At 52.8% G+C, this 128,069-nt stretch overlaps 2 protein-coding genes and 1 long non-coding RNA gene across 21 annotated transcripts; all 3 read right to left on the minus strand.

Annotated features, from left to right (window-relative positions):
- Positions 1–30,395: 30,395 nt before the first annotated feature.
- LOC129475451 (uncharacterized) lies at positions 30,396–88,752 on the minus strand. Of its 18 annotated transcripts, XM_063635169.1 has the most exons (8): positions 57,295–57,758; positions 56,492–56,575; positions 53,754–55,740; positions 50,208–52,195; positions 46,662–48,649; positions 35,480–38,212; positions 32,762–34,718; positions 30,396–30,648 (listed from the first exon to the last, which is right to left on the minus strand). In XM_063635169.1, the coding sequence occupies exons 7-8, from the start codon at positions 33,741–33,743 to the stop codon at positions 30,641–30,643; spliced, it is 990 nt and encodes a 329-aa protein (XP_063491239.1). In that variant the 5' UTR covers positions 33,744–34,718; positions 35,480–38,212; positions 46,662–48,649; positions 50,208–52,195; positions 53,754–55,740; positions 56,492–56,575; positions 57,295–57,758; the 3' UTR covers positions 30,396–30,640. The 18 variants fall into 18 exon arrangements, 14 of the variants coding, with proteins under 14 accessions (XP_063491239.1, XP_063491230.1, XP_063491232.1 ...); XR_010119723.1 differs by lacking the exons at positions 50,208–52,195; positions 53,754–55,740; positions 56,492–56,575; positions 57,295–57,758 and having other exon boundaries at positions 32,762–33,249; positions 34,522–34,718; positions 35,480–35,563; positions 36,285–38,212; positions 46,662–49,813; XM_063635160.1 differs by lacking the exons at positions 46,662–48,649; positions 50,208–52,195; positions 53,754–55,740; positions 56,492–56,575; positions 57,295–57,758 and adding exons at positions 69,840–70,012; positions 76,643–76,839; positions 78,233–78,436.
- Positions 58,868–68,985, minus strand: LOC134736039 (uncharacterized). Of its 2 annotated transcripts, none has more exons than XM_063635176.1 (2): positions 68,038–68,985; positions 58,868–59,284 (listed from the first exon to the last, which is right to left on the minus strand). In XM_063635176.1, the coding sequence occupies exon 1, from the start codon at positions 68,937–68,939 to the stop codon at positions 68,043–68,045; it is 897 nt and encodes a 298-aa protein (XP_063491246.1). In that variant the 5' UTR covers positions 68,940–68,985; the 3' UTR covers positions 58,868–59,284; positions 68,038–68,042. The 2 variants fall into 2 exon arrangements, with proteins under 2 accessions (XP_063491246.1, XP_063491245.1); XM_063635175.1 differs by lacking the exon at positions 58,868–59,284 and adding an exon at positions 65,792–66,170.
- An 11,452-nt stretch (positions 88,753–100,204) lies between the features above and the next one.
- LOC134736045 (uncharacterized) lies at positions 100,205–102,500 on the minus strand. Its single transcript, XR_010119745.1, has 2 exons — positions 102,223–102,500; positions 100,205–100,583 (listed from the first exon to the last, which is right to left on the minus strand). It is a non-coding gene; the product is annotated as an uncharacterized lncRNA (long non-coding RNA).
- Between the last annotated feature and the right edge of the window lie 25,569 nt (positions 102,501–128,069).

The following is a 128,069-nucleotide window of genomic DNA, read 5'->3' on the forward strand; positions in this document are numbered from 1 at the left end:
TTTTCAAAGTTTCATTTATGTAGTGTCACAAGGTGACACATGTATTTCTTTAATTCCCTCTTGTTGTTATTTTTGTGTAACATCAAACAAAGCCGTTTCTTTCATTTGAAGGTGAAAACTGCTCATCAAAATCCAGTTTAAGCTGAGAAACAAAGAACTAAATTTTGCATGAGAGATTATACACTGCATAAGTATAAAACAGGACCAGAAACAATGGTGGGTCAGCAATTTTAAAAAAGATGAACGCAGGTTATCATCAAATCAATTGTTACCAACACACCAATTCCACCTCTAGGCCAGAAAATTAGCCACTTCCCACAGGAAAACAATAATTGAAGACAAAGTTCACCAGTGAAAGTTGGTTATTTTTTTTTCCATCCTTGCATCAACTAAAATGATATCTATAGTTCCTCTTAACACTTTTCTTACTTTCAAATATCTGGGTATGCTTAATTAGCTGAGGCCATGTTTCATAGGCACATCTGGCTACAAGGGAAACTGGGAATTTGAGCCCCAATCCTAATGTTTGTAGAGTATTTAGAAATTTGAGAATTCCCTCCAAAGAAAGAGTTTTTTAAAACACTGTTAGACAAAAAGTTTGAATTACAAAATGTGGTAGTAGCTCATGTCTAACTCAAATGCAGGGAAAAAAAAACTGTAAACTCTAAAAAAAATAAATACACATTTGATGGTAATAAGAAAGAGAAAATAGGCAGAAATAGTAGAATATTTGATCACTGATGAAGTTTTTAACCATTGAATAAAGAAAAATTCCAATGATTTAAATTTGCATCAATGCAGCTTCACACCTGATGACACTCCCTGGTCTGTGCAAAATTGCATGTCTACGAGTAAAGCAGTGAGTTTTACTAGCTTGAGGAATAAGAGCACAGAGTTCCAGGCTGACAGAAAAGAAGAACTGGGAAATTTGAGAGACATGGGAGGAAATCTCACACAAGTGAAAGTCACAGAGGAGAATGTCACAGAGTAAAAATCTAAAATCAGCACTTAAATTTCATTCAGATATATGACGGCTGCTACATTTCACATTGATAAGAAGAGACTCCATAGAATCCAGCAGAAAACAACAGCTAAATTGCTAGTACAGAGCAGATATTTCAACCATTGCATATAGCTCAGGAGTAAAAGTTTGGTGTTTGACTACACAAAGAAGACTAATATTAGAAAAAAGTCGTTCTTCAAAGGAAAACAAAAGAACCTATCTCTACAAAATATCATCCACATAATCTAACATATAATTTAACCTGTCTAGACATAGAACCAGGAAAATATGACGCATAAGAAAAAAAGTAAACAATGGATTAAGACATTGAAATGGCCCACACGCTGGGATTAGAAGATAAGAAATTTAAAATAAGCTCTGTTATTGGTGTACAAGTATACCTGTGATTTTTGTACATTAATTTTGTATCCTGAGACTTTGCTGAAGTTGCTAATCAGCTTAAGGAGATTTTGGGCTGAGACAATGGAGTTTTCTAGATATACAATCATGTCATCTTCAAACAGGGACAATTTGACTTCCTCTTCTCCTAATTGAATACCCTTTATTTCCTTCTCCTGCCTGATTGCTTTGGCCAGAACTTCCAGCACTATGTTGAATAGGAGCGGTGAGAGAGGGCATCCTTGTCTTGTGCCAGTTTTCAGAGGGAATGCTTCCAGTTTTTGCCCATTCAGTACGATATTGGCTGTGGGTTTGTTGTAGATAGCTCTTATTATTTTGAGATACGTCCCATCAATACCTAATTTATTGAGAGTTTTTAGCATGAAGCGTTGTTGAGTTTTGTCAAAGGCCTTTTCTGCATCTATTGAGAGAATCATGTGGTTTTTGTCTTTGGTTCTGTTTATATGCTGGATTACATTTATTGATTTGCATATGTTGAACCAGCCTTGCATCCCAGGGATGAAGCCCACTTGATCATGGTGGATAAGCTTTTTGATGTGCTGCTGGATTCGGTTTGCCAGTATTTTATTGAGGATTTTTGCATCAATGTTCATCAAGGATATTGGTCTGAAATTCTCTTTTTTGGTTATGTCTCTGCCAGGTTTTGGTATCAGGACGATGCTGGCTTCGAAAAATGTGTTAGGGAGGATTCCCTCTTTTTCTATCGATTGGAATAGTTTCAGAAGGAATGGTACCAGTTCCTCCTTGTACCTCTGGTAGAATTCGGCTGTGAATCCATCAGGTCCTGGACTCTTTTTGGTTGGTAAGCTATTGATTATTGCCACAATTTCAGAACCTGTTATTGGTCTATTCAGAGATTCAACTTCTTCCTGGTTTAGTCTTGGGAGGGTGTATTTGTCGAGGAATTTATCCATTTCTTCTAGATTTTCTAGTTTATTTGCATAGAGGTGTTTGTAGTATTCTCTGATGGTAGATTGTATTTCTGTGGGATCGGTGGTGATATCCCCTTTTTCGTTTTTTATTGCATCTATTTGATTCTTCTCTCTTTTCTTCTTTATTAGTCTTGCTAGCGGTCCATCAATTTTGTTGATCTTTTCAAAAAACCAGCTCCTGGATTCATTAATTTTTTGAAGGGTTTTTTGTGTCTGTATTTCCTTCAGTTCTGCTCTGATTTTAGTTATTTCTAGCCTTCTGCTATCTTTTGAATGTGTTTGCTCTTGCTTTTCTAGTTCTTTTAATTGTGATGTTAGGCTGTCAATTTTGGATCTTTCCTGCTTTCTCTTGTGGGCATTTAGTGCTATAAATTTCCCTCTACACACTGCTTTGAACGTGTCCAGAGAGCCAAATCATGAGTGAACTCCCATTCACAATTGCTTCAAAGAGAATAATATACCTAGGAATCCAACTTACAAGGGATGTGAAGGACCTCTTCAAGGAGAACTACAAACCACTGCTCAATGAAATAAAAGAGGATACAAACAAATGGAAGAACATTCCATGCTCATGGGTTGGAAGAATCAATATCGTGAAAATGGCCATACTGCCCAAGGTAATTTATAGATTCAATGCCATCCCCATCAAGCTACCAATGACTTTCTTCACAGAATTGGAAAACACTACTTTAAAGTTCATATGGAACCAAAAAAGAGCCCGCATCGCCAAGTCAATCCTAAGCCAAAAGAACAAAGCTGGAGGCATCACGCTACCTGACTTTAAACTATACTACAAGGCTACAGTAACCAAAACAGCATGGTACTGGTACCACAACAGAAACATAGATCAATGGAACAGAACAGAGCCCTCAGAAATGATGCCGCATAGCTACAACTATCTGATCTTTGACAAACCTGACAAAAACAAGAAATGGGGAAAGGATTCCCTATTTAATAAATGGTGCTGGGAAAACTGGCTAGCCATATGTAGAAAGCTGCAACTGGATCCCTTCCTTACACCTTATAAAAAAATTAATTCAAGATGGATTAATAACTTAAATGTTAGACCTAAAACCATTAAAATCCTACAAGAAAACCTAGGCAATACCATTCAGGACATAGGCGTGGGCAAGGACTTCATGTCTAAAACACCAAAAGCAATGGCAACAGAAGCCAAAATCGACAAATGGGATCTCATTAAACTAAAGAGCTTCTGCACAGCAAAAGAAACTATCATCAGAGTAAACAGGCAACCTACACAATGGGAGAAAATTTTTGCAACCTACTCATCTGACAAAGGGCTAATATCCAGAATCTACAATGAACTCAAACAAATTTACAAGAAAAAAACAAACAACCCCATCAAAAAGTGGGCAGAGGACATGAACAGACACTTCTCAAAAGAAGACATTTATGCAGCCAAAAAACACATGAAGAAATGCTCCTCATCACTGGCCATCAGAGAAATGCAAATCAAAACCACAGTGAGATACCATCTCACACCAGTTAGAATGGCCATTATTAAAAAATCAGGAAACAACAGGTGCTGGAGAGGATGTGGAGAAATAGGAACACTTTTACACTGTTGGTGGGACTGTAAACTAGTTCAACCATTGTGGAAGTCAGTGTGGCGATTCCTCAGGGATCTAGAACTAGAAATACCATTTGACCCAGCCATCCCATTACTGGGTATATACCCAAAGGACTATAAATCATGCTGCTCTAAAGACACATGCACACGTATGTTTATTGCGGCACTATTCACAATAGCAAAGAGTTGGAACCAACCCAAATGTCCAACAACGATAGACTGGATTAAGAAAATGTGGCACATATACACCATGGAATACTATGCAGCCATAAAAAATGATGAGTTCGTGTCCTTTGTAGGGACATGGATGAAACTGGAAAACATCATTCTCAGTAAACTATCGCAAGGACAAAAAACCAAACACCGCATGTTCTCACTCATATGTGGGAATTGAACAATGAGAACTCATGGACACAGGAAGGGGAACATCATGCTCCGGAGACTGTTGTGGGGTGGGGGGAGGGGGGAGGGACAGCATTAGGAGATACACCTAATGCTAAATGACGAGTTAATGGGTGCAGGAAATCAACATGGCACATGGATACATATGTAACAAACCTGCACATTGTGCACATGTATCCTACAACCCTAAAGTATAATAAAAAAATGTATATATAAAAAAAAAATACCATTTCCCCTCCATTATACTGGCAAAAATAAAAAAAAAAAAGAAATTTAAAATAAAGTATTGTAAGCATATTCAAGGATTTAAGGAATAGACGATCATAAGAGTGAATATATGGAGAATCTCAACAGAGAAGTAAAAACGATAAAGAAATAATGGGACAAATTTTAGAACTGAGGGACAGAATATCTTATATAAAAATGACATCGTACGCACATACCAGTAAATTAAAGATGGCAGAAATAAACTATCAGTGAACTTAAAAAGAGATCAAGAACAATTTCCCAATACAGTTAAGAACACAGAGGAGGAGCTTCCTTCCTTCCTTCCTTCCTTCCTTCCTTCCTTCCTTCCTTTCTTTCTTTCTTTCTTTCTTTCTTCTTTTCCCTCTCTGGCCCAGGCTGCAATCTACTCGGCTTGCTGCTGCCCACGCCGCGGACTGCCTGGGACTGCCGGCACGCGCCACCGCCTGCCTTTTCGCTGCAGGCACGCATTCGCCATCTTGGCCACGCTGGTCGCCAGCTCCTGACGCCGAGTGCTCTGCCCGCCTCAGCCTCCCGAGGTACTGGGGCTGCAGACGGAGTCTCGCTCACCCAGTGCTCGGTGTTGCCCGGGCTGGAGCGCGGTGGCGTGGTCTGGCCTCGCGGCAGCCCCCGCCCCCCAGCCGCCTACCTTGGCCTACCAGGGTGCTGGGATTGCAGCCCCTGCCCGGCCGCCACCCCATCTGGGAGGTGGGAAGCGCCTCTGCCCGGCCGCCCCGTCTGGGAGGTGAGGAGCGCCTCTGCCCGGCCACCCACCGTCTGGGAAGTGAGGAGCGCCTCTGCCCGGCCGCCCCGTCCGGGAGGAAGTGAGGAGCGCCTCTGCCCGGCCACCCCGTCCGGGAGGAAGTGAGGAGCGCCTCTGCCCGGTCGCCCCGTCCGGGAAGAAGTGAGGAGCGCCTCTGCTTGGGCGCCTCGTCCGGGAAGAAGTGAGGAGCGCCTCTGCCCGGCCACACACCGTCTGGGAAGTGAGGAGCGCCTCTGCCCGGCCACCCACCGTCTGGGAAGTGAGGAGCGCCTCTGCCCGGCCACCCACCGTCTGGGAACTGAGGAGCGAGCGCCTCTGCCCGGCCACCCCGTCTGGGAAGTGAGGAGCGCCTCTGCCCGGCCATCCCGTCTGGGAAGTGAGGAGCGCCTCTGCCCGGCCACCCATCGTCTGGGAGGTGAGGAGCACCTCTGCCCGGCCGCCCCGTCCGGGAGGAAGTGAGGAGCGCCTCTGCCCGGCCGCCCCGTCCGGGAAGAAGTGAGGAGCGCCTCTGCCCGGCCGCCCCGTCCGGGAAGAAGTGAGGAGCGCCTCTGCCCGGCCGCCCATCGTCTGGGAGGTGAGGAGCGCCTCTGCCCGGCCACCCATCGTCTGGGAAGTGAGGAGCGCCTCTGCCCGGCCACCCATCGTCTGGGAGGTGAGGAGCGCCTCTGCCCGGCCACTCATCGTCTGGGAGGTGAGGAGCACCTCTGCCCGGCCACCCATCATCTGGGAAGTGAGGAGCGCCTCTGCCCGGCCGCCCCATCTGGGAAGTGAGGAGCGCCTCTGCCCGGCCACCCATCGTCTGGGAGGTGAGGAGCGCCTCTGCCCGGCCACCCATCGTCTGGGAAGTGAGGAGCGCCTCTGCCCGGCCACCCATCGTCTGGGAAGTGAGGAGCGCCTCTGCCCGGCCACCCATCATCTGGGAAGTGAGGAGCGCCTCTGCCCGGCCACCTATCGTCTGGGAAGAAGTGAGGAGCGTCTCTGCCTGGCCGCCCCGTCTGGGAAGTGAGGAGCTCCTCTGCCCGGCCGCCCCGTGTCTGGGTAGAAGTGAGGAGCTCCTCTGCCTGGCCGCTCCGTCTGGGAGGTCTACCACGGAGGCCAGAAGCAATGTGGGGGCTGGACGTGGTGGCTCACGCCTGTGGTCCCGGCACTCTGGGGGGTGAGGCGGGTTGATCACTTCGGGCTAGGAGTTCGAGACCAGTCTGGCCAACTTGGCGAAACATGAAGAATACAACAGACAAACCAACCAACCAACTCAGTGACAACAAAACAGGTCTACCCTGGAGTCATACTCTAATTTTTTCTATTTTCCTCCCTTTCTGATCCTTTATCCCACTTTCTTTTTCTTCCTCTTCCTTCTCCCTCTTCTTTGTCAAATAGAGGATTGAGTTATTATCACTGATCCATATAAAGTCCCTCTCTCATTTATTTTAACTCCCACCCCCCATTTCTATTCCCCGACTTCCCATGTGCAACCTTCCTAATATGTTTGATACGCATCTTTTTGTTTGTATGTATTTTTAGAAAATGTTTATTGTTTTTGTATGCAAAAAAATTAATTAAAAAAAGTAAAAAAAAAAAAAAAAAAAGAACACAGAGGAGGAAAAATAATAAAAATAGGGCCAGTCTAGAACTAATATAATTGGAGTCCTAGAAAGAGTAGAGAAGGAGAAAATGAGACAGAAAAAGCTATTTGAAAAAGTAAAGACCAAAAGTTTTCCTAATTGTCAGCATATATCAACTTACAGGTTTAAGAAACTCAAAGAACAGAATAAAAATAAAGAACCAAATGTAGACATATCATAGTCAGACCACTGGGCAAAAAAAGAGTAAATCCTGAAAGTAGCTAAAGGGAGGGAGAAAAATAATGTACACACATGGAAACAAATAGACAGATGACCTGTCATCAGAAATGACAGTTTAAAAAGCAATGAAACCACATCTTCAAAATAAAAAAAAAAGCCTGTCAACTCCAAATTCTATAACTAGAAAAAGTAATTCTTGAGAAAATAAAGATTTATTCAGATAAAAGAAAGCTTCGAACATCTGTCATTAGCAGACCTAAATACAAGAAATGCAAACGGAAATTTTTCAGGCTGAAGAAAGATAACAACAGATGGAAATTCTGAACTACAGGAAGCAAGGAGAAGCTCTAGGAATGGCAAGTGCATCAACATGAAAAACTAAGGCTTTTTTCTTTTAGTTTTATAACAAACAACTGATGGTTTAAATAAAAAATTAAGTGTACTGTTGATAATGTATGTAAACAATTCTAATTTAATAGCTCTGACAGGAGACTAAACGCAACAATTTTGCTGCAACATTTCTTTATGTTACATGAAAACGTTGACTGTTAACAGTAAGTGGACTGAGATAAGCCCAGGGTGCTGATTATAATCCCTAGAGAACCACCACATCATATGAAGACATTCTTCTAAAATGCCAATAAAGGAATTAAAATGGAATGCCGAATATTGTTCAGTTAATATAAAAAGGCATGAAAGAAAGAACAGAGGAGCAAAAAACGAGGGAACAAATAGAACATAAGAGCAAAATAGGTCGGGCGCGGTGGCTGACGCCTGTAATCCCAGCACTTTGGGAGGCCGAGGCGGGCGGATCACGAAGTCTGGAGATCGAGACCACCCTGGCTAACACGGTGAAACCCCGTCTCTACTAAAAATACAAAAAATTAGCCGGGCGTGGTGGCGGCACCTGTAGTCCCAGCTACTCGGGAGGCTGAGGCAGGATAATGGCGTGAACCCGGGAGGCGGAGCTTGCAGTGAGCTGAGATCGCACCCCTGCACTCCAGCCTGGGCGACAGAGCGAGACTCCGTCTAAAAAAAAACAAAAAAGAAAAAAGAAAAAAAAAGCAAAATAGCAGGCTTAAATCCAACCTTATCAATAATTATTTCAAATGTAATTTAAATACTCCAAATAAAACACAGATTGTCCATCAGTATATTCTGTTGTATGAATATACCACATTATCTTTATTCATCTGCCAATAGACATTAATAAAAGTACCTATAAGAGATGCATTCCAAATATTATGATATAGATAAGCTGAGAGTAAAATAATTTCCAAGTATACCATGGAAACAACAAGCACAAGTAATCTTATGTGGCTATATTAATAGAAGAAAAGGTAGACCTCCAAACAAGCAATATTACAACAGAAAGCTATTTCATAATGATCAAATGTCAAGTACTTATGAAGACATAATGCTATATTGCTAACTGACAGAATAACTAAAGAAAGTTAAGATAAAATAATTTTGACAACAGCTTGACCTAATCAATATTGACCAAGACGATAGAATATATGTTCTATTATGCTACACGTGAAACATTTCTCAATAGACTATAGACCACAAAATATCCCTCAAGAAGTTTCAAAACACTGTAATCATAGAAAGTATGCTTTCTGACCACAATGAAAATGAGTTGAAATGGGTAAAAACAAGCTACCCAGGAAAGTCTACACTACTGGAAGATTTAAATACACCTTAAAATGCCCTTTAGCTCAAGGAAGAAATCATGAGAAACACCTTAAAATACATTGAACTGAATACAAATAAAAATATCCTATATCAAAATGTGTGGGATAAAGTTAAGCAGACCCAGAGTAAAGTTTTTGTATAAATGCTTATTCTAAAAAAGAGAAGTTCAAAACAAGTGAACTAATTTTCTACCTTAAAAAGAAAATCTAAAACAAGAGAGCAAATTAAGTCCAAACAAAGTAGAAGAAAGGAAATAAAACAGAAATTAGAAATCAATGAGACAGAAAACAGACACAGGAGAAAATTCACATGGCCAAAAGTTAGTTCTGTGAGAAAGAAAGAAAACGCAAATTATAAATATCAGGGATTAATGAGATTGTACAGTTGTAGACACAAGGGACATTAACAAGATAATGGAATATTGTAAAACATTTTATACCAATTTTCATTACTTGGATGAAAGGGTGAATTCGTTGAAAAAAACTTATAAAAAAAATTCACAAGATTAAATGGAACATATGAATTGACATTTATTAAAGTAATTAATTGTCAAATACTTGCACATAAAAACATAAAACTAAAGAAAATAAAAAAATAAGCAAACTCCAGATCCAAAGAGTTTTGCTGGTGAATTCTTTCAAACATTTAAAAAAAATAAAATGTTTAAATTATTTCAGAAATAAAGAAGGGGGAAATTCCAAACTTGTTTTATGAGTCAGAATTCTGATACCAAAACTACAAAACGCAGGAATGCAAAACTGATTTCAGCTTAAAGAGCTATCACCATTCTAATCTGTGATTCTAATGAATTTGGCTATCTTAGATACTTTATACACGTGGAATCACACAGTTTGTCCTCCTGTGACTCATTTCCTTTACTTAGCATTAATGTCCTCTAGGTTCATCCATGTTGCATATTGCAGGGCTTTCTGTTTTTAAAGCTGAATAATACTCCGTTGCATGAATATACCACATTTTCTTTATCTATTGATCTGCCAATCGACATTAACCTTATTCCCACATTTTGATTTGTGTAAATAATGCTGCAATGAGCCTGAGAATCAGAGAATCATCACAATTTCAATCCTTTCAGATAAATAACCTGAAGTGAGATTGCCAGATCATATAGTAGTTCTACTGTCTTAATTTTTTTGAGGAGCCACCGTACAGCTTTCCATAGAGGCTGCACAGTTTTACATTCCCAGAAACACTGTACAAGTGTTCCAATTTCTCCCCATTGTTAACACTCATTATCTTTTTCTTTTAATGAGACCATTCTAACAGGCTTGAGGCAATATCTCTGTGGTTTTGAATTACATTTCCCTGATGATTAGTGATGCTGAGCATCTTTTTCATGTACCTGTTGGTCATTTGGATATTTCATTTGGAGAAATATCTATTGCTGATTAAAAAAAGAAAAAACTCTCAGCAAGCTAGAAAAAGAAATTTTCTCGAAGTGATGGAAAGCATCCACAGCAAAACATATAAAAAATATTATATTTAATGGTGAAAGCGTCAATGTTTAAACCACACAGATTAGGACAAGAAAAGGATGTGTGTGTTCGTCACCTCTATTCAACATTGTACTGGTGATTCCAGATTTTGAGTATTAATATTTAGGGGACAACTGTTGTCACTGAAGCCCAAATCTTGCTCATCCTCAGAAAAAAAAAAAAAAAAAGTTGATTAGGTTGTATATAATCTAATTCTACTTGCTTTGGGCTTAACTTTAGAGAAATTCCATTAAGTTGCTTAATTTAAACAACTTTTGCTTAAATTAAGCAACTTAATGGAATTTCTCTAAAATTACAGCTTGTATCAACTCTAGAATTTATTGGGCACCTCCTAGGACATAAACACTGGAATTTGGTGAGAGACATCAGGTAGGAAAGAGCCTGGCTCTGACATAAATTCAACACACAGAGGGGGACACATGTTATGAGACTGACCTGCCTTCTCCATCTCATAAAAGGGGTTCTTGTTGCTGGTAACACAGATTAAACTATTTCAATTACATCCAAGATAAAAGGATTAGCAATTGTATGTAAGATGAAAAAATCACTCCACAGGAAGACAAAAGTCTCACAAAAGGATATTTAAACAAGCCAACACTTTGAAATTTAGGCAGAGATCGCGCTTTCTGGTGAACTAAAGTAGCAAGAACAAAGTAGAGGCTCCAATTCTAGGAAAAAGGGGCCCTAATAAGGTTTACGATCCAGAAAATCAAGAAATCTAGACAGAAGGATGCGGTCTCCGCATTCAAGGCAGTAGCAATACCTGGATTACGAAGCCAATCCCCAAAGCAGGAACACACAAACACAAATTGGATTGAGGAAGAAGCTTGCCCACCAGAAGATTTAGGTTATTACAAGGTAGAATGTGATAGAGAAAACGAGCATGGAGCTGGAAACAAAAGGAGGAAGCCCCATGATTACAACTAGAATATAACTGTCAGAGATGGTGCAGAAACAAGACTGAAGAGAGAACTCCTTAAACCCCACGTGCCTTACGTCAGGACTGATCCTGGACACAGGCTGGACAGCATAGCCTGCAAGTGCTGAGGGAGGAGGCGTGGGCTCAGCTGTGAGAAGGAGAAGGACATACAGCTGAAAAGCAGATACGGGTCTTGAAATCGCGCAGAGGGTTTGGGCCTTTGTTGCTCTCTGCCAGCAGCTGCCAGTAGTTCTCACACTTTGGCTGGCATCAAAATCACCTGGGGCAGTGGTGGGGAGGGGGAGAGTGTTGTAAAACCACAAGTGACCAGGCAGAAAACACCTGTATGTTTTCCAATTCAGTAAGTACAGAAATATTAATTGGAACAAGGTGGAGGTCAGACATTGATAGTGCTGTGGACTGCTCCAGGGACATAAGCATGATCTTTAGAGAAGTGGCTCTAACCAGTTGAGGGCAACCACTGGACAGAGAGAGGTCCAGACCAACCGTACACAGAGACATCATGCAATTACACTTTAGCAACCTCTCCAAATAACATGTCTCTTAGTGAAACTTGGCAGGTTGAAAACTAAACCATAAAATCCAGTGGCAATTATGTATCCTAGGCACTTACATTTGTCTGGTTCTTCCACCTTGCCTTTGCTTTGTTAGAATTTTGGGTAGATAAGAGGTGGACTTACATGTGCTAGTGTGAGAACTTTGATACACTCATTTAGACATTGACCTACTATCTTGATGTTTGAAAGCTACAACCCAAAGAAATTTGTCTTTTTACATAAAACAAATTCAGCCCTTGCCTTCCTTATAGATTACATCTTCCACTGGCAGTAATAAAAAAGTAACAATATGCGTAAGTCAAAGTATCTTCTTAGATCCTCTGTAGTGTTTTATTATTTAGTTGTGTGAATTAAAGTAACTCTCAAAATTTCAAGGATGCCTGAGAAGCAATTCATGTTCAAAGGCTGCCCTCTTGTGGCAATGTGTTGTATGTTTTACTGTAAAAGTAATCTTATTTCACCTTATAACCTCTACAATCCAATTCATAACAGCATAAAAAGGAAATAAAACCTTACATAATTTTGAATTTTAGAAAGAACCTTGTTTATATGGCTCCTTTAGAGAATGAATAGTCAATTTGGTAAATATTCCAGTGAGTTGAAGGTTTGAATCCATCTCACTTAACCAGCTTGATGGATGTATTTCTAAACCTATACAACCCACTCCTCTGCTTCTAAAAAATTAAAGTTAGCTGTAGATTGAGATGTCAGTGACACAGTTTATAGAACATAACTTAGATTGTCATCTACATTACTGTAACTACAAATACCACCCTCAGATGGAAGAATCAGTTTTATCAGTAAACATCTCTAACTGAACTACAAATGGTGTATGTCTTCTGGCTTTTACAAGCTCTTGGTCTAACGCAGGGGATATATGATGTAAAAATTACAAAACAACGCCACGCGCGGTGGCTCACGCCTGTAATCCCAGCACCTTGGGAGGCCGAGGCGGGTGGATCACAAGGTCAGGAGATCGAGACCATCCTGGCTAACATGGTGAAACCCATCTCTACTAAAAATACAAAAATTACCTGGGTGTGGTGGCGGCGCCTGTAGTCCCAGCTACTCAGAAGGCTGAGGCAGGAGAATCGCTTGAACCCAAGACGCGGAGGTTGCAGTGAGCTGAGATTGCACCACTGCACTGCAGCCTGGTGGCAGAACAAGATTCCATCTCAAAAATAAATAAATAAATTAATTAATTAATTAATATAAAATAACAGTGACTATAATGTTTTGTGATGTTAAACTTTGAGAGCTTTTTTTTTCTTTCTTTTCCCAAGTCCCTTTCCCAGTTTCAGGAGCAGTTATTCTAAGCTCATTGACGTAAAGGAATAGAAACAAAAGGTTTGGTGGAAAATATAATAACCTGCTATCATTTCTGTCTTTTGTTTTTTAAAAGCATGAGCATTTGGGAGAATTTGGAAAGATTGTGGAGTAAGTGCAAAGAAGGAATTCGCTAACAAAAATTATATAGGGTAAAATGACTTTTTTGCAGGTTAGAAAATACTCACTCCCTACATTCCTACCTTCCTTTCCCATAGTTAAGAAGAGGAAAAAGCAAAGGCCTCTTGGTAGCAGTGGTGACTTAGGCAGTTTCTTAGAAATATTCTAGAAGGCATAGTCATCTTTAAAAAAAATAGCTACAAGGATATGTCTAAGGAGAAGGGACCATGGGCCAAATTACGAGTAGACTTTTGCATTCCAGATATGGTAAAGAAGAAGCAGGAAGCCGGTGGGCCTAAACAGGCCACACAGAAATGGACAAGGAATAGGCCAGCAGCAGCTTGTGGGGACAAGATGTCAAGCCCCAAATGTTAAACCCACCATCCATCCTCCAAATTCTGGCTCTGTTTAACAAGGCTGTGGTCTGGCACTAGGTGCCACCTCAGTGACTAAAGCATAATTCCCTGTCTCCTGCGAGTGTTGACAGCTGACTCCTGGCAACAACACTCACAGCACAGTAAAGTTCCTTCATCCAAGTTCATGTCCCTTCTCAAGGCATCCCACATCCGAGAACTGCTTGGTACAGAAATATAGTGGCCTGGCTTGCTTGCTCCAATTTGAGGTCATTAGGTAAACTCACCAAGATCCCTGTAGAGCGGGCTGCGGCCATGATAGTGATTGCATTCCAGCCAGCTTCCTGCTCTGCCCAATCCTATTGCTTTCACTCTTCGCAGGTGTTGGGAATATCCATTTGAACTTCCTTGCATGCAAATCTCCAACTCCAAGTCGGTTTCCTAGAACACCTGACTGGTGACATCTCTATCACTATCACAGTACTTAGAGGGGAGCATCTTAAAATGATTTAAGGCTAACTGCCCTAAGAGCACAGGCAGATGGTGGCTTAAAATAGAATTTAAGTGGCTTTAAAAAAAAACATGAAAAAAGTTGACATTGCACGCTCATATGAGCTTATGGATCAAACCATGCATATGATTTCTAAGATCCCTTGTGCAGTACATATTTGCACTGTTTATAAATGACATCCCCTTGAATTGAATTCAGTGTAATTCAAAACAGTAATTTGTGGGAAAAATTAGGTATGCAGATAGCCTAGACTCTACAGAGGCACACATCATTTGGAGAATAATAGTGAACTGGCTGGTCTATGAGGGAAGAAAACAGTGAATATAGACTACTAGTGAACAAGGATATTTTCCCATATATATTCAAATTAAGGTGAATTTCTTTACAGAATTATGCCTCAGAAAAAGTATTTCCCTATATATGAATCCTCACAAGTTCTCCCACGATGAGTGCTTTTGTGATTATTTTGAATAACGAAGTAATATTTAAGGAAACTCTCTTGCCCCGAATGTACTTTATGTCAATTGATGTTGCATATAGAGATCATCAGAGTGAAGCTACAAGAAAAGGAGGAACATTACTTAGCAAAGACTTAGAGAATTAGTCCTAATAGTGTGAAATCAAAATTTCAAGTGAGGGAATAAATGCAGCTTTTAATGATTACTTAAATGAAGTTTAACTGTAGCAGGATCTACAAGAAATTGGCAAACTTTGGCTCCGGTAACAGAAACTCAGGATATCCGCCTTTCAGGGCTTTTGGATTCTGCATCATATTGAGAGAGACTCCTTTAAACAAGCAATAGGAGACTTCCTGTGACAACATAATAAATTCAAAAAGTTCTGTAACTCAGACAATGTAGATAGAAGTGAGGACTTTGGCCTAGACAGCCCTGTTCACTCTAAAGATGGATTAAACAAAGAAAAAGATATTGATATCAAAAATTCAATCGGGAATTTGATTAAAGCATTTCATTAAATGTGATAATTTCTTAGTATATTATCTCACATATGCAATTTCCATGTGTAACAAATTAAATACAAGTAAACATTTGACTATATTATCTGCAGCATAATTTACATATCAATTTACATATTCAGTTTTGCTCACGTGAAAACTTGGATCTTCTCAAGAAGAAAATTTGTGAAATCTTTAATTCCTCATCCCCAGAAATGTAAATAAGTCAATATCAATACTGTAAGTCAATGATTTGTTCCTAGGAAGACAGTAAAAGTTTTACAAAAATGCTTTAGAGCCCTTCTCATTGTAAACCTAGAAAACAGAGAAAGGCTCTCTGATGGAAAAAGACAGACCTTAGGGAGGAGGACATTGTAATGGGAACATGCCTGACAAAAGAAACTATGTAGATTCAAATGGTGAAGGAAGACAAGGTCTTTAACAGAAAAACGATCAACCTGGAAGCATGGGGGAGTAGAAACAAATAAAGGAAAAATGAAGAGGCTTATGTAATTGTTTCGATACAGTTATCTTCAACTATACAGATCAACAACAAGGTCGATGTCAGTTGAAGGTTGGGCAGGTGGTTGCTGGATAGATGTCCTCACAGAAGTGTATTTTGTGTAAGGTTGCTATGGCCTTTGTGCAAGGTTGTGGTTTTTGTGGTATTTTGTGATAGTTTTTGTTATCAGGCCTGGAAGCATGAGAACCCTCTCTTCAAGGCCTTCTCTGAATCTATCTGTCCAGGTGTTTTCCTTTTAAACATTAGTGACAGTTTTGATTCTGATAACTTTCATATCATGATCCCTAATTTCAAAAAAAAATTAAACATGTAATTTCTTAGTGATGTATTTGATAGGCTTGGATTTGTGAGTCACCTCTACTATCTATAGTGGTAGATATATCTGAGCCTGCTTACACCAGATTTGCATCAGATTTTCTCTTCAGTGGAATTGGAAGAGGGGGTTTTGGAGAAGGGGATGAAGGAATTGTGCTGCATCAGAGGTCTCCATCTAACACCACAGGGACGTTTCCTGTGCTCTTGCCAGGCCGTTGTATTAGTCTGATGCAAAAGCAATTTTGCTTTCGTCATTGAAAGTAATGAGACCATGTGACTTACAATGTCTGTGCCATGACCAGCTTCTAATAGCCTCCGAGGACCCCTCTGCCCGGACACATACTGTCCTGGAACCACGTCTGCTCTGTAACACCTGAGGTAGCTGCCACCATGACCAATCCCTTCTCATCTTTACTCTACATGCAGGTAACAGTTATAATTACATCTCTGTGTATTCACAGAACAGTTAGTACATCTAGGACTTCTACAAAATTTCCCTAGATGATTTTGGTGTTTTGGTGTCCTGGCAGCTCTAGCCATGGAGGGATGATGCTTTATGAGCATTTCTGTTGAGTTTTTTGCTTTTCCTCAGAAACTGATTCCAATTTTCCCACATATGTTTGACAATTTGTTTGAACTCATTTATTCTAAACCCATTATTTTTTGTCTATTATTTAATAGGGAGGGGGGCGAGGGATAAAAGATTACAAATAGGGTGCATACAGCAGGAGGTGTACAGCCACCCTGGGATATGACTCCGAACATCCACGGAGAGGAGAGGCTGCTATTACTCCCAATATCGCAGGGGGTGTACATCCATTCTGTGACATTGTTCTTAATATTCCAAGGCAGAGAGGTTGATATTACTCCCAATATCACAGAAAGTGTACAAACCCGTGTGATATTGTTCCTATTATCCAAAAGAAGACAAGATGATATTACCCCCCATATCGCAGGAGGTGTACACCCACTCTGTGATATTTTTCGTAATATGCAGGGCGGGAGAGGCAGAGGGGCGAGGCGCCCCCCGCTAGGTGGGGACTGAGAGCCAGCCCCTCTGCCCCCCTGGCTCTTAGGACCCACGGTGGACTCACAGCCTGTTTTCCATATTGTGACTAATATCTTCCCCTCTGGAAATTATCAACTATTTCACAGACGGGTGTACACCGGCTTTCTACAGAGGACGTACACCCGTCTGTATTCGAGTAACATCATCCTCTTCCTCCCTGAAGATTAACAACAGTATCACAGGGGTGTTTCTACTCCCTGCGATATTAATAACAATATCACAGAGTGGGTGAACACAGCCTGCGATGCTGGAATTATTATCATCCTCTCCCCCTCGGGATACTAGGAACAATATCACAAAAGGGGTGGACACTTCCTGCGATGTTGGGAGTAACGTCATACGCTTCTTCCGTGAATGTTAGCAGCAATATCACCGGGTGGCTCTACATTCATTGCTATGTTGCAGTCATGTCATACTCTACCCGCTGGATATTAGGATCAGTGTCACAGGGTGAGTGTACACCTACTGCGATATTAAAACTAATATCATGCTCTCCATCCCTGGATATCAGGAACAATATCACAGGCAGGTGTGCACCTCCTGCGGTATTAGGAGTCATAATATTGTGAATTATTAAACATCAGTCTCATTAATAACTATCAATGGTAATATTAATTCATAGTATAACGTTATTAATCAATGATTATTTTAAAGAGAGGATTATGCATGATTAGAATTATTACTATTAATGCCATTTTTAATATTAGTTATTAATCTTAATGTTTATCATTGTTTTATTACCAACATCGGGAATGAAATCACCCTGTGATATTGTTCTTCATATTATAGGGAGATATTGCTTCTAATATCACAGTGGGTGGACCCCTCGTGTGTATACTCTGTGACAGTGTTTTTTATATGCTAAGGAGGTATTACTCCTAATGTCACAGTGGGTGTTCACCCTGTGTTATCATTCTTATTTGACCTGACTGCCTTTTTTCACCCACACTACAGAAGGAATGGAACAGATAAAAAGATATGGAGATTGGACCGTGCTGCCGTGTGGCCGCTGCAGGACACCTTTACTATCCCTGTTTCTCAGGCTGTCGACGAAGGGGTTCAGCATGGGGGTGACCACCGTGTACATCACTGAGGCCACTGCAAACTTTCTGGGGGAAGAGGACACATCTGAACTGAGGTCCCCTCCAACGCCCCTTCCATAAACCCAGCAAACAACTGACAGGTGAGACCCACAGGTGGAGAAGGCTTTATACTTCCCACCTGACGATGACAGCCTCAGAATGGAGGAAACCATTTTATAGTAAGAGGAAAGGGTCCCCGAGATGGGAAGGAACCCAAATACGGCAGCAGGAAAATACATGATTATGCTATTGGTGAAGGTGTCACAACATGCAGGGTGGGGGAGTTGAGAAGGGTCACAGAAGAAATTAGGATTTTCCTCACCCTTGAAGCAGGTCGTTACCAAGGCAATCAAGTTGTGCAGCTGGGAGTCTAGAAGACTGAGAAGAAAAAAAAAAAAAAAAAAGACAACCAAACTAGGAAGCCACAGAAACACGGGTTCATGATGGCCGAATGATATAGAGGGTGACAGATGGCTACAAACCGGTCATAGGCCATCACACTCAGGAGCGTGTCTCTCTTCCATGCTTCGAAAAATGGCAAACAGAGACATCTGAGTCAGGCGGCCTGCCTAGGAGATGACTCTGCCGTGAGATTGGATGTCCACAATCGTCTCGGGGACCGTGGTGGAGGTGAAACCCATGTCAGGCGAGGACAGGTTGGAGAGGAAGAAGTACATGGGGGTGTGGAGGTGGGAGTCAGGGCTGATGGCCAGGATGATGAGCAGGTTCCCCAGGACCGTGACCAGGCACATGGAAGGAACAGCCAGGCGAGGGTTGGCTGCAGTTCTGGATCCCCTGAGAGTTCTAGGAGGAGGAATCTAGAGACATCGGTTCGATTCTGTGGGTCTGCATGGTTTGGACACCTTTTGCCTAGAAAAGGGGGTTGAAAAATGGGAAACAAGTAAACCAACACGCGTCATTGTGTCTGCGTTTTGGATAGAAGCAATTCACAAGTAATGTTTTCAGATTTCAGAGCAATCCACGCTCAGCAATATTTTGCAGTTCTGACAAACTCACTTGTCTTCTAATGCTTTCATCATTGATATCTGTGTTCTTCACTTCTTGCTGTACATGCCTGCCTTAGAGACACTAGATTCAAGAATGTTCCAAGAACCAGATCATCATATATAACAAATGCGTAACTGCTAGAAAATACAGCCTATCTTGTCCTAAGAAAAATACGTAACAAAGCCGTTCTCTTCACTTGAAGAAAAAGGTTATCCTAATTAAAGGAAATTAAGAACTCAAATATTTTATTTTATTCTACTAGATCGATACAAATTCCCTTGATTAAGAACATTTATAAACACTGTATAGCAGCTGAGACCGGGCGGGGCGCGGTGGCTCACGCCTGTAATCCCAGCACTTTGGGAGGCTGAGGCGGGCGGATCACCTGAGGTCAGGAGTTCGAGACCAGCCTCAACGTGAGGAAACCCCGTCTCTACTAAAAATACAAAATTAGCCGGGCGTAGTGGTGCATGCCTGTAATCTCAGCTACTCGGGAGGCTGAGGCAGGAGAATTGCTTGAACCTGGGAGGCGGAGGTTGCGGTGAGCCGAGATCGAGCCATTGCACTCCAGCCTGGGCAACAAGAGCTGAGACCATATCAGCTGGAAATGAAATGAAAGCTGATAGTTCATAAGCAGAAAATAGTTCCACATGCCGGTTAGGTCCTAGTGATTTCATCGTTCCGTTTTCTGACTTTTCACCTTCAGCAGGAGAGTAATTGCTTCCTCAAATCGGTGGGTCTTCTTTGAAAATTCACGTCAGCTACAACTCCTGTCTTTAGCTTAGGTGGACTTAGAATTTTCATCAGAAAGTTCGGCCGGACGCGGTGGCTCACGCCTGTAATCCCAGCACTTTGGAAGGCCGAGGAGGGCGGATCACGGGGTCAGGAGATCCAGACCATCCTGGCCAACATGGTGAAACCCCGCCTCTACTAAAAATACAAAAACTTCTCCCGGTATGGCGGCGGACGCCTGTAGCCCCAACTACTCGGGAGGCTGAGGCAAGAGAATGGCTTGAACCTGGGAGGCAGAGGCTACGGTGAGCCGATATCACACCACTGCACTCCAGCCTGGGCAACGGGAGCAAAACTCCGTCTCAAAACACAAAAAACAAAAAGAATCAAGTAAGTCGAAGTCACACTGATGACAGCCAATGGTTGTGAACCAAGGAAGTGTCAATTCAAGAATTAACACAGATTTTGACTTTTGCTACCTCTTCTGTGCCAAGCAAGATACAGGCTCTGGGGAATCAGAAACAAAAGGGACTCACTTGTTCCTCTCACAATACTGAGTACTTACTGAGATAAGGACAGAAGAAAATGTCCTGTCTGGAATGCAGGGAAACCGGAACTTCAGGTCAGGGGATATTTCCGTTGAACTGTATGGAGTTGAAGCTTAAAATAGTAACGAGTGTATGGGAGATTCACTTTGCCTTGACTTTCCGCAGCCATCACAGAGAGATCACGCAGCGGGCACCCACGATCGGTTTCATCATCGCTCGCTTCCATTAGATCACCTAGAAATCAGCTCAGATGAGAGTGCTGAGTCTCAGAGGATGGACATCTCACCGCCTGCCATACAGAGAAGTAGAAAGGGTGGTATTCCAAATTCATGGCCAGACTCTAAGTCCCGGGTACTCTACTTCATGGTCTTCCAACTCTCAAAAAGTTGTGGTTTGGGTTTTGTTTTTGTTTTTGCTTTTTTGAGACGGAGTCTCGTTCTGTGGCCCAGGCTGGAGTGCAGTGGAGTGATCTCGGCTCACTGCAGCCTCCGCATCCCAGGTTCAAGCTATTCTCCTGCCTCAGCCTGCCGAGAAGCTGAGAGGACAGGCGCCCACCACTACGCCCGGCTCCTTTTTTTCTATTTTTAGTAGAGACGGGGTTTCCCCGTGTGGTCTAGGCTGGTCTCGAACACCTGACCTTGTGATTCGCCTGCCTCAGCCTCCCAAAGTGCTGGGATTAGAGGGGTGAGCCACCGCGCCCAGCTTCCAAAAGTTGTAAGCAGAGCTCAGAGGTCTTAACCACGGGCGAGTCTGAGGAGCATTTTTTGAAACGCTTTCCAGCTTCCTCAGTAGGAATGGAAGCCAAACTCCGAATCGATGACTCCTTTGAGGCAGCCGAGAGCTGTAAGGAAAGCCAGGAACAGGGGCAAGGGAGAGATGCGTCCCGAACGATCCTGTGCCCATTCTTTCTGGAACCTTTGATGTGATCTCAGCTGCCCTTTCTCTACTTGACACAGTGATTGTGGCACCCACTGGTCTAGCTGTGGTCTACAGGGAACCCCCAAAGGGAAGGGCACAGTGAGCAGGGGCATCGGCCTGAGTGACAAGGATTTGAGAGGGCAGGATGGATGCAGGGAGAGGATCGGCCAAATGCCATGTGTCCGGACTTAGACTGCCTGGTTCAAATTGGACTTCACCCTTTTGGACTTCATGATCTGGTACAAGTCCTATGAAAATGCGTTGCTCCTTCTCTAGTCCGTAAAATCATCATGAAATGTGCACTCGTAACTGGGAAACTACGCAGATGAAATGAAACAAGCTGCATAGAGCACAGAGCTCAGAGCCTGGCCTTTAGGAAACCCTAAGTGAGGGTTCATGATGCCCTGGTGTCTGTCTTCATCCTCTTTATCCTCATCATCACCTTCATCATCTTTGTTGTTCTTAGGGAATAGTTTAGAGGGACTCATTCCCTGCTATCTTGGGTGTGGTGTCTATGAAAAGGACAACTCAGTGGGGGAGGAAGGCAAAAGTTTGAATAAGATTTCTGAGGCCCCCTCACCACAAGCAAGAACAGAAACTCCACAGTCTGCTGAGCTGACAGGTTGCAGCTTGGTCTCCTCCCATCTGCCCACCGCACTGTCCTGTTTTTCCTGAGGATGAGGAAACAAAGCGAGGCTCCCGAACGTCCCTCAGCTGAACTGCCCTTCCCCCCTGCCGGGCCATGACCGCGGAGAACAGGTCCACTGCCCTCCCTGCGTGGTGCACGATGGAGGCTCAGACTCCGTCCTCAAGGCTGGCAAGAAGACAGGGTGAGACATGAGCCTCCTGATACAGGTGATGGGTGTGGAGCCCCCAGGACTGGAACCTCAGACTGCAGGGCTGGAGGCACAGACTGAGTATTGACTATTCTATGGCCTGGGGGGCTCAAGGCACAGAGCTCCTCATTAGCCAAAGTCGCCCAAGCTCCCCAATCTCTAAAGATTTCCTCATAAGACTGCAGGAAGAAGAAGAGAAAAGGGAGTGTCCAAAGAAGCTTTGGGGCTCTCCTGTAATCAGGAGGAAGCTTGTGTGTATTCTTCGCTTCTTTCTTTTCTTTCTAAAGATCCAACTGCTTTCATTTTCATCTTTTATTATGGGAAAATATACCACGTATCAATACTAAAAGTTGTAAATAGATATGATTTCATCTAGAACGGCCGGTATAAACATTGACAATTTCCACTATTTTTCAGTTGACAGTTGAATGACATTAAGTACGTTCACATTGTTTAGCAACCATCACCGCCGTCAACTCCAGAACAGTTTTTTCCTTCAAAATGGAAATGGCACCCATTCACCAAACTCTCCATTCCTCTCTCTCGCCCACCCCGGGGGCCACCATTCTGATTTGCAACTCTATGAGTTTAACTACTCTAGGCACTTGATAGAAGTGGAATCATACTGTGTTGAATTTGTTTTTCTGTTTTTTTTTTTTTTGGAGACAGTCTTTCTCTGTCGCCCAGGCTGGAGTGCAGTGGCGTGATCTCGGCTCACTGCAACCTCCACATCTTGGGTTCGAGCGATTCTTGCGCCCCAGTCTCCCGAGTAGCTGGGATTACAAGTGTGCGCACCCACGCCCAGCTAATTTTTGTGTTTTTAACAGAGACGAGCTTTCAGCATACTGGCCAGGCTGCTCTCGAACTCCTGACCTTAAGGGATCCGCCTGCCTCAGCCTCCCAAAGCGCTGGGGTTACAGGTGTGAGCCACTGAGCCTGGTCGTGTTTATCCTTTTGAGATTTCTTTATTTCACTGACGATAATGTCTTCAAGGTTCATCCATGTTGCAGCCTGTGTCAGAAGTGCCTGTCTGGTTTTGTTTTTTGGTTTTGTTTCATTTTGTTTTGTTTTGTGTTTACATGGAGTCTCACTGTCGCACAGGCTGGAGTGCAGTGGCACAATCTGGGCTCACTGCAACCTCCGCTTCCCGGGTTCAAGCGATTCTTGTGCCTCAGCCTCCCGAGTAGCTGGGACTATAAGCACACGCCACCACGCTGAGCTGATTTTTTGCATTGTCTTTTTTTTTTTTTTTTTGAGACAGAGTCTTCCTCTGTCTCCCAGGCTGGAGTGCAGTGGCACGATCTTGGCTCACTGCAAGCTCCGCCTCCCAGCTTCACGCCATTCTCCTGCCTCAGCCTCCCAAGTAGCTGGGACTACAGCTGCCCGCCACCACGCCCGGCTAATTTTTTGTATTTTTAGGAGAGACGGGGTTTCACCGTGTTAGCCAGGATTGTCTCGATCTCCTGACCTCGTAATCCGCCAGCCTCGGCCTCCCAAAATGCTGGGATGACAGATCTGAGCCACCACATCTGGCCAAGATTTTCTTTTTTGTTCCCATATCTAAGTGAGGACATGTAATATTTGTCATTCTGTGCCTGCCTTACTTCACTTAACATACAGACCCTGCAGTCTCATCCATTTTTTCTGCAGTGGAGAGGATTTTATGCCTTTTTAGGCTGGATAATACCACATAGTGTGTGTATACCACACTTTCTTCATTGAAACAAAATTCTAAAAAGCAAATATTCTTAAGATGTCTCGGAATGTGAAACTTTAGGGATACTGTGCCCATTTTATTCTTTTGTATTTCCCACTTTATTTATATGTAAGTGTATAATAAGGCAGCAATCAATGTGTGTAGAGATCTGTGACTTCAACAAATGTAAAATTAAAATGCTAAGTGGTGGATGGGCACCGTCGCTCACGCCTGTAATCCCAGCACTTTAGGAGGCCAAAGCGGGCGGATCACCTGAGGTCGGGAGTTCAAGACCAGCCTGACCAGTATGGAGAAACAATGTCTCTACTAAAAATACAAAAAAAAAAAAAAAAAAAAGAAAACTGAACGGGGCGTGGTAGCACATGCCTGTAATCCCAGCTACTCGGAAGTCTGAGACAGGAGAATCGCCTGAATACGGGAGGCAGAGGTTGCAGTGAGCCGAGATTGTGCCATCGCACTCCAGCCTGGGCAACAAGAGTGAAACTCTGTCTCAAAAAAAAGAAAAGCAAGAAAGAAAAAGAAAAAGAAAAGAAGAAAAAAAAGAAAATATTACTCCCATTATCACAGGGGTGTTCAGCCCTGATGATATTGTTTTCTAATATCCAGGGAAGGAGAGTATGATATTACTCCCAGTATTGCAGGGGGTGTACACCTTTTTGTGATATTGTGTCTAATATCCAAGGAAACAGAGGATGACATTACTCCCAATATCGCAGAGGGTGGACAACCCCTTGGGATATGGTTCCGAATATCCCAACGGGGAGAGGATGATATTACTCCCCATATCAACCCTGGAGGGTTATCTTCCGCCCCTACTCTTGGCCACCACTTAGCCGGAGCTGGTCTTCTCTCTTGGCCTGGCTCAGTGAAGAAAAGTCTCCATTCCTGCTCTCGGGGGACCGTAAGGGTCATAGTGACTCCCTTTCCAGGTAGCTTTAGCAGCAAAGAGCCGTGCTCTGTCAAAGAGACAGTGGCTCTCAGCTTGTTAAGCAAGTCCCTCCCCAACAAGGGCAAGGGACAGTCAGGCATGGACAAAAACTGATGAGTCACTGTATGTCCTCCTACAGTGCAAGTCCCAGGCAAGCAGAAAGCTTGCTTTGCTGAAACCCCCGTGGCTCCGATGATGTCAATAGTCTTTCCGGAGAAGGGGGCGACCGGGGCGGTTACTAGCGAATGTCCTGCACCGGTATCTATGAGAAAATCAACGCCTCTACCCCCGACTGTCATTCTGACCATGGGCTCTTCGGGGACACTTGAGCCCGCTCTCCCTCGGTCCAAGAACCCTTCTGCCAGGTTCAGCAGGGCACCTTCCTTGTCCGGGGCCTCCTGCTCTGAGTCACCTTGTTTTCTTTTAAGCTGAGGGCATTTGTTCTTCCAATGTCCTATTTCTTTACAATAAGCACACTGGTTACGCTGCCAACTCTGACAGCCAAGCTGAGTTTCTTTCCCAGGGCCCCCCTTCCCTTGCCGCTTTGGGGGGACCCCTCTGATTCCTGCAGCTAACAGGCAGGTCGGCGTCTCGCCGGGCCTGACGTTCATTCTCTGTGCGGTGTTCCTTACCGCTTACTGCATCCCTGTTTACAAACACCTGCTTAGCTCTTTCTAATAATTGTGATGTATTCGTCCCTGCAAGCCCAGCCTGTTTCTGCAGTTTTCTTCTCATGTCTTCTGCGCTTTGACGGACTCAAGCCATGTGAAGCATGTGCTGATTTTCAAGGCTATCGGGATCAAAGGGAGTATACATATGATAGGCCTCACACAATCTCTCATAGAATTGTGCTGGACTTTCTTCTTTTCCCCGAATGACCTCAGAGACCTTGTTAACGTTTGTGGCCTTCTGAGCTCCCCTCTTGAATGCTTCCAAGAGAGCTTCCCTGTCTCGGTTTAGCCTTTGCGTATCCTCTCTTTCATTTGGGTCCCACTGGGTGCCGTTTACTGGTAACTGGGTCCTTCCATACTCTTGGGGGTTTTGATAATCAGCTGGTGCGTGTTCCTCTAGCCACTTAGTTGCTGCTAGGAGCGCTCTCCCCCTTTCATCTCTGTGAAAGAGAAACATGAGCAACCGGTGGCAATCAGCCCTGGTGGGGTTGTGGGTCTGGATAATAGTTGGGAGCAAATCAATTCGAGCTTGTGGCTTTTCAGTATAGGACGGGGTATGGTTTTTCCAGTTGAGAAGGTCGGCACAGGTGAAGGGCTGGTAGAGAAAAACACGCCTCTCCACCACGTGACCATCCTCATCTATCCCAGTATACCGCTGCTCTGTCAGGGGCATTTGTATCCCCGTTTTGGGTCGTCAACGAGCTGCCAAGGGAGGGGTTTCTCCCGAGGCCTCACCCCCTCTCTTGTCTCCTCTGGGTGGCCTAGGGATACGCTTGTCTTGTGGAGGCGCAAGCACTGTGGGCTCAAGAGTGGGGAGCCTCTTTCCCTGGTAAGGGGAGGGCACCACTGGGATCACTGGTGCCATCTCCTGCAATGGATCTTCTGACGTTGGGTCGAACAGAACTTGAGGAGTTGATTTCCCTGGGCAGGTGGAGCGGGATCCTTCCTTAGCTGTCTGTCCCTTGGCTACTAGTATTGCTGCTGCCTGCCCTCTTAGCCACTCTGGGGGGTCTAGCACCAGCTGTCACCAAGTGTCTATGTATGGGAAGCGGTCTAGGTATCCTTTCCCAGTTACCTTGTGCCACACTTGAGAAACCAGGGACCTGTCCAGGCTTACTTCTGACAGCCAACCCACTTCTAATGTTGGGCAATCTATTGCCCACAAAGTTTGAAGTTCCCCGGTGGTCTGCTGGTTAGGAGTCGGCGCTCTCACCGCCGCGGCCCAGGTTCCATTCCTGGTCATGTGAACCAAAAAGTGGAGCAGGACGAGCCGCAGACAAAACCCCTCAGACGCCGGATTCAAGAAGGAAGAGGTTCCTTTTAATCAGCCGGGGGCGTCAGCAGACTCGCATCTTAAGAGCCGAGCGCCCCGAAGGAAGACAGACTTCCTAGGCCTTTTCTCAGGGCTTACAGCTCTAAGAGGTTCCACGTGAAAGGGTCCTGATGGATTCAGAGCACATGTGCTTAGAGTGGGGGAGGGGGTTCATCTTTTCACCTCAGGCCGGCTCATCAGTGGCAGCGGCTGGTCTTGCCACTGACTTCAATCCTCTTGGTTTTCAACTTTTACTTCCTCCTCCTCCTCAGAGACAGGAGACAGAAAGAGAAATGCCTTCTCTCCTCAGGGCCACAGGATGATATGACTCCCAATAATACTGTGGGGAAGGTCACAATATTACTTATCACAATTAATAATATCAATTATTAATTGACATTAATAATTATCAATATTAATAACTGATCGTATAATTTTTAAAATCAATACTGATAATAATGATAATTAATATTCAACAGTCATACTGACGATAACAATAAATTATTAATATTAACTATTAATAACGCCTGATGTTAACAACTGGGACTGATCACATTCAGTAGAACACAGTAATATTAGCTCCTAATAATTAATATTAACATTAATAACCCGAAAACTTTTCATTAGCAATTATTTCTTAACATTAATATTGGTAATTCATATTAATGTGAATCGTAAATGAGTAACAAGTAATACTAATATGACTCCTAATACCGCAGTGGGTGTACCCCCACCTGCGATAGTGTTCCCAATGTCCAGGGACGGAGAGAGCATGGGATTACTTTCAATATCGCAATAAGTGTACACCCACCTGCCGATATTGATCCGAATAGAATCTCCAGGGGAAGGAGGACCCCCATCACAGGGGGACGAGGTGCCCCCTGCGAGGCGGGGCATAGGAGCCAACACCTCTGCCCCCCGGGCTCTTAGGACCCCCATCGCAGAGGGGCAAGGTGCCCCCCGCGAGGCGGGTGTAAGAGACAGCCCCTGTGCCCCCCGGGCTCTTAGGACCACCATCGCAGGGGGGCGAGGCGAAAGAGCCAGCCCCTCTGCCACCTTGGCTCTTAGGACCCCCGGTGAACTCACAGCCGGTTTATCATATTGTGAGTAATATCATCTCCCCCTCTGGAAATTGTCAACAATTGCACAGACGGGTGTACACCGGCTTTGTACAGAGGACGTACACCCGTCTGTATAGGAGTAATATCATCCTCTTCCTCCCTGAAGATTAAGAATAGTATCACAAGGGTGTTTCTACTCCTTGAGATATTCAGTGTCACGTCCTCCTCTCCCACGTTACAATTAGAACGCTAACCCTAACCCTAACCCTAACCCTAACCCTAACCCCTAACCCCTACCCTAACCCTAACCCTAACCCCTAACCCTAACCCTGACCCCTAACCCCTAACCCTAACCCCTAACCCCAACCCCAACCCCAACCCTAACCCTATCTGAGGGACAAACACTCAGATGCTCGAAGCAGTTTTCTGGAATCCTATGTGAGGGACAAACACTCAGAACCCAACAGCAGTGTCCTGGAATCGTATGTTGATGATCCACTCGGTGAAGCCAGCTGGGCTCCGGAGTCTAGTCGGGACTTGGAGAACCTTTATGTCTAGCTGAGGGATTGTGAATACACCAATCAGCACTCTGTATCTAGCTCAAGATTTGTAAATGAGCCAATCAACACTCTGTGTCCATCTCACGGTTTGAAGATACACCAATCAGCTCTCTGTATGTAGCTAATCTAGTGCGGAGGTGGAGAACTTTTGTGTCTAGCTCAGGGATTGTAAATGCACCAATCAGCACTGTGTCAAAACGGACCAATCAGCTCTCTATAAAACAGACCAATCAGCTCTTTGTAAAATGGACCAATCAGAAGGATGTGCGTGGGGCCAGATAAGAGAATAAAAGCAGGCTGCCCGAGCCAGCATTGGCAACCCGCTCGTGTCCCCTTCCACACTTTGGAAGCTTTGTTCTTTTGCTCTTTGCAATAAATCTTGCTACTGGTCACTCTTTGGGTCCACACTGCCTTTATGAGCTGTAACACTCACCGCGAAGGTCTGCAGCTTCACTCCTGAGCCAGCGAGACCACGACCCCACCAGAAGGAAGAAACTCCGAACACATCTGAACATCAGAAGGAGCAAACTCTGGACACGCCACCTTTAAGAACTGCAACACTCACCGCGAGGGTCCGCGGCTTCAATCTTGAAGTCAGTGAGACCAAGAACCCACCAATTCCAGACACACTAGGACCCTGAGACGGCCCCTGGAGGAGCCCCTGGGCGATAACCCAGTTCACATCTGGGATTTAGGTGACCTGGGACAGTCCAGTAGATGAGCTCCTGGTCTTTAACCCAGTTCCCCTGTGGGGATTTAGGGACCTGGGTCTTCTGTCTTTGGGATCTACTGTCTCTGGGCCACACAGATGTGTCTTCCAACTTCCCTTCACAGGGGGGACCTCAAAGACTGCCTTGAGCTGTTCTGGTGGTTGCTTTTTTGTACTGTTATTTATCTTATTTTTTTCATTGTTAGGGACTGATGCAAACATTTTCTAGGAAAAGGTCTTTTTCATCCACGGAGTCCCCGTCTTTTTGTCCAGGACCCTGTTGACCCAGTCCCTGGCAGGAGCCCCTTCTGCATCTCGAGATCTTACCACTCACTGTCCATCCAGGCCCAGCTCTGCCTGCACCCACCCACCCCTAGGAATCGGGCCTCCCCTCTCTAGCGGTCTGGTCATCAAGCCAGGGGCACGTGGAAGAAGGTATCGTGGCAAAGGGAGCAGTCGTACCCCCAAAATCTGTCGTTGGTTTACCATCACCATGGAAACCGCAGGGTGGGGCTCTAGTTTGGGGATGGAGCTGAGCCCTGTCAGGAGGGAGCTTTCCCCAGCTATGGGTTCTTGGGCCCCTGTGCCCTGAGTTCCTGAGAACTAGGTCTATGAGGAGGGGGGCTGGGGGCTGTGTCTGAGGCTGCCCCACGATTCAGGTATCTCATGGACGGGTCACCACCCCAACCCAACTGTTCATTTGAAATGATGGCTCCAGGTGAAATAATAGGGAGGCCAGGGCTGAAGAGGGAAGGGCAGTCACGGGACAGGAGGGGCGGCTGAGAGGCTCACTAGGGACAGCAGCTTGGGGAACCTCCTTGTTACCCGCCTAGAGCCGGGAAGCAGAAAGGGCAGGTTTGAGAAGTCAGTGTGCAGCGCCTGAGGCCAACAGAGGGGCTGGGCATGGCAGAAGGGTCACCCGCTCTGCTCCTCCTCCTGCTCCTGTCCTCTCCTGGAAGTCAATCCTTGCACACAGAAGGACAACCAGGCACTACGCAGGCTGAAGTGTGTCTGCAAAGGAAGGGCCACTCAGGGACTGAGAAAGAGGAGTTGGCCCTACACCACGTGGGGTCAGGGCATGGGGGCACAACCAGGCATGGAGGCCACACTCAGCCCATTTAGGCACAGTTCAGGGGTCTCCCAGCGTGGGGGCCCCGCCGTGTGCATGGCTAGTTCAGGCACAGTGCCATGATGCCTGCATGTGTGAGGGGGGCCTGGGCTGAGGGCTGGGAGTCCTTTGTGTCTCGTGGCCATGATTGTCCTTCCGAATATGATATGGTGGCCAATTTCTTTTATTCTGTTGTTGAGAGTGAGTAAATGACGCAGAGTTCACACAGAAAAAAAACAACAACAAAAACCAAGGGGATCTAGAATTGGAAAATGCATCACAGCAATGAGTGAAGTAGGTAACACATTTCATCACTTGAAGAAAGACTTTGAGTTGCAAAAGTGCCTTTTGAGTCTTCTTTAAAAAGTAGCAAAATTCACCCCTGAAGAAGCATCTTGGACTTTTTCACGTACTCAGAGTGCTGGTGAAGAACATAAAGATTGCTGAAAAACTAGATAACAGGGTTACAGGGCGTAAAGAACACAGTGGAAAACCTGGTGGTTGCAGTGGACACATTCCAGGAAGTCCTTGCCTGACGTTTTCCCAGTTATGGAATCGTTTCAGACTGGAGGAGGCGATGGAGGGTACGACAGTAATGCCCAACCTCATTTTTACTCACCCTGTTTTTAGACTCTCCCTTTCCTTTAATCACCTAGCCTTGTTCCCACCTGAATGGACTCTCCCTTAGCTAAGAGAGCCAGACAGACTCCATCTTGGCTCCTTCACTGGCAGCCCCTTCCTCAAGGACTTAACTTGTGCAAGCTGCCTCCCAACACATCCAAGAATGCAATTAGCCCATAAGATACTGTGGTGAGCAATATCCACAGTTCCCAGGAATTCGTCCGATTGATAACACCCAAAGCCCCGCCTCTATCACCTTGTAATAGTCTTAAAGCCCCTGCACCTGGAACTGTTTACTTTCCTGTAACCATTTATCCTTTTAACTTTTTGCCTACTTTACTTCTGTAAAATTGTTTTCACTAGACCCCCCCTCCCCTTTCTAAACCAAAGTATAAAAGAAAATCTAGCCCCTTCTGCCGGGCCGAGAGAATTTTGAGCGCTAGCCATCTTTTTGTCCGCCAGCTAAATAAAGGACTCTTAATTCGTCTCAAAGTGTCGCGTTTTCTGTAACTCGCTTGGGTACAACACAACGAGGTGCCTCCAGGATACTAAGCTCTGAGCCGGCCCTGGATCTGATTCTGACCTTAGCCTATATTGCCTCCCCACCGCCCTAAAACTAACCCTAACCCTATTCCTTAACCCCTGCCTGGAACTCCGACCCACACCCTAAGAACCCCAAACCTAAAATCTATAAACCATGTATCTTAGCCCATTTCTGTTGCTATGACAGAATACCACAGAGTGCTTCATAAACGAAGTGTAACCCTTCCAGTTCTCGTGGCTGGGACGGCCCAGAGCATCACAGCATAACAGAGGGCGGCACACGCCCGGGGAGGAGAGAGCGAGACTGTGTGGGCGAGGGTGGGGAGTGCAAGAGTGCGTGTCCGCTCCAGTCTCTCTTCCTCATCTTTTAAAACCACCAGGCCCATGACAGGGGACCCACCCTGATGACCTTATTTAATCCTAATTATCGACCAAGGCCACATCTCCAATCAGGACATGAATTTGGGGATTAAATTGCCAATACATGGCTGGGCACCGTGCCTTGTGCTTTTAATCCCAGCACTTTCAGAGGCCGAGGCGGGTGATCACCTGAGGCCAGGAGCCCAAGACCAGCCTGGCCAACATGGTGAAACCACAACTCTACTAAAAATACAAAAAAAAAAATTAGCCAGGAATGAGGCCCGGTGCCTGTAATCCTAAGGAAGGAGACCACCACTTCTCCTGCTGCCCTTCCCTTCCCCACACCCCTTCTCTAGTTTACAAAACAGGGAAAAAGGGAGAAAGAAAAAGTTAAAAAAAAAAAAAAAAACAGAAGTAAGATAAATAGCTAGACGACCCTGGCACCACCACCCGGCCCTGGAGGTTAAAATAATAATATTAGCCCCTGACCTAAACTATTTGTGTTATCTACAAATTCCAGACACTGTATGAGGAAGCACTGAAAAACTTTCTGTACTGTTATCTGATGCATGTAGCCCCCAGTCACATTCCCCACGCTTGCTCCATCTATCACGACCCTTTCAGGTGAACCCCTTAGAGTCATAAACCTTTAAAAGGGCCAGGAATTTCTTTTCGGGGAGCTCAGCTCTTAAGACGCAAATGTGACGATATTCCTGGCCGAATAAAGCCCGTCCTTCTTTAACCCGGTGTCTGAGGAAAACCACCCCCGGACCCCCGCTCCACCCCTCAGAACCACCCCCAGACCTCCTGCTCCTCCCCTCGGGACCACCCCAGAACCCCGGCTCCTGTCCTCCGGACCACACCAGACTGCTCCTTCCCTCAGGACCACCCCCAGACCCCCGATCCTCCCCTCGGGGCCACCTCCAGACCCCATCCCCGCTCCAAACCTTGGAACCACCCCAGACCCTCCCCCCGCCCCTCCCCTAGGGATCACCCCGAGACCCGCTCACCACCATCAGTCAGGCCGGGTAGTGGGGAGAGGCCTCTCAGGAGAGACCAGACCCAGGAGTGAAGGGAGGAGGACAGAGTCACGGGCAGACCAGAAATAACCGGGGACTGAAGAGACAGCAGGATCGGAGAGTGACGGAAAAGGACTAAGGACAGGAAAAGTCCCTGAGGCTTTCTCCATGGAGTGCGGGGTACGGAGCAGCCGGAGAGTGACGGAGAGTGACGAAAGTAGACGATGCCTGACGGAGATGAGCCGAGCGGAGCTAAAGGGCGGCGGAGAGCGACGGAAAGTGGCGAGAATTGACGGAAAGTGACGGGGACTGACGGACAGTGACGAAGAGTCACGAAATTTATCAGAGAGCGACAAAGAGGAAAGCGAAATGGTGAGATGAAGCAGGCCGAGCCTAATCGGAGTTGACGGAAAGTGACGGAGAGGAACGAGGAGCAAAGAGGGGTGACGAAAAGAGCCGAAGCTGGTGGAGGTGAAGAACTGAGTGAGGAAAGATAGCCGAGATTAGCTGGTGAGCTGCAGCCTGGGCAGTCGCCCGAATGGGCGGGACCCCACGGAGTTACCGAGAGGATGCGAACAGCGGCAGCCGGGCAGGACGCGAGCGAGGGAGGGCGTGGAGGGCCGTGGGTCCGCCTGCCCTGATGCAGGCATGGGTGGCACCGAGGTGACCCGGGTGGGAGGTGCACCGCCGCCCCCTGGCAGCCTCTGCGGGGAGCCCAAGCCCGTCGTCTCCGCCCCTTTGCAGACCTCGGCGCCCAGCCTGGACCCTGACCCCCACCCGCGGCCCCACCCAGCGCCCGGGCCCACGAGGCCGAGAAGCAGCGGAGGCTCGCGGCCCCTGGACCCCAAGCAGCACGTGGCCCAGAGCATCCCCGCCCAGTGGAGGGCGGCACATGGCGGGAGGACGGGAGTCCGTGTCCACTCATGGCCGGGGAGGGGAGGGCGAGTTCTGGTGGCTGGGGAGGTCTGCACATGGCAGGGGAGGGGAGAGCGACAGTGCGGGCGAGGGAGGAGAGGGCAAGAGTGCGTGTCCGCTCCAGTCTCTCTTCCTCATCATACAAAGCCACCCACCCTGATGACCTTATTTAATCCTAATGACGTGCCAAGGGCCACATCTCCAATCAGGACATGAATTTGGGGATTAAATTGCCAACACATGGCTGGGCGCCGTGCCTTGTGCTTTTAATTCCAGCAGTTTCAGAGGCCAAGGCGGGCGATCACCTGTGGCCAGGAGTTCAAGACCAGCCTGGCCAACATGGTGAAACCCCATCTCTACTAAAAATACAAAAAAAAAAGAAAAATTAGCAAGGAATGAAGCCCGGTGCCTGTAATCCTAAGGAAGGAGACCACCACTTCTCCTGCTGCCCTTCCCTTCCCCACACCCCTTCCTTAGTTTATAAAACAGGGAAAAAAGGAGAAAGCAAAAAGCTAAAAAAAAAAAAAAAAAAAACCAGAAGTAAGATAAATAGCTGGACGACCTTGGCACCACCACCCGGCCCTGGTGGTTAAAATAATAATATTAGCCCCAGACGTAAACTATTTGTGTTATCTGTAAATTACAGACACTGTATGAGGAAGCACTGAAAAACTTTCTGTACTGTAATCTGATGCATGTAGCCATCAGTCACATTCCCCACGCTTGCTCCATCTATCACGACCCTTTCATGTGAACCTCTTAGAGTCGTAAACCCTTAAAAGGCCCAGGAATTCCTTTTTCGGGGAGCTCGGCTCTTAAGACGCAAGGGTGCTGACCCTCCTGGCCGAAGAAAGCCCTTCTTTCTTTAACCCGGTGTCTGAGGAATATTTCTGTGGCTCGTCCTGCTACAATGCCAGCTACCGGGAGGCTGAGGTGGGAGAATCGCTTGAACCTGGGAGGCAGAGGTTGCAGTGAGCCTAGATCGCACCATTGCAGTCCAGCCTGGGTGATAGATGACAGAGTGAGACACTATCTAAAAAAAGAAGAAAAAAAATTGCCAAACCATGAAATCCTGAGAACACATTCAACCAATAGCACCATATGAATCTGTACATACCTTGCAAACACTGTAAACCTGTCGTATCTCACCTGAGACCAACCCCCAACCACAAAGCCCAGACCTGGAATTTTCCCAGGACCAAACCCATTTAGATTCTATAACCCGAAACCTCAAAGCCTAACCCTAACCCTAATCCTAACCCCTACAGTTCAGGTCCCCCCGTCCCTGTGGCTCCACGTCAAGACAACCTGCCCCTCCATGGGTTTGCCGGCCCCTTGCTGGGGGTGGGAGCTGGGGACCACACACAGCTCTCTTAGCTTAAGCCATTTTCTTTCTTTCTTCATTCTTTCCTGCATCCCTCCCTCCCTCCGTCCCCCCCTCCCCCTCCCCTCCCTCCTTCCTTCCCTCCCTTTTTTTTCAGGGTCTTGCTCTTTCACCCAGGCAGGAGTGCAGTGGCATGATCACAGCTGACTGCAGCCTCGGCCGCCATAGCTCAAGTGATCTTCCAGTCTCAGCATCCAGAGTAGGTGGGACTACAGGAGTGTGCCACCGCACCCGGCTAATTTCTTAATTTTTATTTTGTAGAGATGAGGCCTCCCGATATTGTCCAGGCCTGGAAGTATTTTTTGAAATTCAAGAGGATCTAGAAGTTCTGGCCTCCTGTCAATATCCCTTTCTAAGACGAAGTGTAAAATCCTCTAATGACCCCAGGATACCTTTTCCAGCTATATTACCATTTCCTTTCAGCCGAGTAGAGTGGAATGTAGGCAAAGAACGGAACTATGCCGGCACAGAGGCAGCTTTCAACTCATTGAGATCTATAGAAGAATTTTTAAAAATTTGCCACAATGAAGAAAAAGTATTTCCAGTGAGCCTCGAGGACAGCCAGGGAAGGCAGCTACTGGGCCCTGCCACTGGCCAGGAACGGGGGAGTCAGAGGTGTCCATTCTCCTATGGATGGGTCGCACATCAGAACTGAACCATGAACCTCTTTCCTACTCCCTTTGGGAACAGGCCGTCACTGCTTCCTTCCCCTCACCTTGACCCTCCCATGCTGCCCCACCTGTCAGGATCACAAGGACCCCCAGCTCAGCAGATGGGAACCGGACCAAAAAGAGAAATAGCCCTGTCCCGCCCATAAGTACCACCCCAGACACCCTGCTCCACCCTCCAGACCACGGGGAGACCCCATGCTCCACCCCTGAAAACCAAACCGAGACCCCCCGCTCCTCCCCTCGGGACCAACCCCAGACCCTCTCTCCATCCTCCGGACCACAGGGAGACCCCATACTCCACCCCTGAAACCCACACCCAGACCCCCAGCTCCTCCCCTCCGGACCCCCAGACGCCCTGTTCCTGTCCTCCGGATCACACCAGACCGCTCCTTCCCTCGGCGCCACCCCCAGACCCCCGATCCTCTTGTCGGGACCCCCACGGGGCCACCTCCAGACCCTCCTCCCGATCCTCCCCTCGGGACCCTCTCAGGACCACCCCCAGACCCCCGCTCCTCCCCTCGGTATCACCCCGAGACCCGCTCACCACCATCAGTCAGGCCGGGTAGAGGGGAGAGGCCTCTCAGGAGAGACCAGGCCACTCTCCCTGGAGTGAAGGGAGGAGGACAGAGTCACGGGCAGACCAGAAATAACCGGGGACTGAAGAGACAGCAGGATCGGAGAGTGACGGAAAAGGACTAAGGGCAGGAAAAGTCCCTGCGGCTTTCTCCATGGAGTGCGGGGTAGGGAGCAGCCGGAGAGTGACGGAGAGTGACGAAAGTAGACGATGCCTGACGGAGAAAAGCCGAGCGGAGCTAAAGGGCGGTGGAGAGTGACGGAAAGTGGCGAGAATTGACGGAAAGTGACGGAGACTAACGGATAGTGACGAAGATTCACGAAATTTATCAGAGAGCGACGAAGAGGAAAGCAAAATGGTGAGATGCAGCGGGCCAAGCCTAATCGGAGATGACGGAAAGTGACGGAGAGGAACGAGGAGTAAAGAGGGGTGACGAAAAGAGCCGAAGCTGGTGGAGGCGAAGAACTGAGTGAGGAAAGATAGCCGAGATTAGCTGGCGGGCTGCAGCCTGGGCAGTCGCCCGAATGGGCGGGACCCCACGGAGTTACCGAGAGGATGCGAACAGCGGCAGCCGGGCAGGACGCGAGCGAGGGAGGGCGTGGAGGGCCGTGGGTCCGCCTGCCCTGAGGCCGGCATGGGTGGCACCGAGGTGACCCGGGTGGGAGGTGCACCGCCGCCCCCTGGCAGCCTCTGCGCGGAGCACAAGCCCGTCTTCTCCGCCCCTTTGCAGACCTCGGCGCCCAGCCTGGCCCCTGACGCGCACCCGCGGCCCCACCCAGCACCCAGGCCCACGAGTCGCGGGCCCTGGACCCCAAGCAGCACGTGGCCCAGAGCATCCCCGCCCAGTGGAGGGCGGCACATGGCGGGAGGGCGGGAGTCCGTGTCCACTCACGGCCGGGAAGGGGAGGGCGAGTTCTGGTGGTTGGGGAGGGCTGCACATGGCAGGGGAGGGGAGAGCGAGAGTGCCGGCGAGGCAGGAGGGCAAGAGTGCGTGTCCGCTCCAGTCTCTCTTCCTCATCATATAAAGCCACCCACCCTGATGACCTTATTTAATCCTAATTACCTGCCAAGGGCCACATCTCCAATCAGGACATGAATTTGGGGATTAAATTGCCAACACATGGCTGGGCACCATGCCTTGTGCTTTTAATCCCAGCACTTTCAGAGGCCGAGGCGGGCGATCACATGAGGCCAGGAGTTCAAGACCAGCCTGGCCAACATGGTGAAACCCCATCTCTACTAAAAATACAAAAAAAAAAAAAAAATTAGCAAGGAATGAAGCCCGGTGCCTGTAATTCTAAGGAAGGAGACCACCACTTCTCCTGCTGCCCTTCCCTTCCCCACATCCTTCCTTAGTTTATAAAACAGGGAAAAAGGGAGAAAGCAAAAAGCTAAAAAAAAAAAAAAAAAGAGAGAAGTAAGATAAATAACTGGACGACCTTGGCACCACCACCCGGCCCTGGTGGTTAAAATAATAATATTAGCCCCAGACGTAAACTATTTGTGTTATCCGTAAATTCCAGACACTGTATGAGGAAGCACTGAAAAACTTTCTGTACTGTTATCTGATGCATGTAGCCCTCAGTCACATTCCCCACGCTTGCTCGATCTATCACGACCCTTTCACATGAACCTCTTAGAGTCGTAAACCCTTAAAAGGGTCAGGAATTTCTTTTTCAGGGAGCTCGGCTCTTAAGACACAAGGGTGCTGACGCTCCTGGCCGAAGTAAGCCCTTCTTTCTTTAATCCAGTGTCTGAGGAATTTTTCTGTGGCTTGTCCTGCTACAATGCCAGCTACCGGGAGGCTGAGGTTGAACCTGGGAGGCAGAGATTGCAGTGAGCCGAGATCACACCATTGCACTCCAGCCTGGGTGATAGATGACAGAGTGAGACACCATCTAAAAAAAAAAAAAAAGACAAAAATTGCCAACACATGAAATCTGGAGAACACATTCAAGCAATAGCACCATAAGAATCTGTACATACCTTGCAAACACTGTTAACCTGCTGCATCTCACCTGAGAACAACCCCCAACCACAAAACCCAGACCTGGAATTTTCCCAGGACCGAACCCATCTAGATTCTATAAACCGAAACCTCAAAGCATAACCCTAACCCTAACCCTAACCCTAACCCTAACCCTAACCCTAACCCCGACAGTTGAAGTCCCCCCGTCCCTGTGGCTCCAGCTCAAGACAATCTGCCCCTCCGTGGGTTTGCAGGCCCCTTCGTGGGGGTGGGAGCTGGGGGCCACACACAGCTCTCTGAGCTTAAGCCATTTCCTTCCTTCCTTCCTTCCTTCCTTCCTTCCTTCCTTCTTTCTTCCTTCTTTCCTCCCTCCCTCCCTCCCTTACTTCCCTCCTTCCCTCCCTCCCTTTTTTTTTCTTTCAGGGTCTTGCTCTGTCACCCAGGCTGGAGTGCAGTGGCATGATCACAGCTGACTGCAGCCTCGGCCACTGTAGCTCAAGTGATCTTCCCGCCTCAGCCTCCAGAGTAGATGGGATTATAGGAGTGGGCTATCGCACCCGGCTAATTTCTTAATTTTTATTTTGGAGAGATGAGGACTCCTGATATGGTCCAGGCTTGGAGGTATTTCTTGAAATTCAAGAGGATCTAGAAGTTCTGGCCTCCTATCGATATCCCTTTCTAAGACGAAGTGTAAAATCCTCTAATGACCCCAGGATACCTATTCCAGCTATATTACCATTTCCTTTCAGCCGAGTAGAGTGGAATGTAGGCAAAGAACGGACCTATGCCTGCACAGAGGCAGCTTTCAACTCATTGACATCTACAGAAGAATTTTTAAAAATTTGCCACAATGAACAAAAAGTATCCTCCAGTGAGCCTCGAGGACAGCCAGGGAAGGCAGCTACTGGGCCCTGCCACTGCCCAGGAATGGGAGAGTCAGAGGTGTCCGTTCTCCTATGGATGGGTCGCACATCAGAACTGAACCGTGAACCTCTTTCCTACCCCCCTGGGACCAGGCCGCCACTCCTTCCTTCCCCTCGCCTTGACCCTCCCATTCTGCCCCACCTGTCAGGATCACAAGGACCCCCAGCTCAGCAGATGGGAACCGGACCAAAAAGAGAAATAGCCCTGTCCCGTCCATAAGTACCACCCCCAGACCCCCTGCTCCACCCTCCAGACCACGGAGAGACCCCATGCTCCACCCCTGAAAACCAAACCGAGACCCCTGCTCCTGTCCTCAGGACCACACCAGACCGCTCCTTCACTTGGCGCCACCCCCAGACCCCCGATCCTCCTGTCGGGACCCCCACGGGGCCACCTCCAGACCCTCCTCCCGATCCTCCCTTCGAGATCACCCCGAGACCCGCTCACCACCATCTGTCAGGCCGGGTAGTGGGGAGAGGCCTCTCAGGAGAGACCAGGCCACTCTCCCAGGAGTGAAGGGAGGAGGACAGAGTCACGGGCAGACCACAAATAACCAGGGACTGAAGAGACAGCAGGATCGGAGAGTGACGGAAAAGGTCTAAGGGCAGGAAAAGTCCCTGAGGCTTTCTCCACCCGGAGTGTGGGGTAGGGAGCACCGGAGAGTGACGAAAGTAGACGATGCCTGACGGAGAAGAGCCGAGCGGAGGTAAAGGGCGGCGGAGAGCGACGGAAATTGGCGAGAATTGAAGGAAAGTAACGGAAACTGACGGACAGTGACGAAGATTCACGAAATTTGTCAGTGCGCGACACAGAGGAAAGGAGATGCAGCAGGCCGAGCCTAATCCGAGATGACGGAAAGTGACGGAGAGGAACGAGGAGTAAAGAGGGGTGACGAAAAGAGCCGAAGGTTGTGGAGGCGAAGAACTGAGTGAGGAAAGATAGCCGAGATTAGCTGGTGGGCTGCAGCCTAGGCAGTCGCCCGAATGGGCGGGAGCCCACGGAGTTACCGAGAGGATGCGAACAGCGGCAGCCGGGCAGGACGCGAGCGAGGGGGGGAGTGGAGGGCCGTGGGTCCGCCTGCCCTGGGGCAGGCATGGGTGGCACCGAGGTGACCAGGGTGGGAGGTGCACCGCCGTCCCCTGGCAGCCTCTGCGGGGAGCCCAAGCCCGTCGTCTCCGCCCCTTTGCAGACCTCGGCGCCCAGCCTGGCCCCTGACGCGCACCCGCGGCCCCACCCAGCGCCCGGGCCCACAAGTCCAAGGAACGGCGGAGGCTCGCTGCCCCTGGACCCCAAGCAGCACGTGGCCCAGAGCATCCCCGCCCAGTGGAGGGCGGCACATGGCGGGAGAGCGGGAGGACGGGAGTCCGTGTCCACTCATGGCCGGGGAAGGGAGGGCGAGTTCTGGTGGCTGGGGAGGGCTGCACATGGCAGGGGAGGGGAGAGCGAGAGTGCCGGCGAGGGAGGAGAGGGCAAGAGTGCGTGTCCGCTCCAGTCTCTCTTCCTCATCATATAAAGCCACCCACCCTGATGACCTTATTTAATCCTAATTACCTGCCAAGGGCCACATCTCCAATCAGGACATTAATTTGGGGATTAAATTGCCAACACATGGCTGGGCGCCGTGCCTTGTGCTTTTAATTCCAGCAGTTTCAGAGGCCAAGGCGGGCGATCACCTGAGGCCAGGAGTTCAAGACCAGCCTGGCCAACATGCTGAAACCCCATCTCTACTAAAAATACACACAAAAAAAAAATTAGCAAGGAATGAAGCCCAGTGCCTGTAATCCTAAGGAAGGAGACCATCACTTCTCCTGCTGCCCTTCCCTTCCCCACACCCCTTCCTTAGTTTATAAAACAGGGAAAAAAGGAGTAAGCAAAAAGCTAAAAAAAAAAAAAAAAAAAACCCAGAAGTAAGATAAATAGCTGGACGACCTTGGCACCACCACCCGGCCCTGGAGGTTAAAATAATAATAATAATATTAGCCCCGACCTAAACTATTTGTGTTATCTGTAAATTCCAGACACTATATGAGGAAGCACTGAAAAACTTTCTGTACTGTTATCTGATGGATGTAGCCCTCAGTCACATTCCCCACGCTTGCTCCATCTATCACGACCCTTTCATGTGAACCTCTTAGAGTCGTAAACCCTTAAAAGGCCCAGGAATTCCTTTTTCGGAGAGCTCGGCTCTTAAGACGCAAGGGTGCTGACCCTCCTGGCCGAAGAAAGCCCTTCTTTCTTTAACCCGGTGTCTGAGGAATATTTCTGTGGCTTGTCCTGCTACAATGCCAGCTACCGGGAGGCTGAGGTGCGAGACTCGCTTGAACCTGGGAGGCAGAGGTTCCAGTGAGCCGAGATCGCACCATTGCACTCCAGCCTGGGTGATAGATGACAGAGCGAGGCACTATCTAAGAAAAAGAAGGAAAAAAATAGCCAAAACATGAAATCCGGAGAACACATTCAAGCAATAGCACCATACGAGTCTGTACACACCTTGCAAACACTTTAAACCTGCTGCATCTCACCTGAGACCAACCCCCAACCACAAAACCCAGACCTGGAATTTTCCCCGGACCAAACCCATCTATATTCTATAACCCAAAACCTCAAAGCCTAACCCTAACCCTAACCCTAACGTTAACCCTGTAAACCTGCTGTATCTCACCTGAGACCAACCCCCAACCACAAAACCCAGACCTGGAATTTTCCCAGGACCAAACCCATCTAGATTCTATAAACTGAAACCTCAAAGCCTAACCCTAATCCTAACCCCTACAGTTGAGGTCCCCACATCCCTGTGGCTCCAGCTCAAGACAACCTGTCCCTCCGTGGGTTTGCAGGCCCCTTGCTGGGGGATGGGAGCTGGGGGCCTCACACAGCTCTCTGAGCTTAAGCCATTTCCTTCCTTCCTTCCTTCCTTCCTTCCTCCCTCCCTCCCTCCCTTACTTCTCTCCTTCCCTCCATCCCTTTTTTCTTTCAGGGTGTTGCTCTGTCACCCAGGCTGGAGTGCAGTGGCATGATCACAGCTGACTGCAGCCTCGGCCGCCATAGCTCAAGTGATCTTCCCGCCTCAGCCTCCAGAGTAGGTGGGACTACAGGAGTCTGCCACCGCACCCGGCTAATTTCTTAATTTTTATTTTGTAGAGATGAGGCCTCCCGATATTGTCCAGGCTTGGAAGTATTTTTTGAAATTCAAGAGGATGTAGAAATTCTGGCCTCCTGTCAATATCCCTTTCTAAGATGAAATGTAAAATCCTCTAATGACCCCAGGATGCCTTTTCCAGCTATATTACCATTTCCTTTCAGCCGACTAGAGTGGAGCGTAGGCAAAGAACGGACCTATGCCTGCACACGGGCACCTTTGAACTCACTGAGATCTATAAAGGAATTTTTAAAAAATTGCCAGAATGAAAAAAGTATCCTCCAGTGAGCCTCAAGGACAGCCAGGGAAGGCAGCTACTGGGCCCTGCCACTGGCCAGGAATGGGAGAGTCAGAGGTGTCCATTCTCCTATGGATGGGTCACACATCAGAACTGAAGCACAAACCCTTTCCTGCCCCCTTGGGACCAGGCCGCCACTCCTTCCTTCCCGTCACCTTGACCCTCCCATGCTGCCCCACCTGTCAGGATCGCAAGGACCCCCAGCTCAGCAGATGGAAACCGGACCAAAAAGAGAAATAGCCCTGTCCCGTCCATAAGTACAACCCCAGACCCCCTGCTCCACCCTCCAGACCACGGGGAGACCCCATGCTCCACCCCTGAAAACCAAACCGAGACCCCTGCTCCTGTCCTCAGGACCACACCAGACCGCTCCTTCCCTTGGCGCCACCCCCAGACCCCCGATCCTCCCGTCGGGACCCCCACGGGGCCACCTCCAGACCCTCCTCCCGATCCTCCCCTCGAGATCACCCCGAGACCCGCTCACCACCATCAGTCAGGCCGGGTAGTGGGGAGAGGCCTCTCAGGAGAGACCAGGCCACTCTCCCAGGAGTGAAGGGAGGAGGACAGAGTCACGGGCAGACCAGAAATAACCAGGGACTGAAGAGACAGCAGGATCGGAGAGTGACGGAAAAGGTCTAAGGGCAGGAAAAGTCCCTGAGGCTTTCTCCACCCGGAGTGTGGGGTAGGGAGCACCGGAGAGTGACGAAAGTAGACGATGCCTGGCGGAGAAGAGCCGAGCGGAGGTAAAGGGCGGTGGAGAGCGACGGAAAGTGGCGAGAATTGACGGAAAGTAACGGAAACTGCGGACAGTGACGAAGATTCACGAAATTTGTCAGAGCGCGACACAGAGGAAAGGAGATGCAGCAGGCCGAGCCTAATCGGAGATGACGGAAAGTGACGGAGAGGAACGAGGAGTAAAGAGGGGTGACGAAAAGAGCCGAAGCTGGTGGAGGCGAAGAACTGAGTGAGGAAAGATAGCCGAGATTAGCTGGTGGGCTGCAGCCTGGGCAGTCGCCCGAATGGGCGGGACCCCACGGAGTTACCGAGAGGATGCGAACAGCGGCAGCCGGGCGGGACGAGAGTGAGGGAGGGCGTGGAGGGCCGTGGGTCCGCCTGCCCTGAGGCAGGCATGGGTGGCACCGAGGTGACCCGGGTGGGAGGTGCACCGCCGCCCCCTGGCAGCCTCTGCGCGGAGCCCAAGCCGGTCTTCTCCGCCCCTTAGCAGACCTGGGCGCCCAGCCTGGCCCCCGACGCGCACCCGCGGCCCCACCCAGCGCCCAGGCCCACGAGTCGCGGGCCCTGGACCCCAAGCAGCACATGGCCCAGAGCATCCCCGCCCAGTGGAGGGCGGCACATGGCGGGAGGGCGGGAGTCCGTGTCCACTCATGGCCGGGGAGGGGAGGGCGAGTTCTGGTGGCTGGGGAGACCTAGAGCATCACAGCCCAATGGAGGGCTGCACATGGCAGGGGAGGGGAGAGCGAGAGTGCCGGCAAGGGAGGAGAGGGCAAGAGTGAGTGTCCGCTCCAGTCTCTCTTCCTCATCATATAAAGCCACGAGTCCCATGACTGGGACCCATCCTAATGACCTTATCTAATCCTAATTACCTCCCAAAGGCCACATCTCCAATCAAGACATGAATTTGGAGATTAAATTGCCAATACATGGCTGGGCGCCGTGCCTTGTGCTTTTAATCCCAGCACTTTCAGAGGCCGAGGCCGACGATCACCTGAGGTCAGGAGTTCAAGACCAGCCTGGCCAACATGGTGAAACCCCCATCTCTACTAAAAATACAAAAAAAAAAAAAAAAAATTAGCAAGGAATGAAGCCCGGTGCCTGTAATCGTAAGGAAGGAGACCATCACTTCTCCTGCTGCCCTTCCCTTCCACACACCCCTTCCTTAGTTTATAAAACGGAAAAAGGGAGAAAGCAAAAAAGCTAAAAAAAAAAAAAAAAAAAAAAATAGAAGTCAGATAAATAGCTAGACGAACATCATGCCACCACCCGGCCATGGTGGTTAAACATAATAATAATATTAACTCCTGACCTAAACTACTTGTGTTATGTGTAAATTCCAGACACTGTATGAGGAAGCACTGAAAAACTTTCTCTACTGTTATCTGCTGCATGTAGCCCTCAGTCACGTTCCCCACGATTGCTCCATCTATCACGACCCTTTCAGGTGAACCCATTAGAGTCGTAAGTACTTAAAAGGGCCAGGAATTTCTTTTTCGGGGAGCTCGGTTCTTAAGAGGCAACGGTGCCGACACTCCCGGGCGAATAAAGCCCTGACTTCTTTAACCCGGTGTCTGAGGAATTTTGTCTGCGGCTTGTCCTGCTACAATGCCAGCTACCGGGAGGCTGAGGTGCGAGACTCGCTTGAACCTGGGAGGCAGAGGTTGCAGTGAGCCGAGATCGCACCATTGCACTCCAGCCTGGGTGATACATGACAGAGCGAGGCACTATCTAAAAAAAGAAGAAAAAAAATTGCCAAAACATGAAATCCGGAGAACACATTCAAGCAATCCACCATATGAATCTGTACATACCTTGCAAACACTGTAAACCTGTCGCATCTCACCTGAGACCAACCCCCAACCACAAAACCCAGACCTGGAATTTTCCCAGGACCAAACCCATCTAGATTCTATAAACTGAAACCTCAAAGCCTAACCCTAATCCTAACCCCTACAGTTGAGGTCCCCCCATCCCTGTGGCTCCAGCTCAAGACAACCTGTCCCTCCGTGGGTTTGCAGGCCCCTTGATGGGGGATGGGAGCTGGGGGCCTCACACAGCTCTCTGAGCTTAAGCCATTTCCTTCCTTCCTTCCTTCCTTCCTTCCTTCCTTCCTTCCTCCCTCCCTCCCTTACTTCTCTCCTTCCCTCCATCCCTTTTTTCTTTCAGGGTGTTGCTCTGTCACCCAGGCTGGAGTGCAGTGGCATGATCACAGCTGACTGCAGCCTCGGCCACCATAGCTCAAGTGATCTTCCCGCCTCAGCCTCCAGAGTAGGTGGGACTACAGGAGTGTGCCACCGCACCCGGCTAATTTCTTAATTTTTATTTTGTAGAGATGAGGCCTCCCGATATTGTCCAGGCTTGGAAGTATTTTTTGAAATTCAAGAGGATCTAGAAGTTCTGGCGTCCTGTCAATATCCCTTTCTGAGATGAAATGTAAAATCCTCTAATCACCCCAGGATACCTTTTCCAGCTATATTACCATTTCCTTACAGCCGACTAGAGTGGAACGTAGGCAAAGAACGGACCTATGCCTGCACACGGGCACCTTTGAACTCACTGAGATCTATAAAAGAATTTTTTAAAAATTGCCAGAATGAAAAAAGTATCCTCCAGTGAGCCTCAAGGACAGCCAGGGAAGGCAGCTACTGGGCCCTTCCACTGGCCAGGAATGGGAGAGTCAGAGGTGTCCATTCTGCTATAGATGGGTCGCACATCAGAACTGAACCACAAACCCTTTCCTGCCCCCTTGGGACCAGGCCGCCACTCCTTCCTTCCCCTCGCCTTGACCCTCCCATGCTGCCCCACCTGTCAGGATCACAAGGACCCCCAGCTCAGCAGATGGGAACCGGACCAAAAAGAGAAATAGCCCTGTCCCGCCCATAAGTACCACCCCCAGACCCCCTGCTCCACCCTCCAGACCACAGGGAGACCCCATGCTCCACCCCTGAAAACCAAACCGAGACCCCCCGCTCCTCCCCTCGGGACCAACCCCAGACCCCCTCTCCATCCTCCGGACCACAGGGAGACCCCATACTCCACCCCTGAAACCCACACCCAGACCCCTCGCTCCTCCCCTCCGGACCCCCAGACGCCCTGCTCCTGTGCTCCGGAACACACCAGACCGCTCCTTCCCTCGGCGCCACCCCCAGACCCCCGATCCTCCTGTCGGGACCCCCACGGGGCCACCTCCAGACCCTCCTCCCGATCCTCCCCTCGGGACCCTCTCGGGACCACCCCCAGACGCCCGCTCCTCCCCTCGGGATCACCCCGAGACCCGCTCACCACCATCAGTCAGGCCGGGTAGAGGGGAGAAGCCTCTCAGGAGGGACCAGGCCACTCTCCCAGGAGTGAAGGGAGGAGGACAGAGTCACGGGCAGATCAGAAATAACCAGGGACTGAAGAGACAGCAGGATCGGAGAGTGACGGAAAAGGTCTAAGGGCAGGAAAAGTCCCTGAGGCTTTCTCCACCCGGAGTGCGGGGTAGGGAGCAGCCGGAGAGTGACGGAGAGTGACGAAAGTAGACGATGCCTGTCGGAGAACAGCCGAGCGGAGCTGAAGGGCGGCGGAGAGTGACGGAAAGTGGCGAGAATTGACGGAAAGTGACGGGGACTGACGGACAGTGACGAAGAGTCACGAAATTTATCAGAGAGCGAAAAAGAGGAAAGCGAAATGGTGAGATGAAGCAGGCCGAGCGTGATCGGAGTTGAGGGAAAGTGACGGAGAGGAACGAGGAGTAAAGAGGGGTGACGAAAAGAGCCGAAGCTGGTGGAGGCGAAGAACCGAGTGAGGAAAGATAGCCGAGATTAGCTGGCGGGCTGCAGCCTGGGCAGTCGCCCGAATGGGCAGGACCCCACGGAGTTACCGAGAGGATGCGAACAGCGGCAGCCGGGCAGGACGCGAGCGAGGGAGGGCGTGGAGGGCCGTGGGTCCGCCTGCCCTGAGGCAGGCATGGGTGGCACCGAGGTGACCCGGGTGGGAGGTGCACCGCCGCCCCCTGGCAGCCTCTGCGCGGAGCCCAAGCCCGTCTTCTCCGCCCCTTTGCAGACCTCGGCGCCCAGCCTGGCCACTGACGCGCACCCGCGGCCCCACCCAGCGCCCAGGCCCACGAGTCTGAGGAACGGCGGAGGCTCGCGGCCCCTGGACCCCAAGCAGCACATGGCCCACAGCATCCCCGCCCAGTGGAGGGCGGCACATGGCGGGAGGACGGGAGTCCGTGTCCACTCCTGGCCGGGGAGGGGAGGGCGAGTTCTGGTGGCTGGGGAGGGCTGCACATGGCAGGGGAGGGGAGAGCGAGAGTGCTGGCGAGGGAGGAGGGGGCAAGAGTGCGTGTCCGCTCCAGTCTCTCTTCCTCATCATATAAAGCCACGAGTCCCATGACTGGGACCCACCCTAATGACCTTATCTCATCCTAATTACCTCCCAAAGGCCACATCTCCAATCAGGACATGAATTTGGGGATTAAATTGCCAACACATGGCTGGGCACCGTGCCTTGTGCTTTTAATCCCAGCACTTTCAGAGGCCAAGGCGGGCGATCACCTGAGGCCAGGAGTTCAAGACAAGCCTGGCCAACATGGTGAAACCCCATCTCTACTAAAAATACACACAAAAAAAAAATTAGCAAGGAATGAAGCCCAGTGCCTGTAATCCTAAGGAAGGAGACCACCACTTCTCCTGCTGCCCTTCCCTTCCCCACATCCCTTCCTTAGTTTATAAAACAGGGAAAAAGGGAGAAAGCAAAAAGCTAAAAAAAAAAAAAAAAAAACCCAGAAGTAAGATAAATAGCTGGACGACCTTGGCACCACCACCCGGTCCTGGAGGTTAAAATAATAATAATAATATTAGCCCCAGAAGTAAACTATTTGTGTTATCTGCAAATTCCAGACACTGTATGAGGAAGCACTGAAAAACTCTCTGTACTGTTATCTGATGCATGTAGCCCCCAGTCACATTCCCCACGCTTGTTCCATCTATCACGACCCTTTCATGTGAACCTCTTAGAGTCGTAAACCCTTAAAAGGCCCAGGAATTCCTTTTTCGGAGAGCTCGGCTCTTAAGACGCAAGGGTGCTGACCCTCCTGGCCGAAGAAAGCCCTTCTTTCTTTAACCCGGTGTCTGAGGAATATTTCTGTGGCTTGTCCTGCTACAATGCCAGCTACCAGGAGGCTGAGGTGCGAGAATCGCTTGAACCTGGGAGGCAGAGGTTGCAGTGAGCCGAGATCGCACCATTGCACTCCAGCCTGGGTGATACATGACAGAGCGAGGCACTATCTAAAAAAAGAAGAAAAAAAATTGCCAAAACATGAAATCCGGAGAACACATTCAAGCAATCCACCATATGAATCTGTACATACCTTGCAAACACTGTAAACCTGTCGCATCTCACCTGAGACCAACCCCCAACCACAAAACCCAGACCTGGAATTTTCCCAGGACCAAACCCATCTAGATTCTATAAACTGAAACCTCAAAGCCTAACCCTAATCCTAACCCCTACAGTTGAGGTCCCCCCATCCCTGTGGCTCCAGCTCAAGACAACCTGTCCCTCCGTGGGTTTGCAGGCCCCTTGATGGGGGATGGGAGCTGGGGGCCTCACACAGCTCTCTGAGCTTAAGCCATTTCCTTCCTTCCTTCCTTCCTTCCTTCCTTCCTTCCTTCCTTCCTCCCTCCCTCCCTTACTTCTCTCCTTCCCTCCATCCCTTTTTTCTTTCAGGGTGTTGCTCTGTCACCCAGGCTGGAGTGCAGTGGCATGATCACAGCTGACTGCAGCCTCGGCCACCATAGCTCAAGTGATCTTCCCGCCTCAGCCTCCAGAGTAGGTGGGACTACAGGAGTGTGCCACCGCACCCGGCTAATTTCTTAATTTTTATTTTGTAGAGATGAGGCCTCCCGATATTGTCCAGGCTTGGAAGTATTTTTTGAAATTCAAGAGGATCTAGAAGTTCTGGCGTCCTGTCAATATCCCTTTCTGAGATGAAATGTAAAATCCTCTAATCACCCCAGGATACCTTTTCCAGCTATATTACCATTTCCTTACAGCCGACTAGAGTGGAACGTAGGCAAAGAACGGACCTATGCCTGCACACGGGCACCTTTGAACTCACTGAGATCTATAAAAGAATTTTTTAAAAATTGCCAGAATGAAAAAAGTATCCTCCAGTGAGCCTCAAGGACAGCCAGGGAAGGCAGCTACTGGGCCCTTCCACTGGCCAGGAATGGGAGAGTCAGAGGTGTCCATTCTGCTATAGATGGGTCGCACATCAGAACTGAACCACAAACCCTTTCCTGCCCCCTTGGGACCAGGCCGCCACTCCTTCCTTCCCCTCGCCTTGACCCTCCCATGCTGCCCCACCTGTCAGGATCACAAGGACCCCCAGCTCAGCAGATGGGAACCGGACCAAAAAGAGAAATAGCCCTGTCCCGCCCATAAGTACCACCCCCAGACCCCCTGCTCCACCCTCCAGACCACAGGGAGACCCCATGCTCCACCCCTGAAAACCAAACCGAGACCCCCCGCTCCTCCCCTCGGGACCAACCCCAGACCCCCTCTCCATCCTCCGGACCACAGGGAGACCCCATACTCCACCCCTGAAACCCACACCCAGACCCCTCGCTCCTCCCCTCCGGACCCCCAGACGCCCTGCTCCTGTGCTCCGGAACACACCAGACCGCTCCTTCCCTCGGCGCCACCCCCAGACCCCCGATCCTCCTGTCGGGACCCCCACGGGGCCACCTCCAGACCCTCCTCCCGATCCTCCCCTCGGGACCCTCTCGGGACCACCCCCAGACGCCCGCTCCTCCCCTCGGGATCACCCCGAGACCCGCTCACCACCATCAGTCAGGCCGGGTAGAGGGGAGAAGCCTCTCAGGAGGGACCAGGCCACTCTCCCAGGAGTGAAGGGAGGAGGACAGAGTCACGGGCAGATCAGAAATAACCAGGGACTGAAGAGACAGCAGGATCGGAGAGTGACGGAAAAGGTCTAAGGGCAGGAAAAGTCCCTGAGGCTTTCTCCACCCGGAGTGCGGGGTAGGGAGCAGCCGGAGAGTGACGGAGAGTGACGAAAGTAGACGATGCCTGTCGGAGAACAGCCGAGCGGAGCTGAAGGGCGGCGGAGAGTGACGGAAAGTGGCGAGAATTGACGGAAAGTGACGGGGACTGACGGACAGTGACGAAGAGTCACGAAATTTATCAGAGAGCGAAAAAGAGGAAAGCGAAATGGTGAGATGAAGCAGGCCGAGCGTGATCGGAGTTGAGGGAAAGTGACGGAGAGGAACGAGGAGTAAAGAGGGGTGACGAAAAGAGCCGAAGCTGGTGGAGGCGAAGAACCGAGTGAGGAAAGATAGCCGAGATTAGCTGGCGGGCTGCAGCCTGGGCAGTCGCCCGAATGGGCAGGACCCCACGGAGTTACCGAGAGGATGCGAACAGCGGCAGCCGGGCAGGACGCGAGCGAGGGAGGGCGTGGAGGGCCGTGGGTCCGCCTGCCCTGAGGCAGGCATGGGTGGCACCGAGGTGACCCGGGTGGGAGGTGCACCGCCGCCCCCTGGCAGCCTCTGCGCGGAGCCCAAGCCCGTCTTCTCCGCCCCTTTGCAGACCTCGGCGCCCAGCCTGGCCACTGACGCGCACCCGCGGCCCCACCCAGCGCCCAGGCCCACGAGTCTGAGGAACGGCGGAGGCTCGCGGCCCCTGGACCCCAAGCAGCACATGGCCCACAGCATCCCCGCCCAGTGGAGGGCGGCACATGGCGGGAGGACGGGAGTCCGTGTCCACTCCTGGCCGGGGAGGGGAGGGCGAGTTCTGGTGGCTGGGGAGGGCTGCACATGGCAGGGGAGGGGAGAGCGAGAGTGCTGGCGAGGGAGGAGGGGGCAAGAGTGCGTGTCCGCTCCAGTCTCTCTTCCTCATCATATAAAGCCACGAGTCCCATGACTGGGACCCACCCTAATGACCTTATCTCATCCTAATTACCTCCCAAAGGCCACATCTCCAATCAGGACATGAATTTGGGGATTAAATTGCCAACACATGGCTGGGCACCGTGCCTTGTGCTTTTAATCCCAGCACTTTCAGAGGCCAAGGCGGGCGATCACCTGAGGCCAGGAGTTCAAGACAAGCCTGGCCAACATGGTGAAACCCCATCTCTACTAAAAATACACACAAAAAAAAAATTAGCAAGGAATGAAGCCCAGTGCCTGTAATCCTAAGGAAGGAGACCACCACTTCTCCTGCTGCCCTTCCCTTCCCCACATCCCTTCCTTAGTTTATAAAACAGGGAAAAAGGGAGAAAGCAAAAAGCTAAAAAAAAAAAAAAAAAAACCCAGAAGTAAGATAAATAGCTGGACGACCTTGGCACCACCACCCGGTCCTGGAGGTTAAAATAATAATAATAATATTAGCCCCAGAAGTAAACTATTTGTGTTATCTGCAAATTCCAGACACTGTATGAGGAAGCACTGAAAAACTCTCTGTACTGTTATCTGATGCATGTAGCCCCCAGTCACATTCCCCACGCTTGTTCCATCTATCACGACCCTTTCATGTGAACCTCTTAGAGTCGTAAACCCTTAAAAGGCCCAGGAATTCCTTTTTCGGAGAGCTCGGCTCTTAAGACGCAAGGGTGCTGACCCTCCTGGCCGAAGAAAGCCCTTCTTTCTTTAACCCGGTGTCTGAGGAATATTTCTGTGGCTTGTCCTGCTACAATGCCAGCTACCAGGAGGCTGAGGTGCGAGAATCGCTTGAACCTGGGAGGCAGAGGTTGCAGTGAGCCGAGATCGCACCATTGCACTCCAGCCTGGGTGATACATGACAGAGCGAGGCACTATCTAAAAAAAGAAGAAAAAAAATTGCCAAAACATGAAATCCGGAGAACACATTCAAGCAATCCACCATATGAATCTGTACATACCTTGCAAACACTGTAAACCTGTCGCATCTCACCTGAGACCAACCCCCAACCACAAAACCCAGACCTGGAATTTTCCCAGGACCAAACCCATCTAGATTCTATAAACTGAAACCTCAAAGCCTAACCCTAATCCTAACCCCTACAGTTGAGGTCCCCCCATCCCTGTGGCTCCAGCTCAAGACAACCTGTCCCTCCGTGGGTTTGCAGGCCCCTTGATGGGGGATGGGAGCTGGGGGCCTCACACAGCTCTCTGAGCTTAAGCCATTTCCTTCCTTCCTTCCTTCCTTCCTTCCTTCCTTCCTTCCTTCCTCCCTCCCTCCCTTACTTCTCTCCTTCCCTCCATCCCTTTTTTCTTTCAGGGTGTTGCTCTGTCACCCAGGCTGGAGTGCAGTGGCATGATCACAGCTGACTGCAGCCTCGGCCACCATAGCTCAAGTGATCTTCCCGCCTCAGCCTCCAGAGTAGGTGGGACTACAGGAGTGTGCCACCGCACCCGGCTAATTTCTTAATTTTTATTTTGTAGAGATGAGGCCTCCCGATATTGTCCAGGCTTGGAAGTATTTTTTGAAATTCAAGAGGATCTAGAAGTTCTGGCGTCCTGTCAATATCCCTTTCTGAGATGAAATGTAAAATCCTCTAATCACCCCAGGATACCTTTTCCAGCTATATTACCATTTCCTTACAGCCGACTAGAGTGGAACGTAGGCAAAGAACGGACCTATGCCTGCACACGGGCACCTTTGAACTCACTGAGATCTATAAAAGAATTTTTTAAAAATTGCCAGAATGAAAAAAGTATCCTCCAGTGAGCCTCAAGGACAGCCAGGGAAGGCAGCTACTGGGCCCTTCCACTGGCCAGGAATGGGAGAGTCAGAGGTGTCCATTCTGCTATAGATGGGTCGCACATCAGAACTGAACCACAAACCCTTTCCTGCCCCCTTGGGACCAGGCCGCCACTCCTTCCTTCCCCTCGCCTTGACCCTCCCATGCTGCCCCACCTGTCAGGATCACAAGGACCCCCAGCTCAGCAGATGGGAACCGGACCAAAAAGAGAAATAGCCCTGTCCCGCCCATAAGTACCACCCCCAGACCCCCTGCTCCACCCTCCAGACCACAGGGAGACCCCATGCTCCACCCCTGAAAACCAAACCGAGACCCCCCGCTCCTCCCCTCGGGACCAACCCCAGACCCCCTCTCCATCCTCCGGACCACAGGGAGACCCCATACTCCACCCCTGAAACCCACACCCAGACCCCTCGCTCCTCCCCTCCGGACCCCCAGACGCCCTGCTCCTGTGCTCCGGAACACACCAGACCGCTCCTTCCCTCGGCGCCACCCCCAGACCCCCGATCCTCCTGTCGGGACCCCCACGGGGCCACCTCCAGACCCTCCTCCCGATCCTCCCCTCGGGACCCTCTCGGGACCACCCCCAGACGCCCGCTCCTCCCCTCGGGATCACCCCGAGACCCGCTCACCACCATCAGTCAGGCCGGGTAGAGGGGAGAAGCCTCTCAGGAGGGACCAGGCCACTCTCCCAGGAGTGAAGGGAGGAGGACAGAGTCACGGGCAGATCAGAAATAACCAGGGACTGAAGAGACAGCAGGATCGGAGAGTGACGGAAAAGATCTAAGGGCAGGAAAAGTCCCTGAGGCTTTCTCCACCCGGAGTGCGGGGTAGGGAGCAGCCGGAGAGTGACGGAGAGTGACGAAAGTAGACGATGCCTGACGGAGAACAGCCGAGCGGAGCTGAAGGGCGGCGGAGAGTGACGGAAAGTGGCGAGAATTGACGGAAAGTGACGGGGACTGACGGACAGTGACGAAGAGTCACGAAATTTATCAGAGAGCGAAAAAGAGGAAAGCGAAATGGTGAGATGAAGCAGGCCGAGCGTGATCGGAGTTGAGGGAAAGTGACGGAGAGGAACGAGGAGTAAAGAGGGGTGACGAAAAGAGCCGAAGCTGGTGGAGGCGAAGAACCGAGTGAGGAAAGATAGCCGAGATTAGCTGGCGGGCTGCAGCCTGGGCAGTCGCCCGAATGGGCAGGACCCCACGGAGTTACCGAGAGGATGCGAACAGCGGCAGCCGGGCAGGACGCGAGCGAGGGAGGGCGTGGAGGGCCGTGGGTCCGCCTGCCCTGAGGCAGGCATGGGTGGCACCGAGGTGACCCGGGTGGGAGGTGCACCGCCGCCCCCTGGCAGCCTCTGCGCGGAGCCCAAGCCCGTCTTCTCCGCCCCTTTGCAGACCTCGGCGCCCAGCCTGGCCACTGACGCGCACCCGCGGCCCCACCCAGCGCCCAGGCCCACGAGTCTGAGGAACGGCGGAGGCTCGCGGCCCCTGGACCCCAAGCAGCACATGGCCCACAGCATCCCCGCCCAGTGGAGGGCGGCACATGGCGGGAGGACGGGAGTCCGTGTCCACTCCTGGCCGGGGAGGGGAGGGCGAGTTCTGGTGGCTGGGGAGGGCTGCACATGGCAGGGGAGGGGAGAGCGAGAGTGCTGGCGAGGGAGGAGGGGGCAAGAGTGCGTGTCCGCTCCAGTCTCTCTTCCTCATCATATAAAGCCACGAGTCCCATGACTGGGACCCACCCTAATGACCTTATCTCATCCTAATTACCTCCCAAAGGCCACATCTCCAATCAGGACATGAATTTGGGGATTAAATTGCCAACACATGGCTGGGCACCGTGCCTTGTGCTTTTAATCCCAGCACTTTCAGAGGCCAAGGCGGGCGATCACCTGAGGCCAGGAGTTCAAGACAAGCCTGGCCAACATGGTGAAACCCCATCTCTACTAAAAATACACACAAAAAAAAAATTAGCAAGGAATGAAGCCCAGTGCCTGTAATCCTAAGGAAGGAGACCACCACTTCTCCTGCTGCCCTTCCCTTCCCCACATCCCTTCCTTAGTTTATAAAACAGGGAAAAAGGGAGAAAGCAAAAAGCTAAAAAAAAAAAAAAAAAACCCAGAAGTAAGATAAATAGCTGGACGACCTTGGCACCACCACCCGGTCCTGGAGGTTAAAATAATAATAATAATATTAGCCCCAGAAGTAAACTATTTGTGTTATCGGCAAATTCCAGACACTGTATGAGGAAGCACTGAAAAACTCTCTGTACTGTTATCTGATGCATGTAGCCCCCAGTCACATTCCCCACGCTTGTTCCATCTATCACGACCCTTTCATGTGAACCTCTTAGAGTCGTAAACCCTTAAAAGGCCCAGGAATTCCTTTTTCGGAGAGCTCGGCTCTTAAGACGCAAGGGTGCTGACCCTCCTGGCCGAAGAAAGCCCTTCTTTCTTTAACCCGGTGTCTGAGGAATATTTCTGTGGCTTGTCCTGCTACAATGCCAGCTACCAGGAGGCTGAGGTGCGAGAATCGCTTGAACCTGGGAGGCAGAGGTTGCAGTGAGCCGAGATCGCACCATTGCACTCCAGCCTGGGTGATACATGACAGAGCGAGGCACTATCTAAAAAAAGAAGAAAAAAAATTGCCAAAACATGAAATCCGGAGAACACATTCAAGCAATCCACCATATGAATCTGTACATACCTTGCAAACACTGTAAACCTGTCGCATCTCACCTGAGACCAACCCCCAACCACAAAACCCAGACCTGGAATTTTCCCAGGACCAAACCCATCTAGATTCTATAAACTGAAACCTCAAAGCCTAACCCTAATCCTAACCCCTACAGTTGAGGTCCCCCCATCCCTGTGGCTCCAGCTCAAGACAACCTGTCCCTCCGTGGGTTTGCAGGCCCCTTGATGGGGGATGGGAGCTGGGGGCCTCACACAGCTCTCTGAGCTTAAGCCATTTCCTTCCTTCCTTCCTTCCTTCCTTCCTTCCTTCCTTCCTCCCTCCCTCCCTTACTTCTCTCCTTCCCTCCATCCCTTTTTTCTTTCAGGGTGTTGCTCTGTCACCCAGGCTGGAGTGCAGTGGCATGATCACAGCTGACTGCAGCCTCGGCCACCATAGCTCAAGTGATCTTCCCGCCTCAGCCTCCAGAGTAGGTGGGACTACAGGAGTGTGCCACCGCACCCGGCTAATTTCTTAATTTTTATTTTGTAGAGATGAGGCCTCCCGATATTGTCCAGGCTTGGAAGTATTTTTTGAAATTCAAGAGGATCTAGAAGTTCTGGCGTCCTGTCAATATCCCTTTCTGAGATGAAATGTAAAATCCTCTAATCACCCCAGGATACCTTTTCCAGCTATATTACCATTTCCTTACAGCCGACGAGAGTGGAACGTAGGCAAAGAACGGACCTATGCCTGCACACGGGCACCTTTGAACTCACTGAGATCTATAAAAGAATTTTTTAAAAATTGCCAGAATGAAAAAAGTATCCTCCAGTGAGCCTCAAGGACAGCCAGGGAAGGCAGCTACTGGGCCCTTCCACTGGCCAGGAATGGGAGAGTCAGAGGTGTCCATTCTGCTATAGATGGGTCGCACATCAGAACTGAACCACAAACCCTTTCCTGCCCCCTTGGGACCAGGCCGCCACTCCTTCCTTCCCCTCGCCTTGACCCTCCCATGCTGCCCCACCTGTCAGGATCACAAGGACCCCCAGCTCAGCAGATGGGAACCGGACCAAAAAGAGAAATAGCCCTGTCCCGCCCATAAGTACCACCCCCAGACCCCCTGCTCCACCCTCCAGACCACAGGGAGACCCCATGCTCCACCCCTGAAAACCAAACCGAGACCCCCCGCTCCTCCCCTCGGGACCAACCCCAGACCCCCTCTCCATCCTCCGGACCACAGGGAGACCCCATACTCCACCCCTGAAACCCACACCCAGACCCCTCGCTCCTCCCCTCCGGACCCCCAGACGCCCTGCTCCTGTGCTCCGGAACACACCAGACCGCTCCTTCCCTCGGCGCCACCCCCAGACCCCCGATCCTCCTGTCGGGACCCCCACGGGGCCACCTCCAGACCCTCCTCCCGATCCTCCCCTCGGGACCCTCTCGGGACCACCCCCAGACGCCCGCTCCTCCCCTCGGGATCACCCCGAGACCCGCTCACCACCATCAGTCAGGCCGGGTAGAGGGGAGAAGCCTCTCAGGAGGGACCAGGCCACTCTCCCAGGAGTGAAGGGAGGAGGACAGAGTCACGGGCAGATCAGAAATAACCAGGGACTGAAGAGACAGCAGGATCGGAGAGTGACGGAAAAGATCTAAGGGCAGGAAAAGTCCCTGAGGCTTTCTCCACCCGGAGTGCGGGGTAGGGAGCAGCCGGAGAGTGACGGAGAGTGACGAAAGTAGACGATGCCTGACGGAGAACAGCCGAGCGGAGCTGAAGGGCGGCGGAGAGTGACGGAAAGTGGCGAGAATTGACGGAAAGTGACGGGGACTGACGGACAGTGACGAAGAGTCACGAAATTTATCAGAGAGCGAAAAAGAGGAAAGCGAAATGGTGAGATGAAGCAGGCCGAGCCTGATCGGAGTTGAGGGAAAGTGACGGAGAGGAACGAGGAGTAAAGAGGGGTGACGAAAAGAGCCGAAGCTGGTGGAGGCGAAGAACCGAGTGAGGAAAGATAGCCGAGATTAGCTGGCGGGCTGCAGCCTGGGCAGTCGCCCGAATGGGCAGGACCCCACGGAGTTACCGAGAGGATGCGAACAGCGGCAGCCGGGCAGGACGCGAGCGAGGGAGGGCGTGGAGGGCCGTGGGTCCGCCTGCCCTGAGGCAGGCATGGGTGGCACCGAGGTGACCCGGGTGGGAGGTGCACCGCCGCCCCCTGGCAGCCTCTGCGCGGAGCCCAAGCCGGTCTTCTCCGCCCCTTTGCAGACCTCGGCGCCAAGCCTGGCCCCTGACGCCCACCCGCGGCCCCACCCAGCGCCCAGGCCCACGAGGCCGAGGAACGGCGGAGGCTCGCGGCCCCTGGACCCTAAGCAGCACATGGCCCACAGCATCCCCGCCCAGTGGAGGGCGGCACATGGCGGGAGGACGGGAGTCCGTGTCCACTCCTGGCCGGGAGGGGAGGGCGAGTTCTGGTGGCTGGGGAGGGCTGCACATGGCAGGGGAGGGGAGAGCGAGAGTGCCGGCGAGGGAGGAGGGGGCAAGAGTGCGTGTCCGCTCCAGTCTCTCTTCCTCATCATATAAAGCCACGAGTCCCATGACTGGGACCCACCCTAATGACCTTATCTCATCCTAATTACCTCCCAAAGGCCACATCTCCAATCAGGACATGAATTTGGGGATTAAATTGCCAACACATGGCTGGGCACCGTGCCTTGTGCTTTTAATCCCAGCACTTTCAGAGGCCAAGGCGGGCGATCACCTGAGGCCAGGAGTTCAGGACAAGCCTGGCCAACATGGTGAAACCCCATCTCTACTAAAAATACACACAAAAAAAAAATTAGCAAGGAATAAAGCCCAGTGCCTGTAATCCTAAGGAAGGAGACCACCACTTCTCCTGCTGCCCTTCCCTTCCCCACATCCCTTCCTTAGTTTATAAAACAGGGAAAAAGGGAGAAAGCAAAAAGCTAAAAAAAAAAAAAAAAAAAAAACCCAGAAGTAAGATAAATAGCTGGACGACCTTGGCACCACCACCCGGTCCTGGAGGTTAAAATAATAATAATAATATTAGCCCCAGAAGTAAACTATTTGTGTTATCTGCAAATTCCAGACACTGTATGAGGAAGCACTGAAAAACTTTCTGTACTGTTATCTGATGCATGTAGCCCCCAGTCACATTCCCCACGCTTGTTCCATCTATCACGACCCTTTCATGTGAACCTCTTAGAGTCGTAAACCCTTAAAAGGCCCAGGAATTCCTTTTTCGGAGAGCTCGGGTCTTAAGACGCAAGGGTGCTGACCCTCCTGGCCGAAGAAAGCCCTTCTTTCTTTAACCCGGTGTCTGAGGAATATTTCTGTGGCTTGTCCTGCTACAATGCCAGCTACCAGGAGGCTGAGGTGCGAGAATCGCTTGAACCTGGGAGGCAGAGGTTGCAGTGAGCCGAGATCGCACCATTGCACTCCAGCCTGGGTGATACATGACAGAGCGAGGCACTATCTAAAAAAAGAAGAAAAAAAATTGCCAAAACATGAAATCCGGAGAACACATTCAAGCAATAGCACCATATGAATCTGTACATACCTTGCAAACACTGTAAACCTGTCGCATCTCACCTGAGACCAACCCCCAACCACAAAACCCAGACCTGGAATTTTCCCAGGACCAAACCCATCTAGATTCTATAAACTGAAACCTCAAAGCCTAACCCTAATCCTAACCCCTACAGTTGAGGTCCCCCCATCCCTGTGGCTCCAGCTCAAGACAACCTGTCCCTCCGTGGGTTTGCAGGCCCCTTGATGGGGGATGGGAGCTGGGGGCCTCACACAGCTCTCTGACCTTAAGCCATTTCCTTCCTTCCTTCTTTCCTTCCTTCCTTCCTCCCTCCCTCCCTCCCTTACTTCTCTCCTTCCCTCCATCCCTTTTTTCTTTCAGGGTGTTGCTCTGTCACCCAGGCTGGAGTGCAGTGGCATGATCACAGCTGACTGCAGCCTCGGCCGCCATAGCTCAAGTGATCTTCCCGCCTCAGCCTCCAGAGTAGGTGGGACTACAGGAGTGTGCCACCGCACCCGGCTAATTTCTTAATTTTTATTTTGTAGAGATGAGGCCTCCCGATATTGTCCAGGCTTGGAAGTATTTTTTGAAATTCAAGAGGATGTAGAAATTCTGGCCTCCTGTCAATATCCCTTTCTAAGATGAAATGTAAAATCCTCTAATGACCCCAGGATGCCTTTTCCAGCTATATTACCATTTCCTTTCAGCCGACTAGAGTGGAACGTAGGCAAAGAACGGATCTATGCCTGCACACGGGCACCTTTGAACTCTCTGAGATCGATAAAGGAATTCTTTAAAAATTGCCAGAATGAAAAAAGTATCCTCCAGTGAGCCTCGAGGACAGCCAGGGAAGGCAGCTACTGGGCCCTGCCACTGGCCAGGAATGGGAGAGTCACAGGTGTCCATTCTCCTATAGATGGGTCGCACATCAGAACTGAACCACAAACCCTTTCCTGCCCCCTTGAGACCAGGCCGCCACTCCTTCCTTCCCCTCACCTTGACCCTCCCATCCTGCCCCACCTGTCAGGATCACAAGGAACCCCAGCTCAGCAGACGGGAACCGGACCAAAAAGAGAAATAGCCCTGTCCCGTCCATAAGTACAACCCCAGACCCCCTGCTCCACCCTCCAGACCACGGGGAGACCCCATGCTCCACCCCTGAAAACCAAACCGAGACCCCTGCTCCTGTCCTCAGGACCACACCAGACCGCTCCTTCCCTTGGCGCCACCCCCAGACCCCCGATCCTCCCGTCGGGACCCCCACGGGGCCACCTCCAGACCCTCCTCCCGATCCTCCCCTCGAGATCACCCCGAGACCAGCTCACCACCATCAGTCAGGCCGGGTAGTGGGGAGAGGCCTCTCAGGAGAGACCAGGCCACTCTCCCAGGAGTGAAGGGAGGAGGACAGAGTCACGGGCAGACCACAAATAACCAGGGACTGAAGAGACAGCAGGATCGGAGAGTGACGGAAAAGGTCTAAGGGCAGGAAAAGTCCCTGAGGCTTTCTCCACCCGGAGTGTGGGGTAGGGAGCACCGGAGAGTGACGAAAGTAGACGATGCCTGGCGGAGAAGAGCCGAGCGGAGGTAAAGGGCGGCGGGGAGCGACGGAAAGTGGCGAGAATTGACGGAAAGTAACGGAAACTGCGGACAGTGACGAAGATTCACGAAATTTGTCAGAGCGCGACACAGAGGAAAGGAGATGCAGCAGGCCGAGCCTCATCGGAGATGACGGAAAGTGACGGAGAGGAACGAGGAGTAAAGAGGGGTGACGAAAAGAGCCGAAGCTGGTGGAGGCGAAGAACTGAGTGAGGAAAGATAGCCGAGATTAGCTGGTGGGCTGCAGCCTGGGCAGTCGCCCGAATGGGCGGGACCCCACGGAGTTACCGAGAGGATGCGAACAGCGGCAGCCGGGCGGGACGAGAGTGAGGGAGGGCGTGGAGGGCCGTGGGTCCGCCTGCCCTGGGGCAGGCATGGGTGGCACCGAGGTGACCCGGGTGGGAGGTGCACCGCCGCCCCCTGGCAGCCTCTGCGCGGAGCCCAAGCGGGTCTTCTCCGCCCCTTAGCAGACCTGGGCGCCCAGCCTGGCCCCTGACGCGCACCCGCGGCCCCACCCAGCGCCCAGGCCCACGAGTCGCGGGCCCTGGACCCCAAGCAGCACATGGCCCAGAGCATCCCCGCCCAGTGGAGGGCGGCACATGGCGGGAGGGCGGGAGTCCGTGTCCACTCATGGCCGGGGAGGGGAGGGCGAGTTCTGGTGGCTGGGGAGACCTAGAGCATCACAGCCCAATGGAGGGCTGCACATGGCAGGGGAGGGGAGAGCGAGAGTGCCGGCAAGGGAGGAGAGGGCAAGAGTGCGTGTCCGCTCCAGTCTCTCTTCCTCATCATATAAAGCCACGAGTCCCATGACTGGGACCCACCCTAATGACCTTATCTAATCCTAATTACCTCCCAAAGACCACATCTCCAATCAAGACATGAATTTGGAGATTAAATTGCCAACACATGGCTGGGCGCCGTGCGTTGTGCTTTTAATCCCAGCACTTTCAGAGGCCGAGGCGGGCGATCACCTGAGGTCCGGAGTTCAAGACCAGCCTGGCCAACATGGTGAAACCCCATCTCTACTAAAAATACAAAAAAAAAAAAAAAAATTAGCCAGCAATGAAGCCTGGTGCCTGTAATAGTAAGTAAGGAGACCACCACTTCTTCTGCTGCCCTTCCCTTCCACACACCCCTTCCTTAGTTTATAAAACGGAAAAAGGGAGAAAGCAAAAAAGCTAAAAAAAAAATAGAAGTCAGATAAATAGCTAGACGAACATGATGCCACCACCCGGCTCTGGTGGTTAAACATGATAATAATATTAACTCCTGACCTAAACTACTTGTGTTATGTGTAAATTCCAGACACTGCATGAGGAAGCACTGAAAAACTTTCTGTACTGTTATCTGCTGCATGTAGCCCCCAGTCACGTTCCCCACGCTTGCTCCATCTATCACGACCCTTTCAGGTGAACCCATTAGAGTCGTAAGTACTTAAAAGGGCCAGGAATTTCTTTTTCGGGGAGCTCGGTTCTTAAGAGGCAAGGGTGCCGACACTCCCGGGCGAATAAAGCCCTTACTTCTTTAACCCGGTGTCTGAGGAATTTTGTCTGCGGCTTGTCCTGCTACAATGCTAGCTACCGGGAGGCTGAGGTGCGAGAATCGCTTGAACCTGGGAGGCAGAGGTTGCAGTGAGCCGAGATCGCACCATTGCACTCCAGCCTCGGTGATAGATGACAGAGCGAGACACCATCTCAAAAAAAAAAAGAAAAGAAAAAAAATTGCGAAACCATGAAATCTGGAGAACACATTCAAGCAATAGCACCATACGAGTCTGTACACACCTTGCAAACACTTTAAACCTGCTGCATCTCACCTGAGACCAACCCCCAACCACAAAACCCAGACCTGGAATTTTCCCCGGACCAAACCCATCTATATTCTATAACCCAAAACCTGAAAGCCTAACCCTAACCCTAACCCTAACGTTAACCCTGTAAACCTGCTGTATCTCACCTGAGACCAACCCCCAACCACAAAACCCAGACCTGGAATTTTCCCAGGACCAAACCCATCTAGATTCCATAAACTGAAACCTCAAAGCCTAACCCTAATCCTAACCCCTACAGTTGAGGTCCCCCCATCCCTGTGGCTCCAGCTCAAGACAACCTGTCCCTCCGTGGGTTTGCAGGCCCCTTGCTGGGGGATGGGAGCTGGGGGCCTCACACAGCTCTCTGAGCTTAAGCCATTTCCTTCCTTCCTTCCTTCCTTCCTTCCTTCCTTCCTTCCTCCCTCCCTCCCTCCCTCCCTTACTTCTCTCCTTCCCTCCATCCCTTTTTTCTTTCAGGGTGTTGCTCTGTCACCCAGGCTGGAGTGCAGTGGCATGATCACAGCTGACTGCAGCCTCGGCCGCCATAGCTCAAGTGATCTTCCCGCCTCAGCCTCCAGAGTAGGTGGGACTACAGGAGTGTGCCACCGCACCCGGCTAATTTCTTAATTTTTATTTTGTAGAGATGAGGCCTCCCGATATTGTCCAGGCCTGGAAGTATTTTTTGAAATTCAAGAGGATCTAGAAGTTCTGGCCTCCTGTCAATATCCCTTTCTAAGACGAAGTGTAAAATCCTCTAATGACCCCAGGAAACCTTTTCCAGCTATATTACCATTTCCTTTCAGCCGAGTAGAGTGGAATGTAGGCAAAGAACGGAACTATGCCGGCACAGAGGCAGCTTTCAACTCATTGAGATCTATAGAAGAATTTTTAAAAATTTGCCACAATGAACAAAAAGTATTTCCAGTGAGCCTCGAGGACAGCCAGGGAAGGCAGCTACTTGGCCCTGCCACTGGCCAGGAATGGGAGAGTCAGAGGTGTCCATTCTGCTATGGATGGGTCGCACATCAGAACTGAACCACAAACCCTTTCCTGCCCCCTTGGGACGAAGCCGCCACTCCTTCCTTCCCCTCACCTTGACCCTCCCATCCTGCCCCACCTGTCAGGATCACAAGGACCCCCAGCTCAGCAGATGGGAACCGGACCAAAAAGACAAATAGCCCTGTCCCGTCCATAAGTACCACCCCCAGACCCCCTGCTCCACCCTCCAGACCACAGGGAGACCCCATGCTCCACCCGTGACAACCACACCCAGACCCCTGCTCCTCCCCTCCGGACCCCCAGACGCCATGCTCCTGTCCTCCGGACCACACCAGACCGCTCCTTCCCTCGGCGCCACCCGCAGACCCCCGATCCTCCTGTCGGGATCCCCACGGGGCCACCTCCAGACCCTCCCTCCGCTCCTTCCCTCGGGACGCTCTGGGGACCACCCCGAGACCCCCGCTCCTCCCCTCGGGATCACCGCGAGACCCGCTCACCACCATCAGTCAGGCCGGGTAGAGGGGAGAGGCCTCTCAGGAGAGATCAGGCCACTCTTCCAGGAGTGAAGGGAGGAGGACAGAGTCACGGGCAGACCAGAAATAACCCGGGACTGAAGAGACAGCAGGATTGGAGAGTGACGGAAAAGGTCTAAGGGCAGGAAAAGTCCCTGCGGCTTTCTCCATGCAGTGTGGGGTAGGGAGCAGCCGGAGAGTGACGAAAGTAGACGATGCCTGACGGAGAACAGCCGAGCGGAGCTGAAGGGCGGCGGAGAGTGACGGAAAGTGGCGAGAACTGACGGAAACTGACGGACAATGACGAAGATTCACGAAATTTGTCAGAGAGCGACACAGAGGAAAGGAGATGCAGCAGGCCGAGCCTAATCGGAGATGACGGAAAGTGACGGAGAGGAACGAGGATTAAAGAGGGGTGACGAAAAGAGCCGAAGCCGGTGGAGGCGAAGAACTGAGTGAGGAAAGATAGCCGAGATTAGCTGGCGGGCTGCAGCCTGGGCAGTCGCCCGAATGGGCGGGACCCCACGGAGTTACCGAGAGGATGCGAACAGCGGCAGCCGGGCAGGACGCGAGCGAGGGAGGGCGTGGACGGCCGTGGGTCCGCCTGCCCTGAGGCAGGCATCGGTGGCACCGAGGTGACCCGGGTGGGAGGTGCACCGCCGCCCCCTGGCAGCCTCTGCGGGGAGCCCAAGCCCGTCGTCTCCGCCCCTTTGCAGACCTCGGCGCCCAGCCTGGCCCCTGACGCCCACCCCACGGCCCCACCCAGCGCCCAGGCCCACGAGTCCGACGAGCAGCGGAGACTCGCGGCCCCTGGACCCCAAGCAGCACATGGCCCAGAGCATCTCCGCCCAGTGGAGGGCGGCACATGGCGGGAGGACGGGAGTCCCTGTCCACTCATGGCCGGGAGGGGAGGGCGAGTTCTGGTGGCTGGGGAGGGCTGCACATGGCAGGGGAGGGGAGAGCGAGAGTGCCGGCGAGGGAGGAGGGCAAAAGTGCGTGTCCGCTCAAGTCTCTCTTCCTCATCATACAAAGCCACCCACCCTGATGACCTTATTTAATCCTAATTACCTCCCAAAGGCCACATCTCCAATCAGGACATGAATTTGGGGATTAAATTGCCAACACATGGCTGGGCGCCGTGCCTTGTGCTTTTAATTCCAGCACTTTCAGAGGCAGAGGCGGGCGATCACCTGAGGCCAGGAGTTCAAGACCAGCCTGGCCAACATGCTGAAACCCCATCTCTACTAAAAATACAAAACAAAAAGAAAAATTAGCAAGGAATGAAGCCCAGTGCCTGTAATCCTAAGGAAGGAGACCACCACTTCTCCTGCTGCCGTTCCCTTCCCCACATCCTTCCTTAGTTTATAAAACAGGGAAAAAGGGAGAAAGCAAAAAGCTAAAAAAAAAAAAAAAAAGAGAGAAGTAAGATAAATAGCTGGACGACCTTGGCACCACCACCCGGCCCTGGTGGTTAAAATAATAATATTAGCCCCAGACGTAAACTATTTGTGTTATCTGTAAATTCCCGACACTGTATGAGGAAGCACTGAAAAACTTTCTGTACTGTTATCTGATGCATGTAGCCCTCAGTCACATTCCCCACGCTTGCTCCATCTATCACGACCCTTTCATGTGAACCTCTTAGAGTCGTAAACCCTTAAAAGGCCCAGGAATTCCTTTTTCGGGGAGCTCGGCTCTTAAGACGCAAGGGTGCTGACCCTCCTGGCCGAAGAAAGCCCTTCTTTCTTTAACCCGGTGTCTGAGGAATATTTCTGTGGCTTGTCGTGCTACAATGCCAGCTACCGGGAGGCTGAGGTGCGAGAATCGCTTGAACCTGGGAGGCAGAGGTTGCAGTGAGCCGAGATCGCACCATTGCACTCTAGCCTGGGTGATAGATGACAGAGTGAGACACTATCTAAAAAAAGAAGAAAAAAATTGCCAAACCATGAAATCCTGAGAACACATTCAAGCAATAGCACCATATGAATCTGTACATACCTTGCAAACACTGTAAACCTGTCGCAACTCACCTGAGACCAACCCCCAACCACAAAGCCCAGACCTGGAATTTTCCCAGGACCAAACCCATTTAGATTCTATAACCCGAAACCTCAAAGCCTAACCCTAACCCTAATCCTAACCCCTACAGTTCAGGTCCCCCCGTCCCTGTGGCTCCACGTCAAGACAACCTGCCCCTCCGTGGGTTTGCCGGCCCCTTGCTGGGGGTGGGAGCTGGGGACCACACACAGCTCTCTTAGCTTAAGCCATTTTCTTTCTTTCTTCATTCTTTCCTGCATCCCTCCCTCCCTCCGTCCCCCCCCCCCCCTCCCCCTCCCCTCCCTCCTTCCTTCCCTCCTTTTTTTTTTTTTTTTTTTTTTGAGACGGAGTCTCGCTCTGTCGCCCAGGCTGGAGTGCAGTGGCGCAATCTCGGCTCACTGCAAGCTCCGCTTCCCGGGTTCAGGCCATTCTCCTGCCTCAGCCTCTCCGAGTAGCTGGGACTACAGGCGCCCGCCACCACGCCTGGCTAATTTTTTGTATTTTTAGTGGAGACGGGGTTTCACCGTGGTCTCGATCTCCTGACCTCGTGATCCGCCCGCCTCGGCCTCCCAAAGTGCTGGGATTACAAGCGTGAGCCACCGCGCCCGGCTTCCCTCCTTTTTTTTTCAGGGTGTTGCTCTGTCACCCAGGCTGGAGTGCAGTGGCATGGTCACAGCGGACTGCAGCCTCGGCCGCCATAGCTCAAGTGATCTTCCAGTCTCAGCCTCCAGAGTAGGTGGGACTACAGGAGTGTGCCACCGCACCCGGCTAATTTCTTAATTTTTATTTTGTAGAGATGAGGCCTCCCGATATTGTCCAGGCCTGGAAGTATTTTTTGAAATTCAAGAGGATCTAGAAGTTCTGGCGTCCAGTCAATATCCCTTTCTGAGATGAAATGTAAAATCCTCTAATCACCCCAGGATACCTTTTCCAGCTATATTACCATTTCCTTTCAGCCGACTAGAGTGGAATGTAGGCAAAGAATGGAACTATGCTTGCACACAGGCAGCTTTGAACTCACTGAGATCTATAGAATAATTTTTAAAAATTTGCCAGAATGAAAAAGTATCCTCCAGTGAGCCTCAAGGACAGCCAGGGAAGGCAGCTACTGGGCCCTTCCACTGGCCAGGCATGGGAGAGTCAGAGGTGTCCATTCTCCTATGGATGGGTCGCACATCAGAACTGAACCACAAACCCTTTCCTGCCCCCTTGGGACCAGGCCGCCATTCCTTCCTTCCCCTCGCCTTGACCCTCCCATTCTGCCCCACCTGTCAGGATCGCAAGGACCCCCAGCTCAGCAGATGGGAACCGGACCAAAAAGAGAAATAGCCCTGTCCCGCCGATAAGTACCACCCCAGACCCCCTGCTCCACCCTCCAGACCACGGGGAGACCCCATGCTCCACCCCTGAAAACCAAACCGAGACCCCCCGCTCCTCCCCTCGGGACCAACCCCAGACCCCCTCTCCATCCTCCGGACCACAGGGAGACCCCATGCTCCACCCCTGAAACCCACACCCAGACCCCCCTGCTCCTCCCCTCTGGACCCCCAGACGCCCTGTTCCTGTCCTCAGGATCACACCAGACCGCTCCTTCCCTCGGCGCCACCCCCAGACCCGCGATCCTCCTGTCGGGACCCCCACGGGGCCACCTCCAGACCCTCCCTCCGCTCCTTCCCTCGGGACCCTCTCGGGGCCACCCCCAGACCCCCGCTCCTCCCCTCGGGATCACCCCGAGACCCGCTCACCACCATCAGTCAGGCCGGGTAGAGGGGAGAGGCCTCTCAGGAGAGACCAGGCCACTCTTCCAGGAGTGAAGGGAGGAGGACAGAGTCACGGGCAGACCAGAAATAACCAGGGACTGAAGAGACAGCAGGATCGGAGAGTGACGGAAAAGGTCTAAGGGTAGGAAAACTCCCTGAGGCTTTCTCCATGCAGTGTGGGGTGGGGAGCTGCCGCAGAGTGACGGAGAGTGACGAAAGTAGACGATGGCCGACGGAGAAGAGCCAAGCGCAGCTGAAGGGCGACGGAGAGGGACGGAAAGTGGCGAGAATTGACGGAAAGTAACGGAAACTGACGGACAGTGACGAAGATTCACGAAATTTGTCAGAGCGCAACACAGATGAGAGAAGATGCCGCAGGCCGAGCCTAATCGGAGACGACGGAAAGTGACGGAGAGGAACGAGGAGTAAAGAGGGGTGACGAAAAGAGCCGAAGCTTGTGGAGGCGAAGAACTGAGTGAGGAAAGATAGCCGAGGTTAGCTGGCGGGCTGCAGCCTGGGCAGTCGCCCGAATGGGCGGGACCCCACGGAGTTACCGAGAGGATGCGAACAGCGGCCAGCCGGGCAGGACGCGAGCGAGGGAGGGCGTGGAGGGCCGTGGGTCCGCCTGCCCTGATGCAGGCATGGGTGTCACCGAGGTGACCCGGGTAGCAGGTGGACCGCCGCCCCCTGGCAGCCTCTGCGTGGAGCCCAAGCCCGTCGTCTCCGCCCCTTTGCAGACCTCGGTGCCCAGCCTGGCCCCTGACGCGCACCCGCGGCCCCACCCAGCGCCCGGGCCCACGAGTCCGAGGAGCAGCGGAGGCTCGCGGCTCCTGGACCCCAAGCAGCACATGGCCCAGAGCATCCCCGCCCAGAGGAGGGCGGCACATGGCAGGCGGGCAGGAGTCCGTGTCCAGTCACGGCCGGGGAGGGGAGGGCGAGTTCTGGTGGCTGGGGAGGGCTGCACATGGCAGGGGAGGGGAGAGCGAGAGTGCCGGCGAGGGAGGAGAGGGCAAGAGTGCGTGTCCGCTCCAGTCTCTCTTCCTCATCATATAAAGCCACCCACCCTGATGACCTTATTTAATCCTAATTACCAGCCAAGGGCCACATCTCCAATCAGGACATGAATGGGGATTAAATTGCCAACACATGGCTGGGCACCGTGCCTTGTGCTTTTAATCCCAGCACTTTCAGAGGCCAAGGCGGGCGACCACCTGAGGCCAGGAGTTCAAGACCAGCCTGGCCAACATGCTGAAACCCCATCTCTACTAAAAATACACACAAAAAAAAAATTAGCAAGGAATGAAGCCCGGTGCCTGTAATTGTAAGGAAGGAGACCACCACTTCTCCTGCTGCCCTTCCCATCCCCACATCCTTCCTTAGTTTATAAAACAGGGAAAAAGGGAGAAAGCAAAAAGCTAAAAAAAAAAAAAAAAAAAAAGAGAAGTAAGATAAATAGCTGGACGACCTTGGCACCACCACCCGGCCCTGATGGTTAAAATAATAATATTAGCCCCTGACCTAAACTATTTGTGTTATCTGTAAATTCCAGACACTGTATGAGGAAGCACTGAAAAACATTATGTACTGTTATCTGATGCATGTAGCCCTCAGTCACGTTCCTCACGCTTGCTCGATCTAGTTCCTCACGCTTGCTCGATCTATCACGACCCTTTCATGTGAACCTGTTACAGTCGTGAACCCTTAAAAGGCCCAGGAATTCCTTTTTCGGGGAGCTGGGCTCTTAAGAGGCAAGGGTGCTGACACTCCCGGCCGAATAAAGGCCTTACTTCTTTAACCCAGTGTCTGAGGAATTTTGTCTGTGGCTTGTCCTGCTACAATGCCAGCTACCGGGAGGCTGAGCTGCGAGAATCGCTTGAACCTGGGAGGCAGAGGTTGCAGTGAGCCGAGATCGCACCATTGCACTGCAGCCTGGGTGATAGATGACAGAGCGAGACATCATCTAGAAAAAAAAAAGAAAAGAAAAAAATTGCAAAAACATGAAATCTGGAGAACACATTCAAGCAATAGCACCATACGAGTCTGTACACACCTTGCAAACACTTTAAACCTGCTGCATCTCACCTGAGACCAACCCCCAACCACAAAACCCAGACCTGGAATTTTCCCCGGACCAAACCCATCTATATTCTATAACCCAAAACCTCAAAGCCTAACCCTAACCCTAACCCTAACGTTAACCCTGTAAACCTGCTGTATCTCACCTGAGACCAACCCCCAACCACAAAACCCAGACCTGGAATTTTCCCAGGACCAAACCCATCTAGATTCTATAAACTGAAACCTCAAAGCCTAACCCTAATCCTAACCCCTACAGTTGAGGTCCCCCCATCCCTGTGGCTCCAGCTCAAGACAACCTGTCCCTCCGTGGGTTTGCAGGCCCCTTGCTGGGGGATGGGAGCTGGGGGCCTCACACAGCTCTCTGAGCTTAAGCCATTTCCTTCCTTCCTTCCTTCCTTCCTTCCTTCCTTCCTCCCTCCCTCTCTCCCTTACTTCTCTCCTTCCCTCCATCCCTTTTTTCTTTCAGGGTGTTGCTCTGTCACCCAGGCTGGAGTGCAGTGGCATGATCACAGCTGACTGCAGCCTCGGCCGCCATAGCTCAAGTGATCTTCCCGCCTCAGCCTCCAGAGTAGGTGGGACTACAGGAGTGTGCCACCGCACCCGGCTAATTTCTTAATTTTTATTTTGTAGAGATGAGGCCTCCCGATATTGTCCAGGCCTGGAAGTATTTTTTGAAATTCAAGAGGATGTAGAAATTCTGGCCTCCTGTCAATATCCCTTTCTAAGATGAAATGTAAAATCCTCTAATGACCCCAGGATGCCTTTTCCAGCTATATTACCATTTCCTTTCAGCGGACTAGAGTGGAACGTAGGCAAAGAACGGACCTATGCCTGCACACGGGCACCTTTGAACTCTCTGAGATCGATAAAAGAATTTTTTAAAAATTGCCAGAATGAAAAAAGTATCCTCCAGTGAGCCTCGAGGTCAGCCAGGGAAGGCAGCTACTGGGCCCTTCCACTGGCCAGGAATGGGAGAGTCAGAGGTGTCCATTCTCCTATAGATGGGTCGCACATCAGAACTGAAGCACAAACCCTTTCCTGCCCCCTTGGGACCAGGCCGCCACTCCTTCCTTCCCCTCGCCTTGACCCTCCCATCGTGCCCCACCTGTCAGGATCGCAAGGACCCCCAGCTCAACAGATGGAAACCGGACCAAAAAGAGAAATAGCCCTGTCCCGTCCATAAGTACCACCCCCAGACACCCTGCTCCACCCTCCAGACCACAGGGAGACCCCATGCTCCACCCGTGACAACCACACCCAGACCCCTGCTCCTCCCCTCAGGACCACCCCTAGACGCCCGCTCCTCCCCTCGGGATCACCCCGAGACCCGCTCAGCACCATCAGTCAGGCCGGGTAGAGGGGAGAGGCCTCTCAGGAGAGATCAGGCCACTCTCCCGGGAGTGAAGGGAGGAGGACAGAGTCACGGGCAGACCACAAATAACCAGGGACTGACAGAGACAGCAGGATCGGAGAGTGACGGAAAAGGTCTAAGGGCAGGAAAAGTCCCTGAGGCTTTCTCCACCCGGAGTGTGGGGTAGGGAGCACCGGAGAGTGACGAAAGTAGACGATGCCTGACGGAGAAGAGCCGAGCGGAGGTAAAGGGCGTCGGAGAGCGACGGAAAGTGGCGAGAATTGACGGAAAGTAACGGAAACTGACGGACAGTGACGAAGATTCACGAAATTTGTCAGTGCGCGACACAGAGGAAAGGAGATGCAGCAGGCCGAGCCTAATCGGAGATGACGGAAAGTGACGGAGAGGAACGAGGAGTAAAGAGGGGTGACGAAAAGAGCCGAAGCTGGTGGAGGCGAAGAACTGAGTGAGGAAAGATAGCCGAGATTAGCTGGCGGGCTGCAGCCTGGGCAGTCGCGCGAATGGGCGGGACCCCACGGAGTTACCGAGAGGATGCGAACAGCGGCAGCCGGGCGGGACGAGAGCGAGGGAGGGCGTGGAGGGCCTTGGGTCCGCCTGCCCTGAAGCAGGCATGGGTGGCACCGAGGTGACCCGGGTGGGAGGTGCACCGCCGCCCCCTGGCAGCCTCTGCGTGGAGCCCAAGCCCGTCGTCTCCGCCCCTTTGCAGACCTCGGCGCCCAGCCTGGCCCCTGACGCCCACCCGCGGCCCCACCCAGCGCCCGAGCCCACGAGTCCGAGGAACGGCGGAGGCTCGCGGCCCCTGGACCCCAAGCAGCACATGGCCCAGAGCATCCCCGCCCAGTGGAGGGCGGCACATGGCGGGAGGGCGGGAGTCCGTGTCCACTCATGGCCGGGGAGGGGAGGGCGAGTTCTGGTGGCTGGGGAGGGCTGCACATGGCAGGGGAGGGGAGAGCGAGAGTGCGTGTCCGCTCAAGTCTCTCTTCCTCATCATACAAAGCCACCCACCCTGATGACCTTATTTAATTCTAATTACCTGCCAAGGGCCACATTTCCAATCAGGACATAAATTTGGGGATTAAATTGCCAACACATGGCTGGGCGCCATGCCTTGTGCTTTTAATCCCAGCACTTTCAGAGGCCGAGGCCGACGATCACCTGAGGTCAGGAGTTCAAGACCAGCCTGGCCAACATGGTGAAACCCCCATCTCTACTAAAAATAAAAAAAAAAAAAAAAATTAGCCAGGAATGAAGCCTGGTGCCTGCAATTTTAAGGAAGGAGACCACCACTTCTCCTGCTGCCCTTCCCTTCCACACACCCCTTCCTTAGTTTACAAAATGGAAAAAGGGAGAAAGCAAAAAAGCTAAAAAAAAAAAAAAAAAAAAAATAGAAGTCAGATAAATAGCTAGACGAACATGATGCCACCACCCGGCCCTGGTGGTTAAACATAATAATAATATTAACCCCTGACCTAAACTACTTGTGTTATGTGTAAATTCCAGAAACTGTATGAGGAAGCACTGAAAAACTTTCTGTACTGTTATCTGATGCATGTAGCCCCCAGTCACGTTCCCCACGCTTGCTCCATCTATCACGACCCTTTCAGGTGAACACATTAGAGTCGTAAGTACTTAAAAGGGCCAGGAATTTCTTTTTCGGGGAGCTCGGTTCTTAAGAGGCAAGGGTGCCGACACTCCCGGGCGAATAAAGCCCTTACTTCTTTAACCCGGTGTCTGAGGAATTTTGTCTGCGGCTTGTCCTGCTACAATACTAGCTACCGGGAGGCTGAGGTGCGAGAATCGCTTGAACCTGGGAGGCAGAGGTTGCAGTGAGCCGAGATCGCACCATTGCACTCCAGCCTCGGTGATAGATGACAGAGCGAGACACCATCTCAAAAAAAAAAAAGAAAAGAAAAAAATTGCAAAAACATGAAATCTGGAGAACACATTCAAGCAATAGCACCATACGAGTCTGTACACACCTTGCAAACACTTTAAACCTGCTGCATCTCACCTGAGACCAACCCCCAACCACAAAACCCAGACCTGGAATTTTCCCCGGACCAAACCCATCTATATTCTATAACCCAAAACCTCAAAGCCTAACCCTAACCCTAACCCTAACGTTAACCCTGTAAACCTGCTGTATCTCACCTGAGACCAACCCCCAACCACAAAACCCAGACCTGGAATTTTCCCAGGACCAAACCCATCTAGATTCCATAAACTGAAACCTCAAAGCCTAACCCTAATCCTAACCCCTACAGTTGAGGTCCCCCCATCCCTGTGGCTCCAGCTCAAGACAACCTGTCCCTCCGTGGGTTTGCAGGCCCCTTGCTGGGGGATGGGAGCTGGGGGCCTCACACAGCTCTCTGAGCTTAAGCCATTTCCTTCCTTCCTTCCTTCCTTCCTTCCTTCCTTCCTTCCTCCCTCCCTCCCTCCCTTACTTCTCTCCTTCCTTCCATCCCTTTTTTCTTTCAGGGTGTTGCTCTGTCACCCAGGCTGGAGTGCAGTGGCATGATCACAGCTGACTGCAGCCTCGGCCGCCATAGCTCAAGTGATCTTCCCGCCTCAGCCTCCAGAGTAGGTGGGACTACAGGAGTGTGCCACCGCACCCGGCTAATTTCTTAATTTTTATTTTGTAGAGATGAGGCCTCCCGATATTGTCCAGGCTTGGAAGTATTTTTTGAAATTCAAGAGGATGTAGAAATTCTGGCCTCCTGTCAATATCCCTTTCTAAGATGAAATGTAAAATCCTCTAATGACCCCAGGATGCCTTTTCCAGCTATATTACCATTTCCTTTCAGCGGACTAGAGTGGAACGTAGGCAAAGAACGGACCTATGCCTGCACACGGGCACCTTTGAACTCTCTGAGATCGATAAAAGAATTTTTTAAAAATTGCCAGAATGAAAAAAGTATCCTCCAGTGAGCCTCGAGGTCAGCCAGGGAAGGCAGCTACTGGGCCCTTCCACTGGCCAGGAATGGGAGAGTCAGAGGTGTCCATTCTCCTATAGATGGGTCGCACATCAGAACTGAACCACAAACCCTTTCCTGCCCCCTTGGGACCAGGCCGCCACTCCTTCCTTCCCCTCGCCTTGACCCTCCCATCGTGCCCCACCTGTCAGGATCGCAAGGACCCCCAGCTCAACGGATGGAAACCGGACCAAAAAGAGAAACAGCCCTGTCCCGTCCATAAGTACCACCCCCAGACACCCTGCTCCACCCTCCAGACCACAGGGAGACCCCATGCTCCACCCGTGACAACCACACCCAGACCCCTGCTCCTCCCCTCAAGACCACCCCTAGACGCCGGCTCCTCCCCTCGGGATCACCCCGAGACCCGCTCACCACCATCAGTCAGGCCGGGTAGAGGGGAGAGGCCTCTCAGGAGAGATCAGGCCACTCTCCCAGGAGTGAAGGGAGGAGGACAGAGTCACGGGCAGACCAGAAATAACCAGGGACTGACAGAGACAGCAGGATCGGAGAGTGACGGAAAAGGTCTAAGGGCAGGAAAAGTCCCTGAGGCTTTCTCCACCCGGAGTGCGGGGTAGGGAGCAGCCGGAGAGTGACGGAGAGTGACGAAAGTAGACGATGCCTGACGGAGAAAAGCCGAGCGGAGCTAAAGGGCGGTAGAGAGTGACGGAAAGTGGCGATAATTGACGGAAAGTGACGGGGACTGACGGACAGTGACGAAGAGTCACGAAATTTATCAGAGAGCGACAAAGAGGAAAGCGAAATGGTGAGATGAAGCAGGCCGAGCCTAATCGGAGTTGACGGAAAGTGACGGAGAGGAACGAGGATTAAAGAGGGGTGACGAAAAGAGCCGAAGCAGGTGGAGGCGAAGAACTGAGTGAGGAAAGATAGCCGAGATTAGCTGGTGGGCTGCAGCCTGGGCAGTCGCCCGAATGGGCGGGACACCACGGAGTTACCGAGAGGATGCGAACAGCGGCCAGCCGGGCAGGACGCGAGCGAGGGAGGGCGTGGAGGGCCGTGGGTCCGCCTGCCCTGAGGCAGGCATGGGTGGCACCGAGGTGACCCGGGTGGGAGGTGCACCGCCGCCCCCTGGCAGCCTCTGCGCGGAGCCCAAGCCCGTCTTCTCCGCCCCTTTGCAGACCTCGGCGCCCAGCCTGGCCCCTACGCGCACCCGCGGCCCCACCCAGCGCCCAAGCCCACGAGTCCGAGGAACGGCGGAGGCTCGCGGCCCGTGGACCCTAAGCAGCACATGGCCCACAGCATCCCCGCCCAGTGGAGGGCGGCACATGGCGGGAGGACGGGAGTCCGTGTCCACTCCTGGCCGGGAGGGGAGGGCGAGTTCTGGTGGCTGGGGAGGGCTGCACATGGCAGGGGAGGGGAGAGCGAGAGTGCCGGCGAGGGAGGAGGGGGCAAGAGTGCGTGTCCGCTCCAGTCTCTCTTCCTCATCATATAAAGCCAGGAGTCCCATGACTGGGACCCACCCTAATGACCTTATCTCATCCTAATTACCTCCCAAAGGCCACATCTCCAATCAGGACATGAATTTGGGGATTAAATTGCCAACACATGGCTGGGCACCGTGCCTTGTGCTTTTAATCCCAGCACTTTCAGAGGCCAAGGCGGGCGATCACCTGAGGTCAGGAGTTCAAGACCAGCCTGGCCAACATGGTGAAACCCCCATGTCTACTAAAAATACAAAACAAAAAGAAAAATTAGCAAGGAATGAAGCCCAGTGCCTGTAATCCTAAGGAAGGAGACAACCACTTCTCCTGCTGCCGTTCCCTTCCCCACACCCCTTCCTTAGTTTATAAAACAGGGAAAAAGGGAGAAAGCAAAAAGCTAAAAAAAAAAAAAAAAAAAAAAAAAGAGAAGTAAGATAAATAGCTGGACGTCCTTGGCACCACCACCCGGCCCTGGTGGTTAAAATAATAATATTAGCCCCAGACGTAAACTATTTGTGTTATCTGCAAATTCCAGACACTGTATGAGGAAGCACTGAAAAACTTTCTGTACTGTTATCTGATGCATGTAGCCCTCAGTCACATTCCCCACGCTTGCTCCATCTATCACGACCCTTTCATGTGAACCTCTTAGAGTCGTAAACCCTTAAAAGGCCCAGGAATTCCTTTTTCGGAGACCTCGGCTCTTAAGACGCAAGGGTGCTGACCCTCCTGGCCGAAGAAAGCCCTTCTTTCTTTAACAAGGTGTCTGAGGAATATTTCTCTGGCTTGTCGTGCTACAATGCCAGCTACCGGGAGGCTGAGGTGCGAGAATCGCTTGAACCGGGGAGGCAGAGGTTGCAGTGAGCCGAGATCGCACCATTGCACTCCAGCCTGGGTGATAGATGACAGAGCGAGGCACTATCTAAAAAAAGAAGAAAAAAAATTGCCAAACCATGAAATCCGGAGAACACATTCAAGCAATAGCACCATATGAATCTGTACATACCTTGCAAACACTGTAAACCTGTCGCATCTCACCTGAGACCAACCCCCAACCACAAAACCCAGACCTGGAATTTTCCCAGGACCAAACCCATCTAGATTCTATAAACCGAAACCTCAAAGCCTAACCCTAACCCCAATCCTAACCCCTACAGTTCAGGTCCCCCCGTCCCTGTGGCTCCACATCAAGACAATCTGCCCCTCCGTGGGTTTGCAGGCCCCTTGGTAGGGGTGGGAGCTGGGGACCACACACAGCTCTCTTAGCTTAAGCCATTTTCTTTTTTTCTTCCTTCTTTCCTGCATCCCTCCCTCCCTCCGTCCCCCCTTCCCCCTCCCCTGCCTCCTTCCTTCCCTCCCTTTTTTTTTTCAGGGTCTTCTCTCTCACCCAGGCTGGAGTGCAGTGGCATGGTCACAGCGGACTGCAGCCTCGGCCACCATAGCTCAATTAATCTTCCTGCCTCAGCCTCCAGAGTAGGTGGGACTACAGGAGTGTGCCACCGCACCCGGCTAATTTCTTAATTTTTATTTTGTAGAGATGAGGCCTCCCGATATTGTCCAGGCCTGGAAGTATTTTTTGAAATTCAAGAGGATCTAGAAGTTCTGGCGTCCTGTCAATATCCCTTTCTAAGATGAAATGTAAAATCCTCTAATCACCCCAGGATACCTTTTCTAGCTATATTACCATTTCCTTTCAGCCGACTAGAGTGGAACGTAGGCAAAGAACGGACCTATGCCTGCACACGGGCACCTTTGAACTCACTGAGATCTATAAAAGAATTTTTAAAAAATTGCCAGAATGAAAAAAGTATCCTCCAGTGAGCCTCAAGGACAGCCAGGGAAGGCAGCTACTGGGCCCTGCCACTGGCCAGGAATGGGAGAGTCAGAGGTGTCCATTCTCCTATGGATGGGTCACACATCAGAACTGAACCACAAACCCTTTCCTGCCCCCTTGGGACCAGGCCGCCACTCCTTCCTTCCCGTCACCTTGACCCTCCCATGCTGCCCCACCTGTCAGGATCGCAAGGACCCCCAGCTCAGCAGATGGAAACCGGACCAAAAAGAGAAATAGCCCTGTCCCGTCCATAAGTACAACCCCAGACCCCCTGCTCCACCCTCCAGACCACGGGGAGACCCCACGCTCCACCCCTGAACACCAAACCGAGACCCCTGCTCCTGTCCTCAGGACCACACCAGACCGCTCCTTCCCTTGGCGCCACCCCCAGACCCCCGATCCTCCCGTCGGGACCCCCACGGGGCCACCTCCAGACCCTCCTCCCGATCCTCCCCTCGAGATCACCCCGAGACCCGCTCACCACCATCAGTCAGGCCGGGTAGTGGGGAGAGGCCTCTCAGGAGAGACCAGGCCACTCTCCGAGGAGTGAAGGGAGGAGGACAGAGTCACGGGCAGACCACAAATAACCAGGGACTGAAGAGACAGCAGGATCGGAGAGTGACGGAAAAGGTCTAAGGGCAGGAAAAGTCCCTGAGGCTTTCTCCACCCGGAGTGTGGGGTAGGGAGCACCGGAGAGTGACGAAAGTAGACGATGCCTGGCGGAGAAGAGCCGAGCGGAGGTAAAGGGCGGCGGAGAGCGACGGAAAGTGGCGAGAATTGACGGAAAGTAACGGAAACTGACGGACAGTGACGAAGATTCACGAAATTTGTCAGAGCGCGACACAGAGGAAAGGAGATGCAGCAGGCCGAGCCTAATCGGAGATGACGGAAAGTGACGGAGAGGAACGAGGAGTAAAGAGGGGTGACGAAAAGAGCCGAAGCTTGTGGAGGCGAAGAACTGAGTGAGGAAAGATAGCCGAGATTAGCTGGCCGGCTGCAGCCTGGGCAGTCGCCCGAATGGGCGGGAGCCCACGGAGTTACCGAGAGGATGCGAACAGCGGCCAGCCGGGCAGGACGCGAGCGAGGGAGGGCGTGGAGGGCCTTGGGTCCGCCTGCCCTGAAGCAGGCATGGGTGGCAACGAGGTGACCCGGGTGGGAGGTCCACCGCCGCCCCCTGGCAGCCTCTGCGGGGAGCCCAAGCCCGTCTTCTCCGCCCCTTTGCAGACCTCGGCGCCCATCCTGGCCCGTGACGCCCACCCGCGGCCCCACCCAGCGCCCGAGCCCACGAGTCCGAGGAACGGCGGAGGCTCGCGGCCCCTGGACCCCAAGCAGCACATGGCCCAGAGCATCCCCGCCCAGTGGAGGGCGGCACATGGCGGGAGGGCGGGAGTCCGTGTCCACTCATGGCCGGGGAGGGGAGGGCGAGTTCTGGTGGCTGGGGAGGGCTGTACATGGCAGGGGAGGGGAGAGCGAGAGTGCCGGCGAGGGAGGGGAGAGCGAGAGTGCGTGTCTGCTCAAGTCTCTCTTCCTCATCATACAAAGCCACCCACCCTGATGACCTTATTTAATTCTAATTACCTGCCAAGGGCCACATTTCCAATCAGGACATGAATTTGGGGATTAAATTGCCAACATATGGCTGGGCGCCATGCCTTGTGCTTTTAATCCCAGCACTTTCAGAGGCCGAGGCCGACGATCACCTGAGGTCAGGAGTTGAAGACCAGCCTGGCCAACATGGTGAAATCCCATCTCTACTAAAAAAAAAAAAAAAAAAAAAATTAGCAAGGAATGAAGCCCGGTGCCTGTAATCATAAGGAAGGAGACCACCACTTCTCCTGCTGCCCTTCCCTTCCCCACACCCCTTCCTTAGTTTATAAAACAGGGAAAAAGGGAGAACGCAAAAAGCTAAAAAAAAAAAAAAAAAAAAGAAGTAAGATAAATAGCTGGACGTCCTTGGCACCACCACCCGGCCCTGGTGGTTAAAATAATAATATTAGCCCCTGACCTAATCTATTTGTGTTATCTGTAAATTCCAGACACTGTATGAGGAAGCACTGAAAAACTTTCTGTACTGTTATCTGATGCATGTAGCCCTCAGTCACATTCCCCACGCTTGCTCCATCTATCACGACCCTTTCATGTGAACCTCTTAGAGTCGTAAACCCTTAAAAGGCCCAGGAATTCCTTTTTCGGGGAGCTTGGCTCTTAAGACGCTAGGGTGCTGACCCTCCTGGCCGAAGAAAGCCCTTCTTTCTTTAACCCGGTGTCTGAGGAATATTTCTGTGGCTTGTCGTGCTACAATGCCAGCTACCGGGAGGCTGAGGTGCGAGAATCGCTTGAACCTGGGAGGCAGAGGTTGCAGTGAGCCGAGATCGCACCATTGCACTGCAGCCTGGGTGATAGATGACAGAGCGAGACATCATCTAGAAAAAAAAAGAAAAGAAAAAAAATTGCAAAAACATGAAATCTGGAGAACGCATTCAAGCAATAGCACCATACGAATCTGTACATACCTTACAAACACTGTAAACCTGTCGCATCTCACCTGAGACCAACCCCCAACCACAAAGCCCAGACCTGGAATTTTCCCAGGACCAAACCCATCTAGATTCTGTGACCCGAAACCTCAAAGCCTAACCCTAACCCTAATCCTAACCCCTACATTTCAGGTCCCCCCGGCCCTGTGGCTCCACGTCAAGACAACCCGCCCCTCCGTGGGTTTGCCGGCCCCTTGGTGGGGGTGGGAGCTGGGGACCACACACAGCTCTCTTAGCTTAAGCCACTTTCTTTCTTTCTTCCTTCTTTCCTGCACCCCTCCCTCCCTCCTCCCCCCCCTCCCCTCCCTCCTTCCTTCCATTCCTTTTTTTTTCAGGGTCTTGCTCTTTCACCCAGGCAGGAGTGCAGTGGCATGATCACAGCTGACTGCAGCCTCGGCCGCCATAGCTCAAGTGATCTTCCAGTCTCAGCCTCCAGAGTAGGTGGGACTACAGGAGTGTGCCACCGCACCCGGCTAATTTCTTAATTTTTATTTTGGAGAGATGAGGACTCCTGATATGGTCCAGGCTTGGAAGTATTTCCTGAAATTCAAGAGGATCTAGAAGTTCTGGCCTCCTGTCAATATCCCTTTCTAAGACGAAGTGTAAAATCCTCTAATGACCCCAGGATACCTTTTCCAGCTATATTACCATTTCCTTTCAGCCGAGTAGAGTGGAATGCAGGCAAAGAACGGAACTATGCCGGCACAGAGGCAGCTTTCAACTCATTGAGATCTATAGAAGAATTTTTTAAAATTTGCCACAATGAACAAAAAGTATTTCCAGTGAGCCTCGAGGACAGCCAGGGAAGGCAGCTACTTGGCCCTGCCACTGGCCAGGAATGGGAGAGTCAGAGGTGTCCATTCTGCTATGGATGGGTCGCACATCAGAACTGAACCACAAACCCTTTCCTGCCCCCTTGGGACGAAGCCGCCACTCCTTCCTTCCCCTCACCTTGACCCTCCCATCCTGCCCCACCTGTCAGGATCACAAGGACCCCCAGCTCAGCAGATGGGAACCGGACCAAAAAGACAAATAGCCCTGTCCCGTCCATAAGTACCACCCCCAGACCCCCTGCTCCACCCTCCAGACCACAGGGAGACCCCATGCTCCACCCGTGACAACCACACCCAGACCCCTGCTCCTCCCCTCCGGACCCCCAGACGCCCTGGTCCTGTCCTCAGGATCACACCAGACCGCTCCTTCCCTCGGCGCCACCCCCAGACCCCTGATCCTCCTGTCGGGACCCCCACGGGGCCACCTCCAGACCCTCCCTCCGCTCCTTCCCTCGGGACGCTCTCGGGACCACCCCGAGACCCCCGCTCCTCCCCTCGGGATCACCCCGAGACCCGCTCACCACCATCAGTCAGGCCGGGTAGAGGGGAGAGGCCTCTCAGGAGAGATCAGGCCACTCTTCCAGGAGTGAAGGGAGGAGGACAGAGTCACGGGCAGACCAGAAATAACCCGGGACTGAAGAGACAGCAGGATTGGAGAGTGACGGAAAAGGTCTAAGGGCAGGAAAAGTCCCTGCGGCTTTCTCCATGCAGTGTGGGGTAGGGAGCAGCCGGAGAGTGACGAAAGTAGACGATGCCTGACGGAGAACAGCCGAGCGGAGCTGAAGGGCGGCGGAGAGTGACGGAAAGTGGCGAGAACTGACGGAAACTGACGGACAATGACGAAGATTCACGAAATTTGTCAGAGAGCGACACAGAGGAAAGGAGATGCAGCAGACCGAGCCTAATCGGAGATGACGGAAAGTGACGGAGAGGAACGAGGATTAAAGAGGGGTGACGAAAAGAGCCGAAGCTGGTGGAGGCGAAGAACTGAGTGAGGAAAGATAGCCGAGATTAGCTGGCGGGCTGCAGCCTGGGCAGTCGCCCGAATGGGCGGGACCCCACGGAGTTACCGAGAGGATGCGAACAGCGGCAGCCGGGCAGGACGCGAGCGAGGGAGGGCGTGGACGGCCGTGGGTCCGCCTGCCCTGAGGCAGGCATGGGTGGCACCGAGGTGACCCGGGTGGGAGGTGCACCGCCGCCCCCTGGCAGCCTCTGCGCGGAGCCCAAGCCCGTCTTCTCCGCCCCTTTGCAGACCTCGGCGCCCAGCCTGGCCCCTGACGCCCACCCCACGGCCCCACCCAGCGCCCAGGCCCACGAGTCCGACGAGCAGCGGAGGCTCGCGGCCCCTGGACCCCAAGCAGCACATGGCCCAGAGCATCTCCGCCCAGTGGAGGGCGGCACATGGCGAGAGGACGGGAGTCCGTGTCCACTCATGGCCGGGAGGGGAGGGCGAGTTCTGGTGGCTGGGGAGGGCTGCACATGGCAGGGGAGGGGAGAGCGAGAGTGCCGGCGAGGGAGGAGGGCAAAAGTGCGTGTCCGCTCAAGTCTCTCTTCCTCATCATACAAAGCCACCCACCCTGATGACCTTATTTAATCCTAATTACCTCCCAAAGGCCACATCTCCAATCAGGACATGAATTTGGGGATTAAATTGCCAACACATGGCTGGGCACCGTGCCTTGTGCTTTTAATCCCAGCACTTTCAGAGGCCGAGGCCGACGATCACCTGAGGTCAGGAGTTCAAGACCAGCCTGGCCAACATGGTGAAACCCCCATCTCTACTAAAAATACAAAACAAAAAGAAAAATTAGCAAGGAATGAAGCCCAGTGCCTGTAATCCTAAGGAAGGAGACCACCACTTCTCCTGCTGCCGTTCCCTTCCCCACACCCCTTCCTTAGTTTATAAAACAGGGAAAAAGGGAGAAAGCAAAAAGCTAAAAAAAAAAAAAAAAAAAAGAGAAGTAAGATAAATAGCTGGACGTCCTTGGCACCACCACCCGGCCCTGGTGGTTAAAATAATAATATTAGCCCCAGACGTAAACTATTTGTGTTATCTGCAAATTCCAGACACTGTATGAGGAAGCACTGAAAAACTTTCTGTACTGTTATCTGATGCATGTAGCCCTCAGTCACATTCCCCACGCTTGCTCCATCTATCACGACCCTTTCATGTGAACCTCTTAGAGTCGTAAACCCTTAAAAGGCCCAGGAATTCCTTTTTCGGAGACCTCGGCTCTTAAGACGCAAGGGTGCTGACCCTCCTGGCCGAAGAAAGCCCTTCTTTCTTTAACCCGGTGTCTGAGGAATATTTCTCTGGCTTGTCGTGCTACAATGCCAGCTACCGGGAGGCTGAGGTGCGAGAATCGCTTGAACCGGGGAGGCAGAGGTTGCAGTGAGCCGAGATCGCACCATTGCACTCCAGCCTGGGTGATAGATGACAGAGCGAGGCACTATCTAAAAAAAGAAGAAAAAAAATTGCCAAACCATGAAATCCGGAGAACACATTCAAGCAATAGCACCATATGAATCTGTACATACCTTGCAAACACTGTAAACCTGTCGCATCTCACCTGAGACCAACCCCCAACCACAAAACCCAGACCTGGAATTTTCCCAGGACCAAACCCATCTAGATTCTATAAACCGAAACCTCAAAGCCTAACCCTAACCCCAATCCTAACCCCTACAGTTCAGGTCCCCCCGTCCCTGTGGCTCCACATCAAGACAATCTGCCCCTCCGTGGGTTTGCAGGCCCCTTGGTAGGGGTGGGAGCTGGGGACCACACACAGCTCTCTTAGCTTAAGCCATTTTCTTTTTTTCTTCCTTCTTTCCTGCATCCCTCCCTCCCTCCGTCCCCCCTTCCCCCTCCCCTGCCTCCTTCCTTCCCTCCCTTTTTTTTTTCAGGGTCTTCTCTCTCACCCAGGCTGGAGTGCAGTGGCATGGTCACAGCGGACTGCAGCCTCGGCCGCCATAGCTCAATTAATCTTCCTGCCTCAGCCTCCAGAGTAGGTGGGACTACAGGAGTGTGCCACCGCACCCGGCTAATTTCTTAATTTTTATTTTGTAGAGATGAGGCCTCCCGATATTGTCCAGGCCTGGAAGTATTTTTTGAAATTCAAGAGGATCTAGAAGTTCTGGCGTCCTGTCAATATCCCTTTCTAAGATGAAATGTAAAATCCTCTAATCACCCCAGGATACCTTTTCCAGCTATATTACCATTTCCTTTCAGCCGACTAGAGTGGAACGTAGGCAAAGAACGGACCTATGCCTGCACACGGGCACCTTTGAACTCACTGAGATCTATAAAAGAATTTTTAAAAAATTGCCAGAATGAAAAAAGTATCCTCCAGTGAGCCTCAAGGACAGCCAGGGAAGGCAGCTACTGGGCCCTGCCACTGGCCAGGAATGGGAGAGTCAGAGGTGTCCATTCTCCTATGGATGGGTCACACATCAGAACTGAACCACAAACCCTTTCCTGCCCCCTTGGGACCAGGCCGCCACTCCTTCCTTCCCGTCACCTTGACCCTCCCATTCTGCCCCACCTGTCAGGATCACAAGGACCCCAGCTCAGCAGATGGGAACCGGACCAAAAAGAGAAATAGCCCTGTCCCGTCCATAAGTACCACCCCCAGACCCCCTGCTCCACCCTCCAGACCACGGAGAGACCCCATGCTCCACCCCTGAAAACCAAACCGAGACCCCTGCTCCTGTCCTCAGGACCACACCAGACCGCTCCTTCCCTTGGCGCCACCCCCAGACCCCCGATCCTCCCGTCGGGACCCCCACGGGGCCACCTCCAGACCCTCCTCCCGATCCTCCCCTCGAGATCACCCCGAGACCCGCTCACCACCATCAGTCAGGCCGGGTAGTGGGGAGAGGCCTCTCAGGAGAGACCAGGCCACTCTCCCAGGAGTGAAGGGAGGAGGACAGAGTCACGGGCAGACCACAAATAACCAGGGACTGAAGAGACAGCAGGATCGGAGAGTGACGGAAAAGGTCTAAGGGCAGGAAAAGTCCCTGAGGCTTTCTCCACCCGGAGTGTGGGGTAGGGAGCACCGGAGAGTGACGAAAGTAGACGATGCCTGGCGGAGAAGAGCCGAGCGGAGGTAAAGGGCGGCGGAGAGCGACGGAAAGTGGCGAGAATTGACGGAAAGTAACGGAAACTGCGGACAGTGACGAAGATTCACGAAATTTGTCAGAGCGCGACACAGAGGAAAGGAGATGCAGCAGGCCGAGCCTAATCGGAGATGACGGAAAGTGACGGAGAGGAACGAGGAGTAAAGAGGGGTGACGAAAAGAGCCGAAGCTTGTGGAGGCGAAGAACTGAGTGAGGAAAGATAGCCGAGATTAGCTGGTGGGCTGCAGCCTAGGCAGTCGCCCGAATGGGCGGGACCCCACGGAGTTACCGAGAGGATGCGAACAGCGGCAGCCGGGCAGGACGCGAGCGAGGGGGGGGGTGGAGGGCCGTGGGTCCGCCTGCCCTGGGGCAGGCATGGGTGGCACCGAGGTGACCAGGGTGGGAGGTGCACCGCCGTCCCCTGGCAGCCTCTGCGGGGAGCCCAAGCCCGTCGTCTCCGCCCCTTTGCAGACCTCGGCGCCCAGCCTGGCCCCTGACGCGCACCCGCGGCCCCACCCAGCGCCCGGGCCCACAAGTCCAAGGAACGGCGGAGGCTCGCTGCCCCTGGACCCCAAGCAGCACGTGGCCCAGAGCATCCCCGCCCAGTGGAGGGCGGCACATGGCGGGAGAGCGGGAGAACGGGAGTCCGTGTCCACTCATGGCCGGGGAAGGGAGGGCGAGTTCTGGTGGCTGGGGAGGGCTGCACATGGCAGGGGAGGGGAGAGCGAGAGTGCCGGAGAGGGAGGAGAGGGCAAGAGTGCGTGTCCGCTCCAGTCTCTCTTCCTCGTCATATAAAGCCACCCACCCTGATGACCTTATTTAATCCTAATTACCTGCCAAGGGCCACATCTCCAATCAGGACATTAATTTGGGGATTAAATTGCCAACACATGGCTGGGCGCCGTGCCTTGTGCTTTTAATTCCAGCACTTTCAGAGGCCGAGGCGGGCGATCACCTGAGGCCAGGAGTTCAAGACCAGCCTGGCCAACATGCTGAAACCCCATCTCTACTAAAAATACAAAAAAAAAAGAAAAATTAGCAAGGAATGAAGCCCAGTGCCTGTAATCCTAAGGAAGGAGACCACCACTTCTCCTGCTGCCGTTCCCTTCCCCACACCCCTTCCTTAGTTTATAAAACAGGGAAAAAGGGAGAAAGCAAAAAGCTAAAAAAAAAAAAAAAAAAAAAAACAGAAGTAAGATAAATAGCTGGACGACCTTGGCACCACCACCCGGCCCTGGTGGTTAAAATAATAATAATAATATTAGCCCCAGACGTAAACTATTTGTGTTATCTGCAAATTCCAGTCACTGTATGAGGAAGCACTGAAAAACTTTCTGTACTGTTATCTGATGCATGTAGCCCTCAGTCACATTCCCCACGCTTGCTCCATCTATCACGACCCTTTCATGTGAACCTCTTAGAGTCATAAACCCTTAAAAGGCCCAGGAATTCCTTTTTCGGGGAGCTCGGGTCTTAAGACGCAAGGGTGCTGACCCTCCTGGCCGAAGAAAGCCCTTCTTTCTTTAACCCGGTGTCTGAGGAATATTTCTGTGGCTTGTCGTGCTACAATGCCAGCTACCGGGAGGCTGAGGTGCGAGAATCGCTTGAACCTGGGAGGCAGAGGTTGCAGTGAGCCGAGATCGCACCACTGCACTCCAGCCTGGGTGATAGATGACAGAGCGAGACACCATCTAAAAAAAAAAAAGAAAAAAAATTGCCGAAACATGAAATCTGGAGAACACATTCAAGGAATAGCACCGTACGAATCTGTACATACCTTGCAAACACTGTAAACCTGTCTTATCTCACCTGAGACCAACCCCCAACCACAAAGCCCAGACCTGGAATTTTCCGAGGACCAAACCCATCTAGATTCTATAACCTGAAACCTCAAAGCCTAACCCTAACCCTAATCCTAACCCCTACAGTTCAGGTCCCCCCGTCCCTGTGGCTCCACGACAAGACAACCTGCCCCTCCGTGGGTTTGCAGGCCCCTTGGTGGGGGTGGGAGCTGGGGACCACACACAGCTCTCTGAGCTTAAGCCATTTTCTTTCTTTCTTCCTTCTTTCCTGCATCCCTCCCTCCCTCCGTCCCCCCTTCCCCCTCCCATCCCTCCTTCCTTCCCTCCCTTTTTTTTTTCAGGGTCTTCTCTCTCACCCAGGCAGGAGTGCAGTGGCATGGTCACAGCGGACTGCAGCCTTGGCCGCCATAGCTCAATTGATCTTCCTGCCTCAGCCTCCAGAGTAGGTGGGACTACAGGAGTGTGCCACCGCACCCGGTTAATTTCTTAATTTTTATTTTGGAGAGATGAGGCCTCCCGATATTGTCCAGGCCTGGAAGTATTTTTTGAAATTCAAGAGGATCTAGAACTTCTGGCCTCCTGTCAATATCCCTTTCTAAGACGAAGTGTAAAATCCTCTAATGACCCCAGGATACGTTTTCCAGCTATATTACCATTTCCTTTCAGCCGAGTAGAGTGGAATGTAGGCAAAGAACGGAACTATGCCGGCACAGAGGCAGCTTTCCACTCATTGAGATCTATAGAAGAATTTTTAAAAATTTGCCACAATGAACAAAAAGTATTTCCAGTGAGCCTCGAGGACAGCCAGGGAAGGCAGCTACTGGGCCCTGCCACTGGCCAGGAATGGGAGATTCAGAGGTGTCCATTCTCCTATGGATGGTTCGCACATCAGAACTGAACCACAAACCCTTTCCTGCCCCCTTGGGACCAGGCCGCCACTCCTTCCTTCCCCTCACCTTGACCCTCCCATCCTGCCCCACCTGTCAGGATCACAAGGACCCCCAGCTCAGCAGATGGGAACCGGACCAAAAAGAGAAATAGCCCTGTCCCGTCCATAAGTACCACCCCGGACCCCCTGCTCCACCCTCCAGACCACAGGGAGACCCCATGCTCCACCCCTGAAACCCACACCCAGACCCCCTGCTCCTCCCCTCGGGACCACCCCAGACCCCCTGCTCCTGTCCTCCGGACCACACGAGACCGCTCTTTCCCTCGGCGCCACGCCCAGAACCCCGATCCTCCTGTCGGGACCCCCACGGGGCCACCTCCAGACCCTCCTCCCGCTCCCTCCCTCGGGACCCCCTCGGGACCACCCCCAGACCCCCGCTCCTCCCCTCGGGATCACCCCGAGACCCGCTAACCACCATCAGTCAGGCCGGGTAGAGGGGAGAGGCCTCTCAGGAGAGATCAGGCCACTCTTCCAGGAGTGAAGGGAGGAGGACAGAGTCACGGGCAGACCAGAAATAACCAGGGACTGAAGAGACAGCAGGATCGGAGAGTGACGGAAAAGGTCTAAGGGCAGGAAAACTCCCTGAGGCTTTCTCCACCCGGAGTGTGGGGTAGGGAGCAGCCGGAGAGTGACGGAGAGTGACGAAAGTAGACGATGCCCGACGGAGAAGAGCCAAGCGCAGCTGAAGGGCGACGGAGAGGGACGGAAAGTGGCGAGAATTGACGGAAAGTAACGGAAACTGACGGACAGTGACGAAGATTCACGAAATTTCTCAGAGCGCAACACAGATGAGAGAAGATGCAGCAGGCCGAGCCTAATCGTAGATGACGGAAAGTGACGGACAGGAACGAGGAGTAAAGAGGGGTGACGAAAAGAGCCGAAGCTGGTGGAGGCGAAGAACTGAGTGAGGAAAGATAGCCGAGATTAGCTGGTGGGCTGCAGCCTGGGCAGTCGCCCGAATGGGCGGGACCCCACGGAGTTACCCAGAGGATGCGAACAGCGGCCAGCCGGGCAGGACGCGAGCGAGGGAGGGCGTGGAGGGCCGTGGGTCCGCCTGCCCTGAGGCAGGCATGGGTGGCACCGAGGTGACCCGGGTGGGTGGTGCACCGCCGCCCCCTGGCAGCCTCTGCGGGGAGCCCAAGCCGGTCTTCTCCGCCCCTTTGCAGACCTCCGAGCCCAGCCTGGCCCCTGACGCCCACCCGCGGCCCCACCCAGCGCCCAGGCCCACGAGTCCGAGGAGCAGCGGAGGCTCGCGGCCGCTGGACCCCAAGCAGCACATGGCCCAGAGCATCCCCGCCCAGTGGAGGGCGGCACATGGCGGGAGAGCGGGAGGACGGGAGTCCGTGTCCACTCATGGCCGGGGAGGGGAGGGCGAGTTCTGGTGGCTGGGGAGGGCTGCACATGGCAGGGGAGGGGAGAGCGAGAGTGCGGGCGAGGGAGGAGAGGGCAAGAGTGCGTGTCCGCTCCAGTCTCTCTTCCTCATCATATAAAGCCACGAGTCCCATGACTGGGACCCACCCTAATGACCTTATCTCATCCTAATTACCTCCCAAAGGCCACATCTCCAATCAGGACATGAATTTGGGGATTAAATTGCCAACACATGGCTGGGCGCCGTGCCTTGTGCTTTTAATCCCAACACTTTCAGAGGCCGAGGCCGACGATCACCTGAGGTCAGGAGTTCAAGACCAGCCTGGCCAACATGGTGAAACCCCCATGTCTACTAAAAATACAAAACAAAAAGAAAAATTAGCAAGGAATGAAGCCCAGTGCCTGTAATCCTAAGGAAGGAGACCACCACTTCTCCTGCTGCCGTTCCCTTCCCCACACCCCTTCCTTAGTTTATAAAACAGGGAAAAAGGGAGAAAGCAAAAAGCTAAAAAAAAAAAAAAAAAAAGAGAAGTAAGATAAATAGCTGGACGTCCTTGGCACCACCACCCGGCCCTGGTGGTTAAAATAATAATATTAGCCCCAGACGTAAACTATTTGTGTTATCTGCAAATTCCAGACACTGTATGAGGAAGCACTGAAAAACTTTCTGTACTGTTATCTGATGCATGTAGCCCTCAGTCACATTCCCCACGCTTGCTCCATCTATCACGACCCTTTCATGTGAACCTCTTAGAGTCGTAAACCCTTAAAAGGCCCAGGAATTCCTTTTTCGGAGACCTCGGCTCTTAAGACGCAAGGGTGCTGACCCTCCTGGCCGAAGAAAGCCCTTCTTTCTTTAACCCGGTGTCTGAGGAATATTTCTGTGGCTTGTCGTGCTACAATGCCAGCTACCGGGAGGCTGAGGTGCGAGAATCGCTTGAACCGGGGAGGCAGAGGTTGCAGTGAGCCGAGATCGCACCATTGCACTCCAGCCTGGGTGATAGATGACAGAGCGAGGCACTATCTAGAAAAAGAAGAAAAAAAATTGCCAAACCATGAAATCCGGAGAACACATTCAAGCAATAGCACCATATGAATCTGTACATACCTTGCAAACACTGTAAACCTGTCGCATCTCACCTGAGACCAACCCCCAACCACAAAACCCAGACCTGGAATTTTCCCAGGACCAAACCCATCTAGATTCTATAAACCGAAACCTCAAAGCCTAACCCTAACCCCAATCCTAACCCCTACAGTTCAGGTCCCCCCGTCCCTGTGGCTCCACATCAAGACAATCTGCCCCTCCGTGGGTTTGCAGGCCCCTTGGTAGGGGTGGGAGCTGGGGACCACACACAGCTCTCTTAGCTTAAGCCATTTTCTTTTTTTCTTCCTTCTTTCCTGCATCCCTCCCTCCCTCCGTCCCCCCTTCCCCCTCCCCTGCCTCCTTCCTTCCCTCCCTTTTTTTTTTCAGGGTCTTCTCTCTCACCCAGGCTGGAGTGCAGTGGCATGGTCACAGCGGACTGCAGCCTCGGCCGCCATAGCTCAATTAATCTTCCTGCCTCAGCCTCCAGAGTAGGTGGGACTACAGGAGTGTGCCACCGCACCCGGCTAATTTCTTAATTTTTATTTTGTAGAGATGAGGCCTCCCGATATTGTCCAGGCCTGGAAGTATTTTTTGAAATTCAAGAGGATCTAGAAGTTCTGGCGTCCTGTCAATATCCCTTTCTAAGATGAAATGTAAAATCCTCTAATCACCCCAGGATACCTTTTCCAGCTATATTACCATTTCCTTTCAGCCGACTAGAGTGGAACGTAGGCAAAGAACGGACCTATGCCTGCACACGGGCACCTTTGAACTCACTGAGATCTATAAAAGAATTTTTAAAAAATTGCCAGAATGAAAAAAGTATCCTCCAGTGAGCCTCAAGGACAGCCAGGGAAGGCAGCTACTGGGCCCTGCCACTGGCCAGGAATGGGAGAGTCAGAGGTGTCCATTCTCCTATGGATGGGTCACACATCAGAACTGAACCACAAACCCTTTCCTGCCCCCTTGGGACCAGGCCGCCACTCCTTCCTTCCCGTCACCTTGACCCTCCCATGCTGCCCCACCTGTCAGGATCGCAAAGACCCCCAGCTCAGCAGATGGAAACCGGACCAAAAAGAGAAATAGCCCTGTCCCGTCCATAAGTACAACCCCAGACCCTCTGCTCCACCCTCCAGACCACGGGGAGACCCCACGCTCCACCCCTGAAAACCAAACCGAGACCCCTGCTCCTGTCCTCAGGACCACACCAGACCGCTCCTTCCCTTGGCGCCACCCCCAGACCCCCGATCCTCCCGTCGGGACCCCCACGGGGCCACCTCCAGACCCTCCTCCCGATCCTCCCCTCGAGATCACGCCGAGACCCGCTCACCACCATCAGTCAGGCCGGGTAGTGGGGAGAGGCCTCTCAGGAGAGACCAGGCCACTCTCCCAGGAGTGAAGGGAGGAGGACAGAGTCACGGGCAGACCACAAATAACCAGGGACTGAAGAGACAGCAGGATCGGAGAGTGACGGAAAAGGTCTAAGGGCAGGAAAAGTCCCTGAGGCTTTCTCCACCCGGAGTGTGGGGTAGGGAGCACCGGAGAGTGACGAAAGTAGACGATGCCTGGCGGAGAAGAGCCGAGCGGAGGTAAAGGGCGGCGGAGAGCGACGGAAAGTGGCGAGAATTGACGGAAAGTAACGGAAACTGCGGACAGTGACGAAGATTCACGAAATTTGTCAGAGCGCGACACAGAGGAAAGGAGATGCAGCAGGCCGAGCCTAATCGGAGATGACGGAAAGTGACGGAGAGGAACGAGGAGTAAAGAGGGGTGACGAAAAGAGCCGAAGCTTGTGGAGGCGAAGAACTGAGTGAGGAAAGATAGCCGAGATTAGCTGGTGGGCTGCAGCCTAGGCAGTCGCCCGAATGGGCGGGACCCCACGGAGTTACCGAGAGGATGCGAACAGCGGCAGCCGGGCAGGACGCGAGCGAGGGGGGGAGTGGAGGGCCGTGGGTCCGCCTGCCCTGGGGCAGGCATGGGTGGCACCGAGGTGACCAGGGTGGGAGGTGCACCGCCGTCCCCTGGCAGCCTCTGCGGGGAGCCCAAGCCCGTCGTCTCCGCCCCTTTGCAGACCTCGGCGCCCAGCCTGGCCCCTGACGCGCACCCGCGGCCCCACCCAGCGCCCGGGCCCACAAGTCCAAGGAACGGCGGAGGCTCGCTGCCCCTGGACCCCAAGCAGCACGTGGCCCAGAGCATCCCCGCCCAGTGGAGGGCGGCACATGGCGGGAGAGCGGGAGAACGGGAGTCCGTGTCCACTCATGGCCGGGGAAGGGAGGGCGAGTTCTGGTGGCTGGGGAGGGCTGCACATGGCAGGGGAGGGGAGAGCGAGAGTGCCGGAGAGGGAGGAGAGGGCAAGAGTGCGTGTCCGCTCCAGTCTCTCTTCCTCGTCATATAAAGCCACCCACCCTGATGACCTTATTTAATCCTAATTACCTGCCAAGGGCCACATCTCCAATCAGGACATGAATTTGGGGATTAAATTGCCAACACATGGCTGGGCGCCGTGCCTTGTGCTTTTAATTCCAGCAGTTTCAGAGGCCGAGGCGGGCGATCACCTGAGGCCAGGAGTTCAAGACCAGCCTGGCCAACATGCTGAAACCCCATCTCTACTAAAAATACACACAAAAAAAAAATTAGCAAGGAATGAAGCCCAGTGCCTGTAATCCTAAGGAAGGAGACCATCACTTCTCCTGCTGCCCTTCCCTTCCCCACATCCTTCCTTAGTTTATAAAACAGGGAAAAAGGGAGAATGCAAAAAGCTAAAAAAAAAAAAAAAAAAAGAGAGAAGTAAGATAAATAGCTGGACGACCTTGGCACCACCACCCGGCCCTGGTGGTTAAAATAATAATATTAGCCCCAGACGTAAACTATTTGTGTTATCTGTAAATTCCCGATACTGTATGAGGAAGCACTGAAAAACTTTCTGTACTGTTATCTGATGCATGTAGCCTTCAGTCACATTCCCCACGCTTGCTCCATCTATCACGACCCTTTCATGTGAACCTCTTAGAGTCGTAAACCCTTAAAAGGCCCAGGAATTCCTTTTTCGGGGAGCTCGGCTCTTAAGACGCAAGGGTGCTGACCCTCCTGGCCGAAGAAAGCCCTTCTTTCTTTATCCCGGTATCTGAGGAATATTTCTGTGGCTTGTCCTGCTACAATGCCAGCTACCGGGAGGCTGAGGTGCGAGAATCGCTTGAACCTGGGAGGCAGAGGTTGCAGTGAGCCGAGATCGCACCATTGCACTGCAGCCTGGGTGATAGATGACAGAGCGAGACATCATCTAGAAAAAAAAAGAAAAGAAAAAAAATTGCAAAAACATGAAATCTGGAGAACGCATTCAAGCAATAGCACCATACGAATCTGTACATACCTTACAAACACTGTAAACCTGTCGCATCTCACCTGAGACCAACCCCCAACCACAAAACCCAGACCTGGAATTTTCCCAGGACCAAACCCATCTAGATTCTATAAACCGAAACCTCAAAGCCTAACCCTAACCCCAATCCTAACCCCTACAGTTCAGGTCCCCCCGTCCCTGTGGCTCCACATCAAGACAATCTGCCCCTCCGTGGGTTTGCAGGCCCCTTGGTAGGGGTGGGAGCTGGGGACCACACACAGCTCTCTTAGCTTAAGCCATTTTCTTTTTTTCTTCCTTCTTTCCTGCATCCCTCCCTCCCTCCGTCCCCCCTTCCCCCTCCCCTGCCTCCTTCCTTCCCTCCCTTTTTTTTTTCAGGGTCTTCTCTCTCACCCAGGCTGGAGTGCAGTGGCATGGTCACAGCGGACTGCAGCCTCGGCCGCCATAGCTCAATTAATCTTCCTGCCTCAGCCTCCAGAGTAGGTGGGACTACAGGAGTGTGCCACCGCACCCGGCTAATTTCTTAATTTTTATTTTGTAGAGATGAGGCCTCCCGATATTGTCCAGGCCTGGAAGTATTTTTTGAAATTCAAGAGGATCTAGAAGTTCTGGCGTCCTGTCAATATCCCTTTCTAAGATGAAATGTAAAATCCTCTAATCACCCCAGGATACCTTTTCCAGCTATATTACCATTTCCTTTCAGCCGACTAGAGTGGAACGTAGGCAAAGAACGGACCTATGCCTGCACACGGGCACCTTTGAACTCACTGAGATCTATAAAAGAATTTTTAAAAAATTGCCAGAATGAAAAAAGTATCCTCCAGTGAGCCTCAAGGACAGCCAGGGAAGGCAGCTACTGGGCCCTGCCACTGGCCAGGAATGGGAGAGTCAGAGGTGTCCATTCTCCTATGGATGGGTCACACATCAGAACTGAACCACAAACCCTTTCCTGCCCCCTTGGGACCAGGCCGCCACTCCTTCCTTCCCGTCACCTTGACCCTCCCATGCTGCCCCACCTGTCAGGATCGCAAAGACCCCCAGCTCAGCAGATGGAAACCGGACCAAAAAGAGAAATAGCCCTGTCCCGTCCATAAGTACAACCCCAGACCCTCTGCTCCACCCTCCAGACCACGGGGAGACCCCACGCTCCACCCCTGAAAACCAAACCGAGACCCCTGCTCCTGTCCTCAGGACCACACCAGACCGCTCCTTCCCTTGGCGCCACCCCCAGACCCCCGATCCTCCCGTCGGGACCCCCACGGGGCCACCTCCAGACCCTCCTCCCGATCCTCCCCTCGAGATCACGCCGAGACCCGCTCACCACCATCAGTCAGGCCGGGTAGTGGGGAGAGGCCTCTCAGGAGAGACCAGGCCACTCTCCCAGGAGTGAAGGGAGGAGGACAGAGTCACGGGCAGACCACAAATAACCAGGGACTGAAGAGACAGCAGGATCGGAGAGTGACGGAAAAGGTCTAAGGGCAGGAAAAGTCCCTGAGGCTTTCTCCACCCGGAGTGTGGGGTAGGGAGTACCGGAGAGTGACGAAAGTAGACGATGCCTGGCGGAGAAGAGCCGAGCGGAGGTAAAGGGCGGCGGAGAGCGACGGAAAGTGGCGAGAATTGACGGAAAGTAACGGAAACTGCGGACAGTGACGAAGATTCACGAAATTTGTCAGAGCGCGACACAGAGGAAAGGAGATGCAGCAGGCCGAGCCTAATCGGAGATGACGGAAAGTGACGGAGAGGAACGAGGAGTAAAGAGGGGTGACGAAAAGAGCCGAAGCTTGTGGAGGCGAAGAACTGAGTGAGGAAAGATAGCCGAGATTAGCTGGTGGGCTGCAGCCTAGGCAGTCGCCCGAATGGGCGGGACCCCACGGAGTTACCGAGAGGATGCGAACAGCGGCAGCCGGGCAGGACGCGAGCGAGGGGGGGAGTGGAGGGCCGTGGGTCCGCCTGCCCTGGGGCAGGCATGGGTGGCACCGAGGTGACCAGGGTGGGAGGTGCACCGCCGTCCCCTGGCAGCCTCTGCGGGGAGCCCAAGCCCGTCGTCTCCGCCCCTTTGCAGACCTCGGCGCCCAGCCTGGCCCCTGACGCGCACCCGCGGCCCCACCCAGCGCCCGGGCCCACAAGTCCAAGGAACGGCGGAGGCTCGCTGCCCCTGGACCCCAAGCAGCACGTGGCCCAGAGCATCCCCGCCCAGTGGAGGGCGGCACATGGCGGGAGAGCGGGAGAACGGGAGTCCGTGTCCACTCATGGCCGGGGAAGGGAGGGCGAGTTCTGGTGGCTGGGGAGGGCTGCACATGGCAGGGGAGGGGAGAGCGAGAGTGCCGGAGAGGGAGGAGAGGGCAAGAGTGCGTGTCCGCTCCAGTCTCTCTTCCTCGTCATATAAAGCCACCCACCCTGATGACCTTATTTAATCCTAATTACCTGCCAAGGGCCACATCTCCAATCAGGACATGAATTTGGGGATTAAATTGCCAACACATGGCTGGGCGCCGTGCCTTGTGCTTTTAATTCCAGCAGTTTCAGAGGCCGAGGCGGGCGATCACCTGAGGCCAGGAGTTCAAGACCAGCCTGGCCAACATGCTGAAACCCCATCTCTACTAAAAATACACACAAAAAAAAAATTAGCAAGGAATGAAGCCCAGTGCCTGTAATCCTAAGGAAGGAGACCATCACTTCTCCTGCTGCCCTTCCCTTCCCCACATCCTTCCTTAGTTTATAAAACAGGGAAAAAGGGAGAATGCAAAAAGCTAAAAAAAAAAAAAAAAAAGAGAGAAGTAAGATAAATAGCTGGACGACCTTGGCACCACCACCCGGCCCTGGTGGTTAAAATAATAATATTAGCCCCAGACGTAAACTATTTGTGTTATCTGTAAATTCCCGACACTGTATGAGGAAGCACTGAAAAACTTTCTGTACTGTTATCTGATGCATGTAGCCTTCAGTCACATTCCCCACGCTTGCTCCATCTATCACGACCCTTTCATGTGAACCTCTTAGAGTCGTAAACCCTTAAAAGGCCCAGGAATTCCTTTTTCGGGGAGCTCGGCTCTTAAGACGCAAGGGTGCTGACCCTCCTGGCCGAAGAAAGCCCTTCTTTCTTTATCCCGGTATCTGAGGAATATTTCTGTGGCTTGTCCTGCTACAATGCCAGCTACCGGGAGGCTGAGGTGCGAGAATCGCTTGAACCTGGGAGGCAGAGGTTGCAGTGAGCCGAGATCGCACCATTGCACTGCAGCCTGGGTGATAGATGACAGAGCGAGACATCATCTAGAAAAAAAAAGAAAAGAAAAAAAATTGCAAAAACATGAAATCTGGAGAACGCATTCAAGCAATAGCACCATACGAATCTGTACATACCTTACAAACACTGTAAACCTGTCGCATCTCACCTGAGACCAACCCCCAACCACAAAACCCAGACCTGGAATTTTCCCAGGACCAAACCCATCTAGATTCTATAAACCGAAACCTCAAAGCCTAACCCTAACCCCAATCCTAACCCCTACAGTTCAGGTCCCCCCGTCCCTGTGGCTCCACATCAAGACAATCTGCCCCTCCGTGGGTTTGCAGGCCCCTTGGTAGGGGTGGGAGCTGGGGACCACACACAGCTCTCTTAGCTTAAGCCATTTTCTTTTTTTCTTCCTTCTTTCCTGCATCCCTCCCTCCCTCCGTCCCCCCTTCCCCCTCCCCTGCCTCCTTCCTTCCCTCCCTTTTTTTTTTCAGGGTCTTCTCTCTCACCCAGGCTGGAGTGCAGTGGCATGGTCACAGCGGACTGCAGCCTCGGCCGCCATAGCTCAATTAATCTTCCTGCCTCAGCCTCCAGAGTAGGTGGGACTACAGGAGTGTGCCACCGCACCCGGCTAATTTCTTAATTTTTATTTTGTAGAGATGAGGCCTCCCGATATTGTCCAGGCCTGGAAGTATTTTTTGAAATTCAAGAGGATCTAGAAGTTCTGGCGTCCTGTCAATATCCCTTTCTAAGATGAAATGTAAAATCCTCTAATCACCCCAGGATACCTTTTCCAGCTATATTACCATTTCCTTTCAGCCGACTAGAGTGGAACGTAGGCAAAGAACGGACCTATGCCTGCACACGGGCACCTTTGAACTCACTGAGATCTATAAAAGAATTTTTAAAAAATTGCCAGAATGAAAAAAGTATCCTCCAGTGAGCCTCGAGGACAGCCAGGGAAGGCAGCTACTGGGCCCTGCCACTGGCCAGGAATGGGAGAGTCAGAGGTGTCCATTCTCCTATGGATGGGTCGCACATCAGAACTGAACCACAAACCCTTTCCTGCCCCCTTGGGACCAGGCCGCCCCTCCTTTCTTCCCCTCGCCTTGACCCTCCCATGCTGCCCCACCTGTCAGGATCGCAAGGATCCCCAGCTCAGCAGATGGGAACCGGACCAAAAAGAGAAATAGCCCTGTCCCGCCGATAAGTACCACCCCCAGACCCCCTGCTCCACCCTCCAGACCACGGGGAGACCCCATGCTCCACCCCTGAAAACCAAACCGAGACCTCCCGCTCCTCCCCTCGGGACCAACCCCAGACCCCCTCTCCATCCTCCGGACCACAGGGAGACCCCATACTCCACCCCTGAAACCCACACCCAGACCCCCCGCTCCTCCCTTCCGGACCCCCAGACGCCCTGCTCCTGTCCTCCGGACCACACCAGACCGCTCCTTCCCTCGGCGCCACCCCCAGACCCCCGATCCTCCTGTCGGGACCCCCACGGGGCCACCTCCAGACCCTCCTCCCGCTCCCTCCCTAGGGATCAACCCAGACGCCGGCTCCTCCCCTCGGGATCACCCCGAGACCCGCTCACCACCATCAGTCAGGCCGGGTAGAGGGGAGAGGCCACTCAGGAGAGACCAGGCCACTCTTCCAGGAGTGAAGGGAGGAGGACAGAGTCACGGGCAGACCACAAATAACCAGGGACTGAAGAGACAGCAGGATCGGAGAGTGACGGAAAAGGTCTAAGGGTAGGAAAACTCCCTGAGGCTTTCTCCACCCGGAGTGTGGGGTAGGGAGCAGCCGGAGAGTGACGGAGAGTGACGAAAGTAGACGATGCCCGACGGAGAAGAGCCAAGCGCAGCTGAAGGGCGGCGGAGAGCGACGGAAAGTGGCGAGAATTGACGGAAAGTAACGGAAACTGACGGACAGTGACGAAGATTCACGAAATTTGTCAGAGCGCAACACAGATGAGAGAAGATGCCGCAGGCCGAGCCTAATCGGAGATGACGGAAAGTGACGGAGAGGAACGAGGAGTAAAGAGGGGTGACGAAAAGAGCCGAAGCTTGTGGAGGCGAAGAACTGAGTGAGGAAAGATAGCCGAGATTAGCTGGCGGGCTGCAGCCTGGGCAGTCGCCCGAATGGGCGGGACCCCACGGAGTTACCGAGAGGATGCGAACAGCGGCAGCCGGGCAGGACGCGAGCGAGGGAGGGCGTGGAGGGCCGTGGGTCCGCCTACCCTGGGGCAGGCATGGGTGGCATCGAGGTGACCCGGGTGGGAGGTGCACCGCCGACCCCTGGCAGCCTCTGCGGGGAGCCCAAGCCCGTCGTCTCCGCCCCTTTGCAGACCTCGGCGCCCAGCCTGGCCCCTGACGCCCACCCCACGGCCCCACCCAGCGCCCAGGCCCAAGAGTCCGACGAGCAGCGGAGGCTCGCGGCCCCTGGACCCCAAGCAGCACATGGCCCAGAGCATCTCCGCCCAGTGGAGGGCGGCACATGGCGGGAGGACGGGAGTCCGTGTCCACTCATGGCCGGGAGGGGAGGGCGAGTTCTGGTGGCTGGGGAGGGCTGCACATGGCAGGGGAGGGGAGAGCGAGAGTGCCGGCGAGGGAGGAGGGCAAAAGTGCGTGTGCGCTCAAGTCTCTCTTCCTCATCATACAAAGCCACCCACCCTGATGACCTTATTTAATCCTAATTACCTCCCAAAGGCCACATCTCCAATCAGGACATGAATTTGGGGATTAAATTGCCAACACATGGCTGGGCACCGTGCCTTGTGCTTTTAATCCCAGCACTTTCAGAGGCCAAGGCGGGCGATCACCTGAGGCCAGGAGTTCAAGACCAGCCTGGCCAACATGGTGAAACCCCATCTCTACTAAAAATAGAAAAAAAAAAAAAATTAGCAAGGAATGAAGCCCGGTGCCTGTAATTCTAAGGAAGGAGACCACCACTTCTCCTGCTGCCCTTCCCTTCCCCACATCCTTCCTTAGTTTATAAAACAGGGAAAAAGGGAGAATGCAAAAAGCTAAAAAAAAAAAAAAAAGAGAGAAGTAAGATAAATAGCTGGACGTCCTTGGCACCACCACCCGGCCCTGGTGGTTAAAATAATAATATTAGCCCCAGACGTAAACTATTTGTGTTATCTGTAAATTCCCGACACTGTATGAGGAAGCACTGAAAAACTTTCTGTACTGTTATCTGATGCATGTAGCCCTCAGTCACATTCCCCACGCTTGCTCCATCTATCACGACCCTTTCATGTGAACCTCTTAGAGTCGTAAACCCTTAAAAGGCCCAGGAATTCCTTTTTCGGGGAGCTCGGCTCTTAAGACGCAAGGGTGCTGACCCTCCTGGCCGAAGAAAGCCCTTCTTTCTTTAACCCGGTGTCTGAGGAATATTTCTGTGGCTTGTCGTGCTACAATGCCAGCTACCGGGAGGCTGAGGTGCGAGAATCGCTTGAACCTGGGAGGCAGAGGTTGCAGTGAGCCGAGATCGCACCACTGCACTCCAGCCTGGGTGATAGATGACAGAGCGAGGCACTATCTAAAAAAAGAAGAAAAAAAATTGCCAAAACATGAAATCCGGAGAACGCATTCAAGCAATAGCACCATATGAATCTGTACATACCTTGCAAACACTGTAAACCTGTCGCATCTCACCTGAGACCAACCCCCAACCACAAAGCCCAGACCTGGAATTTTCCCAGGACCAAACCCATCTAGATTCTATAAACCGAAACCTCAAAGCCTAACCCTAACCCTAATCCTAACCCCTACAGTTCAGGTCCCCCCGTCCCTGTGGCTCCACGTCAAGACAATCTGCCCCTCCGTGGGTTTGCAGGCCCCTTGGTGGGGGTGGGAGCTGGGGACCACACACAGCTCTCTTAGTTTAAGCCATTTTCTTTCTTTCTTCCTTCTTTCCTGCATCCCTCCCTCCCTCCGTCCCCCCTTCCCCCTCCCGTCCCTCCTTCCTTCCCTCCCTTTTTTCTTTCAGGGTGTTGCTCTGTCACCCAGGCAGGAGTGCAGTGGCATGATCACAGCTGACTGCAGCCTCGGCCGCCATAGCTCAAGTGATCTTCCCGCCTCAGCCTCCAGAGTAGGTGGGACTACAGGAGTGTGCCACCGCACCCGGCTAATTTCTTAATTTTTATTTTGTAGAGATGAGGCCTCCCGATATTGTCCAGGCTTGGAAGTATTTTTTGAAATTCAAGAGGATGTAGAAATTCTGGCCTCCTGTCAATATCCCTTTCTAAGATGAAATGTAAAATCCTCTAATGACCCCAGGATGCCTTTTCCAGCTATATTACCATTTCCTTTCAGCCGACTAGAGTGGAACGTAGGCAAAGAACGGACCTATGCCTGCACACGGGCACCTTTGAACTCACTGAGATCTATAAAAGAATTTTTTTAAAATTGCCAGAATGAGGCCGGGCGCGGTGGCTCACGCTTGTAATCCCAGCACTTTGGGAGGCCGAGGCGGGCGGATCACGAGGTCAGGAGATCGAGACCAAGGTGAAACCCCGTCTCTACTAAAAATACAAAAAATTAGCCGGGCGTGGTGGCGGACGCCTGTAGTCCCAGCTACTCGGAGAGGCTGAGGCAGGAGAATGGCGTGAACCCGGGAGGCGGAGCTTGCAGTGAGCCGAGATCGCACCACTACACTCCAGCCTGGGTGAAAGAACGAGACTCCGTCTCAAAAAAAAAAAAAAAAAAAAAAAAAAAAAAAAAAAAAATTGCCAGAATGAAAAAAGTATCCTCCAGTGAGCCTCAAGGACAGCCAGGGAAGGCAGCTTCTGGGCCCTGCCACTGGCCAGGAATGGGAGAGTCAGAGGTGTCCATTCTCCTATGGATGGGTCGCACATCAGAACTGAACCACAAACCCTTTGCTGCCCCCTTGGGACCAGGCCGCCACTCCTTCCTTCCCCTCACCTTGACCCTCCCATCCTGCCCCACCTGTCAGGATCACAAGGACCCCCAGCTCAGCAGATGGGAACCGGACCAAAAAGAGAAATAGCCCTGTCCCGTCCATAAGTACAACCTCCAGACCCCCTGCTCCACCCTCCAGACCACAGGGAGACCCCATGCTCCACCCGTGACAACCACACCCAGACCCCTGCTCCTCCCCTCAGGACCACCCCTAGACGCCGGCTCCTCCCCTCGGGATCACCCCGAGACCCGCTCACCACCATCAGTCAGGCCGGGTAGAGGGGAGAGGCCTCTCAGGAGAGACCAGGCCACTCTCCCGGGAGTGAAGGGAGGAGGACAGAGTCACGGGCAGACCAGAAATAACCAGGGACTGAAGAGACAGCAGGATCGGAGAGTGACGGAAAAGGACTAAGGGCAGGAAAAGTCCCTGAGGCTTTCTCCATGGAGTGCGGGGTAGGGAGCAGCCGGAGAGTGACGGAGAGTGACGAAAGTAGACGATGCCTGACGGAGAAAAGCCGAGCGGAGCTAAAGGGCGGTGGAGAGCGACGGAAAGTGGCGAGAATTGACGGAAAGTGACGGGGACTGACGGACAGTGACGAAGAGTCACGAAATTTATCAGAGAGCGACAAAGAGGAAAGCGAAATGGTGAGATGAAGCAGGCCGAGCCTACTCGGAGTTGACGGAAAGTGACGGAGAGGAACGAGGAGTAAAGAGGGGTGACGAAAAGAGCCGAAGCAGGTGGAGGCGAAGAACTGAGTCAGGAAAGATAGCCGAGATTAGCTGGTGGGCTGCAGCCTGGGCAGTCGCCCGAATGGGCGGGACACCACGGAGTTACCGAGAGGATGCGAACAGCGGCCAGCCGGGCAGGACGCGAGCGAGGGAGGGCGTGGAGGGCCGTGGGTCCGCCTGCCCTGAGGCAGGCATGGGTGGCACCGAGGTGACCCGGGTGGGAGGTGCACCGCCGCCCCCTGGCAGCCTCTGCGCGGAGCCCAAGCCGGTCTTCTCCGCCCCTTTGCAGACCTCGGCGCCCAGCCTGGCCCCTGACGCGCACCCGCGGCCCCACCCAGCGCCCAGGCCCACGAGGCCGAGGAGCAGCGGAGGCTCGTGGCCCCTGGACCCCAGACTGCGTCCCGGGAGCCCGTCCGAGCCCCGAGTGGGGCCGTCGCGCGGACTGAGAGGGCGGCGGAGGGGACCGCGGGGCCCGGCCCATCCCGCACCGCGCATGCTGCTTGGGCCAACCCCGTTCCCGCAGCGGCCCATCCCCGGGCGGGAGCCGGCCTGGGGAACGCCCGACCCCGCGCGAGCTGCTCGGCCTGTAGGGGCCTGTAGGCCTCTCCCTCCCTCTCTCCCTAAGACACTTTTTCTTCTTTGTGGCACAATATACAAAACATGGAGTTTGCCATACTGGCCGTTTTCAGGGCACAGGTCGGTGGGACTGAGCACATTCGCGTGGTGCACTCGGCACCACCGTCTGTCTGCAGAACGTTTGCATCTTTCCAAGCGGAACAGCTCTCCATTCCGCCTCCCCCAGCCCGTGACAACCTCCCCTCTACGTTTCGTATCTCAGTTTGACCTACTAGGTACTGAGGTCCCCTAGGTACTGAGATCTCCTCCGTACTGAAGTCTCCTCGGTACTGAGGTCGCCTTGGTGCTGAGACCTCCTAGGTACTGAGGTCTCCTAGGCACAGAGATCTCATAGGTACTGAGACCTCGTGGGTACTGAGGTCTCCTTGTACTGAGACATTCTAGGCACTGAGGTCCCCTAGGTACTGAGATCTCCTCCGTACTGAAGTCTCCTCGGTACTGAGGTCGCCTCGGTGCTGAGACCTCCTAGGTATTGAGGTCGCCTCGGTGCTGAGACCTCCTAGGTACTGATGTCTCCTAGGCACGGAAATCTCATAGGTACTGAGACCTCTTGGGTACTGAGGTCGCCTAGGTACTGAGACCTTCTAGGTACTGAGGTCTCCTAGGTACTGAGGCCTTCTAGGTACTGAGGTCTCCTAGGTACTGAGGCCTTCCCCTGTCGGAGGTGGGAAACTACTCAGTGGTGAAGCAGAACCAAGACCTTCCTCTGATGGTGGTGGGCTGAGCTGTCTCTTCCTTTCTAGGGGCCTTGTATTCATGCCATCCATGAGAGACCCCCGTACTCTTCTGAGACATTCCCATTTTGCTGAAGACCCTTCGAGTCAGTGTCATCTTTGTGACTGTGCCGTTGCGTGTTCGGGGTGCACTGCAGTATTCTCTTTGCAGCGCATCTAAGGAAGCAGGCGTCGTGCCTAAGAACATGAGTGCTGCAAAAAGGGTGGTTTGTTCCAATCCAACCTTGACCACTCCTGGCCCTCCCACATGGGTCAAGTTCACTAAACTTCTCTGTGCCTCCATTTCCTCGGCAGAAGAACCGGGACAGTAAATGTACCCGTCTGTATGAGTGTTCAGGGCCGCCATAAAGTAACAAGACGGGAGGACTTAACTGAAAATTATCTTCCCAGAGACCTGGAGGCTGAGGTCGGAGTGCAGGGCTGGTTTCTCCTCTCCTCGGCCTGCGGACGCCGTCTGGTGCACGCTCATAGGGTGTTTTCACTGTGCTCAAGTATCCCCGGCGTCTCTTCCGTGTGTGTCCACACTTCCTCGCATGAGAACAGCAGGTTGCTGTAGGGCCCACCCTGACAGCCTCGTTCTAACACTATGAGGCCAAATACACTCACGTTCGGAGGCACTGGGGGTTAGGGCTTCAACATCTACATCCCAGACTGGGAGATGATAAATTCCTGTTGACGTACCCACCCGCTTTCTGGTCACTGGTTATGGCAGCCCCAGGAAACCAGCCCGCGGAAACAGCAGTCCCTCCACTTGGCTCTGAGCCAGGATGAAGCCAGTGTAGACCGCCAGCACTCGGGGAATGTGAATGCCTGATACGAAGGAATTCTTTGTACCATATTGTTGCCTTAATGTAACTCTGAAATTGTGTCAAAATAAACATTAATGGCCAGGCGCGGTGGCTCATGCCTGTAATCCCTGCACTTTGGGAGGCCGAGGCAGGTGGATCACGAGGTCAGGAGATCGAGACCATCCTGGCTAACACGGTGAAACCGCGTCTCCACTAAAAATACAAAAAATTCTCTGGGCGTGGTGGGGAGCACCTGTAGTCCCAGCTACCCTGGAGGCTGAGGCAGGAGAATGGCGTGAACCCGGGAGGCAGAGCTTGCAGCGAGCCGAGATTGCACCACTGCACTCCAGCCTGGAGTGAAACTCTGTCTCTAATAAGAAGAAGAAGAAGAAGAAGAAATAAATAAAGGGCCTCAGGGTGAAGAATTTGTTTTGTTTTGTTTTGTTTTCTTGAGACGGAGTTTCACTCTTGATGCCCAGGCCGGAGTGCAATGATGCGATCTCAGCTCACCACAATGTCTGCCTCCGAGGTTCAAGCAATTCTCCTGTCTCAGCCTCCCTAGTAGCTGGGATTACAAGCATGTGCCACCATGCCCAGCTAATTTTGTATTTTTAGTAGAGACGGGGTTTCTCCATGTTGGTCAGGCTGGTCTCGAACTCCCGACATCAGGTGATCCGCCCGCCTCGGCCTCCCAAAGTGCTGGGATTACAGGCGTGAGCCACCGCACCCGGCCAAGGGAGGGGTGAAGAATTTGGGTACTGCTTGAATGAGGGCCACGTGGGGCCACTTCAGCGATAGTTTCTGTGGTTTACGGCCTGTGGTGTCTTCCCTTCCCTGCAACACTCTCGTGGGTGCCGTATTGATGAAACATGAAAACAAGATGGCGTCGTTAGGAGACTCCGAGGGAGGCAGCAGGAAGATCCGTGTGGCATCTCGAAGGTACGGCGTGTTCTCCACAACTCTCCCAGGCCACGAGGAAAGATGAGTCAGCCTGCTCTGAATTCTCCAGGGCAGTCAGGGCACAAGTCAAAGGGCTTCCAATCAGACTTAAAGAGATCACACAGGAAGTCCTGACGTTCACCGCGAGGAGGGCTCTGTGTGGGCCAACATGCCACCCATGGGTGCTCTGGAAAATCGTGTGAAGACGGTCCAGTGGGGAGAGTTAGGGAGCCCTGAAAGCGAGTCTAAGGTCAGATTCTGCCAAGTACCTCATTTGCAAACAAGCCCTAAAGATACCCCCAAAAGATATAGGACCTTATCTGGAAATAGGGTACTTGCAGATATAATCAGGTTAAGATGAGGTCATCCAGGAGTAGGGCAGGCTATAAATCCAGTGCGTGGTGTCCTTATAGGAGAAGAGAAGGGGAAAGACAGAGAAAATGCACAGACAGAAGGCCACGTGGAGACGGACGCAGGGACTGGAGGGAGGCAGCCACAAGCCCAGGGATGCCTGGAGCCCTCAAGGAGCTGGGAGAGGCAGGAAGGGTCCTCCCCTACAGCCTCAAGAGGGAGCACAGCCCTCTGACTTCTGCCCCAGCACTGTAAGGATAAATATCTTTTAAGCCCCCTGTTTGCCAGAGCAGCCCCAGAAAACTCACACACACCCTGTTCTGCAGGCTCCTGGGAGTGTAGGTCTCATTGAGGGCAGACAGAGACCAGACTGTGCACCCCTTAGAGTCCGCACTGGGAATAGGTCTCATTGAGGGCAGACACAGACCACACTGTGCACCCTTTAGAGTCCGCATTGGGACCCCAGACATCCTAAATCAGTGTGTGGTCCGAGGACAGTTGGAGAGCCATGTCTGGACCATCCCTGTGGCTGCGGCCTGAGTGCCGGCCTGCACCGGGTCTTATGCTTACAGCCTGAGCCTGCAGGGGTGAGAGGGGCTGGCGTATCTCAGACAACCTCCTGATAGTGGGGTAAACCGAAAATAGAATTCTAAGCCCCTCAGCTGACTGAATGGACCCCTTTTTAGCCAAGGGGATCCCAAAGAAACTTGAAAAGCTAGCTCAGGCTGTGACAGGAAGAGGGGGGTCTCTGCATCATAAACAAGGTAAAGAAAAAAGTGCTGTGCTTTTGATGTGCAGATACATAAACACCTCAATGCCTTAAGGAGCAGTATTGCTGCCAGCATGTCCCACCTCCAGCCCTAAGGCGGTTTTCCCCTATCTCAGTAGATGGAACATACAGTCGGCTTTACACCGAGACATTCCGTTGCCCAGGGACTAGCAGGAGACAGATGCCTTCCTCTGATCTCAACTGCAAAGAGGCGTTCCTTCCTCTTTTACTCATCCTCCTCAGCACAGACCCTTTACGGGTGTTGGGCTGGGGAACGGTCAGGTCTTTCCCTTCCCACAAGGCCATATTTCAGGGTATCACATGGGGAGAAACCTTGGACAATACCTGGCTTTCCTAGGCAGAGGTCCCTGCGGCCTTCTGCAGTGTTTGTGTCTCTGGGTACTTGAGATTAGGGAGTGGTGATGACTCTTAACCAAGCATGCTGCCTTCAAGCATGTGTTTAACAAAGCACACCCTGCACAGCCCTTAATCCATTTAACCCTGAGTTAACACAGCACACGTTTCAGGAAGCACAGGGTTGGGGGTAGGGTTACAGATTAACAGCATCTCAAGGCAGAAGAATTTTTCTTAGTACAGAACAAAACGGAGTCTCTTATGTCGACTTCTTTCTACACAGACACAGTAACAATCTGATCTCTCTTTCTTTTCCCCACACGGGCATACGACTATGACCTGCAGACGGGCAGCATCCGTGGGCACCAGCATCCCCCTTAATCGTGGCCCCAGCCCGCCATCCGCTCACCCCCAAGAGGGCTGATGAGGCAGTGAGGGTCCTGGTGCTTCACTCTGCCCCTCAATGCCTAGGGGAGCTCGGGGTCCTCGCACTGGGGGCTTGATGCTTCAGGGGCTCAGCTCCCTCTCCTATGAGGGTCCTCTGTGGGGTCTGGCAGTGGGGAAGTCCTGTCCCTCGGGCATTTTCCAAACAACCAGCCCCACTCACCAGGCCAGCCATAAGCCAAGGGGCAGCTTTTTCATGCTGTACACACCATAAACGTGCCCTGGGGACAGAATTGTTTTAACACCTTGGCAAGTGCCCAGGACAGCTGAGTTACAGGCTATGAAAAGTGGACCTGTCCATCCACCCTGTGCAGGGAGGGAGCCACGATCCCACGGTGGCTACATCAGGGACACAGGGTCACGGCAGGGTCTGACATTCGCTCTGTGGTCCGTGTCCCCTCTCCTCGTCACCCAGTGTGATCAGATCAGAGATTCTGGGTCGGGTGGGGGCCTGACATCCACTCTTTGTGAGTGTCCCCTCTCCTCATGGTCATGAGTATGTCACACGGTGAGATCACATCACAGATGCTGGGGCCTGAGGTCCACCCTGGGTATCGGTGGGGATGAGGCCATCCTGGATGTTGATTGTGACAAGGTTATCTCTGCTTGTTAGGGGGACAAGGTCATCCCTGGGTGCTTATTGGGACAAGGTCAGTCCTGGATGTTGGTGAGGACAAGGTCATCCCAGATGTTGATGGGGACAAGATTATCCTCGGACATTGGTGAGAACAAGGTCATCTCTGCATGTTTGGTGAATGTTGATGGGGACGAGGTCATCTCCACATGTGGGTGGGGACGAGGTCATTCTGGGTGTTGATTGGGACGAGGTTATCCCTGGACGTTGATTGGGACAAGGTTATCCCTGGATGTTGGTGAGAACAAGGTCATCTCTGCATGTCGGTGGGAACGAGGTCATCCGGGATGGTGATTAGGACAAGGCTATCTCTGCATGTCGGTGGGGACCAGGTGATCCTGGATGTTGATTCGGACAAGGTTATCTCTGCTTGTTGGTGGGGACAAGGTCATCGCTGGGTGCTTATCGGGACAAGATCAGTCCTGGATGTTGGTGAGGACAAGATTATCCCTGGACGTTGGTGAGAACAAGGTCATCTCTGCATGTTTGGTGAATGTTGATGGGGACGAGGTCATCTCCACATATGGGTGGGGACGAGGTCATTCTGGGTGTTGATTGGGACGAGGTTATCCCTGGACGTTGATTGGGACAAGGTTATCCCTGGATGTTGGTGAGACATCTCTGCATGTCGGTGGGAACGAGGTCATCCGGGATGGTGATTAGGACAAGGCTATCTCTGCATGTCGGTGGGGACGAGGTCATCCTGGATGTTGATTGGGACAAGGTTATCTCTGCTTGTTAGGGGGACAAGGTCATCCCTGGGTGCTTATCGGGACAAGGTCAGTCCTGGATGTTGGTGAGGACAAGGTCATCCCAGATGTTGATGGGGACAAGATTATCCTCGGACATTGGTGAGAACAAGGTCATCTCTGCATGTTTGGTGAATGTTGATGGGGACGAGGTCATCTCCACATGTGGGTGGGGACGAGGTCATTCTGGGTGTTGATTGGGACGAGGTTATCCCTGGACGTTGATTGGGACAAGGTTATCCCTGGAGGTTGGTGAGAACAAGGTCATCTCTGCATGTCGGTGGGAACGAGGTCATCCGGGATGGTGATTAGGACAAGGCTATCTCTGCATGTCGGTGGGGACCAGGTGATCCTGGATGTTGATTGGGACAAGGTTATCTCTGCTTGTTAGGGGGACAAGGTCATCCCTGGGTGCTTATCGGGACAAGGTCAGTCCTGGATGTTGGTGAGGACAAGGTCATCCCAGATGTTGATGGGGACAAGATTATCCTCGGACATTGGTGAGAACAAGGTCATCTCTGCATGTTTGGTGAATGTTGATGGGGACGAGGTCATCTCCACATGTGGGTGGGGACGAAGTCATTCTGGGTGTTGATTGGGACGAGGTTATCCCTGGACGTTGATTGGGACAAGGTTATCCCTGGATGTTGGTGAGACATCTCTGCATGTCGGTGGGAACGAGGTCATCCGGGATGGTGATTAGGACAAGGCTATCTCTGCATGTCGGTGGGGACGAGGTCATCCTGGATGTTGATTGGGACAAGGTTATCTCTGCTTGTTAGGGGGACAAGGTCATCCCTGGGTGCTTATCGGGACAAGGTCAGTCCTGGATGTTGGTGAGGACAAGGTCATCCCAGATGTTGATGGGGACAAGATTATCCTCGGACATTGGTGAGAACAAGGTCATCTCTGCATGTTTGGTGAATGTTGATGGGGACGAGGTCATCTCCACATGTGGGTGGGGACGAGGTCATTCTGGGTGTTGATTGGGACGAGGTTATCCCTGGACGTTGATTGGGACAAGGTTATCCCTGGATGTTGGTGAGACATCTCTGCATGTCGGTGGGAACGAGGTCATCCGGGATGGTGATTAGGACAAGGCTATCTCTGCATGTCGGTGGGGACCAGGTGATCCTGGATGTTGATTGGGACAAGGTTATCTCTGCTTGTTGGTGGGGACAAGGTCATCGCTGGGTGCTTATTGGGACAAGGTCAGTCCTGGATGTTGGTGAGGACAAGGTCATCCCAGATGTTGATGGGGACAAGATTATCCTCGGACATTGGTGAGAACAAGGTCATCTCTGCATGTTTGGTGAATGTTGATGGGGACGAGGTCATCTCCACATGTGGGTGGGGACGAGGTCATTCTGGGTGTTGATTGGGACGAGGTTATCCCTGGACGTTGATTGGGACAAGGTTATCCCTGGATGTTGGTGAGAACAAGGTCATCTCTGCATGTCGGTGGGAACGAGGTCATCCGGGATGGTGATTAGGACAAGGCTATCTCTGCATGTCGGTGGGGACCAGGTGATCCTGGATGTTGATTGGGACAAGGTTATCTCTGCTTGTTGGTGGGGACAAGGTCATCGCTGGGTGCTTATCGGGACAAGATCAGTCCTGGATGTTGGTGAGGACAAGATTATCCCTGGACGTTGGTGAGAACAAGGTCATCTCTGCATGTTTGGTGAATGCTGATGAGGACAAGGTCATCTCCGCATGTGGGTGGGGACAAGCTCATCCTGGATGTTGATTGGGAAAAGGTTATCCCTGGATGTTGGTGGGGACCAGGTCATCCTGCGTGTTGGCAAGGACCGCCACATCCCGTTTCCCTGGTAAAGACATCTTTTTTCTAGCAGGATGGGCCACTGGAGCAGGGATAACTCTCAGTTCCCAGCTGGTGGACAGCCAAGTCTCCAGTTTTCTGGTGTCTGTCCTCGGGGCCATGTTCTTTCTTCTCATTTCCACCTGAGGAAAGAAAGGCCAAGGTACAAGGCCTTCCACCAGGTGTCACTGGGGTTTCTGGGCAGGAAGTGCTTTGGGTCGGGAGAGAAGTCTTCCATCTACCACGAAGTCAACAGGTGTAAATCAAGGCTTCGTTCATAATCCTCAGTAGGAACTAGGAGAGAGATTGGATGCTGTTTAAAGGGTGATGTCCTTGGGCCGGCGTTTGAGGAGATGTGTGCCCTGGTCAGCTGTATTTGGGGACATTAATTTTCAGCCTACAGCTGTTCGCCAAAGGGGGTCGGTACGCATCAGGATCCAGCCAGGCCCAAGGCTCCCAGCGAGCTGGGTGCACCTCGTCCAGGCTCCACTCACATCCAGGAGGGGGCAAGGGCCTGCCTGAGGTCTGCCTGAGGTCTGCCTGCTGCTGGCACTCACCAGGGCTGGGAAGGGGACTCCAGGCATCCCTGGGCTTGTGGCCGTACCAGTCCAGTCTCTGCCTCCGTCTCCACGTGGCCTCCTCCTCCGTGTCTGTGTCTCCTCTTCTGTGTCTTAGAAGGACACTGGTGATTGGATGTAGGGCCTACCCTAACCTGCTCTGACCTACTAATTACCTCTGCAAACACCCTATTTCTGAATAAGGTCCCATTCTGAGACCCTACTTGACATGAATGTTGGGGGACTACAGAGTTCACTAGAGCAGGTGCGGCTGGGCCTGGCTGGGCAGGTGCCACAGAGACACTCTTGCTGCCCAGGGGGGTGGGCCCGGGGTCAGGCTGAACGGCCAGGCAGGCGGCCTGGGGTGCTCAGGCTCAGCCCTCACGATCGCTCACAGGGAAGGTGCTGTGCACAGTGGAGCTGCCTGCGTTCAGGGTCACCGCCTGCTGTTTCGGGGCACCTGACTACGATGACCTCTACGTGACCTCCGCGGCGGACGGCCTGAGTCCTGAACCATTCAGAGGCTGGAAGGAAGTCACAGAGCTGTAAAGACTCCACGCACTCAGGCTGATTGGTTGTGGACAGCTGGTCTCCCATCTGCCAAAGGGAGTAGCCTCTGCTCCTTTTATTGCTTAGGTGTCCAAAGTTAGGGTTTTCCTGTCTTTTTGTTTTCTTCTTTTTTTTTTGGTGAGATGGAGATTTACTCTTGTTGCCCAGGCTGGAGTGCAGTGGCGAGATCTCGGTTCACCACATCCTCCGCCTCCCGGGTTCAAGCAATTCTCCTGCCTCAGCCTTCCGAGTAGCTGGGACTACAGGCACGTGTCACCACGCCTGGCTAATTTTGTATTCTTAGTAGAGATGGGGTTTCACCATGTTGCCCAGGCTGGTCTCGAACTCCTGACCTCAGGTAATTCCACCCGCCTCGGCCTCCCAAAGTGCTGGGATTACAGGTGTGGGCCACCGTGCCCAGCCTGATTTTCCTTTCAATTTAGCTCTAGGAAGTCAATGTGAAACAGCCTTAGGTTTCCTGGCTCCAGACGCTCTTCCTGCCTCAGACCCTCGTCTCCTGCATCAAACCCTCTTCTCCAGCCTCAGACCCTCCCCTCCCGCCTCAGACCCTCCCCTCCCGCCTCGGACCCTCCCCTCCCGCCTCGGACCCTCATCTCCCGCCTCGGACCCTCTTCTCCCGCCTCAGACCCTCCTCTCCCGCCTCAGATCCTCCTCTCCCGCCTCGGACCTTCATCTCCCGCCTCGGACCCTCTTCTCCCGCCTCAGACCCTCGCCTCCCACCTCCAGACCCTCCTCTCCCGCCTCAGACCCTCTTCTCCCACCTCAGACCCTCATCTACCACCTCAGACCCTCCTCTCCCGCCTCCAGACCCTCGTCTCCTGCCTCTGGACCCTCTTCAGCTTGAGGGAGTCATTGTCCCACTGGAAGGTATTCCAGATGCTATTTCCTGGAATCCTTCATGACAAACTCCAGCCCCACCAAGTCCGATCACAGGTGTCCCTGGGGGACAGCTTCCACCACCCACCACCCCCCCCACACACACACACAGACACCCTGGGACACAGGCCTCCGTGAGGAACAACACACACCCCACTACACACACACACACACACACACACACACACATGCACAGAAAACCTAGAACACAGTCCTTCTTGAGGGAGAGCTGCAACCGCACCACACACCTGCACACACTCACCCCGGGACACAGGCCTCCTTGAGGGACAGCACCTACCCACCACCTCCTCCAGCTCTGCGTTCCCAAGGCCCGGGCGTGTGGATTTGGGGTTCGTGTTTCTCCGAACCTGTGGCTTCTTCTGGCCTGGCCCACCCAGGTCTCCCAGGCAGCCTTTCCGAAGCCCCTGGGTGTCCTCATGAGCCTGAGGGTGGCCGCTGTATACTGGTGACTGTGGTCTCCACCTGTGGGGCTGGAACCTCACAAGGGGGTGGCCACCTCTGGAGGCTCTGCTGTGTGGACGTGGGAGGCCTCCGAGCCTTTCTGAACCGCTAACTCTGCACCCGCAAAGGTGGGCACCTGGAGACTCCTCTGGGGGGCTGAGGGCTGGTGTCTGCCGGTGGCTGGGGGCTCACAAGAGGTAACCCTGCATTCCTTTCCAACGCTGCCTCAGGCTTGCTTGCTTGAAACCACTCTTGGTGGACAATTTATGCCAGAAAAATTGGCCAACACCAGAAGACAGCACTTGTATCCTTCAGAGAGCCACACAGCCTGACCCTGAGATGTAACGCACCGTGTCCAGAGTTAGGGGGGTCCTAAATGCGATGACACGTGTCCTTCTAGGAGACAGGAAAGGAGACACAGACACAGACAAGGAGGCCACGTGGAGATGGAGGCAGAGACTGGAGTGACGCGGCCACAAGCCCAGGGATGCCTGGAGCCCCCGGGAGCTGGGAGAGGCGGGAAGGACCCTCCCCTAGGGCTTCTGGAGGGAGCACAGCCCTGAGACACCTTCATCTGTTTCTTCTGCCCTCCGACCGGCACCGTTCTCGCCAGCACGGCAGGGGACGGCTGCCTCCTGTCTGACCCTGGGGAGCTCCAGAGAAGCCCCCACGTACCTGCCTTTCTCTCTGGCCAGCCCCGTGGCCGCGGGGACACTGACGTCCATATGGATGCTCGTGAAGCTGGGCCTTCCTCAAGGCACCCCCAGCAGCATCTGGGAGGATAGAGGAGCCGTCAGGACCCTCCGTGAGGGCCGACCCCCGCCCCACCCAGCAAGAACGCAGACTGTCAGCGCTGTCCTCAACACGGTGTGCCCGACACGGTGGGAAGGAGGCAGAGGCCCCGAACACCACCTGGGATGGCACAGCCGGCCCCTGCCCCACCCACAGAGCTGGGCTCTGCCGCTGGGACCTGACTGTGGCCACTGCCCTCCCAGGGCGATCGAGGGTGGGGGCTGAGCACGGGGATTCCACAGACCATCCTGCTCTTCCCCGACCCTAACCCTGGCCCCCGGCCAGCCTGGGAGGTGCTGCCTGACCTTGCAATGGGTGTATGGGTATGTATGAGTTGGGAGCCCTTGGGGGAGTCCCAGGGAGGGGCTGGGAACCCCTAGGGGAAATGGTGGAGGCCCCCACGTCCATGGGGTGGGTGTGGGGGTGTCTGTGTGAACCAGCTCGTGGAGATACCCCCATGCTCAGCGCCATCGACTCAGAGGTGCAGCACGGAGGCCCCTCCGGTGATGTGAGCAAGCTGGGCACCCAGCTGGGCTCCGGCAGGGCTGGGCTTGCCCCTCATGTCAGCAACCTGCCTCATCTCTCCTGAACCTCAGTTTGGTCACCCGTGAGGTGGGAGGGGACCCGCCTGGGAGTCAGCAGAGGGTCTCTGGGACCTGCCTTGCAACGGCTTTGCACACACGTCACCTGCATGCATGGTGCATTCATAAGACAGCACAGGCCGTCATCAGAGGAAGGGACACACAAAGTGTGCTCTGTCCACACAGTGGAATAGTACGCAGCCATGAAAAGGAACGGGGTTCTGACACAGGCTGCAGCGTGGATGAACCCTGGGGACACTGTGCTCAGTGAGAGAAGCCAGACACAAGAGGACGGCGGAGCCTTCCGTCTCTAGGAAATGTGCAGAACAGGTGATGCCACAGAAACAGAACCTGAGTTTGTGGTTGTCAGGGGTCTGCAGAGTGACTGCCTAACGGGTGTAGGGACTCCTTGTGGAGTCATGAGAATGTGCTGGAGCTAGAGAGTGGGGGTAGCTACAGAGAGTGGGGGTAGCTAGAGACAGGTGGAGGGTGCATCTCACAGCGAGTGTTTGTGGAAGAGAGAGCAACTCCGTCTGGGATGCTAAATCCGCCTGTTCACTTCTGGTCAACCCCTGTTCTGGGAAGGCCTCTAAGGTGATTGCTGCTTTCTCCAATGAGACCTTAAATCTCGCCCTTGGGTCAAAATAGTCTGGACCATAAACCCTGCCCTGGGGCAGGTGCACGTGGCTGTGCCTGAGGCACCTTCCCTGACCCTGAGGGTCCCCCTCCCTCCCACCAACGTTTTCCTGCATATTCCTCCCTAGGGTGAAGCCGTGTCTGCGGGGATGACCAGGATCCACTCTCCTCGCAGACACGGCTTCTGTTCCTACGTCTCTGCTAAGTGTTTCTTTCAGAGAATCTGGATTAGTCAGCTACTTTCTTCAGCTCTCAGCTTCCTCGGCCTCTGGGGTGTGGTTTGCACAGACCTGGCCCCTGTGGAAACGTGCTAAATGCTAGTGAATTGACCCATTAGAATAGTTAATTCTGGCCGGGCACAGTGAAAATAGTTAATTGTGGCCGGGAGTGGTGGCTCACGCCTGTAATTCCAGCACTTTGGGAGGCCGAGGCGGGCGGATCATGAGGTCAGGAGTTTGAGACCATTCTGGCTAACACAGTGAAACCCCGTCTCTACTAAAAATACAAAAAATCAGCCGGGCGTCGTGGCGGGAGCTTGCAGTCCCAGCTACTCGGGAGGCTGAGGCAGGAGAATGGTGTGAACCCGGGAGGCGGAGCTTGCAGTGAGCTGAGATCACGCCACTGCACTCCAGCCTGGGAAACACAGAGAGACTGTCTCAAAAAAAAAAAAAAAAAAAAAAAAAAAAAAAAAAAATCATGCCTGTAATCCCAGCACTTTGGGAGGCTGAGGCAGGTGGATCACGAGGTCAGGAGTTCAAGACCAGCCTGGCCAAGATGGTGAAACCCTGTCTCTACAAAACATGCAAAAATTAGCCCGGCGTGTTGGCGGTCGCTTATACTCCCAGCTACTCGAGAGGCTGAGGCAGAGAATTGCGTGAACCCAGGAGGCGGAGGTTGCAGTGAGCCGAGATCGTGCCACTGCACGCCAGTCTGGGCAACAAGAGCGAAACTCCATCTCAAAATAATAATAATTAATAATAAAGATAATAGGGTCTCAGACCGCACCTCATGAAGCCCAGGGATGGGCTTATGGGATGGGCCCCGCAGTGAGGTGTGTGGGTTCCAAGCAGTTCTCTGCAGGCACAGAGCACCTTGGGAATCAGCAGGGAAAATGGTTCTGGGCAGGCTCCGGCCCTGACATGGACCTGGGGTTCCGGGGACCCCTCTTCAGGGCCAGCCAGGCCCCCTTGTGCCTGTGCCCCTCTGGCGACGTACCCAGGCCGTTGCATGGTGTGTCTGTTCTTCCCACCGCCTGCAGGTGGTGCACGGCGTCTGCCTGGGACGAGGACTCCGGAGGCTTCCGTGGAATCTGAGTCACTGCCTTCCAAGGCTGGCACCTCCTGCCCCTGCTGTCCTTTGATCTTGGGGTTCCCGTCCCAGCCACGGCTGTGACCTCGCGCCCCCAGGAGCTGGGTTTTCTTTATCCTGCTTTGTCTTCCTGTCACCGTCCAAGGGGCTCACCTCGCCGGCTGCGTAGACAGAGTGATTTATCACAACCACACAGCCGCAATCGGAGCCAGCTGCGTGGGAGGCTGGAGTTTTGTTATTCCTCAAATCCGTCTCCCCCAAGACCCTGGGATTAGAGTTTTTCAGGATAATTTGGTGGGTGGGAGGTCAGAAAGTGGGGTGAATCAGTTCCTGGGTGGGGGCCGGAGACCAGATGAGCGGGTTGATCATCTGGGTGGTGCCAGCTGATGCGTCCAGTGCAGGGTCTGTGACATACCTCAGCACGGATCGTAGGGTTCACAATACTGATGTGATTCCGCAGGAGCAATTTGAGGAGGGTTGGAATGTTGTAGCCTCCAGCGGCCTGAGTCCTAAACCATCATTTCTAATCCAGTGGCTAATCTGTTCGTCCTGTCCCCAGGCAAGAAGGAGGTTTGCACTGGGAAAGGGCTATTATCTTTGTTTCAAAGCTCAACTATAAACTAAGATCCTTCCAAAGACAGTGTGGCCCACACCCAGGAGTGAAGAAGGACAGCTTGGAGACAGCTCGGAGACAGCTTGCAGACAGTTTGGAAGTTCGAAGCAAGACGGAAGGTGAGGTCAGATACCTTCACTGCCTTAATGTTCTCACTTACAATTTTGTGAGGCCGGGCGTGGTGGCTCATGCCTGTAATCCAGCACTCTAGGAGGCTGAGGTGGGTGGATCACAGGGCCAGGAGTTCGAGACCAGCCTGGCCAATGTGGTGAAACCCGGTCTCTACTAATAATATCAAAACTAGCCGAGTGTGGTGGTAGGCGCATGTGGTCCCAGCTACCCAGGAGACTGACACAGGAGAATGGCTTGATCCTGAGAGGTGGAGGTTGCAGTGAGCTGAGATCGCGCCACTGCACTGCAGCCTGGGCGACAGATCGAGACTCTGTCTAAAAAAAGAAAAATTTTTTTTGCAAAAGTAGTTTCGATCTCAGGGAGTAGAGCCCTTTCCTGTGGGACCCGCCTGGCCCAGCTCCCTGGCTCCCTCCCTGCCTGGTGGCCCTGCAGGATGCCAGGGGTGGGGGGTCTCTGGGGGTTACCATGGAGGCCCCACCTGTTCCCGGGGGCTGCCTTGAGGGCCCCCACACACGGGGAGCTGAGGACCTCAGAGGAAGAGTTCCTGCTAGGGTCAGTTGAGGTTATCTGTAGTTAATTTTTATCTAAAAGGTGATGCAAGCTTATTTTAAAAATGCAAACAGGCCGGTGAAGTGGTTCACGCCTGTAATCCCAGCATTTTGGGAGGCTGAGGTGGGGGTATCGCTTGAGCCCCAGATTTAGAGACCAGCCTGGGTGACATAGCGAGGTCCTGTGTCTACAAAAAAATAATAATTCTATTCATACTCAATACTTATTCTTAATCATTCAACTTGCAGTTTAATTAATCATTGAATTTTACATTCAAGTTGCATTTTTGTTTTTAATCATTCAATGTGAAATTATAAAATGTTGGCCAGGCGCGGTGGCTCACGCTTGTAATCCCAGCACTTTGGGAGGCCGAGGCGGGCGGATCACGAGGTCAGGAGATTGAGGCCATGGTGAAACCCCGTCTCTACTAAAAATACAAAAAGAAAATTTGCCGGGCGCGGTGGTGGGCGCCTGTAGTCCCAGCTACTCGGAGAGGCTGAGGCAGGAGAATGGCGTGAACCCGGGAGGCGGAGCTTGCAGTGAGCCGAGATTGCGCCACTGCACTCCAGCCTGGGTGACAGAGTGAGACTCCGTCTCAAAAAAAAAAAAAAAAAAAAAAAAAAAAAAAAGAAATTATAAAATGTCAACTTACCCATTTCAAAGTGTGCCCTGCGGCGGCATTTAGTACAGTCACAAGCTTGGCAAGATCTTTTTTTTTTTTTTTTTTTAAGATAGTCTGTCTCTGTAGCTCTGTCCCCCAGGCTGGAGTGCAGTGGTGCGATCTTGGCTCACCACAACCTCCACGTCCCGGGTTCAAGCAATTCTCCTGCCTCAGCCTCTGGAGTAGCTGGGATTACAGACGTGCACCACCACGCCCGGCTAATTTTTGTATTTTTAGTAGAGACGGGGTTTCACCATGTTGGCCAGGCTGGTCTCAAACTCCTGACCTCAGGTGATCCGCCCCCGTTGGCCTCCCAAAGTGCTGGAATTACAGGTGTGAGCCACCGTGCCTGGCCCTGCAACCTGTTTTTTATTTTTTTTTTAGACGGAGTCTCGCTGTGTCTCCCAGGCTGGAGTGCAGTGGTGCAATCTCGGCTCACTGCAAGCTCCACCTCCCGGGTTCACGCCATTCTCCTGCCTCAGCCTCCCGAGTAGCTGGGTTGACAGGCACCTGCCACCACGCCCGGCTAATTTTTTGTATTTTTTTTTTTTTAGTAGAGATGGGGTTTCACCATGTTAGCCAGGATGGTCTTGATCTCCTGACCTCGTGATCTGCCCACCTCGGCCTCCCAAAGTGATGGGATGACAGGTGTGAGCCACCGCGCCCGACCAAGGAGTTTTAGGCAACACAACAAAAGCCTGTCTCAAAAAAGGAAATGAAATATATACATGTATATATGAAGAGGAGTAAGATGGAATATATTTTACAACAATCAGTGTACAAGGCCTGTATACCTGAAATAAAAGAATAAACCAGCTGTGATCAAAAACTGAATCAGGCCTGGTGCGGTGGCTCACGCCTGTGATCCCATCACTTTGGGAGGCCGAGGCAGGTGGATCACTTGAGGTCAGGACTTCAAGACCAGCCTGGCCAACATGGTGAAAAACGGTGTCTGCTAAAAATACAAAAAATTAGCCGGGCGTGGTGGCGGGCGCCTGTAGTCCCAGCTACTCGGGAGGCTGAGGCAGGAGAATGGCGGGAACCCGGGAGGCGGAGCTTGCAGTGAGCCGAGATTGCACCACTGCACTCCAGCCTGGGAGACAGAGCGAGACTGTCTCAAAAAGAAAGAAAGAAAGAAAGAAGGAAGGAAGAAAGGAGGGAGGGAGGGAGGAAGGAAGGAAGGAAGGAAGGAGGGAATGGGAGGAGAGGAGAGGACACACAGAGAGCAGAGAAACAGCTGCATTGGGTGCGGGCTGGCGTTTACCTGGCTTGAACCTGGTTTGAACATTTGGCTGCCTTTGGCTGACACTCAGTGATGGGTCTGTTTACACCTCCTGTTACGTCACAGTTCACCATGTACAGAGAAACCTTTAGGCCTAACTTAAAATATGTCGAGAGGCAACTTCAGGAACCATCAGTATTGTAGACAGAAGTTTCTCTTTTTTCCTTTTTTGGTAGACACAGGATCTCACTGTGTCGTGGAGTGCAGTGGTGTGATCGTAGCTCATGCAGCGTCGACCTCCCAGGCTGCAGTGACCCTCCCTCCTCAGCCTCCTGCGTAGCTGGGACTACAGGAGGAGGCATGAGGTCCGTGGAGCTGGTCCAGCTAATTTTTATATTTTCTGTAGAGACAGGGTCTCGCTCTGTTGCCCAGGCTGGTCTGGAACCCCCGGGCTGAAGCGATCTGCCTGCCTCGGCCTCCCCAAAAGTGCTGGTTTTTCAATCCCTGTTGACGTGATCAGTGGAAAATGGTCACCTATTTTAACGTTGAATACTGGTGTGTGGTAGCATATATTTGTATGTGTTTTGACAATTCTGTACAAAGTCGAGTGACTCTCCTGCTGTGTGTGTGATCAGAGGACATTTTGGGACATTTCAGGCTGTGTTACAATTTTGAGCGTGGGGACTTGGAGTATGAATGATTAGCATGGGACCAGATGGACAGGTGCGCCTGGCATCAGGGGTGAGAGGGCCGCGTCCCTGACTCTGCTCCTCATCCCCGACTTCCTTCTCCAGCTCAGCTGTCGCACGGGCACCCTTGGGCCAGAGGAAACGATCTTTCTTTCTTTCTTCCTTCCTTTCTTTCTTTCTTTCTTTCTTTCTTTCTTTCTTTCTTTCTTTCTTTCTTCTTTCTTTCTTTCTTTTTCCTTCCTTCCTTCCTTCTTTCCCTTTCTTTCCTTTCTTTCTTTCTTTCTTTCTTTCTTTCTTTCTTTCTTTCTTTCTTTCCTTCCTTCCTTCCTTCCTTCCTTCTTTCCTTTTCCTTCTTTCTTTCTTTTCTTTCTTTCTCTCCTTCCTTCTTTCCTTTCTTTTCTTTTCTTTTCCTTCCTTCCCTCCCTCTTTCTTTCTTTCTCTCCCTTTCTTTCTTTCTTTCTTTCTTTCTTTCTTTCTTTCTTTCTTTCTTCCTTCCTTCCTTCTTTCCTTTTCCTTCTTTCTTTCTTTTCTTTCTTTCTCTCCTTCCTTCTTTCCTTTCTTTTCTTTTCTTTTCCTTCCTTCCCTCCCTCTTTCTTTCTCTCCCTTTCTTTCTTTCTTTCTTTCTTCCTTCCTTCTTTCCTTTTCCTTCTTTCTTTCTTTCCTTTCTTTCTCTCCTTCCTTCTTTCCTTTTCCTTCTTTCTTTCTTTTCTTCCTTCCTTCCTTCCTTGTTCTTTTCTTTTCTTTTTCTTTTCTTTTCTTTTCGGAGACAGAGTCTAACGCTGTTGCCCATGCTGGAGTGCAGTGGCACCATCTTGGCTCACTGCAACCTCTGCCTCCCGGGTTCAAGTGATTCTCCTGCCTCAGCCTCCCGAGTAGCTGGGATTACAGGCTCCCACTACCACACCCAGCTGATTTTTGTATTTTTAGTAGAGACGGGGTTTCACAGTGTTGGCCAGGCTGGTCTCGAACTCCTGACCTTGTGATCCACCCGCCTTGGCCTCCCGAAGTGCTGGCATTACAGGCGTGAGCCACCACGCCCGGCTGGAAATGGGCACTGTTTCAAGCCAGTTTTCTTTTTTCTTTTTTTGAGACAGGGCGTTGCTCTGTTTCCCAGGCCGCAGTCCAGTGGTGGGATCATGGCTCATTTCAGCCTCAAACTCCTGGGCTCAATCGATCCTCCCTCCTCAGCCTCCTGAGTGGGAGGCTTTCCATGGCCTCTGCTACTTCTTTTGGCCTCAGGAGGCCTGGAAGGGATGCGGCCATTTTCCATGCATGGGTGCCATGAAGGGGAGGGAAGCTCCCAGGTGCCTGTGTGGCTGGCTCCCCCTCCCCCTGTAGGTTACCGGGGATGCGTATTCAGCCACGCTGCTAAGCAGATTCCTGTTCCTTCTTTTTTTTTGAGATGGAGTCTCGCTCTGTCACCGGGCTGGAGTGCAGTGGTGTGATCTCAGCTCACTGCAACCTCCGCCTCCCTGGTTCAAGCGATTCTCCTGCCTCAGCCTCCAGAGTAGCTGGGATTACAGGCGCCCATCACCAGCCTGGCTAATTTTTCTATTTTTTGTTTTGTTTTGAGACGGAGTCTCACTCTTGTTGCCCAGGCTGGGGTGCAGTGGCGCGATCTCAGCTCACTGCAACATCCGCTTCCTGGGTTCAAGCATTTCTCCTGCCTCAGCCTCTTGAGTAGATGAGATTACAGGGGCCTGCTAATTTTTTTTTTTTTTTTTGAGACGGAGTCTTGCTCTGTCACCCGGGCTGGAGTGCAGTGGCGTGATCTCAGCTCACTCTAAGCTCCGCCTCCTGGGTTCACGCCATTCTCCTGCCTCAGCTTCCCTAGTAGGTGGGACTACAGGCGCCCGCCACCACGCCCAGCTCATGTTTTGTACTTTTAGTAGAGACGCGTTTCACCTTGTTAGCCAGGATGGTCTCAATCTCCTGACCTCATGATCCACCCGCCTCAGCCTCCCAAAGTGCTAGGATTACAGGCATGAGCCACCACACCCGGCCGATTCCTGTTCCTTCTGCCCCTCTCTCGAGGTGTCTGTTTCTGGCTTCTCACTCTGCTTCCCAGGCTGTGGGAATAGCTCCCCTGCACCTAATCCCTTATGAGAAACAAAGCTCTCCTTGCAGCCTCACCATTCCTTTTTGGTTTTGTTTTTTTGTTTGTTTGTTCGTTTTTTTGAGACAGAGTCTGGTTCTGTCCGCCAGGCTGGAGTGCCGTGGCTAGATCTTGGCTCACTCCAACCTCCGCCTTCCGGGTTCAAGTGATTCTCCTGCCTCAGCCCGTCAAGGAGCTGGGATTACAGGTGTGCGTCACCACACCCAGCTAATTTTTTATATTTTTGGTAGAGACACGTTTCACACCATGTTGGCCAGGCTGGTCTCGAACTCCTGACCTGAAGCGATCCACCCGCCTCGGCCTCCCAAAGTGCTGAGATGACAGGCATGAGCCATGGCACCTGTCCTGTTTTTTTTTTTTTTTTTATTTTTTTGAGATGGAGTCTTGCTGTGTTGCCCAGGCTGGAGTGCAGTGGCACGATCTCAGCTCACTGCAACCTCTGCCACCCGGGTTCAAGCGATTCTCCTGCCTCAGCCTTCCGAGTAGCTGGGATTACAGGCACCCGCCACCACGCCTGGCTAATTTTTGTATTTTTAGTAGAGACGGGATTTCACCACGTTGGCCTGGCTGGTCTTGAACTCCTGACCTCAGGGATCCACCTGCCTCAGCCTCCCAAACTGCTGGGATGACAGGCGTGAGCCACCGCACCCGGCCAGCCTTACCATTCTTTAGTCGATACTTATAATGCAAAATCATGTCTTGCTTCCCGAACCCCCAAACCAGCAGATACAAGAGCTACAGACGTGGAGAATACTTTTTCCAGAGGTGTGATTTAGGAAGCCTATACGTGCTGCTATAAAAATCAGTATCTCTGGCCGGGCGCGGTGGCTCATGCCTGTAATCCCAGCACTTTGGGAGGCCAAGGTGGGCGGACTGCCTGAGGTCAGGAGTTTGAGACCGGTCTGGCCAACATGGTGAAACCCTGTCTCTACTAAAAATACAAAAATTAGCTGGGTGTGGTGGCGGGTGCCTGTAATCCCAGCTACTCGGGCGGCTGAGGCAGGAGAATGGCGTGAACCCGGGAGGCGGAGCTTGCAGTGAGCCGAGATCGTGCCACTGCACTCCAGCCTGGGTGACAGAGCGAGACTCCATCTCAAAAAATAAATAAATAAAATAAAAAAATAAAGAAGGCAGCTCAGAACAGAGCAGCTTCGGGAATCGCACCTGCGGAATGAGATCACGTGGCCTCCGGTCTCGGCTCACACAGGTGTGCTCTGAGCCCGTCACGGCCCGGCCTGAGGCCCCGTGAGCCGTGCGGCTGCCCCATTCTGTGGAAACCCGGGTCCGGGGCTCCCAGCTTCGTGCCTCTGTTCCCGGCAGGGAGCACCAGTTCGTCACGGTGCGGCCTCTCAGAAACCCTCCGTGCTGGCTCTCAACCACGCAAGGCAACTGCGAGCCGGAAACAGGGTGGGATAATATACCTTGGACTCTATAAAGGTGCTGGCCCAGGGTCCCTCTCTGTGTCCTGAATTCCAGATCACCCAGTGTGGGTGGGGCCTGCAGGACCCAGGACCCATAAATAATCAAATCTTTATCTCCGCCTGGGTGGGGCCTGCAGGCCGGCCGTGGATGCAGACTCTTTAATCAAACCTTTATCTCCTCCTGGTGTCTCTCCTATAGCCATTGGAGGGGTGCTCCCCATGCTAAATATTTGAAACTCAAACGCGGGGTCATGGGATTTTCTAGTGGAGAAGAGGGTTTTCCATTCCAGGAAGCACCTGGACCAAGGGCTTCCATGCCCGGCCTTAGGAGGGGTTGGCAAACACCCCTTGCCGGACACAAGGGCACGGTCAACAGGGAAGTCACAGCAATTTACAGGGGCTGACACTTGGCCCACTTCACTCAAGCACCCTTCACAACCCTCGGCTCGCAGAAAAGAGGCAGTGCCGACGCACGGACGACACGTCCCTCGGCACACGTGATGTCCCCCTGGTGTCCAGCCCACACCTGGCCGCCCAGGACACAGGGAGGAAGGGCCGGTCCCTGTGACCACGGGTCCACATCACACCAGGACACAGAGGAAGGGCCAGGTCCTGTGACCACGGGTCCACATCACACCAGGACACAGAGGAAGGAAGGGCCAGGCCCCATGACCACGGATCCACATCACACCAGGACACAGAGGGAGGAAGGGCCGGGCCCCATGACCACGGGTCCACATCACACCAGGACACAGAGAGGAAGGGCCGGGCCCCATGACCACGGGTCCACATCACACCAGGACACAGAGAGGAAGGGCCGGGCCCCATGACCACGGGTCCACATCACACCAGGACACAGGGAGGAAGGGCCGGGCCCCATGACCACGGGTCCACATCACACCAGGACACAGGGAGGAAGGGCCGGGCCCCATGACCACGGGTCCACATCACACCAGGACACAGGGAGGAAGGGCCGGGCCCCATGACCACGGGTCCACATCACACCAGGACACAGAGGGAGGAAGGGCCGGGCCCTGTGACCACGGGTCCACATCACACCAGGACACAGGGAGGAAGGGCGAGGCCCCGTGACCACGGATCCACATCACACCAGGACACAGAGAGGAAGGGCCAGGCCCCAAGACCACGGATCCACATCACACCAGGACACAGAGGGAGGAAGGGCCGGGCCCCATGACCACGGATCCACATCACACCAGGACACAGGGAGGAAGGGCCGGGCCCCGTGACCACGGGTCCACATCACACCAGGACACAGGGAGGAAGGGCCAGGCCCCATGACCACGGATCCACATCACACCAGGACACAGAGGGAGGGCCAGGCCCCATGACCACGGGTCCACATCACACCAGGACACAGAGGGAGGGCCAGGCCCCATGACCACAGATCCACATCACACCAGGACACAGAGGGAGGAAGGGCCGGGCCCTGTGACCACGGGTCCACATCACACCAGGACACAGGGAGGAAGGGCCAGGCCCCATGACCACGGTCCACATCACACCAGGCCATGGAGGAAGGGCCAGGCCCTGTGACCACGGATCCACATCACACCAGGACACAGAGGAAGGGCTGGGCCCAGTGACCTCTGGTCCTCATGACTCTGGGGCACAGTGGGAGGAAGGGCCGGGCCCCGTGACTGTGGGAGGAGGCGTGGAAGCCGCTTCCTGCTCCCGTGTCACAGCAGGGCACAGGTCATTTTATAGACTCTCCCGGGGCTGTGGAAGGAGGCGGGAAACGGGAGGCTGGTGTCCCCGCAGGGCCTCAGTGAAGGGGGGAGGGAGGAGGGGGAGGGAGGAAAGAGGAGGAAGGGAGGAAACAGACGGCCCCCCCGAGAGGAAGCCGCAGGGGGCTTTGGGCAGAGAGGAGGAGTGTCAATGAAGAGAGGAAGGAGGAGGGAGAGGATAGAGAAGGAGCAGGGGGAGGAAGGAGGAGAGGGGAGGAGGAGCAGGGAGGAGGGCGGAGTGTGGGGAGCCGACGGGGCCTGAGTTAGGGTGGAAAGAGGCAGAGAGGCCTGGCCAGGACAGCAGCCGCCCTCAAGGTACCCCACAGCTGGGGTGAGGGAGGAAACAGGGATCCGGGACACAAATGGGGTGCAGGGAGAGAGGCCCCAGCCGTGGCTACGTGGGAGAATTCCACCCGGGAACGTGGGATCCCAAAGCAGTCCTTTGAGCCGTCCACTGCGGCCCCCAAATGTTTCGTGCACTCTGTGAAGCCCACACTGGCCCTGTCCTGGCGTCCAGCCCGGGGTGGGAGACAGCGGGGTGCGTGGGGAGACCTGCGGAGGGGACCGGAAGCAGCCGGGAGCAGGCAGGAACGGGGCCCTGGACAGACCCCTGAGCTGGGCTCCTGGTTAGCCCTATGTCGGCTCAGGGGGAGAGACTGCAGGTGTGGGCTGCGCCGGGAGGACCCGCTTCCACCGACGGAGGCGGCACGGGCTGCCCAGGGTCTGGACGAGGGCCACACGGGGAGAGGGTGGACCTGTGGTCTTGGGGCCCGGCCCTTCCTCCCACTGTGTCCTGGGCGGCCAGGTGTGGGCTGGACACCAGGGGGACATCACGTGTGCCGAGGGACGTGTCGTCCGTGCCTCGGCGCTGCCTCTTTTCTACGAGTCGAGGGTTGTGAAGGGTGCTTGAGTGAAGTGGGCCAAGTGTCAGCCCCTGTAAATTGCTGTGACTTCCCTGTCCTCGGTGGGTTTGCTGGCCAAGGCGCTCAGAGCCTGCAGGCTTCAGACTGCTGGTCCCATGCCTGGTCCCCAGGGCTGAGATGAAAGCACGTGTTCACCCCGTCCTGGGGGCTCCGGGAGACGTACCGCAGCAGCGGCCAGTGGCCCGAGTGGGGCCCGTCAGTCAGAGACCTCAATGTCCTCTGCAAGGGCCCCTCTGACCACAGGGTCCCTGTGTGAGTTCAGGGCGGTGTTTGCAGCCCAACCGGTCCTGCTCCTGCAGTGGGGACAGATCCGTGGCGGGGACGGGCCGTCCCTCCTCCTGCAGGAGTGTCCACGCCAGCCAATCGCAGCGGCCTGGGTGTGTTTTAGGAAGAGTGTCCCGCGGAGACCGGGCGGGAGCTGCCAGGAGCTCTGAGACTTCAGCGGCTGGAAGGTGAGTGTGCCTACCCCGTTCTCCTGACGCCAAGTTCCCTGCGGAGGACGTGGCGGGTGGTGTCTGGGCCTGTTGGGGGCTGGCGCTTCCATCATTAAGGCTCCTCCTTCTCCTCCTCCCAGGACCCTTAGCTGAGGGCACGGGCAGAGGGTTCGGGGGAGGGTCGCCTGGGATCTGTGGCCTGGACTTTGGCAGCTGCAGGCGGCCTGCACCCCTTACAGGCCGGGAATTCTCTGCTGGGTCAGAGCCGTGGAGACAGTGTGGAAACAGCCCAGGACGGTGATGAAATGAGCCTGTGGGGACCACGACTTGCTTGGCCGGTTGGACGTCCTCACGCTGCCGCCGGGGCCTGCGTGGGGACAGGTCGTGGGGACGGGTCGTGGGGACGGGTGGGGACAGCTGGGACGGGGGGGGGGGATGTTGGGACGGTGGGAATGCTGAGATCTGAACACTCCTGTCCTTCCGCTGATTCACCCGGCAGCTATTCACCCAGTGCGTTGGATGTGCAGGTCACGGCCACTCACGCCTCTGGGACGTGAGCCTCCCAAGGACTCAGCGGGTGGGAGGGTGTAGGTGTCTCACCTGGCGGGTCACCGGGCGTCTTGGCCCGTCCATCATCTCCACTGTCCCGCCGCGACTGTTAAGGCCAGGGTGGACGGGACCTCCCCCAGGAAGGGTCAGTGCTCTGTGGACGGCCTCCAGACCCCACTCCGCTGTGCCGTCCGGACGAGACGGCAGAGGTGGCTGGGAGTGGGGGCCGCCCCGGGGCTCCTTCCTGCTCCATTTTGTCATGTGTGGGGAGGGGTCGGGGGACGTGGGGACAGGAGGGGACACCCCTCGTGGTCAG

The sequence above is a fragment of the Symphalangus syndactylus genome, chromosome X, assembly GCF_028878055.3.
Source record: "Symphalangus syndactylus isolate Jambi chromosome X, NHGRI_mSymSyn1-v2.1_pri, whole genome shotgun sequence".
NCBI lineage: Eukaryota > Metazoa > Chordata > Mammalia > Primates > Hylobatidae > Symphalangus > Symphalangus syndactylus.

Coding starts and splice junctions, on each gene's coding strand:
- LOC134736039 (XM_063635176.1), bottom strand. CDS start 68,939: ATGTGCCGCCCTCCTCTGGGCGGGGATGCTCTGGGCCATGTGCTGCTT.
- LOC129475451 (XM_063635171.1), bottom strand. CDS start 33,743: ATGTGCAGACCTCCCCAGCCACCAGAACTCGCCCTCCCCTCCCCGGCC.